General features: G+C 42.6%; 1 protein-coding gene across 1 annotated transcript; it reads right to left on the bottom strand.

Annotated features, from left to right (window-relative positions):
• Positions 1–31,016: 31,016 nt before the first annotated feature.
• LOC149469262 (phospholipid scramblase family member 5-like) lies at positions 31,017–127,805 on the bottom strand. Its single transcript, XM_089669550.1, has 7 exons — positions 127,793–127,805; positions 120,457–120,626; positions 119,287–119,329; positions 112,472–112,692; positions 98,085–98,246; positions 55,808–55,969; positions 31,017–31,649 (listed from the first exon to the last, which is right to left on the bottom strand). Exons 1-7 carry the CDS (start codon positions 127,803–127,805, stop codon positions 31,611–31,613), a joined length of 810 nt encoding a protein of 269 aa, XP_089525676.1. The 3' UTR covers positions 31,017–31,610.
• Positions 127,806–144,179: the final 16,374 nt, after the last annotated feature.

The following is a 144,179-nucleotide window of genomic DNA, read 5'->3' as shown; positions in this document are numbered from 1 at the left end:
TCCTCAGTCTCTGGTCATCTCCTGTAGTATGTCCGCAGTCTCTGGTCATCTCCTGTACCATGTCCTCAGTCTCTGGTCATCTCCTGTAGTATGTCCTCAGTCTCTGGTCATCTCCTGTACCATGTCCTCAGTCTCTGGTCATCTCCTGTACCATGTCCTCAGTCTCTGGTCATATCCTGTACCATGTCCTCAGTTTCTGGTCATCTCCTGCAGTATGTCCGCAGTCTCTGGTCATCTCCTGTACCATGTCCGCAGTCTCTGGTCATCTCCTGTACCATGTCCTCAGTCTCTGGTCATCTCCTTTACCATGTCCGCTATCTCTGGTCATCTCCTGTACCATGTCCGCAGTCTCTGGTCATCTCCTGTACCAAGTCCGTAGTTTCTGGTCTTCTGTAGTATGTCCGCAGTCTCTGGTCATCTCCTGTACTATGTCTGCAGTCTCTGGTCATCTCCTGTACCAAGTCTGCAGTCTCTGGTCATCTCCTGTACTATGTCTGCAGTGCATTGGTTCATAATATTTTTTTTCTTGTTTTCCTCCTCTAAAATCTAGGTGTGTCTTATGGAGTGAAAAACACAGTATGTGTCCCATATGTGGATATAGCATATATTGCTTAAATGTTCAGACAGGTTTGTGATTATTATTATTCTTATTATGGACAATGAACATAATCAAGTCTTGTTCACTCATAGGAAAGAATCATACTTTGTAAAGGAAAGAATTGTACTTTGTGTTTGGATGCTGGACCGTTTTCTTATCATAAAGTCAAAATGCTGTATAAACTCCAAACCTGTCTTTTAGAAAAGATGGTAAACTATTTCTGGTTTTGCATGCCTAAGAATGAGTTTCAGACTTCTGAACACAATGGTATCCACCCAGTACTGCTTTGAGTCTCCAAGAATTTAAGTATATGTAAATGCAGTGCAGCTGCCTTTAATTAGACAAGTATTCAGAAGTTCTGGAAAAGATTATTAAGTTTTGTCTGGAATAGTTCATCTTGAAGGACATGGAGTTTCATAGGGTGACCAAAGAGGCTACAAGTAGGCAATACAAAGGATTCAAGCATTTTTAAGGGTAATTGTGCCATGTATGGATTAACCATATATTCATAATGAATGCAAGGAGCATGTAGGGTTGCCACCTCATTCCTTTAAAGCTGAACACATACTAATCACACAGGTGCTGAGGCTAATTTATAACAGATAAGGCACTACGAGTGAGTTTAACCCCTTCACGCCTAAGGGTAAAACAAATCTAAATGCCTAAGCACAATTCTGCACCGTTGACATGTGATAGCAAAACTGTACATATCATCACAACTACTTTGCACATCCAGGTGGATTATACCTTGATTTTTTCAGGACAAATTGGGCTTTCATTTGGTGGTAAATAGTAATGGATATCTCCTGATTTCTTTTTATTATCAAAGGAAAACTGGTCAAAAATAGTAAAAAAAAATCCTTTTTTTTTATTTAGCTATGTGTTTCTTGTTATGACCATAACCTACCACCAAAGAACAACCCAAAATAAATTCTCCAGCTCTTGACGATCGCAGCGATGCCATATATGTGTATGTTATTTGTTGTTTGTACCCGTAGTACAGCCCAGAAACCATAGTGCGCATTTTGTTTTTGTCTTTTTTTTTTTTTTTTACCTAAAACACACTAACACTAACTGACACTGACATTAACACTAACTGACACTGATACCAATTTTTTTTCAATCCTGACCTTGACCTTTGACCCTGACCTTTGACCCTGACCCTGACCTAAACACTAACCCTGGCACTGAACTAGATCAAACCTTGTTCTAGGTATTTTTTTAATATTTATTTATTTATCTTTTTTTTTTTTTTACAAACGTTTTTTTTTCTTCTCTCTGACAGGAGTTCGAGAGATACAATGTATCTCTCTTCTCCATTCATAGAGAGAGAGAAAAAAAAACAAGGGGGCCGGGCTGCACAGTGACTGATCACTGTGATAGCCAATCAGAGGCTATCACAGCGATCATGTGACCCGGGTCCCGATCGTTAGAACGGGACCCGGTGCTCTCAGTGACACCGCGGTCTTGGTGCTGGGAGCGCGCTGAGGGGCGCGCTCCCAACACAAAGACAGGCACGCAAATATGCGGCCCCACGGAAAAAAGCCCAGGTCCGTGAGGCCGCATATTTGTGTTACGTCGGCGTCAAGGGGTTAATTACCAGCTTAATCAGCCACAGAACCTGTGTAATAAATATGTGTTCGGGTTTAAAGGGGTGAGGCGACAACCCTAGGAGCATGACACTCAAAACATTTTACACTATGCCTGAGCTTTGCTCTAACATATTGCAGCCAGTCCATTCACACTTTCTGGCAAACATCTCTCAGCCCTATATTCATGCAACAAAGGAGAAACAGGAAGCAGAGAGCTTTTTTTGTGTCTACCTCATCTTCTGCACAATCTGAATAGTGAAGAGCAATTGGCCTCTAAAGCATATCATACCCTATACCTTCTGATTGTACAATATCCTTTATATCAACCAACAGCTATGTAGTGCAAGGGCCTGCAGTTTGGATAGATTAGGAGTACCCTCCTATTATATAGGAGATTAAAGGAGCCTTAGGAGTGGTCCGTGTTTGGAATGCCCTTCAGAGACCATTTGACAGGCGGTGAGCCCACACTAGCTTGCCGCAATCCGTGTGCATTGCATGCAGTTGTAGGGCGTCCATGTTTAGCAGAATGGGTTGCATTCATTGTGTAGTGTTGCCCATTGAATGTGACAGCAGTGATGATTTTTGCCACACCACAATGGAAAGCATTGCAGTTGCCACATCTGTGCAACCCCAACTGCATGTGAGGGGATGGTTGGGGGGTTTTATCAACCCCAACTGCTAATGTAAACAAGGTCCGGTCACGTGAGTGGCAACTGCAGGGGAGAGGAGGAAGCCCTTGACAATAATTGGGTATTTCGGGAGCTATGATGTCACTCACAGGCTCACATGACCCAGCCATGGTCAGCACTCTCTCCTTTCCCCTGTAGCTGATGCTCACTGACACATGGGAGCTGGAGCTGCTAATCACGTAACCAGACTGAAGTACACTAAAAATACTTAAGTATACACATCTTTATTACACAGGTTAGGTGGGATAAGTAACAGCTACATTTTTAACTGCTTCCCGTCAGGCCACTATATATACAGTAACAGCTGATCAGGATAAATGTCAATCCAGGAGAATGTACCTATATGTCCTCCCATTCTGGCCACTGTGTGTGCAGCCCCAAAGTCATGTGTGATCTGTGATCATTCTGTCCCTCAGACACACCATAATCAGAGATCGGGGTACAGGGCCAATGTCATTTTCAATCACAGTTGTAACAGCAAACAGATGCTTTCATTGATAAAGCCTTTGTTTACTGCTGTGATTGGTCACAGCCATCACATGGGGTAGGGCCAGTTTCACTTGCCCTGCCCCATGTAGTGGCTATGACCAATGACAGCAATCACACTAGTAAACAAAGATTGCATGAATGCAGTCAAACAGTGTTAGAACTGATTGCTTATGTAGTCATCATGACTGTATAGGCAATTTTAGTATACTGCTCTGGTGACAGTATGTAAAAAACAAAAAACTCTACTAGACAGGTTCCAGTGTCACCAGACCAGTGTTCCTAATACACTGACACACCAGTACAGTGTTGCCTCTGCCTGCTACCTGTACTGACTCTGGCCTGTTTATTGACCACGTTTCTCTGCTGCCTGGACCAATCCTTTGCCTGTTTCCTAAGCATGTCTCTGCCTGCCCACAGTGGTGATGAAATACCTCTAAAAGAAAACTCTATCAATCTCAAAAAATGATATCAAGTTAAATTGGTTACTGACTAACTTTCATTAAGTGCGACAGCTCTGAAATCGGAAAAATTACCTGGGCAGGAAAGGGGTGAAACAGTCCAGTCTTGAAGTAGTTACAGATAGTTAGTGTTAGGCTGGAATTTCATTTAAAGGGTGTTACCACAATGCAAAGGTGTAAATGGGCCCTAACAGCTAATTATTAGGCCTGAACACTGTCACATGAGTGAGATAATGACATCATTGTTCCCACTGCTTTGCCACATCTAGTGTCAATTGCCACAGGGGAAGAAGGAGTGCTGGAAAGTATGATATGAGCATACAGTAAGGGGTTCAAGGAAGGGGGATGGGGACCTTTGCAGAGATGCTGTCTTTGTGCCCATAGCTTTTTTTCTTTAAAAAGTTAAAATATAAATGCGCTGTTATTGATTTCTATTCCATTCACTCATGCATGCCATTTAAAGTGATTTATTGTACTTTAGAGAGGTCCCTATACCTGACCTTAATGTAAGGACATTTGACATTTCTACTGGGCAACAGGAATACATTGATTGCACCACTTTAATAGTTAATGAAAAAAAACATATTCTTTACAATAAATCTAATGGCCATGTCTATTAGGATAATGATTAAAACAGTTTATTGTAAAGACCTTCTCAGTCTATTAATCCTTAAATTAAACTGTTATTGCTAGCAATTCTGTTTTCTATTAAGGAAAAGATCAGGTCATGAAATGTGATGAGAGTACAGACATTACATATTCTCATCTTGTTCTGACAATTTTTACTTAGGGCAGGCTTTAGGCTAGGTTCATACCTATGCAGGTTTTAGTTGTGTTTATCTGGTGCTTTTTGCAGTGCGTTTTGCATTTTTCACATGTTTTTGATACATTTTGCATTTGTCATTTTTGTGATGAGTTAATGTTGCTAGGGGGATGTGTCTGTTGTCATTCAGGAACTGCACCAAAAATGCACGTACATACATTTTTCATGCATTTCCATTGAAGTCTATGGAACCCAAAACACAACCTGCTGCAGGCAAAAAAGTCCCTGACCCTTTCCAAGAAACACACAGGTTGAAACCGCACAGATGTAAATGTGAACCATAGGAAATCGTGTTTAATGGACTGTAGTGTATTTCTGCAAATCTGAAAATGCACTGCAAAATGCAAAGGTTTGAACCTAGCCTTATACAATACAGACAGTATCTGCAAGTTCCAAGCTGACAGAGCCTCAAAATATGTTGCAAGATTGTTGATGGTGTATATGTGTCACCTACTGTAGGTTTCTCACCTACACATGGTGAGGTGCTCTAGGGTTGATGACTGATATGGAAAAAACAAACTTGTCTCAGAATCCTAATATGTCCAGTCTTGGGTCCTGTAGGCTGGAGGATTTGTAGCACTTTGGGTGGGGAAAAAAGCCTCAATCCCTAGGTTCACATCTGTGTGGGAAAAAAGCCTCTATTCATAGGTTCACATGGGAAAGGGAAAAAAGCCTCCATGATTGCTTCTTACGGAGGGTGGCCCAAAGGCTGCTGGGTTGAATTGGTGCAGCCGTTTTTGACAGAAGAGTACCAATGGGTGTACTGCTCGATTGGGTCATGACCGAGATTACTACGACAGATACCTAGAAGCAATCCAGTCCAGAGAGCGATGGAAAAGTTCTGCGGGGGGAATGGGATCTCCCATAGCAACAGGAAAAAGTTTGTTTGCAGAAAGGAGAAGATTCAGTGGAGATGTGAATCCAAATGTGAATTTGGAGTGAAGATATTTTTGCAAAAGGATTTGTTGTCTGTATTGTTCTGCTCTCCCTGCATGAAGGTCTAACTACATGCTTGTATAATAAACACATCTATTTTTCAATCTGGCTTCAGCAGTCAAATGTTACTGAACCCATGAGTTTAGGGTTTCTCCGTCACAGGCAATGTTGAGCAATGTTGGTCAAAATTGCTATTGGTTACTGCTGTGCTCGTTACTTGTATGGAAAATGGTCTCACGGTTCTCTGCAAGAGTATTTCAAGCAGCTGATTTGTGCAGTAGGTGCTCAGGGGAGGTGTAAGAGAAATCGAAAATGACAGATATGTTAAAAGTCTCTCTGTCTGATGGTGTGATGGGATGCATTCCTGTTGGTGCAGTCCAAGGTGTGGCTGAGCAGTGGTTGGTACATGACACGTATACGGTCTCACCCGCTAGACCTCATGAGAAGAAAGGCCCCAGAACGGACAGGGCCCTAGCAGGAATTGTCTCCACATCGTTGGGTTTGAGAGGTACGCTGGAGCACTTTTGGACAGGTCAGAGGTGTTGGTTGAGGTGCCAGGAGACACAGAAATGGTTGAAGAGACTCATGTACAAAAATGTGTTGGAAAAGGTCTGTTGGTAGGACGGTTCCATAGGGAGTAACCGCTGGCCTGTATCTGATCCCTCCTTAGATACTGTCCTAGCAAACAATGGAACAAGAGTTCCCCATAATGGTAACCTTAATGAGCCGAGTAATCCATTGTGGAATGTTGCCATTGATGGTAAACAGAAGAATGAGGTGGTAATCTCAGATGATTTGGTTGCCAATTGTAACCATGCAGGGGTTAGCGAACCTGAAAAACAGATGGTGCTGGTTAAGATGGAACCGTGTGGTGAGAGAGCTTGGTCCCTGACAGGTGCAATAAAAGTAGGCCCCCTACAGTCCTTGATACACTGAGTCCAGCCTCAGTCCACTCCTTGTGAAAGTCCCCAACACTTTTGAATGGCCTTTTCCTGACAATCCTCTCCAGGCTGCAGTCATCCCTGCTGCTTGTGCACCTTTTTCTTCAACACTTTTCCCTTCCACATAACTTTCTATTAATGTGCTTTGATACAGCACTTTGGGAACATCCAACTTCTTTTGCAATTGCATTGCAGGTCAGCAGTCTTTGCCATGATTGTATGTTGCGCCTACCACCTCTACTGCCTAACCATCCCTCAGTACACAAAGCTTTTGCAGCTCAGCAAACTGTGGACATCAATATGCATAAAATGGATAATACAATTTACCACAAGGCTAGTCAATTACCTTCTACCAAATACACTGCCCTTCAGCTGCAACCCAACATTACATTCAACTCTGAGCCAGCATCTGCTCTGATCCTCTTTGTACCACCATACATCCCAAAGCCGCTCAATCGTAGTGCACCAGCCAATGCACCTGACTTTGTTCTGCATGCAGGTCTGCATCCCAAATCTGAAAACAAAGACATGTTACAGTTTGTTAAATACATGCTTCACAAACAGGTCACCAAGACAGGTCTCACTAAGTTTAAAAACAAACTAGAAAACTACAGAGGGTGGAAATTCACCTTCAAAGCCACAATCCGTGAACTTTTTGTCAAAACTACAGAAGAACTAGATCTGTTTATTAGGTGGCTAGGACTTCAATCTGCTGAAGGTATCAAAAGACTTAAGCTAGGTTCACACCTATGCAGTTTGCGTTTGATCCGTTTCTGCAGTGCTTTTTGTGGTGTGTTTTGCGTTTTTGCACATGTGTTTTTGGCATGTTTTTGCTGCATTTTGCATTTTTTTTCTTGTTGCTAGGCAGATTAAAACACAAAACGCATCACAAACGTGTCAAAAACACAGCAAAAACGCACTACATGCTTTTCTGAAGCGTTTCCATTGACGTCTATAGAACCAAAAATACAACTTTTTGCATTTAAAAAAGTCCCTGACCCTTTCCAAAAAACGCACTGGGTAAAAACGATGTGAACGTGTCCATAGGAAGTCATGATAAATGGACTGTAGTGCGTTCCTGCAAAACGCTGTGGAAAACGCTTAGGTGTGAACCTAGACTTAAAGCTGTTCATAACCATGCAGCTGGTCTTAATGCTGCTTGGGACAGGCTTGACCATAGCTTCAGCAGTCCAGAAGCCATTGAGAATGCTTTATTTAAAAGGTTGCAAACCTTCCCAAAAAATATCTAGCAGAGGCAATCTATCATTTCAAAAGCTTGGTGACCTTCTCTTGGAGCTTCAACTTGCCAAGGCTGATACCCACCTACCTGGCCTCAGTTACTTAGATGCCCCACTTATCGGGTCAACCTAATAGTCTCCAAGTTACCTTTTGGTATAGAGGAAAAATGGGCATCACTTGGATCAATGTACAAAGAAAAGAAAGTTTCCTATCCTCTGTATACCTATTTCTATGAGTTCATTAGGAGAATTGCAGATACTAAGAATGACTCGTTTCTCCTCTGGGGAGTCCAACTCTCTCAGTACACCTTCTCCAAGACCTGCAAGCTCACGCATTTCACTCCGAGACCACAGAGGTCTAGTATCTGTGCAAATGACTAATATTCTAGCTGAACTTACTCCAGTCCCTGATTAGACTGATCAGAACAAGAAAAGAACAAGAACCCAAATCTCCAATGCCTCACACATAACAAACCACACCCGCTTAGAAAGTGTATTGGATTCAGAATGAAACCCTTGCAAGAACGAAAAGAGCTTTTAAATACATTTGGGATTTACTTCAAATGCTGTGCATCCATGGAACACCATGCTAAGAACTGTAAGGCTACTATTAAAGCAGTAAACTGAGTAAAAAAAAAGAAAAAACAACTGGTCCCCCCCCACAGGCTCATGTCATAATGTTATATTTATGGATTGTGCTGCATCACTATTTACATGTGTGTTTGAACTCTGTCATTATATTATTAACCCCTTAGTGACTGAGGGTAAAACAAATGATATCTCAACACAATTTTACAACTTTGCCATGTGTTAGTAAAACTGTACATATCATTGCAACTACTTATTGTATCTAGATGGGTTACACCTTTTTTTTTCAGGACAAATTCTTTTGGTGGTAAATGGTAACAGATATCCCCTGTTTTTTTATTTCTTATCAAAGATAAACTGGCCCAAAATAGTAAAAAAAAATCCAAAAACACATATGAAGTACAATTATATTAAAGACGAGTATACAGTAGTGACTTCATAGTATAGAAAGTATATAGTGAGTCTTTCAAACTACCCAATAGTGAAAAAAAGTGCAAAAAAAACCCAAAGGGTTAATTTACTAAAACTGGAGATTGCAAAATCTGGTGCAGCTCTGCATCAAAACCAATCAGCTTCCAGTTTTTTTCCAAAGCTTGATTGAACACTTAAGTTAAAAGCTGGCTACAATGCACAGCTGCACCAGATTTTGCACTCTCCACTTTTGGTAATTCAACCCCAAAGTGTCCACACAATGCATTGCAGAAGCAGTATAGTCAATAGCCAAGGACATGCTGGCATAAGTCTGGACAGAACTGGAATACTGTCTTGACATCTGTTGTGTCACCAAAGGGACTCCTATCGAACATTTTTAGTGCAGATGTAAAACTTTGACAGTTAATGTGTCTCTTCAAGGTATTACAGTTGATATTGTTCATTGCATTATGAATTACTCGGCCTTACTTTTGCACCAACCTTTTTGAATCATACTGTGTAAGACGTATGTCCCTATTAAACAAGCAATCCAATTATTAAAGTGAAAAGAGCATTTCTTCCAAAAAGACCATCACCATTCTGGAATCCAACATCTTCACATGTAATAATATAGCTATGCACTTACTCTCAAGTGTTGACCTCCTAAATTATAGGAGGTCTACAATAGCCTGCTGCAGGATATCTGGGATCATAGTCAAACCCCAACCATGGGGAATAATTTCACTCTGGTCAACCACTGGTGTAAACATCACCTCCTCTTTTACTTTAATATCTCCAGGTACAGGGATTAAGTTGGCTTCATGTACAAAATTAAAAAAACAGCATCTAAAGCTGCCTGTATTTCTGTAATTTTTTGTGCCAATATAATCTACACTTACACTTGTTTTATTATTGCATAATGTATCTGACAAGCGGCATTCACTCAATCCCAATACACTAACCTAGTGGTCTCCAAACTTTTTAAATAAAGGGCCAATTTACTGTCCTTCAGGTTTTAGGGGGGCTGGACTGTGGTCATTGGGAATAGAAATTGTCCTGGCATCAGAGGGCCTAAACAAAGCATCTTTGGTATTACGGGGAGGAATAGTGCCCTATTGTTGGTGTCAGTGGGAGGAATAGTGTCCTATCATTGGTGTCAGCAGAAGGAATAATGCCCTTTCATTGGTGTCAGTGGGAGGAATATTGCTCTATTGTTGGTGTCAGTGGAAGGAATAGTGCTCCATGATTTGTGTCAATGGGAGGAATACAGCCCCATCATTGGTGTCAGCGGGAGGAATAATGCCCTATCATTGGTGTCAGTGGAAGGAATAGTGCTCCATGATTGATGTCAATTTGAGGAATAGAGCCCCATCATTGTTGTCAGTGGGAGGAATAGTGCCCCATCATTGGTGTCAGTGGGAGGAAAAGTGCCTCATCGTTGGTGTCAATGGGAGGAATAGTGCCCAGCTGTTGATGTCAGTAGCAGGAATTATGCCCCATTGTTGGTGTCAGTGGGAGGAATAGTGCCCCATTGTTGGTGTCAGTGGGAGGAATAGTGCCCTACCATTGATGTCAGTGGGAAGAATAGTGCTGTATTGTTGGTGTCAGTGGAAAGAATAGTGCTGCATGATTGGTGTCAGTTTGAGGAATAGAGCCCCAACATAGTTGTCAATGGGAGGAATAGTGCCCCATCATTGGTGTCAGTGGGAGGAATAGTGCCCCATCATTGGTGTCAGTGGGAGGAAAAGTGCCTCATCGTTGGTTTAAATGGGAGGAATAGTGCCCAGTTGTTGATGTCAGTAACAGGAATTATGCCCCATTGTTGGTGTCAGTGAGAGGAATAGTACTTGTATCAGTGGGAGGTATAGTGTCTTGTATCAGTGGGAGGAAAAGTGCCCCAGGGGCCAGATAAAAGCAAGCAATGGGCCGCATCCAGCCCCAGGGCCACAGTTTGGAGATCACTGCATTAACCTGATGGATCCCCCACTGGCTCCACCCACTCACATGATGATGTCACGTGCGGCCACCCTGGTTGACATGTTGTGTCTTGGGAAGGACTTCTGAAGAAGTCCCCAATGGATTATGGCAGAAGTACTTAGTGAATTAGAAACATAAAGAGGAGAGCGCTGCACATTTAAATTTATTTAGATTTAGTTCCTGGAATAGTCTTCACTTAAAGAGGAGCTTCAGTCCCTATAAATAACTTTTTTTTCAAAGCTACCCTGTGATTGTTAGTACTAGTATATTAATATTGTCTGAACTGTCTTTGTGCGTGGTACTTTTAAATCTGTAATAACTTACATGATCTCGGAAGCAGGCAGGGGCGAGGATGTGGGCTTCTGAAGCCTGCTTGTGTGTATTTCCAGGATTAGGTGTAGCTGGCTACCCAGCATGCATCTCCCATTCTCACTCCTGTGCATTAGTGACACAGGTTGCCATAGCAATTCTTCTAAAATGGCACCAATTGCATAATTTCCAGTCGATGCTTTAAAAATTTTTATAGGTTACCTGTGTAGGGTTACAGAGTAGGTCTAGCTCTAGAATTATTGCTCTCACTCTAACATTTGCAGCAATACCTCACGTGTGTGCTGGGAAATCTGTTTACATATGCTGCACGACTTACATGTGCGTTCACTTCTGTGCACAAGCATGGAGGGATGGGGACATTTCAGAAATGAAAGAATATATTACAATACAATACATTACATCACTTCCGAAGTTGTATTCTGTCTTACAAGAATTTTTGTAACTTTGGTAACATATTAATTTTCGATATGAAGTAGCATGCAAAAAAAATGGACGATCATTTGTCTAAAATTCTCATCATGTGTACGAGGCTTTAGGTTGTTGTTAAAGGTTTGTAAATTAGGTCTATTACTGTCACTTGTGCAGTAACGTGTCGGGATCATGGTGTCAGGCTAAGACGCACTGTCTGGCTAATGCTCATGCACAAAAGGCATATGTGTGCACATTTCTATGAGCATAGAAGACAGACTGCATATTTGTGCATGCCCACTGCAAACAAGCGGCCTATTTAAACCTGAACTCTGCACTAGTTCTTTGCAATATGATCTTCAGATTTTTCCCTGTGATCCAGTCTTGATGCGTATCCTTAAACCTGTTACTGACTCAGATTCCTCAGATTCTGACCTTCCTCTCAGATTACCCTTGCCTACTTATGTTTTCTGTGTGCCTCGTCTACTGACCCTGGCCTTGACTACTGACCACGCTTCTGTCTAGTGAATCTGTACCTCGCTGCCCAATTGTTCCCAACTTCTAACTGTTCCTGGCTCTCATTCTTCTTACATCCTGGTGTCCTTCCATTTGGCTGTCACTTAGCTAGATGTAGGAACCTGACTCCATCATCAACTGGACTTGCTGTTTCCACACTGCATCATCAGCGGTACCTGTATTCGTCAGTTACCAGGGCTTCCAAGTTCCTGCTCACAGTGTCTACACCTTGGCACTTGTGTATGTTCTTCACCTCTGCAGTGCCTTTCTCAATGTCCAGGGGTGCTCGAATGGGCAAGAGGCCACCCTCGTTATCTCAGTCCCTGCATACAGGTATGTGACATAAAAGCTTTGTACCTTCCTGGTTTTTCTTTTGTGTGTACACAGAGCTATGTATGTATATTTCGATGTAGAATCTTGGCATATGTTGGTTGTCATTATGAATAGACTCCTTTGCACAGGTGTGCGAGTTTCATCATCCCAGGCCAGCCAATCAGAAATGGCTAAAGGTGCTAAACCTGGTAGAAGCTGGTGAAAAATGTCAGCGCCAGTGAATGTCATCACATATGAGGCGATATGTGGTTGCCTCTACAGCAGAGGCAAGTATAGTTCCTTACCCTTTACCATGTAGCGCAATGACAATACAACAGTTGTGCTCCCCCCCCTTCTCAGCAGCAAATACTTACGTTTACTTTGCTCCCCAGTGTCCAAATGCCAAAAACCAAGAAAATGGGGACGCACGTGACTAACTTTATTACTACACAAATAACCAGGCGATCATCCTTCCTGGCTTCTGACCCCGGCTCTGGCGACCATCCTTCCTGTCTACTGTTCGACTAAGTCATCCGCTGTTGCTGTTGGACTTGCATACACTCTGTCTTGTTTTTATATAATAAACCTACCTTTAATTGCACCTCCTTGTGTGTCTGGCTCCTCGCTCCCTGACAGATTCCTGGCGCAAAGATGGGTAGATCATACAGCCACCAATCTACCCCTCCAATAGAACCTCTGTCACCGACTACCACTGCCTCCACTCCTGAAATGGTTGCTTCTCCTTCCTTTTACTCTTTACTCTCTATTATCCAGGAGGTTAACATGTAGACTTATATTTTATTACTTGTTCCCATGCACTGTAGGATTTAAAAGCCCTGTCCTATTGTGCCTCTAATTTCCTGTCCTATAAAGACAACATGAAGCAAGAGCAAATTTCATCAAAGTGAGGAAAAGTCCCATCATTGGCATACTTCCTCTCTATTCCTGTTCTGGAGACAGCTCAACATGTTGGATCTTCCCGTACTCTTAGTCTCAGGGACAAAAGATACTGGGACAAATAGGGAGAGTAAATCTCACTAGTGAGGATACAGATAGCAATAAAAAAAAACCTGTAGATGAGAGGCACTGAACCTTAGACATTTTCCCGCTGACCACCAATGTACGAGGCAATCTTTCCACTGTCCCCTAATGAATTGATTTTTATCAGGGGTTTCCTGACAAGTACAAATTATTTCAGGGGTTCCTTTTGGGTAAAAAGGTTGAGAAAAGCTGTTGTATTGGGTTCCCCTTTAAAAAATAGAAATATAATATTTGGGCAAGGCAGCTCCACATGTAAAAAGGTCTACAATGGGGTGTAAGCCAACTTGCTCAGAGCAAAGAGTAAAGTTGTGCTGCAAAATCAGCTGCTGAAAGCTAGTAAAACAAATATTGCCTGAAAAATATAGATATATAAATACAATCCAACGGTGTATTTTTTTCCCTCAATCAACTATTAAAGTACTGAGGGGAATTTGAAGGCCCATTAAACCTGTCAATTATGAGGAATAAATCATCTGTTCCATAACAAATGTTGTGGTGTGCCAGTCTTCTTTGGAGCAGTAATAACCATTCTAAACCCTAACGTGTGTTGGAGAGTGTGAAATTTTCCTTCACATGGACACAGGAATCTATTCAATTTAGTAAGCCATGATGCTTTAGTCAAATTAGGTTGCTCAGTGAAAAAAAAGGGTTTTGGTAGATGCAAATGATCTTTCAGACAGTATAGCCAAAAATGCACAGTGAGGTGTTTATAAAATGCAAATACATATGATAGTAATGATGGTGAAATACGACTGCAGACAGCTAAGATAGTAGTGGAACCATCAATGTATTACAAAGACAAAAACATTTCATGAGTATTATAATATTTTTTGTCAAATACCCCAACTGTTTTTGAAGCATACTTATTACGGAGAAGTAGAATTCAGATGTACAGACACAAGAATAAAACAGTGATCTCCAGTCATCGTAGAATTACTACAAATTTTAATTTACAGAAATGTTCCTGCAGGGTGGCTGGCATTTTCTTCCCAAACATACTGATGTGCCATATTGGGTTATTTGAGCTTCAAGGCCAATTCTAGCTAAAACATTTTTTGAGAGGAGAGCTTTGTTGAGGTCAGGTTTTTGTTGCTGGCTGTGCTCCACTGGGTATATTTAACTTTACTTTACTGCCCTGGTGTTGGGGTGAGGGTAATACACATGTGCTTACATATTGTGAGACTCTGAAGATGCTAAATGCCTGGCTAGTACACTAACCAACTGGGATCAGTAAGATTTGAGTTATTGATCTGGAACAAGCATGTATTTCTGCATAGGCAGAATAATGTGTACCATCTGTATGCTTGTTTCAGGTAAGGGACACAAAGCAGAAGGCTAAACGTGACAGTCAAGAATCTAGCTGTGACATACACTCACCAGCCACTTTCTTAGGTACACATGTTCAATTGGTAACACAAATTGCTAAACAGCTAATCACATGGCAGCAACTCAATGCAGTTAGGCATGTAGACGTAATGATGTCAACTTGCTGAAGTTCAAACCAAGTATCAGAATGGGGAAGAAAGGGGATTTACATGACTTTGAATGTTTGGTGACAGATGGGCTGGTGTAAGTATTTCAAAAACTGCTGATCTACTGGGATTTTCACGCACAACCATATTTAGGGTTTACAGAGAAAAAAGAGGAGATGCCCAGTGAGTGGTAGTTGTGTGGACAAAAATGTCTTGTTGATGTCAGAGGTTATTGGAGAATGGGCAGACTTGATTCTGCGACATTCAGATGGTAGGGTCAGAATTTGCCATAAACAACATGAAAGCATGGATCCATCCTGCCTTGTATCAATGGTTCAGGCTGGTGGTGTACCCCTTAAAGTGGCTGGTGAGTGTATATCTGTAATATTACAACAGTGAGTAGATCATTCAGCTGGTTTTGTATGACTAATCATAAATTCCTGTAGTAGTTCCTGTTTGGCTGCGTGCAGCAATCTGGACACTGGGACTGCTGGCCCTTGTAGTTCTGTACTTGTTGCATGCTCCTATCTGGACATTTGAACTGTTGGGACACGTGGGGCTACCCTGATATATCGTTGCTGGCAGTGGATTTTCAGGTTGTGTCCAGGATTCTTATCTCTGATCCACTCACCTGTAACAGCCACTGAACAACCAAGGGGCTAATTTTTGTTAATTAGGCCACTCTAAAGGTAAGTAGTGAATCTTGTATTATAGGTATTGTTTGTATGCAATTCTTTACAAGTGACCATGTGCTAACAGAATACATTTAAGCCGATCACATTCCCACATATCATACACATATATATTTTTGTGGGTTTTTTTAAAGCTTAACATTTAGACAATTAAATAATGTTATACTGTAGATGGCATCTAACAGTTATTTAGACAATTATCACAGAGATATGGATAAATTGATCATCTTAAATGTCTTACCAAATGATCATATACCTTTACCACTGTCTCCCTGTGCAATAAAACCTGTACAGTACAGAGAAATAATGCGGAACAAATAAAACTGTTAGCTCAAATAGCACAAACAAATGAATACAAGAAATCTATAAAATGTAGTGTGATATGAGCACATATTTACTTTTTAGAGTAACTAGTTGGAGTGAAGGACAAAGGAACCTATTTCAGAACATGGAAAAACAAACAAAAATACAATACCACAAAGCAGGTATTAGCACAAATCTCAGTGCAGATGGATGTGGACTCCAGTGATCTTTGAGCACAAAAGGCCTTGGAATTGGATGCAATTTGCCTATTTTGCTTCCTAATAGCACCAGTAAAATGAAATAATGACTTCAGTGGGTAAATCACTCAGAGAACATAATTGTTTTATGTGCACACATGTATACTGTAGTATGTCAGCTGTCCTGAGCAAGCAAAAATGCAGTTTCAGTTTGAATGTCCTCAGCTGTTCAAAGCATAACTCAACTCTAAAGCCTGAGGACATAGGGCATACTGTGTGTGCAGCGCATCATAGACCCACCCCTGAAGGGAAGTCATGATGGCACCCTTCACTGACAAAATGATACAAAGAATGATGCTGATAATACTGTAATTATGCTTTTATTTACAATTTGCATGGATATTGTCTGTACAGATATCTAAAGATGGAAAGTAGACCTGTGAAAAAACAAAATCACAAATGATTGACTCAAATCTGCAGGTTTCATAAACTGTTAACCAGGAATCGGCCTGGGTTCAGTCTGCTGAGGTTCAGTAAATCCTGTTAAATTGTTAATCTCACTGCTGTCCCAGGCCAAGTCAATGCTGCGGGGCCCAAAGCAGCTGCCCCTTGAACCCATGTTGCCTGCATAGCTGCCACAATTTTCACTAGACTGTCCTGAGATGGCTGTGTACCATGCTGATTCATGGAAATAAGAGCTGAAGGTACAGCAGCAGCCCTGCCTGCTCTCTCTTCCAGTTTCTGCACCTTCCTCTACTGCTCTGTCTCTCTCCCGACCCTCTCCAACATCTCCCCCCCCATCACAATTCTCCATCCTTGCAGCAGTCCAATTGTGGGCACGTAGTGTGCCATCAAAGGGGAGACCTGGGGGTCTCCCCTTTGATGATCTGGGCCAATAGGCTCCACTGTGCTGAGAGATTTGCAGTGGAAAGTTTGAATATGGAAATGTGATAAACTGAAGCTGTGTGTCGGGAGGGAGTGAGGTGAGCGAGGAGGGACTGTACACTGAGGTATATGACCTGGATCACGACTGTACTAAGGGTGCAGGTGGAATAGAAGGGCTACAGAGGGAATAGGACACTGTGAGAGAGGACTGACATAGCAGGGAGATGTAACTAGGGAAGGATAACATAGGATGGAGGAGGAGGACATGGAATGGAGGAGGACATGTGATGGGGAGGACAGGGAGGAGGAGGACATGAGATTCAGGAGATGAAACTGCAAGAGGAGGACATGGGATGTGGGGATAAGACTGAAGGAGGAGGACATGGGATGGAGGAGGAGGAGGACATGGGATGGAGGAAATGGGACTGGAGGAGGAGGACATGGAATGGGTGAGGACATGAGATTCAGGAGATGAGACTGCAAGAGGAGGACATGGGATGTGGGGATAAGACTGAAGGAGGAGGACATGGGATGGAGGAAATGGGACTGGAGGAGGAGGACATAGCATGGAGGAGATGGCACTGGAGAAGGAAGAGGATATGCGATGGAGGAGGAGGACATGGGATGGGGGAGATGAGACTGGAAGAGGAGCACATGGGATGAGGGACATGAGACTGGAGGAAGATGTAGTGTCAGGGTAATGTTGGCCATGGCATAGCTGTGGCTCATAGCTGCACATGAATGCACAGGCGTGGGCCTGCAGGTGATTGTACTGTTGTGCGTGGCCGTGCACATATGCGCGGGCGTAAGCACACAGAAATGTTCATTGGCTAATTCTGGCGCCCACTGGCATATAAAGGTGCAGCAGCTGCACTAGTGAATTGCTGTCTGATCTGCAGCTCCCACTCCTGATTTTTTTGCCTGTTCCTGTGAGTGATTACCTGTGATTTGACCCCAGCTTGTTTCTTGGACTCTGCCTTCTGACTCTACTTGATCTGCTCCCACCATCACCTACTTTGGCTTGTGACCCGATTCACAACAGCCTTGTATCATGTGAAAAGCTGCGACCAATCACAGCTCTCACAGTATTTCTCAATGGCTGCAAGAATGCAGCCAGAGAGAAGAGAAATTATTGCTTTTATAGCCTTTATAATCAGTGTAAAAAAAGAAAAAAAGAATCTTCATCACCCCCCCCACAAGTAGTACAGTGTCAATATGGTGACACTGTACTGCTAGGGTGACAGTATGTTAAAAACAAAAACATACATAATAATATATAAAGAAAATAAAAATTAAAATTTTTGGTTATAAACTAATTTAGGTTATTTTGTTTTTACTAAAAAGATAACCAAATAAATTTTGGACAAGATTTATGAAGAAAGATTATTTATTTGCAAAATTTTATAAGAAAAACACTTTTTAAAAAAAATTTGTGGACTTTTTCATTTATATAGCAAAAAAAAAAAAAATAATCCCAGTGGTGAATAAATACCACCAAAATAAAGTTTCATCTATGTCAAAAAAATGCTAAAACATTCATATTGGTACAGTGTTGCATGACCGCGCCATTGGCCGGACTTGAAGTGGTTAATGAGCGAGAATTCACCAAAATATACTAGCGACAAAGGGGGGAATTAATATAAAGTGTCACAAATTCTCTCTGACAGCGTAATTGCCCATAGCAACCAATAAGCATCTATATTTAATTTTTTTCCACACAGCTTAAAAAATAAAAGTTTTTAAAAGCTGCTTGGTTGTGTTGAGACAAAGCTGGCAGAAAGTTTTGTCTCAGATACGTTTTACTAATTTCTCCAAAGATTACAGGCAGCTTTTTTACTACGGTTTTATTCAGAGATAATAGTCCTAACTGGTGCATGGTAACTTAATTTAATGTTTGGCAATAGGGAGTATGTTTTTCATTGTGCCCTGTTCACACCATACCTGTACAGTGGTGTGCAGAAAAACGCAGCTGAACAGACATTGTGTGAACAAGCGCTTAAAGAAAACAGAAAGCAAATAGGAAGTGTTGGCTTCTAGTGGTACCTGCACATACCTACAGCAGCTTTCACGCCTTTTGCTTTGTCCAAATACCAATCTGATCTAGACAAGCAAGTTTCTGACAAGCAAACACCTAACAGACACACATAAATCTCAGTGCAAAGGATCATTTTGTCTGAGCCCACATTAAAGTAGGACTGCAGTTGCCCCTTACATTAGTTGCCTGTGCAGTGTAAAATGGTTGTCAGTGGGGAACGGTTTTCATACATTAGTAGTCTGTCCTGTGCTCTGTTACATTGATGTAAAGTGTCCCTTATATTGGTGGTCAGTGGAGTGCACCCTTACATTGGTGATCAGTCAAGTGTTACCTTATATTGGCAGTCAATATAATGCCCTCTTATATTGATGGCTATCAGAAAAGTGTCCCCATATATGAAATCTGTCTTATAAGGCTTTCTAATTCTGGTTAGCCAGTCTTGTGATGCAGCACCAATGCCAGAATACAAAGTAAGGTTGGTCCATGACATAGAGTCCCTCCAGTTTGTTAAGTAAACAGCAAATGAGTACTGCTTACTTGGCTCTCTGACACTGCACTGAACACTAAAACAGAGTCTAATTGGCCCGTGGCCCCTTCAGCAGGGGCAGACTGACAGCTCATGGGGACCCCAGGCAATAGGGGATCATGGGGCCCCTGTGTCCTTGCCCACACCCAAAAAAGCCTATAAAAAGGTACCAGGGGCATTTCATGGGGCCCCCTACTGACCCCAGGCCCTCGGGCAGTGCCTGAGTGCTCGAATGGTCAGTCCGCCCCTGCCCTTCAGTCTATCAGAGTACTGTTTTCAGGAAGCTGAAAGACAAGCTTTGTAACGTATTCTAGCTGCATTACGACTTCAACGTGAAGCATATCTAAAGCCCAAAATAAAAATATAATATAATTTGACAGTCCTTAGAATATGTGGCTGCATTTGTTTTTTTTTTTTTTTGTTTTTTCATGCTTTTTCCCTTTATTTTTAATTGGTGATTTAGCCTATATCAGTGTGTTCCCGGGGCTTGCCACATTTACTCAGAAAGTGAGTAAACACACGTTGATGCTTACGTTGATGTTTACAAAGAGTAAACACACGTTGATGCTTACACATTACTTTATATTTTAGAAATAGAATGTTCACAGGAATAGGATAGTTTACAGAAATGACAACACATATGTTGCGGACTATTCAAGCTGAAAGGTAATTTTTGCTCTCAGTCCTGTTGCACTTTGAATAACAATTGTGTGGTCATGCAACGCTGTACCCATTTGAAATGTTTTATCATTTTTTTAGACAGTGCTTTCTTTTGGTGGCATTTCATTTTTGCTAAACAAATGAAAAAAAAATACAAAATAAAACGTGGCCAATAAGCATTTTTTTTTCTTCACTGATGGGCACTGATGAGGCGGCACTGATGGGTCCTGAAAAGATGCACTGATTGACACTGATGGGCACTGATGAGGCTGCACTGATAAGGCAGCACTGGTAGGTGGTAATAATGGTGGAAACTGATGCTGCACTGATGGGCACTGATATGCTGCACTGATAGACACTAATAAGCTGCACTGATGGGACTGCACTGATGATTAGTGCCCTAATTATCAGTGTAAATGTGTGCTATTAAGAATATTGGTTATCACTTTCGTTTCCACACACAGTCTGCGATGAGCTGTGTCCAAAAGACACAGCGATCATAAGGCGGGCCCAATGCATGCCCTAGGAACAGTGTTCTGGGAGGAAGTTTATAGATGCCCTCCCAGAACTTGATGACCACGCTGTAGCCATCTATCAGCTATGGCGCATTCGGGAAGTGGTTAAAGATTATGTATGGTGGTGAAGGGAAGGGCGGAATAGCTGGGCCAGCACAGAGAGTAAACAGTCACTCCCAGATGAGGAGAGGGCTTTGGCATGCAAGGAAGGGGACTATGCTAGGGAAACGACTCTTCTTGGAGCAATCAAATTAGCAAGTTAAAAGGCACAGTAAATTAAAAATGTTTATAAAAAGGAAAAACGCTGCAGGTAAGCATTTAAAATATCTGATATTTCTGTGCTTTTATCTGCAATTTTTTAAATAAATGCATGACTGTTTTTATTTCTGCCTAGAATTCACCTGCAAGATACTATATTGTCAAAAGCATTGGGTGCCTTTACATGCGTACCAAGCTGGAATTCACTGAGCTCCTGAGAGCGACCCATTCTTTCACAAATGTTTGTAGAAGCAGTCTGCATGCCTAGGGGCTTGATTTTGCACACATTTGGCCATTTGGAGGGGTGTCTCAATACCTTTGCCAATATAATTTATGTCATGTCACGAGTGAACTTATTTAGTGCATTGTTCAATTACCCTTGTGTAAATACCGCTTTATGGATTCCTTGTTTGCTGCATTTCTCATTACTGCCCTAGGTCTAATTCTTCTACTTGTTTATACAGTAGTCATGTCTGATGTGCGCACGAGTCCCAGAGGAATTGCTTTCCAGAAACAGAATAACAAGGCTCATTCCCTTGATGGATTACATTTTTCATAATATATAGTTACGGTGTGCTAGCTTCTCACATATCTATGAAACAGATAAAGAGGAACACTGCTGTCAGGGATCATGTATTCTTTAATAGGGGGGTCGGATTGTTTCACATGTACAGTAAATGCTGAACAAAATATGTCAGATTGGTTACACATCACATTGCACATATAATAATATGCCCTGCAGCTTACTAGTGTTATTGGCATTATTATTTAAACCTGTCACATATGATACAAGTAGGGTAGACTGCAAACAATGTAGAAATCACATTTTATTTTAAAATAATGGTGTCATTTTACTTTTGTGTATATTTTGAAATATGTCTCCTTGTAATGTAGTAAACACTTCCAGACTCTTAGAAATTGTCACCTTTTTTCCCTAATAAGTTAACTTTTACATGTCAAAGCGTAGGGGAAATTCCTATTGTTTTTGTCCCTCCATATAGAATCACTAATTGCAAATAGGATTTTTAGATATTTCCAATGTCTTATGTAATGCTGTCCACATAATGGAAGATTCAGACGTGTCACTTGAAAAAAAAAAAAGAAAACTGCTAAGTATTAGCAACATGTATTTTTTCATTCCATGAATTATTCCTGTTCTGCACTATGCTAATTTTATTATTTAATGTGAATAAACATCTGTTCTTGAAAAGCAAAGGGTTTTTGCATACTATCTATTTGGTTTCCTTCATAGCTCTCAGTGAACAAACACAATATCACAGTACAGCATAAAAGTGTCCAACACTTAAGCTCACCATACATGGATCAAAATTCAGCCAGTACAGCAGGGACCAATCGAATGGTGATCCATGTATAGGCAGGGAGGTTGCACAGAAGTTGATTAGACGTTTTTAAATCTATTCAAGCTGTCACCCTTTAAAAGTATGCAAAATCTTGAGGTAGCCCAGTCTAAAATGTAAAAGACATAATTGTCAGTTATCAACGGGACGATGCACATAACCTTCGTGAAAATGACTTCATTTCAGAGGATTCCCCATCACCACAAAGTCCATACATCCATCTATGATCCAAGCTGGGTCATGTACTCTTTCCACCCCTTGAGAACTGACATAGTTGCAAAACTTTTGTTTTTAATTCTACAATGCGTTGGTCTATCCAACATGTACAGTGGATATAAAAAGTCTACACACCCCTGTTAAAATGTCAGGTTTCTGTGATGTAAAAAAATTAGACAAAGATAAATAATTTCAGAACTTTTTACACCTTTAATGTGACCTATAAAGTGTAGAACTCAATTGTAAAACAAACTGAAATCTTTTAGGGGGGGAAGTAAACATAAAAAGCTAAAATAATGCGATTGCATAAGTGTGCACACCCTCTTATAACTGGGGATGTAGCTGTGTTCAGAATTAAGCAATCACATTCAAAATCATGTTAAATAGGAGTCAGTATACACCTGCCATCATTTAAAGTGCCTCTGATTAACCATAGTTCAGCTGTTCTAGTAGTTTTTTTTCTGACATTTTCTTAGTTGCATCCTACAGCAAAATCCATGATCCGCAGAGAGCTTCCAAAGCAGCAGAGGGATCTCATTGTTAAAAAGTATCAGTCAGGAGAAGGGTACAAAAGAATTTCCAAGGCATTAGATATACCATGGAACACAGTGAAGACAGTCATCATCAAGTGGAGAAAATATGGCGCAACAGTGACATTACCAAAAACTGGACGTTCCTACAAAATTGATGAAAAGATGAGAAGACAACTGGTCTGGGAGGCTGCCAAGAGGCCTACAGCAACATTAAAGAAGCTGCAGGAATATCTGGCAAGTACTGGCTGTGTGGTACATGTGACAACAATCTCCCGTATTCTTCATATGTCTGGACTATGGGGTAGAATGACAAGACAGAAGCCTTTTCTTACGAAGAAAAACATCCAAGCCCAGCTAAATTTTGCAAAAACACATCTGAAGTCTCCCAAAAGCATGTGGGGAAATGTGCTCGGATGAAACCAATGTTGAACTTTTTGGTCATAATTCCAAAAGATATGTTTGGCGCAAAAACAACACTGCACATCACCAAAAGAAGACCATACCCACAGTGAAGCATGGTGGTGGCAGCATCATGCTTTGGGGCTGTCTTTCTTCAGCTGGAACGTGGGCCTTAGTCAAGGTAGAGGGAATTATGAACAGTTCCAAATTCCAGTCAATATTGGCACAAAACCTTCAGGCTTCTGCTAGAAAGCTGAACATGAAGAGGAACTTGATCTTTCAGCATGACAATGACCCAAAGCATACATCCAAATCAACAAAGAAATGGTTTCACCAGAAGAAGATTTTGGAATGACCCAGCCAGAGCCCTGACCTGAATCCGATCAAAAATCTGTGGGGTGATCTGAAGAGGGCTGTGCACAGAGACGCCTTTGCAATCTGTCAGATTTGGAGTGTTTTTGCAAGGAAGAGTGGGCAAATATTGCCAAGTCAAGATGTACCATGCTGATAGACTCATACCCCAAGAGACTGAGTGCTGCAGTATAATCAAAAGGTGCTTCAACAAAGTATTAGTTTAAGGGTGTGCACACTTATGCAACCATATTATTATTTTAGTATTTTTATTTATACTTCCCTCCGCCTAAAAGATTTCAGTTTGTTGTTCAACTGAGTTGTACAGTTTATAGGCCACATTAAAGGTGGAAAAAGTTCTGAAATGATTTATCTTTGTCTCATTTTTGTACATCACAGAAACCTGACATTTTGACAGGGATGTGTAGACTTTTTTTTATATCCACTGTAATACAGGGACTCCTGTTTAAAAATCTAATTGAAATCCCTGAAGCAGGGGTGGACTGACAATTCATGGGGCCCCCAGACAATAGGGGATCATGGGGCCCCTGTGTCCTTGCCCAAACTCAAAAAAGCCTATGAAAAAGGTACCAGGGGCATCTCATGGGGCCCCTACTGACCCCCGGGCCCTGGGGCAGTGCCCGAGTTTCCAAATGATCAGTCCGCCCCTGCCCTGAAGTACACATGGACTGTGTGAAGATAACTGACAAATTGGAAAGCTTTTTGGATACAAGTAATTTAAAGCCCCAATCACACCTGGGTGTTTTTTTAGCTTGAACCTCAAAATTCAAAAATTGATAACCCAAAATCCCATGTGTTTCAATGGTGCCTGTTTACATATGAGTGCTCAGGCACCTGTAGTCTGGCACCTGACATTCCAAAAGCTACATGAGAAAGTTTTGCTGCAAAATTTGGTATATGGGGCACCAAAGACGAGAATGGGAACATCTAGTACTGGAAAATCACTCTGCTCAAGTATGAATGGAGTGTGACAGTAGGTAGGTGAAATCACCTGGTTGCGTCCTGGATGGACGATACATTTGTCCAAGGTTCAGACTCTATGGGGATTTGTTCCACTAGGGGGAAGTACTGAGCCCTTCAACACTAAGGTAATGAGCCCAGCTGAAGGTAGTGGGCTCATTAAGGCTGTTATAAAACTTCCCAGCTTGGTTAGGGAGTTGCTCCAACTTGGAACCAGATCTGTGCCTGAACTGGCTGGGGAGGAACATCCTATCTGTGTGCAGGGAGACAAAGGCCTGTGTGGCTAGCCTCCAACTACCAGCAACTAGGTATAGCATCAGGCTGTACCTAGTGGATAGCTAGGGAAGCTATTTGAACAGTAAGTAGCCAAGTTGGCCAGGATTTGATGTTTCTTTTTAGTTTGACATTTTTCTGTGAATATTGTAAATAAACTGCACCTTTTTGCTTTTCACCTCCACTGTTGTGCTGTGCCTGTGTTTTTGTGTTGTGCACCCATCCAGGGGGTCACACACACCCGCTGCCGAGCGAACCCCGTTACAGGAGCCTAAAAATTACATTTACACTTGTAGATGGTGTTTTCTTTGTGTTATTAGCTCCATCACTCTTCAGCTAGGTTAATGATGAACAAGTGATGTCAGTATTGTGCAAATCATATTAAAAAGGAAGTATGGGTTTACTTCTGTTAGCTTCATCCTATTGCTTGTGAACTGCTAGTATATACAAAAAATCTTTCTAGCCCTCTGAAAGGTGCACCCGTTATGTTAAAATCAAGGTAAATACCTGTGGGAGGGGCTTGAGCTCTGAGGAAGGGTGTTCGACTCCCGAAACGCGTTAACATACTCTGTCATAGGACCTCTTTTGTCTGGGACTGTCATCTTTGGTTCCTTGTCTGTTTATAGGACCCTTGGTTTGTGAGTGTACAGCACACTTATCTATTTTTTAATAAATCCTTTTTTAACACAGTAATGCATGAGGAGAGTGTGCCCTTTTGTGTTTTCTTTCAGTAGTATCAAGATTCTCTGATCTTTAGAGGGCTACACCTCAGCGAGTGACTGTTACCGTGTTCCTGTGATGCATGAATATCTGAGCGCTGGTTTTGCTTTTTCTTGATGGGAGGGGCTAATGTCTACTCTGGTTTCTCATGCCAACAATCTTGTCAGGGTCTACCCACTTTCCTTCTCTGTTTGATGAAACCAATATTTCTCTGTTTGATTGATGTTGGATCTGGACTGTCTGCTAGTTCTGAAGACTTCACACAGCACAGCTTCTCTCCCCCTCCCTCCTCCTCTCACACAGCACACATCTCAGATCCATTCTCTTACAGACACCCTCTATCTGCACACTGTGCAGATGAATTCTATACTGCACGGCTGTTTTTAGCTGGGAACTTTGCATTTCAGAACTGCAGCATAGCAGACAGCTACACAGTGTGCAGATGGAGGCTGTTTGTAAGAGAACTGTGTAAGAGGCAGTGGAAAAGAGAGGAAGGGGAGAGGAGCTGTGCTGCATGTGCCCAGACCATGTGCAGCACTGAGGTGTGAGAAGGAGCTCAACAGGCAAAGCATCCATGCGGAATGGGGGCACAAATGAAATCTGGAGGGGGGGATTAACCCTCTTCAACACTTACCGCTATACCCAGGCATGCCAATGCCACTTATGTATTTTCCACTTTTATGTAGATGAATAGCATAGTGGAGAAGGGACAGAAAGAGGGGGTGGAATGCTGACATTGTAACCACCCCCTCTAAACTTTTAAACACCAAATGGACAGTTACTGGGACCTACATGACAAATGAAGTACCCCTGATAGAAAAACAAAAGGAGGGAAGAAAGAAATAATAGCTGATTCAAGTTTTTGGTAATATTTGTTAATTATTTATCCTATACTTCTCCTTTTTAAAGAGGTTCTAAAGGGTTTAGGTTTTGTTCCTTAATGGATTCTCTGCGTTAAGGTAAAAAAGCTTCTGTGTCCAGGATCCCCATTGACCCCCCCCCCCCATACTTACCTGAGCCCGATCTCAATCCAGCACTGCGCCCAAGAGCAGTGGCTCTCTCTGCTTCCTCCCTCCTCACTGGGTTATCAGTGGGAACCATTTGACTTCTGCTACTGTCAATCAAACTCTGTGATGAGGGTGTGGGCAGCGGGGCTGAGCCACACTGTTTCTATAGGTGTAGGCAGTGTTGCTTGAGATCGAGCCCGCATGAGTGGCTGAATAGGAAGCCACTTTCTATGGGATACTCACTGAAGAGGTGGAGCCAGGAATGGCTGCGGGGGACCTCAGAAGAGGAGGATTGGGTGTGTCCCATGCAAAATCATTGCATAAAGCAGATAATTATAACATGTTTGTAATTTTAAAAAATGTCCAAAGGTTTAAACCACTTTAAGGAGATCCAATCTTGATAAGTAATCTGATCTGCCTTTGGCAGATTTCTGTGAAGGTCATTACTCTTCCATAGTTATGCAGCAATTGCAGGTACAATAATCACTTACTACGTGGAATAGAATTAGGGCATCATAAAGTAATCTCTTCTTACAGGCAGTCATTGCCCTTTTTCACAGTATTTAATTAATGGTGCTATTTATTTGTCAATAGGTTAAAATATAATGTTTAGGCTATGTTCACACTAGTGCGATTACATATGCAATTTCAGGCTCTGAATCACATGACAATGGAAATCACACAATTTTCCATGGTGCTCATTCACATAAATACAATGAAGCATGGTGTGATTTTGGAAACAGTTTCTGTATTACTTTGGTGAGATTGCAGTGCAATCTTGGCCCCATAGAATACGCAAACCACTTCAAAGTTGCATCCAAGCTGCACTACATAATCTCACTGAACAATGGATCAAAATAAGATTGCAGCAGTGTGAACCTAGCCTTACAGACATTTTACAGATTTTTTATAAATGCTGGTTTTATTATGAAATGTTCATATACATTACTTCATAACTCTGATATAAACGAGATAAAATATAATAATTTCTTTTCTGTCTTTAACATAACAAACAAAATATATACCAAAATGACTATACTTTCTTCAAAAACATTTTTATGATACTTTTCAATAATCATGTTTGATGGTACAGCAGAATCACAGCAAAGTAAGCTAGAGTTCCAAACGAGCCAGATAATTGATACTATGTATGCATTTCATGCACACTGAAGACACACCAAAGTAGTGCAGGGAGCTTTTCCAAAATCACACCATGTTGAACCATGTGATTTCCCTTGTCATGCGCCTCTGTGCGACTCAAGTCTCATCAGAAATTGCACTGGAGTTTAATGAATCAGAATCAGAGAAGGGCTGCTGGTGAAACAGGACTACCCTCCAAAGGGTACCTAAAGAATAAAAGCAGCACCCAACCAAATGATAGAATTCCAAATCACAATAAAGCATTTCGGAGTCAAACCAGCCCCCCTTCAACAGGGCCTAAAATCAATTCAGACCTTTCATGGACTCAAGAGCAGATTTTATTATATTGATCTGCATAGGTTGAATATACGCAGAATTAGAAGGATTTCTTGAGTCCATTTAAAGTTCTAACTTGATTTTAAACCCTTATGAAGGGGGAGTGGTTTGGCCCCAGAATGTGTTAGCTGTTTTATGTGTGCACCATGTTTTTAACTCTCTTACTGTGTTGGAAGACTGATGAACCTCCGATTCAGGAACAGTAGCGATATGCAGAGCTGGTATGGTAGATCGCCAGGTGTGCACCAGAGTAAGACAGGAAGCTGGGATGGGAGACAGGAGCAATGTCATAGGATTAGCCGGGGTCATCAATGGGTGGACAGCGAGGTACCAAATCATAAGCAAGCCAAAGTCAGGAGCAGAGCTGAGGTCAGGAACAAGTATCAAGCAGGAGAGTAATCAAGAGTCAGGTCAGGAACAAGCCAGGTCAGCAACAAGGGAATCACACAGGAACGAGCATGAAACGGGGAACAGCTGAAGACCAGTTAGCACTCAGCACAGGCAGAGGCACCTTTTAAATAGTCCATCTGGTGCCAATCTTCGCTGTGCGTGTGCACGTGCGCGATCGCGCTTTTCTATGCGCATGACTGATCACTCTTCTTAGGACATTTCTTTGCACATGCGCATTTCTATTCGCCCATCATCTCACCGGGATTCCCTTACACTTACTTTTTGACATGCCTTTTGTTTGGTTATGTTTTACATTTTTATTGTGGTCTGTGTTCTCATTCAGGAGATTAACCTGTCTATTTGTCCTGGATACCTAACCAGATCAGTTTTTCATACAGTAATTGCCAACAGTCCCTAATATGTTGGGACAGTCTTGGATTTTATACAGCTGCCCAGACAGGATCTTGTCTGGGGTCGTGTCCTGGAAATCAAGGTCTGGCACGAACAGTCAGAAGCTCAAGTGCCAGAGTACCAATACGAAGTGGCCAGATCCTCCCCCTGAGACATACAGTAAATACCTGGAAGATCGGAGTGGGGCGGAGAGCGGGGCAAAGAGCAAGGCACACATGCTGTATTTTGGACTGTCAGTCCCTCTGGGGCCCTCAATTGTCCTTTTGGCCCTGTGTGTTTGCTGTGTCTGCCAGGGCCGAGCCACTGAGCCCTGAGTGGAGTCTGGTGTGGGGTCCTGGAGGCATTTAAAATTCCTGCGGTATCAGACCACCGGCCGGAACAAAGTGACATCACAGAAAGCTCCTGTGACATCACCTTGTTCTGACCGGTGGTCTGACACTGTGGGAATTTTAAATGTTTACACTGCCTTTAAGCACCTTATCTATGTAAGTGCAATACTTTAATAAATTATTTGCTGGTTTATCGGGTTGCACTATGAAGTTTTCTTCTTCTGTTTCAAACCTTTCCTTGCATGATGTGGAGAGCTGTCTGATGTGATAGATTCGTTCAAGCGAACCTGCAGTTGTCCATTCATCTCCTTGATACGGTTAACTAGGGTGTCAGTGTGGGATCTGAACACCATCTGCTCGTCTGATCTCTTGATTGGAGATCAAAGTGTCTGGTAAGAGGCTGATTTTTTTTCTTTTGTGTCACGCGTTTGTGGACACCTAGGCACTTTCCGTTGGAGGATTTCTTTAGCACACAGCACTGTGTTATTGGATTTTGGGACTTATTATTATTATACAGGATTTATATAGCGCCAACAATTTGCTCAACACTTTACAATATAACGGGAGACAATACATCAACAATACAGTTCAATACAAGAGGGTTAGAAGGACCCTGCTTCTTGGAGCTTAAAATCTAAGAGACTTTTAATTATTTAATATATGAATGTGGACTTATATAATTTCAATTCATTTGTGCACATTTTGTATGTAGCAGCATTTATTTGATTGAATATTGTTTATGATTATTTAGTTTACAGGGCACTAATTTTTTTATGTTTCATATTTTCTGGTGTTCAGGGAAAGAGTAGCAGCAGTTCACTTGTTTCAGAATATATAATTTTTTTTCAAATATTTATTCACATATTGTATCGTCTGGGGTGTAGCGCAGGTTTTTTCCCCTTTTTGAAACTTTAACAATATGCCTGTTTAAGAACAAATGAATGCCCTGCCCCTAATTAAAGTTTCTTCTCTGCCTATAATGGCCGCTGGGCGCACAGCAATAAAGTGTCCCTGAAAATATTTTTTCAATGTCGGCAACTATGGTTTAGTGTATCATCATAACAGTCAGGCAACTAGCATTTTTGGGCCTCATGCATACTGGGGCTTTTGTAAACACTTTTCTCTCAGCAGGAAAAACGCAGCTTCAAAAATGTGCCTAAGCTGCATTTTTGCAAAGAGCTTTGGCACTTATTTATTTCTTTGGCCAGAATATTAATTTATTCTAATCACGGACATAAAAAAAAGCTGAAGCGCTAAATGCACCTAGCGCTTAAGTGCGTTTAGGCGCATTTACGCATGTTTAAGGCATCAGTCGATTTTTTTTTTTTTTTTTTTTTTTTTTTTTTTTTTCTGCCAAAACCCTCCTCTCTTGAATGCAGGAGTGATGTTATTATTACTCCAACTGCCCCTGCCTCTAAACTTCTGCATATGACTATGGATGCATGAACACCTAAGCTAACATGAAGGGGTGTTTAGAGGCAGAAACAAATTCAAACACCTGTAAAACAGGCATTTATGAGCTCAAGTGTGCATTTGGCATAAGTAGGTGAGCTGAGCAAGAGTGGCTTCCATACTTCTCCAAAAACAGGCATACTATATGTTAACCTAATCATGAGGTTTGACTGCCATCTTCTGGAAATGTATTGTATGACAGTCTTACATACACAACTCTTTATAAGATCAAATGTACAAGGTATGATTTTATTAACTACCTTCAACCAACAAGAGTATACTAAAATACAGAAACCCACAACAATTGGCCTTTTATTATTGTGGCTAAAATAAACTGTAAAGCTTACATATGATATAACTATAATGAGAGTAGATGATAGAAGGCCAGTTACCTCCTGAACCCCAAGATGTTGTTTTCATGACTCCTAGATCCGGCTTTGTACCACATATTAAGTACCATACTTTTCTTTTCAATGAGATTTCCAGGACAACTGAAATGTTCTTTTGGTTTATCATAAAGTTTATGGAAAATTACCAACATGTCTGCGTTTTTTACTATATTTTTCTAGGGCTTAGATGTTTGTATCCTTTAGTGCCACTGAGCACCTATAACATGTTTGGGTGGATTATTACAAATGTTGGTTGATATGTTAGTTCACTGATGGGATAACTGGTAAGAAGAGAACCTCTGTGTATTTCTTCCTGACATATAAACTGTAGTTTGAAACATGTTGTCATCTGTGGAAATTCATCCAGTGAATGCTGAGTGTCCAGGGATTATTCCATTCTTGGCTTTTTTTTTTTTGGTAATTTTTTATTGTCCTTTAGATTCCATCAGAAGATTGCTCAAAGTACATCAAATCCTACAAATAAATAGAGACATTGTGTTTTGAAAATGGTAAGGAAGCAAGAAATTGTAAACCCATAGTCCAAGCCCTGTGCTTTACTTACTAAAGCTTAAAGTATATTTGCATTCTTGCAGCCCAGTTGTGATCACACTTACTTTATTGCATTCACATAGCATAACTTAAAGCGAGGAAGTTCTGCTTTAAGGACTGGTCCCCTGCTCCCTGTTAACGATTGGCACCTTTTGGGAGTGAGTACCTAAAATTGACAGGTATCCGCTCCCACTTCTACTGTGATCACCTAGGCCAGAGGTCTCCAAACCTTCTAAACAAAGAGCCAGTTTACTGTTCTTCAGGCTTTGGGGGGGGGGGGGGCAGACTATGGCCATTGGGAGTAGAAATTGCCCTGGTGTTAGTGGGATTAAACAATGCATCTTGGGTATTAGGGGGAGAAATAGTGCCCCATCGTTGGTGTCGGTGGCAGGAATAGTGCCCCATTATTTGGGTCAGTTTCAGTGCCTCATCATTTGTGTCAGTGGGAGGATTAGTGCCTCATCATTGGTGTCAGTGGGAGGAATAGTGCCCTATCATTAGTGTTAGTGGGAGGAATAGTGCCCCATCATTGGTATCAGTGGGAGGAATAGTGCCCTATCATTGGTATCAGTGGGAGAAACAGTGTCCCATCATTGGTGTCAGTGGGAAGAATAGTTCCCCATCATTGGTGTCAGTGGGAGGAATAGTGCCTCATCATTGGTGTCAGTGGGAGGAATAGTGCCCCATCATTGGTATCAGTGGGAGAAACAGTGCCCCATCATTGGTGTCAGTGGGAAGAATAGTGCCCCATCATTGGTATCAGTGGGAGGAATAGTGCCCCATCATTGATGTCAGTGGGAGGAATAGTGTCCCATCATTGGAGTCAGTAGGAAGAATTCTGCCCCATCGTTGGTGTCAGTGGGAGAAATAAAGCCCCATCATTGGCATCAATGGACCCCTGATGTCAGTAGCAGGAATTATGCATCATTGTTGGTGTCAGGAATAGTGTCTTGTATCAGTGGGAGGAAAAGTGCTTCAAGAGCCGGATAAAAGCAAATAAAGGGCCGCAGTTTGGAGACCTCAGGTCTAGGTGATCGGAAGCGGAAGTTGTCCACCCCCCTCCCTCCCCATAGTCTTCTAGGACACATGACAGGTCCCAGAAGACTACAGGACCATTCAGAAACTCGCACCTGCACAGTGGGCACCGGGTGCCCACATTGAAGATGTCGGCGAAGGAACACAGGCTAGTGAAACGGGCTGCTAGGAGGACACTGCAGGATTGAGGGACAGGTGAGTGGCTGTTTTTTAAAAGTCAGCAGCTACAGTTTTTGTAGCTACTGACCTTTATATTTTTACAGTTTATGCTACTTACATTCTTAGTTACTCTTTTCTGAAAACTCCAAACTGGAAGTGTTCCCCATTTGTGTAATGTTTATGAAAGGGCTGGGGTGTTAATTGTTTACTATAAATAACTCTGTTTTTCCTGTGCTGGTAGAGCTCATTATCAGTTGTAAACTAAATTTGAGCAGCATCAGTCCTAACAAAAGGTTAAAGATCCCAGGGCTTGGATTCAGCATTGTATGTTAATGAGAAGAAGCTCAGTCTGTTCCCACTTTGCTCTTCTTTATCGCAATTTCAAACTGATCAGCTTGCAGTCTGCCTAAAGGCCTGCTCCAAAGAAAAAATATTTTTAGGCATGCTGTGTAAACAGTAACACATAACAAACATACAGTGGGATTCTCAAATTTGATTGCAAAAGTGGAAATATGCTTCAGGCTGGGTTCACATATGCGGTGCATCTCATGCGATTCGCACAGGAACCTCACCGCATTCCTGTGCAAATCACATGCAATTTGTGTGCAGTGCGATTGGAACCATACATTTGTATAGCTCCAATCACACCGCACCTGCACCAAAAAGGTGCAGGACCCTTTTTTGGTCCGCACTAGGATCGGATTGCATGGGTATTCACACCTATGCGATCCGATTCTGCACATCACATCATGTTTTGTGGACCGATTTCGGGGAGTGTTTGTTAACTTAACATACACACCCACAGCGGTTCGCATGAACGGGGTGCAATTCTGATGTGGTGCGGAATTCACACAGAAAATGCTGCAAATTCTACACCGCATCTGTGTGAACCCAGCCTTAAAGTTGACCTAGCAACAGATACAATATTTCTCCATTTTAAGTTCATGCATGGCAACCTCTTTCACACAGGCGGCCGGGATGCAATAAAAAAAAAAGGCAGTTGAGTCGTGGTTTTACCAACCCTTGGCCACCCACATAAAGAGTAAAATAGAGTCGGAGAGGGCCATTCACATGTCATGGCAAAATTAACTTGGCCACTCAAGTCACTGGGGTAGCACTGCCACTGCAAGCCAAACTCTTTGCTTGTGTTTGTGACATATTGATCCCATTGTAAATTTCTGTTCAGAGGAGGATGCTTTCAGAATTAAAACAACCAATCAAAGGACCTGAATGATGTGCTGAAAGGGTGGTAAGTGTTTTAATATGCTTCAGTGAACACGCCCTTTTATTCTAACTATAGTAAAGATTCTAACTATATCTATGGGTCCCACAACCAACATATTATTGAACAGAATAAAAATACAATTTTATAAACACCAAATTTGTTATGTATATTATGTATGTCTCTCTTAACTGATTTATTGTGTCCCATCAGCCGCTGAACCTATTCATTTACTTATGTTTTTGTATCTAATGGATCAGCATCTTTCAGTACAGTAGTGTATAGACCAGGGCCGGACTGACCATTTGGAAACTCGGGCACTGCCCGAGGGCCTGGGGTCAGTAGGGGGCCCCATGAGATGCCCGGTACCTTTTTCATAGGCTTTTTTGAGTTTGAGCAAGGACACAGGGGCCCCATGATCTCCTATTGCCCAGGGGCCACATGAGTTGTCAGTCCGTCCCTGGTATAGACTTTTTATAAATGTGATTCCATTACTGTAGGAGTTATAGAATATGAGTAGAATTCAGTGTTTGAGATGTATGAATGTGAAGTTTCAGGTTAAGGTGATAATAAACCCAAAAGAGTTTATTATACTAGAGCTTACAAATCCTTAGATGTGCCGGCTGCGTTAGTTTTCTTTCTTAAACTTTCTTTCTTCTACTTTCACCTGGTAATCTGGCCAGTAAGTCTGTTGTTTATTAACAGAACAAGTTGTCCTGCAAATGCAGGACAGAAGGTTGAGACAAACTGATTAAAAATGACAAGGGTGCTTACAATTATCAGCTTTTATTTATTTACATAAAGACTTTATCTTAAAAGAAATAAAACGGCTTGCAGTAACTGCTTAAAAAGTGTGAGCTGGAGTTTGGCTTCAATATTCCATCTAAATCTGCTAGTACATCTAACACTTCCCTCAGATTAACCACTTCACAACCGTGCTATAGCTCAATGATGGCTACTTGTCCAGTTCTGGGAGGACATCTTATGACGTCCTCCCATAACGTGCCCTCCCGCACGCCCCCCAGCAGCACGCACCCGGTGCTGTCCGTGATCACTGTGTCCTACAGACACAACTGATCACATGATGAGGTAAAAGGCCAATCACTGAGGCCTTTTACCATGTGATCAGCTGTGTTTAATGACACAGCAGATCACCGAGTAAATACAGTTGCCAGTTATCAGCTACACTTTCCTCACACTGTCACAGCATGAGAAAAGTACTGTTGAAAACCGGCACTTCTCACAGAACAGATCAACACTGATCAAAAGGGCACTGATGATCAATGCCCAGTAGTGCCACCCACCAGTGCCCATCAGTGCCACCCAGCAGTTATGCCCATCAGTGCCCAGCAGTGCCACCAGTCAGTGCTGCCCATCAGTGCCCATCATTGCTGCATATCAGTGCAGCATAATCAGTGCCTCCTCATCAATGCCAACTAGTGCTGCCTCATCAGTGCCCAGCAGTGCCACCAGTCAGCGCCGCCGCAGAGTCGCCCATCAGTGCTGCATATCAGTGCAGCATCATCAGTGCCTCCTCATCAATGCCCACTAGTGCTGCCTCATCAGTGCCACTTCATCAGTTCAGCCTATCAGTGCTGCCTATCCGTGCCACTTCATCAGTGCCAATCAGTGCTGCCTATCAGTGTCCATCAGTGCTGCTTATCAGTGCAGCCTCATCGACGCACATCAGTGAGGGAGAAAAATTACCTGTTTGCAAAATTTTATAATAGAAACAAAGAAAAACTTTTTTTTTTTTTTTTTTTGCTCTTTCTTTGTTTATAGTGCAAAAATAAAACACCCCGTTGCAATTAAATAGCACCAAAAGAAAGCTCTATTTGTGTGAAAAAAATTATAAAAATTTCATATGGGTACAGTGTCGTATGACCGTACAATTGTCAGAGCGCTGAAAGCTGAAAAGTGGCCTGGGCACGAAGAGGGTAAAAGTGCCCTGCAGGCAAGTGGTTAACAATGCAGCTGTCCAAAGGTGTCTGTGTTGCTCATTCATCTAGAGTGGGGGCCCTCTAATACAGGAGGTGTGTTACTGGCCAGATGACCAGGTGAAAACAGAGGGAAAAAAGTCTAAAGAAAACTAATGCAACCTCCACATCTAAGAATTGGTTAGCTGCAATATATTACACTTTTGGTTTTGGGCTTAATACTATTTTAAATAAAACCAGACTAATAGATGTGTAGTCTGTTTTATGACGTTTTTACAACAGCCATTTATGACCTGTCACATTAAAAATATTTCTGCTAGAACTTTTACGATCCTTCTGCATTCCATCTAACTTTCCTTGATTTGTGTTTTAGCTATAAAAATGATCCTTTGCTGTTGGGCTGTGCCTGCACTACATGTGTTAATTGCTTGTTTATGTCTAGTGGAACAAGAAAAGGAGATTTACACACCCAATCCTCCCCTCCTTCCCACAGCCAGACCAGTCCCTGCAGCTTCTGCACCCTCACGCTCTAGTGGCCTAGAAGTCCTGATGTCATCAAGACCAGAGCAGGGTCCATAGCTCTGCATTGGATGTGAAGATGCCAAGGGACAGTCCACCACTGTACCATGGGAGAGCTCTGCCTGCTGGGGTTGTGGAGAATCAGATAAGTAAAACAGTTTCTCTTGTCTCCTAGTCAAAACTAGCTAGGCCCTCTGCAAGGAGCTTGGTAGTTGAAGGAATGTGGGTCACATTGAGGTGTTCTCACAAATTACACCAAAAATATAGAATTTTCTGAACGTCTATATGAAGATCGCCATCTAGTGGTAACAAGTGGCTTATACAGTGGTATTGTTAAAGGATAAGTTCACTTTTTAGAAAAAAACAAATGCACATTTTTTTGCATGTAAAAAAATGTGTATTTACTATTTTTGTCTGCAGGAGTCTGGAAAGCATTGCACCAGGGATCAGTAGACCGCTGATGCCATGCAGGTCTCCTGCAGACCTGTCAGAATATCTGCTTGCCATACGGGATGTACGGCGAAGCAGATATTCTGACAGGAAGGTTCAATGAACTACCACAGCGCTCCATAGCGCCGTGGTAGTTCATTGAAAACTACAAGCCCTCTGCTGCTAAGGCTTGAAGTTCATTAATTCACGGGAGTCCATGAATGAATGACATGACCATGTGGGCAGAGCCCTGCATGGCCAAGCTGTTTTCAAATTTGACAATACGGTGAGACTTCTCCCTGTATTATCTGTCAGGGGGGCGGCGGGCATGGCTGCAGCTATAGGAACATTTTGACCAAAACGGGTGGAACATGTAATATGTTCCCAAAGGTGAACTTATCCTTTAAGTAGAAGAGATTTTTGACATTTATTTGTCCCAGTAGGATTTTTTTTTCTGCTTATTCTTTGCCCAAAGGGCATTGTTGCCGCAATCATCAATGTTATACTAGAGTCCCTTATCTTTTATCCATTTTTGATTCACATAAAAGAAAAAAATATGTCTCCACCCAAAGTATAAAGCCATGCATCATGTACAGTGACTTGAAAAGTATTCATACCCCTTGAAATGTTCCACATTTTGTCATGTTATAACCAAAAACGTAAATGAATTTTATTGGGATTTTATGTGATAGACCAACACAAAGTGGCACATAATTGTGAAGTAGAAGGAAAATGATAAATGGTTTTCAAAACTTTTTGCAAATAAATATCTGAAAAGTATGGCATGCATTTGTATTCAGCCCCCTTTACTCTGATACCCCTAGCTAAAATCTAGTGGAACCAATTGCCTTCAGAAGTCACCTAATTAAGTGTACTTGCATGGCAAGACCACTTACTATTATCTCACATATATATTCTTATTATTATAGCCAAATTTACTACCCTAACTCCTCCCACAGTTTTTACACTACATAGACAGTAATATACCGAAACATGTGGATTGTTCCCGATTGGTGTACTATTACTTTGTGGAACGTTTCGCCGAATGGTTCACGATATATATCGCCGTTTTTGTGGTGAAATTGGCCATAGGAATGAATGGAGGAATCCTGATAGTTTTCACAATATGACCTTTTGTTTGCAACTCACGCCGCTCAGTGACATTCATTGAAACTGCAATCTAGCCACCTCAAATTTGAAGGGCAATTTCTAAACTCCGACTGTGCCTTCATTTTTAATATTTGTTCAAGCCACTCCACCCAGTTACTCCGCCCACTCTAGTTGTAGACTACTGGTAGAGGCAAGAACACTTCACACAATTCCCCCAGAAATTGTAGCTTTTCTAGTTAGTAAATAGAGTCCACCTGTGTGTAATTTAATCTCAGGATAAATACAGCTCTTCTGTGAAGCCCTCAGAGGTTTGATAGAGAACATTAATGAACAAACCGCATCATGAAGGCCAAACAACACAACAGACAGGTCAGGGATAAAGTTGTGGAGATGTTTAAAGCAGGGTCAGGTTATAACAAAAATATCCCAAGCTTTGAATATCTCACGCAGCACTGTTCAATCCAACACCCGAAAATGGAAAGAGTATTGCACAACTGCAAACCTACCAAGACATGGCTGTCCACCTAAACCGACAGTCTGGGCAAGGAGAGCATTAATCAGAGAAGCAGCCAAGAGGCCCATGGTAACTCTGGAGAGCTGCAGAGATCCACAGCTCAGGTGGGAGAATCTGTCCACAGGACAACTATTAGTAGTGCACTCCACAAATCTGGCTTTCATGGAAGAGTGGCAAAAAGAAAGCCATAAGACGTACCAGTTGCAGTTTACAAGAAGCCATGTGGGGGACACAGCAAACATGTGCAAGAAGGTGCTCTGGTCAGATGAGACCAAAATTGAACTTTTTGGCCTAAAAGCAAAATGCTATGTGTGGCGAAAAACTAACACTGCACATCACCCTGAACACACCATCCCTACCGTGAAACATGGTGGTGGGAGCATCATGTAGTGGAGATGCTTTTCTTCAGCAGGGACAGAGAACCTGTTAGAGTCTGCAAAAGACTTGAGACTGGGGTGGAGGTTCAATCTCCAGCAGGACAACGACCCTAAGCATCCAGCCAGAGCTACAATGGAATAGTTTAGATCAAATAATATTCATGTGTTAGAATGACCCAGTCAAAGTCCAGACCTAAATCTAATTGAGAATCTGTGGCAAGACTTGAAAATTGCTGTTCACAGATGCTCTCCATCCAATCTAACAGAGCTTGAGCTATTTTGCAAAGAAGAATGAGCAGAAATGTCACTCTCTAGATATGCAAAGCTGGTAGAGACATTCCCAGAAAGACTTGCAACTGTAATTGCAGCAAAAGGTGGTTCTACAAAGTATTGACTCGGGGGCTGAATACAAATGCATGTCACACTTTTTAGATATTTATTTGTAAACAGTTTTGAAAACCATTTCTCATTTCCTTCCACTTCACAATTATGTGCCACTTTGTGTTGGTCTATCACATAAAATCCCAATAAAATACATTTACGTTTTTGGTTGTAACATGACAAAATGTGGAAAATTTCAAGGGGTATAAATACTTTTTCAAGGCACTGTAAAACACTTTAGATATTAATAATGTGAGATATTTTAATGAATCAAATTAATTAGGAAACTAATGCTGTGCGTCAGGCTTATAGAAAGTGTAATCCTGCAAGTGCAGCAAGTGTTCATGCTGACAGGTAATAAGCATCACCCAAGAAGTTGCTGGAAGCCACTTCAAAGGTAACTGAGGGACAACTGATTATAAGCACTTTTGCTGCTAATCACATTGCGTCTTGAGCTGGTCTAACTAAAATCACGCTGTGCAATACTGTTTCAGATGTTAATAGAAGACTATTTACAGGGGCACAACCAGAAATCACAGGGCCCTATAGCAACATTTTTAATGCCCCCAGTAGAAAAAAAAACTATTATGCAACCTTCTAATTACCATGGCAAGTGATGAAGGACTGAAGAGGATGTGGTGATGATACTGAGGTAGGTATAGATGTGTGAAGAGGGAGAGTAGATCTCTTTCAGCCAGGGGACCTTGAGAAACAAAATGGAATTGTGTACTTGGTTTAAATGTACACTTATTCTTTAAAGTGACATCATCTCTGGTTTAAAGAGCCACTGACACTTTGTAATTTGGCAGTTTGACATTGTCTCTGCAAAGGGGCCCCCAGTCCAGTAATACTCACCTTGTCAGTGTCCTGTAATATTCCCCACTCCTTCTTTCTCCACAGCTGGTGACAGATTAGTCTCTTGTTGCATTGCTCAGGTATAAAAGTCAATTGCTAGGTCCAAGTACTGTTATATGTAGGGTAACATTACCAATCCCTGCAGTCACCAACACCTCAGATTTCAATGTGGCCTCAGTGGAGGAAGGATCTATAAGGTAACATTGACAAGATGAATATAAATGGAGCCAAGGATTTTCCTGGTAAAGACAGTGATGTTTTGCCCTGCATTGGCAAGGTAACAGGATTATGTAACACAGCGTCCCTTACAATGCTGGTCAGGAGGGAAAAAACAGCATTTGTGGTTAGTGGGAAAAAAATGTCCAGAAATAATAGTCAGTGGAAAGAAATGTAGTGATACCCTTGATAGAGACGCTGGTTGATTATGGTCAAAAGCACAGTCACAGCACAGATAATGATGATGACCAGAGTTATCCCACACCAGTTCAGAGGCTATCAGCACACTTATAGCACAGTGCAGACACACTGACACAAAATGCAGTTTAGGGGATATCTTTTGTGATTTATTGCTGAATAAACTAGGGGAGGGTGCAAAGTGATATGGGATGCTCCAGGTCCACTAGTAGCAACAGGAGGACACAATTCTCTATGCTACAATCTTGAAGAACAGATCTTCTGCCGAGTTCAGAGAAAGATTCCACACGGGAGACTAGGGGAGGCCCAAGGTATGAACCTCTCAGGAGAGCGACTACTTGGCCCAGCTATCCCAACAGTACACCGTCACCTGGATCATGTAATCAAGTAGTACTCACAAGGCCAGGAGAGCAGCTTCCTTCAAATGGAAGACCCTGCTGTTCTACAGCTCAGACTATTTGTGTGCTCTTCAACCACCTTCTGGGACCACCTCCCCAGGGATTGGCTGCTGCACCATAAATATTCATGTTGTCAATGAGCCTTGCTCCACTCCCTATGTTCTAGAACATTGGTCTCCAAACTACGGCCTGGGGGCCAGATGCATCCCTTTGCTTGACTCTATCTGGCACTTGGGACACTATTCCTCCAACTGACACCAATGATGAGGCACCATTCCTCCCACTGACACCATCAATGGGGCACTACTCCTCCTGCTAAGACCAATTATGGCGCACTACTCCTCCCACTGACAATGTCAATGAGGTACTATTCCTCCCATTGATACCAACTATGGGGCACTATTCCTCCCACTAAAGCCAACAATGGGCACTATTCCTCCTGCTAAGACCAATGATGGGATGCTACTTCTCCCACTGACACCATCAATGCAGCACTATTCCTCCCATTGATACCAACAATGGGGCACTATTCCTCCCATTGATACCAACAACGGGGCACTATTCCTCCTGCTAAAACCAATGATGGGGCCGTGTTTACTCCCATTGATGCCGAGACATTTTCTGCTCACACTGGCCACAGTCCTGTCCCCCTAAATAGTGTAAGGACAGTAAACTGGCCCTTTATTTAAACAGTTTGGAGACCCCTGTTCTAGAACTCTCTAGATGTCAGGGAAAGAAATCAAACTTTCAGCTTGTGAAATCAAGAATAGTCAAAAGAAAACAACTGCTCAACTCATTACCTACTCATTACAGATGAACCAAAAATAACTGAATGTGCCTAACATCCTAACTAGGAGGGTGCTACAGAAAAACCTGATTGGTCAGAAAAAAATAAAATGCCTTGCTGTTGATGGGCATCTTTGGCAATATTGCACAGTGAAAAAAAATGCTTGGTGCCAATAGTCAGTGGGAAGAAAGATTCCTCTGTCAGTTGCAGGAAAAAATGCCCCTGAATTAGCGGAAGGAAAAATTGCTCTGTGACAAAAAGTGGAGATTACCAGCAGGGGCGTCCCTAGGGTTGGTGTCACCCAGTGCCGGAACACTTGGTGACACCCCCTCCGATGATCAACCCAGGATGAATTAGATCTGCGGATTGAGCACAATGGATCTGAGTCTGATCCATTATCCTCCCCAATCCACAGATCAGATCCATCCTGCGGGGATCGTCGGCTTGCAACCTATACGGGGTTAACTCATCTCTCACGAGCTCCACGAAAAGGTAAGTTTTAAAGCAAGCCAACCTTCGGCTTGCATTAAAACTTACCTTTTCGTGGAGCTCGTGCAGAGATCAGGTAACTCCGTATAGGTTGCAAGATGACGATTTCCACAGGATGGATCGGATCTGCAGATTGGGGAGGATAATGGATCGGACTTTGATCCATTATGCTCAATTCGCAGATCTGATCCATCCTGCGGGGATCGTCGGCGTGCATTAAAACTTACCTTTCCGTGGAGCAGGTCCGGTGTCACCCTGTGCAAAAGGTGTCACCCGGTGTGGCGTGCACCCCCCGCACCTGCCTAGAGACGCCCCTGATTAAAAGGAATAGTGACTGTGGAGCAGTGGAACTACCAGTAGCAGTGACTGTGGCTAGAAGCAGTGGTAACTGCAAGGACAGAGGAAGTGTACCTGGAGTAGCAGTCATGGCGACAAATGGACCGGTTGAGCCCACTTGGGAATAACAGCAACAGCAGTGCTTCAAAAATCTCGGTGTACCAAAACATGTGGTACTTTGTCACAACACATGCACTGTTAGATGTGTTGGGAGCCATTAAGAATTAATAGCACTGCCATGCATCTGCAAAAAGTCTGAATGCTTTTGTGCATTGTTGGAAGTGCACAAAAGTGAACCTAGCTTTAGACTCTATATAATGGAATTGGCACCTCTTTCCTCCTGCTAGTGACCCCTCTTGTGATGAACTCCAGAATTTCATTAGTTTTTTCCACTGCCTCGCTACACTGTTTGCTCATTTTACTATTATCTGAATTGAACAGATAGCTTCAACACTTTACCCTCAATATTGTACTCTGTGAGATTATTTTTTTTTATTATATTTTTTAAGTGTAAAAACACTAAATTTCTGTGTCAAATGCTTAGCAAAAACATACATTACCCACCAAACCTTCAGTTATATCACTAACAAGCAGATAAAACATACCAGGATCTAGTACAGAGCCTTTTGGCACACCCCTAGTGACTGGTCTCTGATCCCAATGAACCCTGTTTACAACCACACTATGATATCTATTGTAGTACTGCTGGTATAAATCCTAGATAAATACTGATCTTCAGCTGATCAGCAGTTACATTGTGAATGGTTTAAGCTTACTTTGGCAATAAGGTCCCAGGCACATTGATCTCAGGTAGTGACTCCTTTCTCAGGATAGAAGAAAGATGGATGCCAGTCACTTTAAAGTAAATCTTGAATAGATTTCTTGCACTAGTGCATAGAGAATAGCTAGGAGGGTGGAGGGAGCACATGTATCTGAAGGTTTTTTTTATACAGAACATAATCTCCAGTCTTCTGCACATCTTTCTAAGCTCTCTGAGTCCCTCTTAGACAGGGCTTTGCTGGCTGGATTCTTAAACATATTACATGGTTCCTTTGCAATTGAGGTTCAAGTGTCATCCCACTTTTTATATTCCAGTTCAGGACAGCATGGAAGGTTTCCTGTGTATACATACAGTTGTGACCAAAATTATTCAACCCCCAATGCTGTAAAGGGGTTTAGGGACTATAGTGTACATTTGGAATTGTATTCAGAATCAAATCCTACAAGGACGTTGTAACTACCCAAATGCAACTAAAATGACATCAATTGTTTATGTAATACAGTAGTAAATGGTTCTTATGTGGTTTCTTCATTGCCACAATTATTCAACCCCTTAAAGACTACCACTCTGAAGAACAGAGGTTCATACAGGTGCTTTCCATCAGGTATTGAAAACACCTGTGGATGTCACCGAGCAGCAATCAAGCATAATAAGCACCAATTAGGCAGCTTTAAAATGACTGTGATACTCAGCTCCTTCTAGACATTTACTGGTGTGGTTACAAACATGGTGAAGGCAAGAGAATGGTCCAGGAAGACAAGAGAAGAGGTGATTTCTCTTCACAGGAAGGGCAATGGCTATAAGAAGATTGCAAAGATGTTAAACATACCAAGAGACACCTTAGGAAGCATCATTCGCAAATTCAAGGCAAAGGGCACTGTTGAAACGCTACCTGGTCGTGGCAGAAAGAAGATGCTGACTTCGACTGCTGTGCGCTACCTGAAGCGTAGAGTGGAGAGAAGTCCCCGTGTGACTGCTGAGGAACTGAGAAAAGATTTGTCAGATGTGGGTACAGAAGTTTCAGCCCAGACAATAAGACGCACACTGCGTAATGAAGGCCTCCGTGCCAGAACTCCCAGGCGTACCCCCTTGCTGTCTCCAAAGAATAAGAAGAGTCGACTGCAGTATGCCAAAAGCCATGTGGACAAACCACAAAAGTTGTGGGATAGTGTTCTGTGGACTGATGAAACAAAATTAGAACTGTTTGGGCCCATGGATCAACGCTATGTTTGGAGGAGGAAGAACAAGGCCTATGATGAAAAGAACACCTTGCCTACTGTGAAGCATGGTGGAGGGTCAATCATGCTTTGGGGCTGTTTTGCTTCTGCAGGTACAGGGAAGCTTCAGCGTGTGCAAGGTACCATGAATTCTCTTCAGTACCAGGAGATATTGGATGGAAACGTGATGCAGTCCGTCACACACCTGAGGCTTGGGAGACGTTGGACCTTTCAACAGGACAATGATCCCAAGCATACCTCCAAGTCCACTAGAGCATGGTTGCAGAGGAAAGGCTGGAACATTTTGGAGTGGCCATCGCAGTCACCAGACTTAAATCCGATTGAGAACCTCTGGTGGGACTTAAAGAAAGCAGTTGCAGTGCGCAAGCCTAAGAATGTGACTGAACTGGAGGCCTTTGCCCATGAAGAATGGGCGAAGATACCCGTAGATCGCTGCAAGACACTTGTGTCAAGCTATGCTTCACGTTTAAAAGCTGTTATAACTGTAAAAGGATGCTGTACTAAGTACTAAGATTGAATGTCACTTGGGGGTTGAATAAAACTGATAATGCTGTGAGCACAGAAAAGACATTTGTGGTTATTTCATTATAACTGTTATGTTATATTTGTCTGACCTACAAGTGCCTCTTTAATGTAAATGTAAGCAAGATGACTGAATGATCAAAAGCAATGTCAAACTGGCCAAAACACTCAATTTCAGTGGGGGTTGAATAATTTTGGTCACAACTGTACAAATCAAATATTCCCTCCTGGCCTGGTATGGCTTTTGGGGTGATCCCCACACACTTAAAAAATTACTCTAGGGTCCCTCCTAACCTTCCTACCAGACCTAAGGGTAAGGAGGGGGGGGGGCATGCTGTTTTGTTTTTTGTTTTGTATAAAAAATGTCATATTTTTAATAAATGTCAGTCCTGAACATATAGGCATTTAGAGGTATAAAAATAAAATATTGCCAGCACGTCCAAAAGCAACGGTATTTAGGCAGGAGGCGCATAAACAGTTTAAAATGCATCATGCGCTTGAGCATTAATTCATTTCACTAGCCAGCATAAATTATTATTTGGGCCAATAAAATGAATTAATGCCCAAGCACTTGAAGCGACTAAATGAGTTTAGGATGACTAGGCAAATGCCCGTGTGCATGATGCCTAAAAAAGAAAAGAAAATATACTCTTTGCCAGGGACGGACTGACCATTTGGAAACTCGGGCAATGCCCGAGGGCCCGGGGTCAGTAGGGGGCCCCATGAGATGCCCCTGGTATCTTTTTCATAGGCTTTTTTGAGTTTGGACAAGGACACAGGAGCCCCATGATCCCCTATTGCCCGGGGGCCCCATGAGTTGTCAGTCCGCCCCTGCTCTGTGCTTAGAGATCACTCATACTGAAGTACAGATAGGATAACTGCAATCTGCTAATTCCTACAAATCACAAAAAATACAAAAAGGAAATTAGAAAAAACGAAATCCCTTCCCTATTCTTTAGCCAACTGCATATTCATGTAACCATCAGAGGTTTAAAGTGGAATGTAACTGTATCTGTGCACCATAAATTGAAAATGATATTTAATTCATTTTTATATTTAAAGCAAACTCACCCATCCATCTATGTCTCCCTGTTTTATTGTGTTTAGGATCACACTAAAAACACCCCTTAGCATTTCTAGATGCACCCATCTTGAGTAAGGGCAGATGATTCATGTAGCATTTACTTCCTGGAATCCATCTGTCCTTAGCTCAGGCATGCAGGCAGGAGGGTGTGCTTAGCTGAGAAAGCCCCTCCTCCAAATAAAAGGAAAAAATGACCATGAAGACTTAGGGCAGTGGTTCTCAACCTTTCTAATGCCGCGACCCCTTAATACAGTTCCTGATGTTGTGGTGACCCCCAACCATAAAATTATTTTCGTTGCTACTTCATAACTGTAATTTTGCAGTGGGAGGAGTAGTGCCACATCATTGGTGTCAGTGGAAGGAGTAGTGCCCCATCACTGATGTCAGTGGGATGAATAGTGCCCCATCGTTGGTGTCAGTGGGAGGAATAGTGCCCCATCGTTGGTGTCAGTGGGAGGAATAGTGCCCCATCGTTGGTGTCAGTGGGGGGAATAGTGCCCCATCGTTGGTGTCAGTGGGGGGAATAGTGACCCATCGTTGGTGTCAGTGGGGGGAATAGTGCCCCATCGTTGGTGTCAGTGGGGGGAATAGTGCCCCATCGTTGGTGTCAGTGGGGGGAATAGTGCCCCATCGTTGGTGTCAGTGGGGGGAATAGTGCTCCATCGTTGGTGTCAGTGGGGGGAATAGTGCCCCATCGTTGGTGTCAGTGGGGGGAATAGTGCCCCATCGTTGGTGTCAGTGGGGGGAATAGTGCCCCATCGTTGGTGTCAGTGGGGGGAATAGTGTCCCATCGTTGGTGTCAGTGTGGTGGAGGGGGAAATAGTGCCCCATCTTTGGGGTCAGGGGGGGGGATAGTGCCCCATCGTTGGTGTCGGTGGGGGGAGGAATAGTGCCCCATCATTGGTGTCAGTGGGGGGAATAGTGCCCCATCATTGGTGTCAGTGGGGGGAATAGTGCCCCATCATTGGTGTCAGTGGGGGGAATAGTGCCCCATCATTGGTGTCAGTGGGGGGAATAGTGCCCCATCATTGGTGTCAGTGGGGGGAATAGTGCCCCATCATTGGTGTCAGTGGGGGGAATAGTGCCCCATCATTGGTGTCAGTGGGGGGAATAGTGCCCCATCATTGGTGTCAGTGGGGGGAATAGTGCCCCATCATTGGTGTCAGTGGGGGGAATAGTGCCCCATCATTGGTGTCAGTGGGGGGAATAGTGCCCCATCATTGGTGTCAGTGGGGGGAATAGTGCCCCATCATTGGTGTCAGTGGGAGGAATAGTGCCCCATCATTGGTGTCAGTGGGGGGAATAGTGCCCCATCATTGATGTCAGTGTGGTGGAGGGGGAAATAGTGCCCCATCATTGGTGTCAGTGGGAGAAATAGTGCCCCATTGTTGGTATTAGTCACACAAATGATGGGGCACTATTCCTCCCACTGACACCAATGATACTTACCTTGCTGACCCCTGCTCCAGCCTGGGCTCGCTCTCTCACTTACCTGTCAGCTGTCTTCCTTCTCTGGACGCTCTCCTCTTCACTTACTCCGGCAGTTCCCTCGATCTTCTTAGATCTGCCGCTCGGCTCCTCCTCTCCAAGCTCCACCTCCTCGCCGGTGATTGGCCGCCTGTGTGCCTCTCCTGAGCTACAGTTCCGGTGGCCAATCAGCGGCGAGGAGGCGGAGTTGTTGATGGATCCCGGAGGTGTGGCCAGGTGACAGGGCAGCGTGTCATCCCGCCCACACATCGACTGAGTCAGAGGAGCGGTGTCTCGGTTCCTAAGACCATCTGAAATATGTGTTTTCCAATGGTCTTAGGCGACCCCTGGGAAATGGTCGTTCGACCCCCAAAGGGGTCGTGACCCCCAGGTTGAGAACCGCTGACTTAGGGGATGTATGACATAATTTTGCCCTAGGACAGAAACTAGGAAGCAACAAAAGAAATGTAAAACAATGTTTAAAACAAGTAAATATAATATATATTCTTATCTATTTAATAATGCTAGCAGCATAGGGATTAAAAATAGTTAATGTTGATTAAGAGTTTAGTCCAGCTTAAGTCCTAGCTTGTACAACTTTTTTAAGAGATCATTATGTGGATCAGAACACTTTGCTACAATCAAGTTAATCTATGTCCACAGCATTAGCTTGGTCTAGAACAGGGCTCTCCAAACATTCCAAAAATTGGGCCAGTTTATTGTCTTTCAGACTTTAGAGGGGCCAGACTGTGATAAGTGGGAATAGAAAATACCCTAGTATTGGTGGGAGGAGGAATATTCTCCCATCATTGGTGTCAGTGGCAGGAATAGTGGCCCATTGTTGGTGTTATTGGGAGGAACAATGGCCCATCATTGGTGTCTGTGGGAGGAATAGTGTTCCATTGTTTTATATTGGTAGGAGAAATTATGCCCCAATGTTGGTGTTAGTGGGAGGTATAGTGCCTCATATTAGAGGGAGGAAAAGCACCCCAAGGGCCAGATAAAGGCAAGCAAAGGGTCACAATTTGGAGACCACTGGTCTAAAACATTTCTGATACAGTCAGACAATTCATTCAGATTTGTCTGACATGATCCACCTTTACTAAAGCCATGGTACTTTGGGCAGGGGCGAACTGACAACTCATGGGGCCCCCGGGCAATAGGGGATCATGGGGCCCCTGTGTCCTTGCCCAAACTCAAAAAAGCCTATGAAAAAGGTACCAGGGGCATCTCATGGGGCCCCCTACTGACCCCGGGCCCTCGGGCAGTGCCCGAGTTTCCAAATGGTCAGTCCGCCCCTGACTTTGGGTCCAACAAGGTATGTGCTTTTAAATTATCATTGATTCTGTTCAGGAGAGATTCCATTAACTTTCCTGTCTTTTTCATTAGTACCCTGATTGTAGATAGGTACAATATCAGCTGTCTGATAGTCACAGGGAAATATGAAAAGTTTGGTACTCCTTTTCTTTACCTTAGGGGTTGATTTATAAAGAATTTGAAATAATTTGTCCAATAAAGAATGCATGTACATTTTTTTCTGTATGAATAGATAGAAAATTAATGTAAATATGCTAAATCCTGTGCTGTTTGAATGTAAATCATTCACTTAAAAGGGAAAATACCACTAGATGGAGCTCAGACTCATAGGAATTTTTTTATTATATTTACATCTTTAAGTCAGGTGTTATTTGAACTGAGACTGAACTATAGCACATCTCAAGCACTCAGCTGTATTCGTGATCCATAATTCTTACTGTAATGGAGTTACGCTAATCAAAAGTTGTAACACCAATGTTTGTGAAAATGCCCATAAGTTAAGACACCAAACACACCTTTATTGCTAGGTTCAACCAGGCATATATCTGATTTATGATATTTAGTTTCTAACAAATCGTAATTTCATTCTGCGCAATAAATGGAAATATAGATATGATTTAGAAAATCATATTGGCAACTGGGGGGGGGGGGGGATTTATGTGGTGGATTATGTGCTACGGTTGTGAGACTAAGTGGAAACAATGGTTGCGATGGTCCAGGAGAACATTACGCAGGCTCTGGTCAAGCAAAAATGCTGCCACAACCTTAGTACCAGAGACAGACAGACAATGTGGATCAGAAAGTGAATGTTCTATTCCCTATGCTGAAAAACAAACTACAGGCAGCATGGAAGGGGCATAATTACATTGCACCTGAATTATTTAACCGCTTTTGCAACGCCCTATTGCAGAAATTCTGCTACAGGGCGGCATGGGTGCGCAAAATCACATATATATGATTTTGCAGTTTGGTGTATGGGATGCGTGCAAGCCATTCGCGGCCTTAGCTGTTAATCATCGAGTACCGGCCGGTGATTCCCCGCTGGCACCCGGCGATCTTCGAGGATTTCTGACGGGGGAGAGACTTGTATGTAAAAAATACAGATCTCTCCCCTGTCAACTACTGCACACTGCTTTGTATGGCTCTGCATAGCAGAGCCATACAAAGCAGTGTGCTTACAGGGAAACTGACACACAGCACATAGTAAAACAGCACACAGTTAACCCTTTGATCGTCCCAGATGTTAACCCCTTCCTGCCCAGTGCCAGTGTCAGTGCTTTTTATTAGCAATGATCACTGTATTGGTGTCACTGGGGATGTCAGTAACACCAAGTCAGTTCCCCCCAGTGTCAGAATGCCCACCGCAGTCCCGCTATAAGTCGCTGATCACCGCAACTAATTTTTCACGTATTGGGATTTTTTATAGCAAAGACATGTAGCAAAATACATTTTGGCCTAAATTTATGACAAAATTAGATTTTTTAATTTTTTTTACTGGACATATTTAATAGCAGAAAATAAAAAATATTGTTTTTTTCTCAATTATCAGCCTTTTTTTTTTAATAGCGTAAAAAGTAAAAAATAAAGTAACGAAGTGCCATATCACAAAAAAGGGCCTGGTCAAGAAGGGGGGTATATCCTCTGGAGCGTAAGTGGTTAATTTATGTGGTACGTTTGGGAAAAGGAAGTAGAAGACAAAAAACTTTCCATGTGAACATACTTAAGACATAAAAAACAGCATATGTAATGTACGTTTGCAGCCTGCTTGAACAGGAAGAAACTGTCTCACTTTTAGTCTTGTTAGCTGACACTTGGGAGTTTGGGGCAGGCCTGAAAATCAATTCACACCTGTTTTTCACATAGTAAATTTTGGTGACTGAAGTACTTTTGCCATACCAGGACCATTTAAGAGGGAAACCAGGGAGGACCCTCCTTTCAGTCCTCAAGGTAGATGCAGGGCACAGCCTCCTATCAAACAGTCTGCCTTCTGCATCTTACTGGAGGTGCAGGCAGACAAAAAAAAAGAAATTAAAGAGATGCTGCAGTTAGGGGTCATTCAGAAGTCCCATAGTGCCTTGATGTCACAAATAGTCCTGGTCCCCAAAAAAGGATAAAACTACCAGGTTCTGCACAAAAAGCTGAATAACATTACTACTGCTGATGTCTACCCTACGCTTTGGGTCAATGAGTTGTTGGATAATCTGGCAGCCACCCATTATCCAACAATCCTGGACCTTAGCAGGCAGAGGAAACTTAAAAATTACCCTGGCCCTGAGGCTTTGGAAAAAAATTGCCTTTTTCACCCTTTTTTCATATTTTTTGAGTTCACAGTAATGCTGTTTGGGATGAAGATTATGCCAAAAACCTCTCAAAGGATTGCGAATGACCTGCTGGGATGGCTGGAATCATTTGCAGTAGCCTACTAATATAACATTTCAGTGTTCAACCCTACCTGGGAAGAACATCTCGCACATCTGACACAAGTTCTGGACTGGCAGATGATAATCTGACTGTTAACCCCAATAAGTGATAGATAGGCATTGAGGTCTAGTACTTAAACCAAAAGAAACCCAGATTATGTTATTATTGGGGGCAGCAAGCTACTATAGGACATTTATGTGAAGCTACAGTAGCTAGACTTAAATGTCTGATTAACCTAACATAGAAGTAACTACCTAAGTTGGTGTCCTGAATGCTAAAGTGTATTAAAGCCTCTCAGGCCTTGAAAGGGGAACTAGCCAGTGCTCCTGAGCGTCAATCTCCAGATTTAAAGCCTTCTGCCTGTGGCTTAGGTGTGGTCCTGAAACAGGTGGATCAGTCAGGAGAGGAACATCCCATCCTCCTCCTGAGCAGAAAACTACTTTCTAGGGAGGTAGCATATGCCACCATGAAGGATCACGTGGGTGCTGCAGAAGCTGCAACACTCCCTGTATGGTCAAAGCTTTATAGTGATCATCAAGCACAATCCAATCAGCTAGTTAAACTATGTTCCTAGAGTGAATGCCAAGCTACCCTGTTAGAGCTTGATTCTCCAGAAATATGATTTCATCATACAGCTTAAGAAAAGAAATAACCTTGGCAACTTCAAGAACTGTCATGGCAAGCAGACCCAGATGAAATGGATTGCATTGGAAGGAAACATGCAATACCTTTTCTGCAATCTTCTAAAGAGGGAAGGTGTGATGATAATTAGGTCTGATGACCCTAAACTGTGTTGAGAGAATGGGGAAGTCATATTGCACACAGTGCCACCCTTAATTTTCCCTAAAATGCACACACTGGCAACAGAAAAAACAAACTTAAATTTCATGCCTGTGCCAGGCATTTATGAGAGGTAACGCATGACAGTCCAGTTAAAGACACATTGGGGAGATTTACTACAGCTGGTGCACACCGAATCTGGTGCAGGTGTACATATTAACCAATCAGCTTCTAGGTTTTATTGACAAGATTAATAAAACAACCTGAAGTTAGAAGCTGATTGATTATTATGCACAGCTGCACCAGATTCTGAATGCTCCAGCTTTAGTAAATCTCCCCACTGATGCAAAGCAGTTCAGCCAGAAGGATTGTGGCAGCATAATAAAATACCACTAAAACAGTCTAGCTAGAAGTAAAGCAGGATACAGAAAATTTTCTTTGGCAGACTCCAGAATGGCTGTGGTAACTCAATCATAATACAATCTAGAAACCGTTTAGTGCCTATTATTACTATTTTAATATCACCAAACCAGATGGGCTTTATTCCCTCTAGACAAATTACATACAATATTAGTCTTACCCCTAACATCATACAAGATGCAGATCTCTTTTCTCGTAATCTTCTTTAACTAGGCCTAGACATACACAAGGTGCTTGACAGCGTCTTATGGTCATATGTGGAAATCATCTTAGCCAAATTTGGCTTTCAGGGAGAAATTATGCATGGCTTTAGAGCATTATATTATAATCTGTGCACACAAATCAAGCTATCAGGCTGTTCCTCTGTATATTTCCATATTGGCAGAGGCAGAAGACAGAGTTGCCCCCTATCACCATTGGTTTTTGCCCTGGCCATTGAACTCTTGGCTACAGCCATCAACAATGACCAAAACATCAAAGGCTACACTAAGGGGGTCCATGAGTTCAAATTAAGCATGTACGCAGATGATGTGCTTGTGTTTTTATCAGACCCAGGTGTTTCTCTTTGTAACCTAGTATCCACACTAAAGATCTTTCACGATCTTTCTCAGTCTAGCTAAATGTTCGTCTCTTCCTATTAACTTACCTCAACCCATGATCTTTAGTATTAAAGATAGGTTTGGCTTTTCTATATGTGATGGATCCCTCCCATGCCATAGCATTAGACTACCTGCAAGCTTTCTCCAGGGTTAAGCAGTGGCTGCAGTTATGGTCTACATTTCCTTTCTCCCTTTCAGGCAGAGTTACAGCCATCAAGATGTCCATATTACCAAAACTGCTTCATTTTTTAGAGCACTGCCTATTTATGTCTCCCATCAGACTATTGAAACGATTCAAAGAGCAATAATAAAATTTATTTGGAGGGGCAAAAGACCCTGCTTTGGCAAGCCATTGGTGTATAGACCCTTATCCCAAGGAGGATTGGAGATACCTAACATATGCCACTATTACTTAACTGCCAGACTTGCACAAACAGTGCAATGGCATACCTCTCCCATGCAGATACCATGGCACCTACTTGAGTTGACTTTGATCCATCCATTTCACCATCCAGGAGTATTAAGGTCTACTACTATATGTCCTAGAGATATGGCTCCTCTGAACAGTATATTATCTCAAACATTACGTTTATGGAGATTATACCACAAAAAATATAAACTGTATAGTACAGTATACAGTAGTATAGTATACTTCCCCTATCCTCCTATAAGTGGGACCCAAGTTTCTCCCCGGCTTTACATACCGCCAACGACTACTCAAGGTGGGAAACGTATACCTTGACTATGCTACACTCTCTTATGCAGGGTCCACAGTTCTGTTCCCTTGCTTATCTCCAACAACAATATGCCTTCCCACAATTGTAATTTTATAAATATTTACAGATTAGACATTTTTATGGATTTGCCATAATTCCTCCCATAATAGCAGTATTATCTCTAAGTTTCATAGTTCTTTAAATACGCTATATTTACCTGATAAATCCTCTGCAGTGGCACAGTGTGAAACTGAAATTGATCAAGTGTTTTCTACTGAAGAGTGGATGGATATACTTGCTAATATGCACAAATGCGCACATTTTATGACCATTAAAGAGACAGTAGTGAAACTTTATATGAGATGGTTTCTCACTCCTAATAAATTACATAAAATCCCCCCTGATTATCCAGAGACCTGCTTTAGGGATTGCCCAGATAGCGGCACTTTCCTCCATATATTCTGGAGCTGTTCAGCCCTTAAACCTCTTTGGCTGAAGACAGCATTTAAGGTTTCCCAAATTACCGGCACTCAATTGACCTTGACATTACCTATGTGCCTGCTTTTTGCTTCTTTGCCAGATATACCATTCCCTAGTAAAAAACTTGTTCATACTCTCTTTAGTGCAATTTTAAGGGCCATCGGCATAAGCTGGTGTACCTCTACAGTACCTTGGTCTCTGGTGCTACAAAGCATGGAAGCCATCAAATTGATGGATTGAATTCACCACACTATCTTAGACATCATGCATATCTTTGAACGTAAATGGGAACCATGGTCTTCATATGGTAATCTATTCTGAAACTAACTTTTGGCCAAGGTGTAATGGATATTGATAATTCACCTCTCTTTATATTTCCTTTCTTTGCACCCCATTTGTACCCATGTTCTGATACTGTAACTAGTCCTTTTAGTGGCTACTATTGTTAAGTCCTGGTTGGGACGTAGTAGATTTATGTTAGTATTTACATCACAGAGTTTTACATCACATGTATATTTGACTATGAGCCATCTTAACAAATTGTTCTTAACACTACTTATGTAATGTCATTTGGTTTGTATTACTTTTTACTTTCCAATAAAAGCGATTGTATTAAAAATAAATACATACATAAATAAAACAATCTAGAACTAATACACATCTGTAAATCTGGCTTTATTTGAGCTAAGTATATTTTAGTCTGTCAGCTCGCCATAATCCATAATTTTTACTGTAATGGAGTTACACTGATCAAAAGCGGTTACACTGATGGCAGTCAGTCACCAAACACTCTAATATTACTAGGTTCAGCAGGCTAATGGAACACATAATGAAATTTGCAATTTAATTCTAAGCAGCATTATGTTGGTTGTCAGATTGTAAAACCTTGTCAAATGCAATTATAGATGCATTTAGAAAAGTTAGTATTATTTCTGTAAACCCCATTTTCAGGGTCCTGAAGAGATGGCTGCAAGTGGTAGGCTATTTATTGAGAGCCATGTCACTTCAGCAATAAAATAACCTCACCTGCCCAATCATAATATTCTGTAGAATATTCACTGAGCTGCACATGCATATATTTCTGGCATGGAGCTTGAGTGACAGGATTACTGAACTCCTGCATGTGCGTGGGCTTTAGGTCTTCCCATGCCGGCAAATCAATATGGGGGAAGAAGAGCACTCAGAAGAAGCTGGAGAGAAGGTGATGGCGCTCTTGAGAGATCTTGTCGGATCATGTGAGAGACGGTATATAGAACACAAAGATGTATTGAGTGACACTATTTTAAATATACTTACTATTAGAAAGCAGGCACCAATCAAAGCAGCTTTCAGCTTTACATCCAGATCAACAGGAAATTCTATCCCAAAGTTATCAGCATTGGTAAAAACGTCATTCACAAATCCTGACCAATACTTGGAAATTTTGCCAATCACTGATTTTTCACTTAATGTTTTCACCTATAGAATAAAAATGCAAACAAGAAAAAGTATTTTACGTAACATTTCAGTGTTCAAGATGCAGTTCTAGTCTTATCATTCCATTAATTAATATTATGTCAGAAAAACACTAAATCCCTTGGATACTTTGAAAATACATTTTGCTTAATGGGTACATCCAGCCCACATTAGAATATCTCAAGAAATCTTAAAATTTTCCATCCCAGGAACATATATTTTTCTGAACTGGGTCCATGTGGTATTCCTATCATAAACTGGTCTACTAGTATAAGCCAGACAAGGTACAGTATTTCTAGGTTTGCAGATTTATGGAATATGCTATTCTTTAATCTCGATTACACTACACTACTAATCCCTTTACAAGACTGTCACACACTTGTTTTTGGACTCTGTAGTTCATTATTTACTTTCCGTACTGGAAATTCCACCAGAAGAATTCCAACAACCGCAGGTTTATGGACTAAAGATTCAAAGGGCTTGTATACTAGCTCACGTGCAGAAGGGATAGGAGCTTACCTGCCCCCACCAGTCCCCAGTAGCAGTAATTCCCAACAGAATCTAAAATGCAGCTGTGTTTCAGTTCCGACTTCCCTCTCCACCCTAACAGACATCTTTAGATAAAGGGATTTGGATAAAACATTATTTATTATTATCATTATTATTATACAGTATTTATATAGCATCAGAAGGTTTGCTCAGCGCTGTACATTATAGTGGGGGACAGAACATGAGACAATACAGTAACAAAACAATACACGAAGGGTTTGAGGGCCCTGCTCTTTCGTGCTTACAATCTAGGAGGGAGAGGATAGTGGTACAGGAGGAAGTGGCTGTGGGGGATGGAGTGGTAGGAGGAGTGGAGGAGATCGGCTGTTAATTGAGGGTGGGGTAGGCTTCCCTGAAGAGATGGGTTTTCAGGGTGCGCCTAAAGGCGAGGAGGGTAGGTGACAGTATGATAGATTGGAGTAGTGAGTTCCAGAGGATGGGGGAAGTCCTGGAGAAGTCCTGCAGTCGGGTGTGGGAGGAGGAGACCAGGGAGCTAGAAAGTAGCAGGTCTTGTGAGGAGCGAAGAGTACGGGTTGGGTGGTATTTGGGTAACAGGTTGGTGAGGTAGTTTGGGGCAGTGTTATGAATGGCTTTGTATGTCAGTGTTAGTAGTTTGAATTTGATGCGTTGGGCAATTGGAAGCCAGTGGAGGGAATGACAGAGGGGGGTGGCAGAAGTGGAGCGGTTGGTAAGGTGGATGAGTCTGGCCGCTGAGTTCAGGGTAGACTGAAGCGGGGATTGCCTGTGTTGGGGTAAGCTGGTGAGAAGGGAGTTGCAGTAGTCCAGACGTGAGATAATGAGGGAGTGAATGAGTTGTTTAGTAGTGTCTGGGGTTAGGAACGTACGTATTATGGAGATGTTACGGAGGTGGAGCCTGCATGAGTTTGCCAGCGATTGGACATGGGGTTGGAAGGACAGGTTTGAGTCTAGAGTGACACCTAGGACTTTGGCTTGCAGGGTGGGACTGATGTTTCCATTTCCAAAAAATCCCTCTGTTACCTATACATATACAAAACTTCCAAGAAGCAACAGATCCTATGGCACTCTTGTTAGAGAATCCCCTGACTTTCATACTGTTAAGCCAATTTCCAGACATGGGAACTTAAGATCACAGATGCTTCTTAAGGACAATGAGCCAATTCTCTAACCTCGTTCCACTGGTTACATATTTTTACCACTTTCTACTCTGGTTCCATTTCTCAGGCCCTTGGCCTAGATCAGGGGTGGGCAAACTTTTTGACTTGAGGGCCGCAATGGGTTCATATATTGGACCCGGGGGCCGGACCAAGAGTAGATGAATGATGTGTATGTGTGAATTAATATAAATTAAATTAAAATTTGTAACATTTCATCCCCCATAGTACTATTCCCCCCCAAGTAGTAAGCCAAGTCCCCCCTGTGTCAATTTACTTACCTTTGCTCCGCGCGTTCCTCTTGCCGTGTTCCCGCGCCGTTCCGGTCTTCAGGGCGGACTGCGAGAGGAGCCTAGCTCCCCTCATGTTCGTCACGCTGCCCCGCCTACACACATCCTGACAGCCAATCACTGGCTATCAGGATGTGAGTGGCAGCGAGACTGGCCAATCATTGCATTTGAGCGCGCTGAATGATGCAAATGTTTGCCTGCCCTGGCTGTTTTTTTTTTGTATCACGCTCCGCAGGCCGGATTAAAAGGTCTGCCGGGCCGTAGTTTGCCCATTCCTGGCCTAGATAGAACTACTTAGTTGTCTTCACTACTGAGCCTTCAGCTGATCCTGTAGTTACAGGTTCAGTTCCTAAGCAATTTGTACAATGACATGGCCAGTGCACTGGATGAACCTTCTTAGTCACCTCCACCGACTGACCCAACCTAAACAACCACCATTCCTGCTATCCCAAACTGGCTGCTGTTAAGGGGATTTCACAGGTATTGACTGAGCATAAGTCTCACACAAGATTCCATTCAATCTAGCATATTGTAAGACTTACTGCTGTTGCCTGTCTATCTCTATGCTATATTTGCATAGATTGCAATACACCTACCTACATGTTGCTGTCTTTACATGCAAATTAATCTTGAGGCAGTTTCTCGGTTTCACTTCAACTCTTTACTGCAACATAACTTAGTTACAAACAAAAATCCATCACATTAGTTAATGAACAGTTGCAGGGCAGCAAACTCTGGTTGCAATCAATTCCACCTTTTTTGGCAAGTCCCAAACATACAGTATGATGCCATTTTCACAATGTCCCAGTGTTGGGTGGTAAAGAAGGGTGTTGCAGCAGTGCTTCTCAACTTAGTTTAGGTCTGACCCAGTACTTCATGGGTCCCATGCCCAACTGTAGGTGACTTTCCTGGATGGAAAAGGACCCCATTTCTAAATCATCCTTCTTGTTTCTAAAGACAGGCTATGTACCCTGGATGAACTTCTCGTGCCCCACACACAGTATTGATTAGGGGTAGGGCTTCCATGTTCAGTGGCCAGGACAAACCCATGAGGCTATTAAACCCTTGTTACACACTACCATGCACATATAAATTTCATAGCAGAATAGGTTACCCTTTCTTGCTCCTCCAACTTCCTACTGGACACTAGGTACATGGCTCTCTGTAAGTTGGTATGTGCTACATGTAGGCTATTGGAGGTAACTGTATTCAAACCAAATCTCTAGGCAGAACCAAATGCACAAGTTAAAGTACATACTGTATTTGTTTATTGGTTAATTTGCCTTAATCTTGCTGTAATCTTGTACAGCTAGTGCTATACATTTTATATAAGTTCCACACTGCACAGCAAGGCAGGTGGTACATGCAGTTCCTAATTAAGCAATGCTTCCTGGTTCAGCAATGTACCATCACGTCATCTTTTCTCCTCCAGCCTCCTCATTTGGCAATGAATCAGTATCATTGCCTCTGTTTAGGTAATATGACTTACCCAAATTGGTAAACCATGTAACAGACTAATCTTACTGATTTGCTGAAATGTGTATATCACAAGAATGGTTGTTCAAAATTACAAAACCCTTGGCAAGTAGAAAGAGGAAACATGATTATTTTAATGGTGTGTTTAGCCGAGTTCCACTATTAGATCTATTCACACCTATGCGACTTCAAATCAATGACAGTTCAAATTGCATGACAAGTCACACCCAGTGATCGGCAATAGAACCCTTCTAATCAGTGTGACTCTGACCTCGTAGGATTTGGAAAGTAGTTCCTGCACTACTTTTGCCGAATTCGGGAATTCGGGTGCGACTTGCATAGGTGTCTTACAAGTCGCACCTAAAGTCAGACTGACATCCAACTTTGAAATCGTGCAACTTCAAATGAAGTTGTACGAATTCAAAGTCGTATTCAGTGTGAACCCGGTTTACTTAAGGTTACCTCTTGTTCTGTTTTGGGGAGAGAGGAGTTTCTTTATATCTGAAATCTGGGAAAAGAAAAGGTCTACCTTTTTCAGCACTGTTCTGCCAGCACTACAATGGTTAAAGAATATGTTACCCCAACCCCAGGTAAAGCCTTTTTTCACTTACTTGATCCTCCAGTCTTGCAGGCTCCACTCTGCTGCTAGACTGGTCCCTGCAGCCATTTTTCCCCTGCACTCTAGCAGTTGGATGCCTCTGATCTCAACAGAACCAAGGCAAGGACCATAAATCAGCACTGGACATGAGGACACCATAGGGACAGTCCACTGCCAAAGTGTAGGGAAGTGCTGTCTACTGGAAGAGCACAGAATCAGGTAAGTAAAACTGCTGTTACCGTCTCCAAAACAGAAACTAGGGAGCATTTTTACTTTTCCCGGAGTTGAACTATAACAGTACATTTCCTATTGCCAGGAGAGACACCAAGGTTCATAGACAGGCTGTAATTGTAATGCTGAATTGAAGCAGACTGTCTAAAAATACAGTTTCTATTTCTCATAGCACGGTCTGTTTACAGTGCACTTAGTAAATATATTTTTGGCATTCACTTGCTCCAGCAAGGAGATCGTAACCTTTAAAGAGTACATTGATGTGTGTGTGGCTTTTTTGTTTTTATCAAAGCAACTGAGGTCATAAATGTTCCTTGTGCTTCCATTTTCAGACATAAACACTACTGAGGTGTGCAGTAGCCTCGTCACACTGGCTCCCTGTCACACAGCAGCACAATAAAGCTCTCACTCCTTTTTTCCCTTTCGCAAGAAACCGGAACCTTCACAAAGGTAACATATTTCTGGCAGAAATGAGTTCATCATATCATAATATGAGAGAAAGGGAATTTTTAATGTGTTTTTTGTAAAATCTTCAAAGCTCATAGTCAACGTCTTTGCCTCGTAGGCTGTTTTTAGTCTCACATTTACTGCACTGCACCTGCAAGCATGCTGGTTTCGGTGGCACCAAAAAGAATCTAAGAGACAAAGACCAAAGTGAGGATAATTAGATGCAACACCACTAGCTAGCAAATTGAGGAAAGATTTAAGATAACATTACAGTCCTGGCAATGACAAATATACAGCTGTTTTACTGGGAACTCATGTTATAAATAGAGAACGGATGCACATCTTCAAAGTTGTGTTTTTGCTGAGGTTATTGCAATTGAAATATTGCACTGTGTTCATTTAAAAATTATAAAAAAAATGTATATAGTCAAAGTTTAACTCCAGACAGTTAAAGAGCCACCATCAACCCCCCCCCCCCCATTAAAATACACATATGTCTTATCTACCACGGGATTTGTAAATCAATCCAACCTCTTTCGTGATTCATTTACCTCAGCCAGACTGTGCAGCCAATTTCATATAACTTTATCTGAGTTGAATGGTATCTACACCCAAAAGCAAAAAAAATTATATATTGCAGCTTACCAATCCTTAAATCTGGCATATGCATTTGTTTTCTCTTTTTTCTTTCTTGTTTTTATTTCCTTTTTATGCTTTTATCCAGCCAGTAATTCTGTTATTTTTCAATGTCCTTTAGCTGATCAAGCTGTCCAGCAAAAGTGGCAGGTAAAGGGTTGAGACAGGCCATTTAACACTGACATGGGTGCTTACTAGGGATAAACTGAAGGCCATCTAGGGTAAGGGTCTGGTATAGATTAATGGAATGCCCTGTCTTTTTCATAAAAAACAGAATGAGGTATCTGAGACCTGTTATTTTGCCAGCATTTTAACTGCTTCCTGCCTGACCTATAATAGAATGACAGCTTATTGGGAGTTCTGCCATCTTGGGTGGATATCACATGATGTCCTCTCAGGATCACACCTTGTTTGCGCCCCAGGGGCCTCGATGCAGGGCAACCTGCCACCCGCAGTGTCCACCAGAGACAGCAAATGACAAATTAGTGTGACAGGCTGCTTCTGGTACTGATAGCTTTGGCCAATCACAGTTGCACAATAGTACATACTGGATGGATGGATGTCATTCATAAAAAATGGTTGCTTATAACAGTGATTATCACTAGAGATGAGCGAATCGAAGTAGGCGAAGTGGAATTCGAGTCGAATATTGGAAAATTTTCGATTCGCGCCGAATCCGAAAAATAGCCTACTTCGGACGCGCGAATCGAAATTTTTCCTAAAATGGCGGCGGACATGTGCGGCGACGGAGCGGGGATGTCTGGGAAGGCGCGCAGACAAGGCGCGCTGACCCATAATGCATTCCTTAATGACATGTGATCGCATTAGCCAATCAGCAGCCAGCCAGCCAGCACTGTGTAATGGTCGAGCTATAAATAGCGGCCATTTTAGAATTCTTCATTTGCCTCCAGTCATTCAAGAGAGGCAGACCGCTCTGTATTAGGGACAGAGTTAGGGCCACAGAAACGTTACTTGGGGACAGAGAAACGTTACTTAGGGACAGAGAAGCATTACTCAGGGACACAGAATTGTTAATGAGGGCCACAGAATCGTTACTTAGGGCCAAAGAAACGCTAGTTAGGGCCACAGAATTGTTACTCAGGGACAGACAGAATTGTTACTGAGTGCCAGAGAATTGTTACTTAGGGCCACAGAAACTTTAGTTAGGGCCACAGAATTGTTACTCAGGGACAGACACAGAATTGTTACTGAGGGCCACAGAACTGTTACTTAGGGCCACAGAAACGTTATTAGGGCCACAGAATTGATACTCAGGGACAGACAGAATTGTTACTGAGTGCCAGAGAATTGTTACTTAGGGCCACAGAAACTTTAGTTAGGGCCACAGAATTGTTACTCAGGGACAGACACAGAATTGTTACTGAGGGCCACAGAACTGTTACTTAGGGCCACAGAAACGTTATTAGGGCCACAGAATTGTTACTCAGGGACAGACAGAATTGTTACTGAGTGCCAGAGAATTGTTACTTAGGGCCACAGAAACGTTAGATAGGGCCACAGAATTGTTACTCAGGGACAGACACAGAATTGTTACTGAGGGCCACAGAACTGTTACTTAGGGCCACAGAAACGTTAGTTAGGGCCACAGAATTGTTACTCAGGGACAGACAGAATTGTTACTGAGGGCCACAGAACTGTTACTTAGGGCCACAGAAACGTTAGTTAGGGCCACAGAATTGTTACTCGGACAGACACAGAATTGTTACTGAGGGCCACAGAATTGTTACTGAGGGCCACAGAACCGTTACTTAGGGCCACAGAATTGTTACTCAGGGACACAGAATTGTTACTGAGGGCCACAGAACCGTTACTTAGGGCCACAGAATTGTTACTCAGGGACAGACACAGAATTGTTACTCAGGGACACAGAATTGTTACTGAGGGCCACAGAACCGTTACTTAGGGCCACAGAATTGTTACTCAGGGACACAGAATTGTTACTGAGGGCCACAGAACTGTTACCTAGGGCCACAGAAACGTTAGTTAGGGACACAGAATTGTTACTCAGGGACAGACACAGAATTGTTACTGAGGGCCACAGAATTGTTACTTAGGGCCACAGAAACGTTACTCAGGGACACAGAATTGTTACTGAGGGCCACAGAACCGTTACTTAGGGCCACAGAATTGTTACTCAGGGACAGACACAGAATTGTTACTCAGGGACACAGAATTGTTACTGAGGGCCACAGAACCGTTACTTAGGGCCACAGAAACGTTACTCAGGGACACAGAATTGTTACTGAGGGCCACAGAACCGTTACTTAGGGCCACAGAATTGTTACTCAGGGACAGACACAGAATTGTTACTGAGGGACACAGAATTGTTACTGAGGGCCACAGAACCGTTACTTAGGGCCACAGAAACGTTAATCAGGGACACAGAATTGTTACTGAGGGCCACAGAACCGTTACTTAGGTCCACATAAACGTTATTCAGGGACACAGAATTGTTACTGTGGGCCACAGAACTGTTACTTAGGGCCACAGAAACGTTAGTTAGGGCCACAGAATTGTTACTCAGGGACAGACACAGAATTGTTACTGAGGGACACAGAATTGTTACTGAGGGACACAGAATTGTTACTGAGGGACACAGAATTGTTACTGAGGGACACAGAACTGTTACTTAGGGCCACATAATTGTTACTCAGGGACACAGAATTGTTACTGAGGGCCACAGAACCGTTACTTAGGGCCACAGAATTGTTACTGAGGGACAGACACAGAATTGTTACTGAGGGCCACAGAATTGTTACTGAGGGCCACAGAACCGTTACTTAGGGCCACAGAATTGTTACTCAGGGACAGACACAGAATTGTTACTCAGGGACACAGAATTGTTACTGAGGGCCACAGAACCGTTACTTAGGGCCACAGAAACGTTACTCAGGGACACAGAATTGTTACTGAGGGCCACAGAACCGTTACTTAGGGCCAAAGAATTGTTACTCAGGGACACACACAGAATTGTTACTGAGGGACACAGAATTGTTACTGAGGGCCACAGAACCATTACTTAGGGCCACAGAATTGTTACTCAGGGACACAGAATTGTTACTGAGGGCCACAGAACTGTTACTTAGGGCCACAGAATTGTTACTCAGGGACACAGAATTGTTACTTAGGGCCACAGAAACGTTACTCAGGGACACAGAATTGTTACTGAGGGCCACAGAACTGTTACCTAGGGCCACAGAAACGTTAGTTAGGGACACAGAATTGTTACTCAGGGACAGCCACAGAATTGTTACTGAGGGCCACAGAATTGTTACTTAGGGCCACAGAAACATTACTCAGGGACACAGAATTGTTACTGAGGGCCACAGAACCGTTACTTAGGGCCACAGAATTGTTACTCAGGGACAGACACAGAATTGTTACTCAGGGACACAGAATTGTTACTGAGGGCCACAGAACCGTTACTTAGGGCCACAGAAACGTTACTCAGGGACACAGAATTGTTACTGAGGGCCACAGAACCGTTACTTAGGGCCACAGAATTGTTACTCAGGGACAGACACAGAATTGTTACTGAGGGACACAGAATTGTTACTGAGGGCCACAGAACCGTTACTTAGGGCCACAGAAACGTTAATCAGGGACACAGAATTGTTACTGAGGGCCACAGAACCGTTACTTAGATCCACATAAACGTTATTCAGGGACACAGAATTGTTACTGTGGGCCACAGAACTGTTACTTAGGGCCACAGAAACGTTAGTTAGGGCCACAGAATTGTTACTCAGGGACAGACACAGAATTGTTACTGAGGGACACAGAATTGTTACTGAGGGACACAGAATTGTTACTGAGGGACACAGAACTGTTACTTAGGGCCACATAATTGTTACTCAGGGACACAGAATTGTTACTGAGGGCCACAGAACCGTTACTTAGGGCCACAGAATTGTTACTGAGGGACACAGAATTGTTACTGAGGGACACAGAATTGTTACTGAGGGCCACAGAACCGTTACTTAGGGCCACAGAATTGTTACTCAGGGACAGACACAGAATTGTTACTCAGGGACACAGAATTGTTACTGAGGGCCACAGAACCGTTACTTAGGGCCACAGAAACGTTACTCAGGGACACAGAATTGTTACTGAGGGCCACAGAACCGTTACTTAGGGCCAAAGAATTGTTACTCAGGGACAGACACAGAATTGTTACTGAGGGACACAGAATTGTTACTGAGGGCCACAGAACCATTACTTAGGGCCACAGAAAAGTTACTCAGGGACACAGAATTGTTACTGAGGGCCACAGAACCGTTACTTAGGGCCACAGAATTGTTACTCAGGGACAGACACATAATTGTTACTGAGGGACACAGAATTGTTACTGAGGGCCACAGAACCGTTACTTAGGGCCACAGAATTGTTACTCAGGGACAGACACATAATTGTTACTCAGGGACACAGAATTGTTACTGAGGGCCACAGAACCGTTACTTAGGGCCACAGAATTGTTACTCAGGGACACAGAACTGTTACTGAGGGACACAGAACCGTTACTTAGGGCCACAGAATTGTTACTCAGGGACAGACACAGAATTGTTACTCAGGGACACAGAATTGTTACTGAGGGCCACAGAACCGTTACTTAGGGCCACAGAAACGTTACTCAGGGACAGACACAGAATTGTTACTCAGGGACAGACACAGAATTGTTACTCAGGGACACAGAATTGTTACTGAGGGACACAGAATTGTTACTGAGGGACACAGAATTGTTACTCAGGGACACAGAATTGTTACTCAGGGACACAGAATTGTTACTGAGGGACACAGAATTGTTACTCAGGGACAGACACAGAATTGTTACTCAGGGACAGACACTGAATTGTTACTCAGGGACAGACAGAATTGTTACTGAGGGCCACAAAAATGTTACTTAGGGCCACAGAAACGTTACTCAGGGACACAGAATTGTTACTCAGGGACAGACACAGAATTGTTACTGAGGGACACAGAATTGTTACTGAGGGACACAGAATTGTTACTGAGGGACACAGAATTGTTACTGAGGGCCACAGAACCGTTACTTAGGGCCACAGAAATGTTACTCAGGGACAGACACAGAATTGTTACTGAGGGACACAGAATTGTTACTGAGGGACACAGAATTGTTACTGAGGGACACAGAATTGTTACTGAGGGACACAGAATTGTTACTGAGGGACACAGAATTGTTACTGAGGGACACAGAATTGTTACTCAGGGACACAGAATTGTTACTGAGGGCCACAGAACCGTTACTTAGGGCCACAGAATTGTTACTCAGGGACAGACACAGAATTGTTACTCAGGGACACAGAATTGTTACTGAGGGCCACAGAACCTTTACTTAGGGCCACAGAACCTTTACTTAGGGCCACAGAAACGTTACTCAGGGACAGACACAGAATTCTTACTCAGGGACAGACACAGAATTGTTACTCAGGGACACAGAATTGTTACTGAGGGACACAGAATTGTTACTGAGGGCCACAGAATTGTTACTCAGGGACACAGAATTGTTACTGAGGGACACAGAATTGTTACTGAGGGACACAGAATTGTTACTGAGGGCCACAGAACTGTTACTTAGGGCCACAGAACTGTTACTTAGGGCCACAGAAACGTTACTCAGGGACACAGAATTGTTACTCAGGCACACAGAATCGTTTAATTAAAGAGTATGTCAGACAACATGCAGAGGAGTGGCAGAGGAGGCAATGTTTTAGGAGCGAGCAGACGTGGCAGCAGAGGAAGGGGTCGAGGCAGCACTATTCGCAGCCAGAGGCTAGTGCTCCCGGTGTCATCCAGTACAGTGAGGAAGAGCTAACAGAGGGCGGTCAGGAACGGGGGGAGACATCCGCCTCTTCAGCAGCCAGGCGAAGAAGTAGTGGCGAGGAGAGTGGCTCGGTAGCCGGTGTAGAGACAGGTCTGTCTCCTGACCCACACGCAGCCGAGGGGGCTAGTAGTGAGGCGGAGACCCTAATTGATGATGATGAGGCTGATCGCACTTGGCAGCCTCGTCGTCATCAGGCTATTGCTTCCGCATCATCAGGAGAAGAGGGTGGCAGCTTGGCAGCGAGCAAAACAGTCGGTGGGTTGTCTCCATCGCCACACTCTGCCATGTGCCACTTTCAGATCTCCTCACACACTGCTGGTGTGTTGAATTTTTTGACATAGGGTGCTGGCAGATTACGGGCCTCCCATAGCTGCTGCCAGGCCCCTAATCTGCCATGGGCCCCTATACCGCCTCCTCATGCTGCTGCCAGGTCCACAGTGTCTCATGCCATGTGCCACTTTCAGGTCTCCTCACACTGCTGGTGTGTTCAATTTTTTGACATAGGGTGCTGGCAGATTACGGGCCTCCCATAGCTGCTGCCAGGCCCCTAATCTGCCATGGGCCCCTATATACCGCCTCCTCATGCTGCTGCCAGGTCCAGAGTCTGTCATGGGTCCCTGTACGGCCTCCCATTGCTGCTGTCTCCATCGCCACACTCTGCCATGTGCCACTTTCAGGTCTCCTCACACACTGCTGGTGTGTTGAATTTTTTGACATAGGGTGCTGGCAGATTACGGGCCTCCTATAGCTGCTGCCAGGCCCCTAATCTGCCATAGGCCCCTATATACCGCCTCCTCATGCTGCTGCCAAGTCCAGAGTCTCTCATGGGTCCCTGTACGGCCTCCCATTGCTGCTGTCTCCATCGCCACACTCTGCCATGTGCCACTTTCAGGTCTCCTCACACACTGCTGTTGTGTTCAATTTTTTGACATAGGGTGCTGGCAGATTACGGGCCTCCCATAGCTGCTGCCAGGCCCCTAATCTGCCATGGGCCCCTATATACCGCCTCCTCATGCTGCTGCCAAGTCCAGAGTCTGTCATGGGTCCCTGTACGGCCTCCCATTGCTGCTGTCTCCATCGCCACACTCTGCCATGTGCCACTTTCAGGTCTCCTCACACTGCTGGTGTGTTGAATTTTTTGACATAGGGTGCTGGCAGATTACGGGCCTCCTATAGCTGCTGCCAGGCCCCTAATCTGCCATAGGCCCCTATATACCGCCTCCTCATGCTGCTGCCAGGTCCAGAGTCTCTCATGGGTCCCTGTACGGCCTCCCATTGCTGCTGTCTCCATCGCCACACTTTGCCATGTGCCACTTTCAGGTCTCCTCACACACTGCTGGTGTGTTGAATTTTTTGACATAGGGTGCTGGCAGATTACGGGCCTCCTATAGCTGCTGCCAGGCCCCTAATCTGCCATAGGCCCCTATATACCGCCTCCTCATGCTGCTGCCAAGTCCAGAGTCTCTCATGGGTCCCTGTACGGCCTCCCATTGCTGCTGTCTCCATCGCCACACTCTGCCATGTGCCACTTTCAGGTCTCCTCACACACTGCTGTTGTGTTCAATTTTTTGACATAGGGTGCTGGCAGATTACGGGCCTCCCATAGCTGCTGCCAGGCCCCTAATCTGCCATGGGCCCCTATATACCGCCTCCTCATGCTGCTGCCAAGTCCAGAGTCTGTCATGGGTCCCTGTACGGCCTCCCATTGCTGCTGTCTCCATCGCCACACTCTGCCATGTGCCACTTTCAGGTCTCCTCACACTGCTGGTGTGTTGAATTTTTTGACATAGGGTGCTGGCAGATTACGGGCCTCCTATAGCTGCTGCCAGGCCCCTAATCTGCCATAGGCCCCTATATACCGCCTCCTCATGCTGCTGCCAGGTCCAGAGTCTCTCATGGGTCCCTGTACGGCCTCCCATTGCTGCTGTCTCCATCGCCACACTCTGCCATGTGCCACTTTCAGGTCTCCTCACACACTGCTGGTGTGTTGAATTTTTTGACATAGGGTGCTGGCAGATTACGGGCCTCCCATAGCTGCTGCCAGGCCCCTAATCTGCCATGGGCCCCTATATACCGCCTCCTCATGCTGCTGCCAAGTCCAGAGTCTGTCATGGGTCCCTGTACGGCCTCCCATTGCTGCTGTCTCCATCGCCACACTCTGCCATGTGCCACTTTCAGGTCTCCTCACACTGCTGGTGTGTTGAATTTTTTGACATAGGGTGCTGGCAGATTACTGGCCTCCTATAGCTGCTGCCAGGCCCCTAATCTGCCATAGGCCCCTATATACCGCCTCCTCATGCTGCTGCCAAGTCCAGAGTCTCTCATGGGTCCCTGTACGGCCTCCCATTGCTGCTGTCTCCATCGCCACACTCTGCCATGTGCCACTTTCAGGTCTCCTCACACACTGCTGGTGTGTTGAATTTTTTGACATAGGGTGCTGGCAGATTACGGGCCTCCCATAGCTGCTGCCAGGCCCCTAATCTGCCATGGGCCCCTATACCACCTCCTCATGCTGCTGCCAGGTCCAGGCGAACGTAGTCACACAGGGGAGGAACTTCTCAGTGTAATGAACAGAGAAATCGACAGATGGCTGTCTCCGCGCAAACTGAAAATCGGAACCATGTTGACCGACAACGGAAAGAACATGGTGTCTGCTCTGCGTCAAGGAAGGTTGTGCCATGCGCCATGCATGGCTCACGTGTTCAATCTGGTTGTCAAGCGGTTCCTAAAATCCACCATCCCACTGCAAGACATCCTTAAAATGTCACGTAAACTTTGCATGCATTTCAGCCATTCCTACACCGCAAAGCACACCCTCCTTGAGCTGCAGCGGCAGAACGGAATTGCACAGCATCGCCTGATCTGCGACGTTGCAACAAGGTGGAATTCAACCCTACACATGTTAGACCGCCTTTACGAACAGCAAAAGGCCATCACCGATTTCCTGATGTTACAAGCGGATAAAGGTACTCCCCTGTGTAACTTCGATGTCAGCCATTGGCAGCTCATGCGTGACACCTGCCGCTTGCTCAGGCCCTTTGAGGAGGCCACGCTATTCGTGAGTCGGCAGGACTATGGGATGAACGACGTCATTCCTCTGTTGCACGTCCTGGAACAAATGCTGTTAACAATGGCTGGTCAGGGTGCGGTAGACGTGGCGCACAGATCTCAACGCCACATGACCCCTGTGGGGGCAGGACAGGAAGAAGAGGAGGAGGTAGAGGAGGACATTTGTGCTCAGGAATTATTGAGTGAAATGGGTGGTTTTTCCACTCAGCGGACAGGAGTGGAGGAGCAGGAGCATCTGGTAGAGGAGGAGGAGGAGGAGACAGAGGACCCAGACGCACCGTGGCAGTATGCTGTGGAGATGGAGGCAGGGAGTCCCTCGCATTCCTTGGCACAAATGGCCCATAGCATGCTCGGTTGCTTGCGTAGCGACAGCCGAATAATAACCATCAGACAGAGGGATGACTTTTGGCTGTCCACCTTGTTGGACCCTTGCTACCGTTCAAAAATGGTGGCCTTTTTCACACCTGCTGAGAGGGAGGCCAAAATAACGTACTATAAAAACCACCTATGTAGTCAGTTGGTCTCTGCCTTTGTGCGCCAATGTCCATCCTCAGACACTGTGGGCCCTGTGCGCTCGCGTTCCGCTGCCATGGCAGCAGGGGAGGGGTGGGGTGGTAGGAGCAGTGGCAGCTCCACCAGCAGCGGCTGCCTCAGTCTGCAGTCGATGATGAGTAGCTTTCTTCACCAGCGCAGTGAGGAAACTACTAACCAGCCGCAGCAGCAGCAGCATCAGGTGGACCTGGAGCAGGAGCTCAAACAACAGGCTTGGGCCTACTTGGACAGCACCCTGCCAACCGAGGTAGACAATCCCCTTGACTACTGGGCAACGAAACTTGACCTTTGGCCCCAACTAGCTGAATTTGCCCTTGAAAGGCTGTCATGCCCGGCCAGTAGCGTGGCATCGGAGCGCGTGTTTAGTGCGGCAGGAGGTATTGTAACTCCGCGGAGGACACGACTGTCCACCCAAAGTGTGGAGAGACTCACGTTTGTGAAAATGAATCAGGCGTGGATTAGTCTGGATTTCAAACCACCAGTTCCTGACACAACTGACTAAATCCGCCATGAATCATGCCCCAAACATGTGCCACTTTCAGGTCTCCTCACACTGCTGGTGTGTTGAATTTTTTGACATAGGGTGCTGGCAGATTACGGGCCTCCCATAGCTGCTGCCAGGCCCCTAATCTGCCATGGGCCCCTATATACCGCCTCCTCATGCTGCTGCCAAGTCCAGAGTCTGTCATGGGTCCCTGTACGGCCTCCCATTGCTGCTGTCTCCATCGCCACACTCTGCCATGTGCCACTTTCAGGTCTCCTCACACACTGCTGGTGTGTTGAATTTTTTGACATAGGGTGCTGGCAGATTACGGGCCTCCCATAGCTGCTGCCAGGCCCCTAATCTGCCATGGGCCCCTATATACCGCCTCCTCATGCTGCTGCCAAGTCCAGAGTCTGTCATGGGTCCCTGTACGGCCTCCCATTGCTGCTGTCTCCATCGCCACACTCTGCTATGTGCCACTTTCAGGTCTCCTCACACTGCTGGTGTGTTCCATTTTTTGTCATAGGGTGCTGGCAGATTACGGGCCTCCCATTGCTGCTGCCAGGCCTGTAATCTGCCATGGGCCCCTGTACCGCCTCTTCATGCTGCTGCCAGGTCCAGCGTGTGTCATGGGTCCCTGTACGGCCTCCCATTGCTGCTGCCAGGAGGCAGCAGGGTCGCAGCAGTGTCAGTGGAGGCAAACGGCCACGGAGTAGAGCACCAGCTCCACTGCAGCCTACCACCACGGCCAGTAGTGGTGCCGGTGTGCACGGAGGAAGTAGCAGTCAGCCAGTGAGGAGTAGCGGGGGCAAAGTTTCCTACTCGGCGGTGTGGCAATTTTTAGTCAAGCCGCCCGAGGAAGTAAACGTAGCCGTATGTCGACTATGTGGCCAGAAAGTCAAGCGTGGCCAGGGGGCCAATGTTGGGACTACAGCGTTGCGTCAGCATATGCAGCGTCACCATTCGGTGGCCTGGGAAAACCGTGATAAAGATACAGCGGTTCTGCCTGCCCCAGCCCAGGGTTCCATTTTGTCATAGGGTGCTGGCAGATTACGGGCATCCCATTGCTGCTGCCAGGCCTTAATCTGCCATGGGCCCCTGTACCGCCTCCTCATGCTGCTGCCAGGTCCAGAGTCTGTCATGGGTCCCTGTACGGCCTCCCATTGCTGCTGTCTCCATCGCCACACTCTGCCATGTGCCACTTTCAGGTCTCCTCACACACTGCTGGTGTGTTGAATTTTTTGACATAGGGTGCTGGCAGATTACTGGCCTCCCATAGCTGCTGCCAGGCCCCTAATCTGCCATGGGCCCCTATATACCGCCTCCTCATGCTGCTGCCAAGTCCAGAGTCTGTCATGGGTCCCTGTACGGCCTCCCATTGCTGCTGTCTCCATCGCCACACTCTGCCATGTGCCACTTTCAGGTCTCCTCACACTGCTGGTGTGTTGAATTTTTTGACATAGGGTGCTGGCAGTTTACGGGCCTCCTATAGCTGCTGCCAGGCCCCTAATCTGCCATGGGCCCCTATACCGCCTCCTCATGCTGCTGCCAGGTCCAGAGTCTCTCATGTGTCCCTGTACGACCTCCCATTGCTGCTGTCTCCATCGCCACACTCTGCCATGTGCCACTTTCAGGTCTCCTCACACTGCTGGTGGGTTCCATTTTGTCATAGGGTGCTGACAGATTACGGGCCTCCCATTGCTGCTGCCAGGCCTGTAATCTGCCATGGGCCTCCGTACCGCCTGGTCACGCTGCTGCTGGGTCCACAGTGTGACATGGGTCCCTGTACCGCCTCCCATTGCTCCCACTCTGCCATGTGCCACTTTGAGGTCTCCTCACACTCCTGCTGGTTTCCATTTTGTCATAGGTTGCTGTATGGCCTCCCATTGCTGCTGCCTCCACCGCCACACTGTGGCTCCAAACACTGGTTTTGGCCCCGTGACTGGCCAAATGAGTGAAGTGTGCGGTGATTCTAAGATCGACGGCACTCATCTGCATGTCATACTGACTGACAGTATTATTTCTCTTCCCCAGCAGACTCCAAGGGCATTTAAATTAAAGGTACAGTGTTCTGCACTAATATTAAGTCTCTCTGAAGCCTAGAAACACCCTTTTTTAAGTTAAATTCACAGCGAATATATTCGACTCGAATTGAATATTGTCCACGAATTCGCCGAATCAGTCGAATCGAATTTTTGAATACTTCGCTCATCTCTAATTATCACTGTAATAAGCAATCAGTGTGTTAAAAAAAATCCTGATCAACTCCTCAGAGTAGTGCAGTGTCACTAGATAACATTTTACTACTCTGGTAACAGTATGTAAAAAAACAATTGTAAAAAAAAAAGAAAAAAGTAAAAAAAACTTAAAACAAATATTTACTTTTTTTTTAACATACTGTTACCGGTCATTGTCATCTCCATACCACTTATATGTTCAAGCTACATACTGGTAATAGCATGTTAAAAAAAAAAATTGTGATAAAAAATAACTTCAAAAAACTCACTCATGCTTCTTACTAAAAACCTTAGACTGTCTACTTTCCAAAAAGGGTCACTTGGGGGATATGTGTACCGTCCTGGCATTTTCAGGCCTCAAGAAATGAGATAGACCACCAGTACATCAGGATTGATAGATTTTCAAATATATATAGCAGAATTTGTGGACTCGAAACCTTTCCTACAGACTATATAATATACACTGATTTGGGTTATTTTTACCAGAGAAATGTAGCAGAATACATTGTGGCCTAAATTTATGAAGAAAGATTATTTATTTGCAAAATTGTATAACAGAAACGAAGAAAAACATGGGTTTTTGCTTTTCAAAATTTTCAGTCTTTTTTCATTTATTTAGCAAAGAATAAAAAACCCAGTGGTGATTAAATGCCACCAAAAGAAAGCTCTATTTGTGTGAAAAGTGATTTGGGCACAGTGTTGCATTACAGAGTAATTGTCATTCAAAATGTGACAGTGCTCAAAGCTGAAAATTGACCTTGGCAGGAAGGGGGTAAAAGCATCTGGTATTGAGGTGGTTAAACACACTTGTAAATGCCAATGTTCATTTAGTAGGTTGTATACATTGCACAGATGTGCCACTTCACAGTCAGGGTCAGGGCATCTTCCCCCAGACATGTTATTTTTATGGAGTTTGGCATTTTTAATGTTTTACTTTAATCATTACTAAAAGCACTGCTCCCAGCCAAACAATTTTTTTTTTCTTTGATAAGTTACCTAAGAAAGCACAAACCACTCCGCTCCTCCCAAGACAACTTGCTCTCTAGCTCCTTTGTCACCTCCTCCCATGTTCACCTTCAGGACTTCTCCGTAACTTCTCCCATCCTCTGGAACTTCCTACCCTAGTATGTCCGCTCAGCCCCCACCCTGTCCACCTTTAGGCGATCTTTGATGAAAACACACTTATTCAGGAAAGTTTACCCCACCTTCACCTAAGAGCTGTACTTGAATCATCTCCATCAAATCATCCCCTGCAGTTATCACCTTTTGTACCACCTCCCCCTTCCTTCAGACTGTAAGCTTCATGAGCAGGGCCCACCTATTCCTTCTGTATTGAACTGCATTTTAATTGTACTGTCCCCCTTTATATTGTAAATTGCTGTGCAAACTGTTGGCACTATATAAATCCTGTATTATTATAATAATAATAATATGCCACTTCACAGTCAGGGTCAGGGCATCTCTCAGACATGTTATTTTAATGGAATTTTGCATTTTTAATGTTTCACTTTAAGCATTACTAAAAGCACTGCTCCAAGCCAAACAAAAATGTTGTATTTTTTTTTTCATACGTTACCTAAAAACGTGCCCGCACAGTGCTAGTGCTTCTAACTACCCTTTCCACAGGTTGACAATGCTGCTGTCCAAAGATAGTTCCACTGCTCCTCCACAGCTAGAGGAGACACGATAAGACACAAAGTGTGTTACTGACTGGATCACCAGGTGGAAATAAAGGGGGAAAAAAAGCACAACAAAAGAAAACGTACGCATCCATTACAACTAAGAATTGGTAAGCTTTGGGACCAGATAGGGTTGTCCATTATCCCCCCTCCTATTCATTCTTACGTTGGAACCTTTTTTGAACTGCATTAAACAGAATGACAACATCAAAGGAATTTTAATCAATGGCAAAATTCACAAAATAGCAGCCTTTGCTGACATTTTAGTTTACCTGACAGACCCACATATTACGCTTCCTAATTTACTACACAATTTCAAATTGTTTCAGTATTTGGCCAATTTAAAAATTAACTTCAATAAATCCCAAGCCCTCAATGTTTCCCTAACTCAAGACACGGTCAGACAGGCGAAAACGAACTTTCCTTTCGCATGGCAGTCCAAGGCCATCATTTACTTAGGAATTCAATTGCCTACTAACCTTACAGAACTCTATGCCAAAAACCTTTTACCCATCCTATGTAGTATCACCAAGGATCTACAGACATGGGACAAGCCTTTTTTCTCTTGGTTTGGCAGAGCGGCGATCCTCAAGATGAATGTGCTTCCTAGACTATTATACCTGATGCAAACAATTCCAATCAAACTGCTAACTCCTTCTTCAAGTCTTATAAAACTTTATGCACTTCATTTCTATGGTGTAATAAACACCCTAGAATCGGTTTTGAACAACTTACCATGCCTAAGACGAGCGGAGGTATTGGATTACCTGATATCGCCCACTACTATAGCACCTGTCACATGGCAAGAATAGTAGATTGGTCTACAAACCGCAGCCATAAGGTTTGGGTTAATTTGGAAGCTGCATTTTTGGGGACCCCGCTCGCCACCTCCCCTTGGCTGAAAAATTCCCACATTCCGTCTGAGTTCAGGGAGCACCTTCCTATCGGCCCCACTCTATCGTGTTATCATCAGATAAGTCAGAAAACAGGTCTCTCTTCCACACCTGGACCACTCACCCCTATTAAAATGAACCCAGACTTTCCGCCTGGTATGTCTCATGCTTTTCTCGCCGGGTCTAACCCCACAGATAATTTGCATTTGCATCAACTTTTCCAAGATGAGACACTCTTACCCAGAGACTTCCTTCTGAACAAATGGCCATCCCTAACCCTGACGCTGTGGATGTACAGACAGCTCCAGCCCTTTTTTTACATAGCTCCTCCCATCTAGATTATACTAGACCACTCACCCCTTTTGAAAAACTTTGCTCAACAGACTCTCCCCAGAGACATGTTATATCTAAGCTCTACACATGCCTCAAAAACCCCACCGACCTTCCGTCTAGGAAAGCTTGCAAGGCCTGGAGCTTTGACATACAACTCCAACTATCGCCAGAAGACTGGGATCACATTTACGAACGTATACACAAAGGGTCCATATGTGCTCTACAAAAGAAAACAATTTTAAACTATATTCTAGATGGTACAGAGTTCCATTCCTGCTTCACAAATTTGACCCTAACATCTCAGATTTGTGTTGGAGATGTCACCAGGCAACGGGTACACTCTTGCATATCTGGTGAGACTGCCTATTGCTGCAGCCTTTCTGGGAGAAAATCCAACCCATAATCACACAAGTAACTACATACTCCCTAGACCTCTCCCCTGCACAATTCTTGCTCCACCATTCCACACTTCCATTTAGTAAATCATTCACCATGCACAAGGTCAACGCGGCAAAACAATGTATCCCAGTCCACTGGCGCTCAACACATGTTCCCACTATTCGAGAATGGTTTGCTAGGATCAACAAAATGGAGGAAATGGAGGAATTTATCTCTGTAGCAAAAGAACATCCCGAGAGATTCAGGAAGACACGGGCTTGTTGGAGTCATTTCAAAACCACCACTACCTATCACCTCCTAGTGCATGAACAGCCTACACTACCTGACTGAATGATTAGACACAATGTTGTACTAGGGAACACCCTGTCCACCGAAGATGCATTTGATGCACATTTGGACGGCCTGAGACTCGGCATAGTGGCCTGCCTTCCGGGTTCTTTACCCATGTGTTGCCTCATTGAATGATCTTGCACGTCTTACATCCTAAGCTATATGACTATCTTTCTGGCTCATACACAATGATGAGATTTATATCATCCACAATTACTCACTTTAACATCCCCTTTACTCTGTACCCATTCCCCTCCTTCTCCCTCTCCTCCCCTTCCCCCCCCCCCCCCACTACCCCACTTTTTACTTCTTCTCTAACTATTCTCCTTTCTGACTCTTCTTTATCTCACACCTTTTATATGCCTTCCGTATTCATATATTCCCCACAAATATACAGTAGCATTTAATCTCGTATACAGGTGTGAATGATTTCACATGGCTCACACGCTCCTGAACTGGACGCACAAATCATAACATACACATCATCCTGTGCTTCCCTTACCTAACACTTCACATTCCCTTAATATACGGACTGACAAGTCAATAGATCGGTAATCAATATACCTACATCGATTTATCTATTATACTTTGCGTATCTGCTGGTTTGTTACAAATATTTGACATAATGATATATCTCACCTCGATTTGTACTACAGTTTAAACCCACAGCCCGTCTGTGAAACAGGATGCTACATGCTGTGTCTATGTCTGGACTGTGATCCGTATTTGTATGTATATTGCTATACCTTACTTTATCTAATAAAGTATTTTTGGAACAAAAAAAAAGAATTGGTAAGCTTCAGTATATTATGCAGCACCCTCCTAGTCAGTCACTAGGATTTGTATAGTTAAATAAGTATAGTTGTGTTTCTTTGCTTACCAGAGTGACAGGAAAATCGAGACAGTGCTGTGATGGATTAGTTAGGTCTGTTCATTATGCTCTGATGCTGTTGAGTTTGTCTGAGTTCTACCTGCCTTCAGGAAGGTATGAGAGCCTTCCAAAACATGGGTAGGTAAATGAACAGCAGGCTGTGGGCTGCTTGATGGTGTATGCAGAGCCCGACTCTCATTCCCAGGGATGTTCGGAGCTGTGAAGGTGAGTGTCTTTCTCTCTCTCGCTGGGGGGGGCTGGGATATGTGTTAGTTGAAAGCTCTTTCGAGTGGGGGGGAGCAGAGGTGTTGTTGGTCAATATCAGGCTCTCTCCGCGGGGGGCGTTCGTTTTTTGCATTGCCTAGGGCAGCACAAAACCTAAATACACCACTGTCTGCCATCACTGGAGAGAGAGAGTGGCTTGGAAGATTGGAAGGAGGCAACCATTCTGTCCTTCGGCTTGTGAGTACAGACACTGAGAGATCTTGGGGACTCTGTGTGCTTTGCTACTCCTCTGGTGCTTGATAGTCAGCGTGGGTCTGAGAAAGGGAATACTGGCTAGTGTTCTGAAGAGTTTGTCCAACGGGTGCTACTGCAAAGGACTTTGCTCAGTTGCATTACCTCTGAACTGTTACAGTCTACCATCCTCAGTGTGAATAGTTCTAATTTTGGAGTATCCTACTACAATTCCCCATCCCTATCCCCAGTTCTACAATAAAACTCCAAAAAACACATCCCATAGACTGGTCACTGAAGACAACAAGCAGAAGTGTGTGTATTTGGCTGAAGAAATACACTGTGCCTTGCTGCAGGGCGAAGTAAGGGGAAACCATGGTAAATATACAAGAGGCACAAGGGGGCTTTTCTGGGATTTCCCCTTGGAAGTTGCAGTGGTTGCTATAGGCAACAGTAGAGAATGTGTATTGCAGAGAGGCAATCAGGATGTTGGATTGTGGAGAGGCAATCGGTGTGCTGGAGAATTGCTGTGTCACAATGGAGAATGTCTGCTTTACAGTTAAGGACACTGCTAGGGTAAGGGCATTTTCAATTGGCAGCAGAAGAGTTGATGTGTGGTGTGAGAGTGTGAGTGCCAGTAAAATCTGTCTGAGAGGAGACTGAATTGTTATCAGTGTCTGTGCCACAGAAGATGTCTGCTACACAGTTGCCAGTAACGGGACATTTTCAAGTGGAGGCAGTGAACGGGTTACCTTGCAGTGTGGGAAAGAGCACGTTGGGACTGTCTGCCTAACAGGAGGGGCTGCCGCCAAAGTGTCTGCCCATCATGGAGAGCGGCGTTGGTGCCCTAAGTCAGCCAATCTGTATAGGGGCGGAGCTAAGCCATCATTTCTGGGTGCAGCTGAGAGAGAACCATGTGTCAGGAGTAGCAAGATGGTGGAAGCAGGTGTGCTTACCGGAGCTGCCGAGAGAGGTTGTGAACATCCAGCATGGCTGACTGACAGTGCGTTTCCTCTCCCACGGGAGTTTGGCCTTATGCAGTGGAGAGACTGGAGATCGTTTGGGATTGATATGTGACAGATGCCAGTGTGTGACTGTGAAGCTGCAAGTGTGGGGCTGGTGTGGTCATTGCGGATGTTGCTGGATCTAGTATAGAGTGATTGCCAGACCCAAGTGCTGCTAGTGGATTGGGAAACTCGGTACAGCACAGAAGCACTGCCTGCTGCGGCTATCCGTTCAGCTCCCCAGGCAGATAGAGACGTAAGGCGAATAATGCTGGTGCCAGGACCAATGGTGTATACCCCCACTACCATCTGCCAGACCACCTACCCAGTTCAGGCTGAACAGAAACCATTTTCTTCAACAGCAGTTGCTATTAGTCGCCCACAAGTGGGGACCCAAGTCACGATGGCCTACAGAGTACAGAGGCTAGCTTCATCGAACTCTTCAGGAGAGGAAGAGCCAGGAGCTATTGACACGGGGTCACCCAGCTTCCAGTACCATTATGGATACCTGGAAGAACGGATAGCAGATTGTGAGCCAGTTAAAGAGACTGAATGGGTCCATGAGGCTGCAGAAGAGAAAGGCTCTCAGTGCTCTGACTTGTTTGACAAGGAAAATGCCAGCTTTGAGCAGTGTGCAAGAAATCTGGGGTTCTGCGAAGCCTATGTAAACAGGAGACCTGATTTGTTCCCTCCGAAGAGTTATGTTCGGGCTCGAGCTGAGAATGACAGCATCCTTATCAAAAAGGAAACAACCCCATATGCTCCACCTGGGAGAGGTGACAGGCAGAAATTAGCAAGTTTCTCACAACTTCAGGTGCATTGTACAGAGGAAAGTGACCCTAGAGTATGGGTATGACTATCCAAATGGGATTCTTGCTGTGATGAAGCTGTGTGGGACTTTATGTAAATCCCCAAGCTCTTTCGCAACAGATCTAAACCCCCACACTGGGAAGAATTCTTGTTTGTTAAGGAGAATTGGAGCCTGGGAGAATCCATCTTCATTGACAAGGTGGTGATCAACAGAGCTGGACAGCGGAGTCAAGTGCAGGCCAGCAATGTCTGGGGCCCTGATGAAAAGATGGCTCAGATTCCTCACCCAGACTTCTACTACTGAAGAACATGTGAGTTGATGTTATTTGCTTTTGTCATATTCTTAGTTTGAAATAAAAAAAATTTTGTCAATCGCTGTGTCAGAAGCACCTGACTGAGTTTGTTAGGGTTGCTTACAGAGGGCAATCCCTCTATTCCCAAATTCCCCTTCCCATTCTATCCTTGCAAATTGAAGAAGGGTGTATCTGGGGATTGTTGCTATTCTCAGACACCCAGGGCTACAACCTGGAGGGGGTAAACCCCCGATGCTCAGAGAACTCTTTGTTTTTCCTCCAGTCAAGTTTTTTTGGGCTGCTACTGTGGTGAATGGACAGCTGCTCACTTTCATTCTACTCAAGGTTCGGAGAAAAGACTTCCTATTCAAAGCTTTTCAGTTGTTGAAGTTTCAAGCTTAAATGTTAAAGGAAGTGCAACTTAACCACTTGCTATCCTGAGGATTTACCCCCCTTCCTGACCGGGCCTCTTTTTGCAATTCAGCGCTTCACTATTTCAACAGGTAATTGCGCGGTCATGCAATGACCTTATAGGACTCGCCATGGAGCACCTGGCTGTCAAGGACTGCTTGAACCACTACAAAAAAATTTACTGGCAAGTGCTAACAGAGATCAGGCCTGATCCTGTGAACACTGTGGTTTTGTGTGCGATGTATTATTATAATACAGTATTTATATAGCGCCAACAGTTCGCTCAGCGCTGTACATTACAATGGGAGACAATACACGAGACAGTACAATAACAATACAGTGCGACACACGAGGGGTTCAAGGGCCCTGCTCCTTGGAGCTTACAATCTAGGAGGGAGGGGATAGTGGTACGGGAGGAATAGCTGTGGGGGATGGAGCGGTAGGAGGAGTGGAGGAGATCGGCAATTAGCTGAGGGCGTGGTAGGCTTCCCTGAAGAGGTGGGGTTTCAGGGTGTGCCTAAAGGAGAGCAGAGTAGGTGATAATCTGATGGATTGGGGTAGGGAGTTCCAGAGGATGGGAGAAGCCATGGAGAAGTCATGGAGACGGGCATGGGAGGAGGAGACAAAGGAACTGGAGAGAAGGAGGTCTTGTGAGGAGCGGAGAGTACGTTTAGGGTGGTATTTGGATATCAGGTCGGGGATGTCGTTTGGGGCAGTGTTATTGATAGCTTTGTACATCAGTGTTAGCATTTTGAATTTTATCCGTTCGGCAATCGGAAGACAGTGGAGGGATTGGCAGAGGGGGGGTGGCGGATATGGAGCGGTTAGTAAGGTGGATGAGTCTGGCCGCAGTATTCAGGATAGACTGAAGCGGGGATAGACTGTGGTGAGGTAGGCTGGTGAGGAGGGAGTTACAATAGTCAAGTCGTGATATAATAAGGGAATGAATGAGTTGCTTAGTAGTTTCCGGGGTTAGGAAAGGATGTATTTTGGAGATGTTGTGGAGGTGGAGTCTACATGAGTTTGTCAGCGATTGAACCTGGGGCTGGAAGGACAGATTGGAGTCTAGGATGACAACAAGTACTCTGGCTTGCGGGGTGGGAGTGATGGTGGCATTGTTGGTCGTGATGGAAAAGTCAGGGGGGGGGGGGCGCGGGCTGGGGGGAAAACTAGGAGCTCAGTTTTGGAAAGGTCCAGTTTGAGGAAGTAGAGTGACATCCAATCCAATATGTCGTTCAGTAGGCTAGTGATTCGGGCGGAGACTGAAGGGGTGAGGCGAGGGGTAGAGAGATAGATTTGCGTGTCGTCAGCATAGAGATGGTAGTTGAAGCCGTGAGTGTATCAGTTGGCCAAGGGAGGAGGTGTAGATGGAGAAGAGAAGGGGCCCAAGGACAGAGCCTTGAGGGACCCCAACAGAAAGGGGGAGTGAGAGGGAGGTGGCAGCGTTATAGGTAACACTGAAGGAGCGCTGTGATAGACAGGAAGAGAGCCAGGAGAGAGCAGAGTCTCTGAGGCCAAGAGAGTGTAGTTTTTTGAGGAGGAGGGGGTGGTCGACTGTGTCGAAAGCCGCGGAGAGGTCGAGGAGTAGGAGCACTGAATAGTGGCCATTAGCTTTGGCGGTTAGCAGGTCGTTGGTGAGTTTGAGTAGGGCAGTTTCGGTGGAGTGTAGGGGATGGAAGCCAGATTGTAGGGGATCAAGGAGGTTGTTGTCATTGAGGTGGTAGCTTAGGCGATTATAGACTAAGCGCTCAAGGAGTTTGGATGTAAATGGCAGCAGGGAGATGGGTCTAAGGTTGTTCAGGTCGGTGGATCCAGGGAGGGTTTTTTAAGCATGGGAGTGATGTGTGCATGCTTCAGAGGGGAAGGGAATGCACCAGTAGAGAGGAAGAGATTAAAGATGTGGGTGAGGGAGCATAGGATGGAGGAGGAGGGAGAGCGTAGGAGTTGTGAGGGGACAGGGTTGAGGGGGCAGGTGGTGAGGTGGGCTTCAGAGAAGACCTTAGTGACCTCTTCAGTGGTAGCAAGGTTGAAGGAGTGGAGTGTTGAGGGGGTTTTAGTGTGAGGAATGTTAGGAGGGGTGGAGGTCTGGACAGTGGCAAGGTCGAGGGAGAGGGGTGTTGAGGGGATTTTCATGTGAGGGGTGCTAGGTGGGGTGGAGGTCTGAGCAGCGGCGATGTCCCTACGAATTGCGGCAATCTTGTTTTTGAAGTGATTGGCAATCTCGTGGGTGGTGAGTGAGGTACTGGGTGGGGGTGGAGAGAGTAGAGAGTTAAAAGTAGAGAAGAGCCAGCGAGGACTGGAGGAGAGGGTATTGATGAGGGTCACAAAGTAGGCTTGCTTGGCAGCGTGGAGGGAGGAAGTGTAGGTGAGGAAGGCAGATTTATATCGGGTGAATGCTAGTTGGGATCTGGTTTTGCGCCATAGTCGCTCCAGCGCACGACTGCGTCGTTTGAGATTTTTGGTATGATCAGTCTGCCAGGGCTGAAGCGGTCGGGGTCTAATGCTTCGTGTGGTTAGAGGCGCTAATGAGTCTAGAGTGGTTGACAGCGAGTTGTTATACGCAGTAGTGGCCAGGTCAGGGCAGGACAGGGGAAGGATACTGTCATAAAGTTGATCAGCTGCAGAGTGGAAGGGGGCAGGGTTCAGGTTGCGGAGGTTTTGGCTGGTGATGGTTTGACATTTGGAGGGGTAGGTGTTTAAGGACGAGGAGATGGAGAAGGTAATAAGGTTGTGGTCAGAGAGAGGGAAGGGGGTGTTTGTGAGGTTGTGGGGAGTGCAGACATGAGAGAAGACAAGGTCCAGGATGTTCCCGTCGGAGTGGGTGGTGGACTGTATACACTGTGCGAGTGCAAAGGAAGAGGTTAAGTAGAGGAGTTGGGATGTAGCCGGGTTATTGATGTTGATAGGGATGTTGAAGTCTCCAAGTATGATGGTGGGTAGCTTGGAGGAGAGAAAGAAGGATAGCCAAGCAGAGAAGTTGTCGAGGAAGCGGGACACGGGTCCGGGAGGCCGATAGATTATCGCTAGGAGGTTGAGGGAGCGAGAAACAAAGAGGTCGTGGATGGCGGTGAGTTCAGGAGTGGATCGGTCGTTCAGGAGTGCACATGAGAACAGGGGGTGGTTTTGGGGAGCAGAGGGACAGGTATTAGATTGAGGGGGTTGCGGAAGTTCGTGGAAGTGGGGGGGTGCCTTGTGGGTGAGCGAGGTGGTGGAGGACCAGGGCCAGGGTTCAGGGTTAGGAGAAGAAGGGTGAGAAAGGTGGCATGGGAGCGGGATGTACAAGAGTGCGTAAATCTACCAGTGGAGGTGTTTGGGTCAGTGGGAGAGTGGAGTATCAGGAGGAGGTGGTGAGAGCCGTAGAGGGGAGAAGGAAGCAGTGAGGGTGCAATGTACAGTTGTTTGGGAGGAGCAGAGGAATATAGAGAAGAGATTTTGGGAACGTAGGAGAGGAGTATGAGGAGGAGGAGTAAAGGAGGCATTTTAGGAAGGTAAACGGAGTGGCGGTCAGGTGTGGTGGGAAGTTTCTCAGGGTGCTTGGTTGCAGATAGTCTAGTGTGCAGTGGCATATCTCGTCGCTGTGTCTTCCTGTAGCTAGAGCTCTCATGCCTAGGATCAGGATGGGTAGAGTTCAGGTCGATAGGTTGTGGCCAAGGGTGATCAAGCCGCAAGTTCCAGTTTGTGTAAGTCCCAGTTTGAGAGGTGAGGTTTGGTTTGAGGAGATGAAGGGTGGACATCAACAGCGGAAGTGTTTCCCAGGTGGTGGAGATGAGGTGTAAAGGAGGTTGTGAGGGGTGGGCATCAGCTGTGGGAGATGGGCGTAGTAGGGGTTGGGAGATCGCAGAATCAGCAGTCGGGCATTCTCCCGGACTGTATTCCCGGGGGTCAACAGATGGGCTTCAGGTCCGGGCAGGGTTGCGTTGTAGTAGGCGATGGTAGGCCTCACTAGGTCGAGGTCATCCGTTGGGCTCAGCAGGTCCGTGCAGGGTTGCGTCGTGGGAGGTGATGGTAGGCCAGGCCGAAATCATCTGCTGGGCTCAGTAGTGTGGAAAAGACGCTCGCTTCGGGTCACTCTTACGGGTATGGATGGGGATGTGTGGGTGGAGCTCCTTTAGGCCAGATGCAGGCTCTCTTTGGGTTGTCAGAGGGGGGGTGTCATGGTAGGCCACGGCAGGCCCTACCAGGCCAGGTGCTTTGGTATTGAGGTAGGCCTCGGCCTAGGAGGTGTGTGTCCCTTGCTCCTTCGCGGTAGGATCGAGGGGACCGCCGGTGCCCTCTCCCTGTCCTCAAACTACCCAGATGGTAGGGTTGTGAGGTGGGGGCTGAGCGGTGTGGTTGGTCTGGTGGTTTATGTGGCTTTGGGCTCAGCTGTGATGGCGTGCAGCCTAGATGCGGGGGTGCAGCGGGCGGTGGGAGACAGCAGAGTTGAGGGCTGTGGGTGGCTTATGTGTTTGCACTGTGGTTGCACCTGCTTATGTGGGAGGCTTATGTGGTTGATGGCGAGTGTCAGTGGCTGGGCCCTGCAGGACGGGCGACGCTGCAGTGGAGGCAGGGGTGGAGCAGTGGGGAGGCTTGAGCGGCCTTCGTACCTGACGTACCTTAGGGCTGTGGCGGGCCGTGGCTCGCTGTGCGTTGGTGGCTTGAGGAGGGGAGCCGGGGTGACAAGGGACTGGCGCTGTGTCGCGGGACCACATGGGGGACCAGGCAGGAGGGCAGGATCATCCGCCACCGAGATCGCCGCCGCGATCATCCGCCGCAGCGAGGAGGACAGCTCTCCCCTCCAGGTGAGGGAGGTAGGGGAGATCCCTGGCGGCTGTGCACCCGGGGATTACGACCGGAGCTGTGAATTATGCTGCTGCTCAAGTGATAGTCAATGTATCAAGTGATAGTGACCTACTGACATTGCACTTGCTGGGGAGAAGGGGGGGTGGGGGGAAGCGTAGGGGCTAAACGCAGGTGCTGGCTGCTGCCGGGGCTGATCCCGCTAACGCTGCATTTTTGTGGGCACTATACTAATGTGAACACTGGTATATAAAATATTGATCCGTTCAGACTCTATACTAACATTGGAGGTTTATTGTGTATGTGAGCATGTTCCTGGCAATCAAGGGGTTAAATGTGATTACTGGTGTACTGACGGGCAATCTGACGCTATCTGGGAGGGGCACGAAAGCTGCGGGAGCGCGAATTACGTATATATACGTGATTTTGTGCACCTGTGTGTCAAGGTCCTACCTTTTCCCTGAGGTTATGTTACTCCATGTGCTGGCGTCCATCTTGGATTCTGCTGTGCATGATGGGAATCCTTTTTATGCCTTCAGGTCTCTGAGGTCCACCCCCCAGAGGGGTGTGGCTGATGACATATAAACCTGTGGCCCGCACATGCTCTTTGCACTTGTGTCTTGTGTCTTTGTGTTACTATTACTCTGTTCTGACTCTCGTGACTCTCCTGGTATTCTGATTCGGCTTGTGACTTGACTATTCTTTGTATTCTCCTTTGATCTGACTCTCTGTTGCTGAACCCGGCTCGTGACCTGTGATTCTCGTCTGCTGTCCTGTACTGTTTTGTCCTGTTGTTGTTGTTGTTAACCCCGGCCTGTCTGACTACTCTTTTGTCTCTTCCACCAGCTACACGCCATTGGCGGCGGCCATTACCGCAGCTGAGGTGTCTAGGGGGCCGCGACCTGGTTCCTGGCTGCATCAAGTCCATCCCCACCATCAGGGGCCCTGGTGAAGGGCAGCCTGGGACTTAGACTCCGCGCCCTGAGGGACTTCGGTCTGTGGGTGGTGGTTGTCGTCAGCCAGTGCGTTACATTGTTAGGCCTGCCTGTCCGTTCCTCGGCTCCTGCCCTGACACTGTGCCACCCTGTAGCAGTGTTTCTACTATAGAGCGGCGCAGAAGAGGTTAACCATGACCAGTAAAAAGAATTTTAAAAATCTAATTTTGTCATAAATTTATGCCAAAATGTATTCTACTACATGTCTTTACTAAAAAAAATCCCAATGCGTGTAAATTAATTGGTTTACGTAAAAGTTATAGTGTTTACAAATGGCGGTATAAATAGATAGGTTTTGGTTTTTTTACTAATAATGGCGGCAATCAGTGACTAATAGTTGGACTGTGGTGAACATTCTGACACTGGGGGGAACTGACTTGGTGTCATTGACATCCCCAGTGACAACAATAGAATGATCAATTCCAAAAAAAAGCACTGACACTGTACTAATGGCACTGGGCAGGAAGAGGTTAACATGGAGGAGTCATCAAAGGGTTAACTGTGTGCTGGGAGTGTTTTACTAGGGGACCGGAGGGGGTGTGCTTCACTGTAAAGCACATTGCTCTGGATGGCTCTGCTCAACCATCCAGAGCAGTGTGCCCAAACTGACAGGGAGGAAGACTGTTGGTAAACAAAACAAAGCATCCCTTCTCTCCGTCGGTGATCCTCATCAATCACCGGGCGCCGGTGGGTAATCACCTTCCAAGACCCGGTGATTGACACCCAGGGGCGTAATCGGCAGCATGGGTATATATGCGTGATTTTGCGCACCCGTGCCACCCTGTAGCAGTATTTCTGCTATAGGGCGGATGGTAAGTGGTTAAAGGGATAACACCCTAGTTCTGAATCCCTTCCTTTACCTCCCTGTGACAAGGAGGAAGGGTACTTTGGCTCATGCCTGAACATGCTATGCTATTAAGTTTTGGTGACTCATTTCTGTAGGCTCAGGCAATGGCTTGCTACAATAAGAAATTGTGCTCAAAGGAAAAGAAACCTTTGCGAAGTCTTGGTTCCTTGACTAGAAACGGACCTTTTGCCCAGTGCAAGGGACAGCCTTTGTTACTTCGCAGGAGCTGTCTTTTGAGCTGTTGCCTTAGGGGCAGGTGATGGCTGATCAACAGAGACTCCTACAGAAAGCCACTTACAAACAGCAGGGGAAGGATCCCTAGCCAAGTTCTTCATTTTGAAAGGACACTTTGCAAAGATTCTTGTTATGTACACTTTGCGAAAATCTTTTATTGATGGACACTTTGCGAAGATATTTTGTATTTGTACCCAGTGAGGGAAGGATCCCTTACTGAGTCCTTACAGCCGCCGTGTTGGCGATTATTCCTGATACTGCAAGAAAAGGTGTGCTGCATGCAGGGAGACCTAAGCTCCCAATCCTCTATGTGAGAGCTATGGACTTTGGTTATCAGAGCCTGGACCTTAAATTTGAAAAAAAAGACCTTTAAAGTTGATGAGTCTATTTTTCATGACATGTTTAGGTAGTGAAATTAGTCAGGATGTCTACCTCTGTTTTCAGGGCTCTGAGAGACGATGTGTCAAGAGTTGCCCTTAGGGGGCCATCATTAGATCTGTCTGCTACGAGAATGTTAGAGCAGATCTGACAGTTGCATTTTCAGTGGGAAGATCACCTCTTAGTGAGAGGATATTCCCATGCCTATCTTTCAGAGCATGATGTGTAATGTGTACATATGTGTTCTTTCTCTTTCCCTGTAGGACTGCAAGGAACTACTGTCTCAGCTGAGGCCCTCCACTGTAATACATTATACATTGCTGATAATGTCTAAAATGTATCAGATAGTCTAGAGCATGGGTGTCAAACTGGTGACCCTCCAGCTGTTGCCAAACTACAAGTCCTATGAGGCATTGCAAGATTGACAGTTACAAGGATGACTCCAAAAGGCAGAGGCATGATGGAAGTTTCACAACAGCTGGAGGGCCGTCAGTTTGACACCCCTGGTCTAGAGCATAGTTAGATATGTGTTTATTTCACTCCACTAATTACTTCCATTTTTGCCGTGGGGTACACATAAAAGTTGCACTTGGTGGGACTCTACCTTAAACCTGTGTAAATACTTTACAGCAGATACTTTATTTTTGCACTGCTAATTTATTTGCCTTTATTGGGTCTGTACATATGTTACTCCTCTATTCCCCCTCCAAGTTTGTGGGATACTTTGCTTAGATTTATATACAAAATTTTTGTAGGGGTGGCTGCCCAGGCCAATGAGGACATGGCCTATTTTTTTTGTTTGGGGGGACGGTGAGTGTAGCACCCTCCTAGTCAGGTGCTAGGATTTCTATAGTTAGGCGAAGCATAGTTGTGAGAAATACAGTGTGCCTGGCTGCGGAGCACAGTAAGGGGAAATCGGGGCAAACATACAAGCGCTCCTCGTGAGGGTATTGCTACAGTTATTTTTGTTCTGGGGATTAGCTACACTGTGAGGAATACATTGGTGTCAGACCCAGAGACAGAGCACCAACACACCTCTAAGGCAGCCCATAGATGACTAGGTTCCCACTGATCAGCACTGCTGGCTAAAGCCTGTGGTGCTAATTGAACAAGGAAAATCTGACTGGTTGGTTGTACAGACGTCAATTGGTAGACTGACTTCCATACAGCCAGCCTGCCTATACATGGATCAAAATTCAGCTGGTCCCTGCTGAATCAACCAAATTTCAATCCTTGTGTGGCCGGCTTTAGTCATCAACTCAGTTTACTCTGCTCTATCCTCCTGGCAGCACAGCATGATAAACTGTTAGTGTGGCCCCTACCAATACCAGTTCTACCATGCCATAGATTACAGGAGTTGATAACCAGACTAATTATTACACTAATTGTATGTAAAAATACATTTATTAATTCTGCAGTGAATACACACCTGCAATATCTGATTGGAGTTCAGTTTAAAGCAAACCTGTAGTGAAGGAATTGTGTAGACTGCTCAGGTGACCTTCCCTTTAAATAATACTATTTGGCTGTTGTGCTGACCCAGTGGCTTTAAGAATTTTGCACATATAGAAAAGGTAAGAAGATTGAATATTCTAACTTTGCAATTATGATGAAAAGCGTTGAAGCCAATGAAAATGGTCAGCAATGAAGGCCAGTAAAATTTTCTTACTACAGGTTTCCATTAACTCTGGCAAGTAAATGTATCTGATTGTGTGTGGATAGACAATACATTAGACTAGAGGCCATTGATTTCTTTCTTTTTTTTTATGATAGGCTAGAAATTCCTAAAAATGAGTTCCCCAAAGACCAGATTTGAGTGGAGGGGCTGAGATTAAGTCCATTGCCTAATACTGCTTATCTTTGTACCCACAGTGCCAGATTTTTGAGTCCAGGTCAGTATAGGCTTCCTGTAGGTCCTAATGCTTAAAGGCCTTACCACTTAAACAACCATTTGCTTATTTCTTGAGTAGGATCAGCGGGCATCACAACACCTGACTCCAGCTGATCAGCTGCTTCTTAAAAAGTAAACCCTCTTAACTACACTGCTCAAAAACATTAAAGGAACACTTTGAAACACATAGTTACATAGCTACATAGTTAGTCTGGCTGAAAAAAGACAAAGGTCCATCCAGTTCAACCATAGAAAAAAAAACACATCAGATCTCAATGGGGAAAAATATCATGCTGGAGATCTATACTGAAATGGACTGGGTAATGTGTTAGGAACGTAAGGATGCCACATCGTTTGATGGAAATGAAAATGATCAACCCACAGAGTACTGAATTCAAAGACACTCTGAAAATCAAAGTGAAAAAATGATGCAGCAGGCTAGTCCATTTTGCAGAAATTTCATTGCAGCAACTCAAAATGGTACTCAATAGTTTGTATGGCCCCACATACTTGTATGCATGCCTGACAACATTGGGGCATGTTCCTAATGAGATGGCGGATGGTGTCCTGGGGTATTTCCTCCCAGATTTGGACCAGGGCATCACTGAGCTCCTGGACAGACTGAGGTGCAAACTGGAGGTGTCAGATGGACCAAAACATGATATCCCAGAGGTGTTCTATTGGATTTAGGTCAGGCGAGTGTGGGGGCCATTCAATGGTATCAATTCCTTCATCCTTCAGGAACAGCCTGCATACTCTCGCCACATGAGGTCGGGTATTTTTGTGCACCAGGAACCCAGGACCCACTGCACCAGCGTAGGGTCTGACAATGGGTCCAAGGATTTCATCTCAATACCTAATGGCAGTCAGGTTGCCATTGTCTAGCCTCTAGAGGTCTGTGTGTCCCTCCATGTATATGCCTCCCCAGACCATCACTGACTCACCACCAAAACGGTCATGCTGAATGATGTTACAGGCAGCATAACATTCTCCACGGCTTCTCCAGACCCTTTCAAGTCTGTTATATGTGCTCAGGGAACCTGCTCTCATCTGTGAAAAGCACAGGGCACCAGTGGCGGACCTGCGAGATTCTGGTGTTCAATTGCAAATGCCAATCGAGCTCTATGGTGCCGGGCAGTGAGCACAGGGCCCACTAGAGGATGTCAGGCCCAGGGGCGGACTGACCATTGGGGAACTCGGGCACTGCCCGAGGGCCCGGGGTCAGTAGTGGGCCCCATGAGATGTCCCTGGTACCTTTTTCATAGGCTTTTTTGGGTGTGATTTGAGTGTGGGTGAGGACAAAGGGTCCCCATGGTCCCCTATTGCCCGGGTGCCCCATGAGTTGTCAGTCCACCCCTGGTCAGGCCCTCAGGCCACCCTCATGAAGTCTGTTTCTGATTGTTTGGTCAGAGACATTCACACCAGTGGCATGCTGGAGGTCATTTTGTAGGGCTCTGGCAGTGCTCATCCTGTTCTTCCTTGCACAAAGGAGCAGATACTGGTCCTGCTGATGGGTTAAGGACCTTCCACGGTCCTGTCCAGCTCTCCTAGAGTAACTTTCTGTCTCCTAGAATCTTCTCCATGCTCTTGAGACTGTGCTGTGAGACATAGCAAAACTTCTGGCAATGGCACATATTGAGGAGGAATTGGACTGCCTATGCAACCTCTGTAGGGTTCAGGTATCGTTTCATGCTACCAGTAGTGACACAGTCAGTCAGAAAAGATGAGTAGGGAAAAAAATGTCAGTGGCCTCCACCTGTAAAACTATTCCTGTTTTGGGGGTCATCTCATTGTTGCCCATCTAGTGCACCTGTTGTTAATTTAATTAACACCAAAACAGCTGAAACAGATTAACAACCCCGTCTGCTACTTAACTGACCAGATCAATATCCCACGAAATTAATTGACTTGATGCTATACTCTGAATAAAAATGTTCCTTTAATTTTTTTGAGCAGTGTATTTCAGCCAAGGAAGCTGCCATCATAGCCTCTGTTTGATCGGCAACTGCCATGGTGCTGCACATGTGATCAGTTATGACACCCACCATTTGATGGTCTGACAGTAAATACACTGAGTCCGGTTGCGGTTATCAAACTTTGTATTGAAGAAACAGCTCAAAGACACAAATAGCCCAACGGGAAGTCACCCATCTGGGAACACTCACAGTTCTATGCAATGAAAGGAGCAGGTTCTGATGGACCGACCAGAGTCTTAAATAGACTCTGCCTGATCTAAGATTGCCACCAGAATCTCATGGGGCATCAACATCCAATCGGATCAATTTTACCAGTGACCTGGGAAACCATAGAACAGGTTCCTCTTACCTTCCTCTCGCTCTGCAATGTCACTGCGGTTTGAGTGCCACTTGCAATGGAGAAAAGAGACTTTACTTGTCTACAAACGCGCATGCTGGGAATGTAACTGTTTTTTTTAACCTTAAATAGCAACTCTGAGATTACGCCACTAGCCATATTGCTGTGTGACACCTTGGAACCCACTGTTTATAATAAATTTCAGCAGTGGAGCTATATAGCAACAAGGTTCACAATGATCTGGTGTAGACTGGGTGATTTGGCCTGGGTGTGTAAAGGGAATAGTAAGGTCTTCATTTGCTGGTAACCTGTTAGATTGCTTGTCTCTTGGCAAATTCATGAATAGCATATTCAGCTTTCTTATCTCTATTCCACATTGGGTAGGTGGAACATATAGAACTGAGGAATATGCCTTTAGTAATACTTTTCAGTCCAGAGAGACTGTGCTGAGTACACAGGGGAACTGCATATTTGAATAACATTGTAATTTATTTCAATCAGGTGACAGTATTACATATACATAAAGAAATTGTTCAGGTGACATTTTTTTATACTATTCTCTGAGTAGGCAGATCAGAGGGAGGTAAATGATTAGCCTCGGGCTACAATCATTTGGCATTCAGGCCAGTAAAATATCATTATAGAAACAAATGTGAGGACCTGTCCTGTATTTTGATTTATATTTTACATCCACATTATTTTCTTGAGACACCATAGCACAATGAACTATAAACGAGTTCATATTACTGGACTCAAATGAAGGGATACAAGGTAATGGTTAGAATAATACTAATGTTCCCACCATGGTGCAGGCATACTCTAGTCTGATCATTGAACTTTACTGTTGATAATAAAACATGTGATTGCCTTAGAAGTAGGTATTAACAGGAATATGATAGAAAGGTTAACTGGTACTGGCAGAGAGCATTTACAGCTGCAATTATTCCTCTGACATTTCAATCACCTTTATCAGAAAACGTTGAAGGGGTATAACTCTAAGAAAGGTTATTTCAGTCACTTTGGTTTGCAGTCTGCCTCTGATTTCTAACATCATATGGTGCATGTTTCCATGTGCTCTGAAAGCAAAACAAGAACATACACTTTCTGAGCTGTGATATCTACAGGATTCATCCAGTTTGTATATACCTACCATGGATTACATAACTGCCCTATGTTACTGTGACCACAGTTACATTTAGTGTGTTTTGTTGCTGTATCCAGCCTGAATATCTTTTTTTTTTAATTTTCTTAGCTTTGCAGGTCTTCCCTAAGCTCAGGGGGATGGTTGCTTCATCTGTTACCATAAAGGAGGCAACAGTATTTAGAGTGTGAAGGACAATCACTGAGTTATCAATAAGTATTTGACCAAATTTGGGTCACCTTTCCAGAGTGTACTTTCCCTCCTGTGCCTCTGCCCAGAGAGGATGTCTACTTGGAGTGTCTCTCTGCTTGGACCTTGCCTCAGCCTGGGTATGTGCTGGAGGGTCAGGACTATAGCTGCTCTGCTGGAGGGTGTTAGCCAGATGGAACTAGGGAAGAAGATGCCTGCCTGATAGGCAAAATTTGTAAAGAGTCTTCTTGATGAAGGGTATTGCAGAGAAGCAAGGTAGAGACTACTTCTAGGTATTTGATCAGAGGGTCAAGAGCCAGATTTATTAGAGTGAGTCCCACTGCAACCTAAAAGCCTGTGACTGCTCTTACATGGTCATAGATCTGTCTAGTTGATCTCGCAGGGACAGAAGTTACTGAGAGGCAGCTTTTAAAGGTCCTGCTGCTTCAGAATACCTGTCCTATTTTTATACACTTTTTGGGTATCCTGCACTCCTAAACCATCTCTTCTAGAATTCATTACCAATTCTTGATGATCTTGCTTACTGCAGATCATACCGACATCCAGTCTACAACTATCAAATTGGCTAAACCTGGGACTGAACAGAAAACAATCAACTACTCCTGTGGCCATTATAGAGGGATCTTTACTGATAGACTACTAACACCAGGATTCACGATGACAGTTCTACATGAACGTGAAAACTCTGGGATCATATTCTGCCTGCTTCATCATAGGATTACATCTCAAACAAGATTCCAAGGGGTAAGATAACAAGAGGTAAGTTTCCGCTTTTGTCACAGCCAGCTGTACTTTCAGAGAAAAAGAAATGTCACACTGGTTGCAGTAGTTATTTTTTTAGTAACCTCGACAGTGTATTTTTAAGTGGAGCCTGGTCACAGAAAGTTTATGCACTGTTTTAACTGTAGTGCTGGTTGCACTTAGTTACTTTTGGTTAGAACAGGATATGTTCTTTCCACTCCATTTCAGGTCCAAAGTGAATTTCTACACGTCAAAATATCAGCACTTCAGCAACAGTCATTAAATGTATAGACTTTACGTTTGGCGCTCAATTTAGAAATAGAAGATCATTTTAAATTTAACAATTAGGAGATTAAGATAACTTACTTGGCAATACAGACAAACAGAAACCTAAGCATGAGTGGTTAGCCTTACTTAGCTTACTGAATAAGGCTAAGCTGTGTACACTTTGAATACCCAAGGTAATAAAAAAAACGATTGGCTGTTTGAAGTGGAATGAATAGGTAAACTGACTGGATAGGTAGGCTGTCAAATAATGTCAATTAGTTCATTCATCTAATATGTGTTAAAACTAGCGTTTTATTGATCCTTATTGTAACTTGAGGCACTGCACACAAACTGTGATGCACTGTGGTGCCATTCATTTGGAATACACTAAATCAATGCGCCCAAAGTGCACTATGACAGAGAGAAAAGGTACCGTTCTTTGCAGTGCACTGCATCAGAAAAGGCACTGCAGATCCGATTTTCGTGTGTTTGTTAAAACAACGAAGCACATGTATCTGAAAGTAAATGTACATGTAAAGCATGAAGCTCAATAATATGCTCCCTACTCCTCATTCCCAAGGCTTAACAGTGCTTCTTCACTTGGGAACTTGTATGTGTGTGTGTGTATGTGTATATATATATATATATATATATATATATATATATATATATATATATATATATATATATATATATTAGTGTATATACAAAAAAAAATCATATATGTATATACACATACAGTACATACCTACTTATGCACTCAATCCTACAACCTCTTCAACGATCCTTTGCCTCTCTCTGATCACCACCTTATTAGTTTTGCTCTCTCCCTGTCTTACACCACCTCTTCTTCCAACTGTCTAGCAATTACCCACAGAGGCCTTTGCCACTTTAACCCTTCACTTCTCTACTCTGCTACTGACCACCTGTATGACAAAATATAATAGATCCTCTCCACCCTGGACCAGCTCACCCCTCTATCTACACACAGATTGAGGCCCTAACCCCCACAACCCTGGCAGACAGACGATATCAGAAGTCTTAAAAAATTCAGCTGCGTTCTTGAGCATCTTTGGCATAAGACTAAGCCTCACAAAGACTTCAACTTGCTTCCACATTGCCAAGCAGACCTATTTTATTTCTCTCATTAACACCTTCTCCTCCAGACCCCGTCAACTCTTCTATACCTTTAACTCTCTACTTCGTCCTCCACCACACCTCCACCCACTAACTCACTCACTGCCCAGGAGATGGCCAATCACTTCAAGAATAAGATTGATAACATTTTTGTGAAATCTCCACTATACAGATATCCCTCCCCCATCCAACATCCCATGTCCACAGGTACACTCAACACTTCCCTTATTCAACTCTGCTACTATAGATGAGGTTGCTAAACTTTTCACCCACCTAACCATCTGTCCCCTGGACCCTATTCACTCTGAAATACTGGGGTCACCCTCTGACTCTATCCTACACTCTCTAACTCACATCTTCAATCTGTCCCTCTCTTCTTGCATTTTCCCCAACACTCTAAAACATGCACTAGTCACTCCCATACTTAAAAAGCCTTCCTTGGACCCCACCAATCTTTACAACCTACATCCCATATCCTTGCTCCCCTTTTTCCTTCAAACTCCCTGGCCACCTCATTAAGAATCACCTTCTTAATCCCCTTCAGTCTGGAATTCACCCTCAACACTCAACAGAAACTGCTCTCCTAAAACTCACAAACAATTTACTAACAGCTAAAACCTATGGACACTATTCTGTACTCCTACTTCTGGACCTTTCGACTGACTTTGATATGGTTGACCACCCCCTCCTCCTCAAAAAACTTTATTCCTTTGGTCTCCATGACTGTGCTGTTCATTGGTTCTTATCCTACCTATCCCACTGCACCTTCAGTGTCACTTACAATTCTACTTCCTCCTCTCCTCTTCTTTTCTCCATCAGGGTCCCCAAAGGTTCTATCTTGGTGTCATGTTTCACATGACTGTCATATGCCTTTAAGTGTTTCTATATTTTGTTTCTGCTCCTCCCTTTCCTTTGGTTTAGTTAATGCTGTAAAGATAGCCCTCCCTCTTTCCCAGAAATGCATTGCAGCTCTAGCCTCATGTCATGAAGTAGATCACATTATGATCTTTTGACCTATCAAATGTTCATTGTTGTAAGATTCTCTCAGTTTATGGAATAAACTTCACAAGATCTGCAAGATATCATTCTGATTGAGTCACTGACTGTGGTATCCACCTGAGGTTGAAGTTATCGCTATCTCATCACAACTGTAAGTTACAGAGATCAAACTATCAATGCTTAGATTGGAGAGACAGAACACTCGGACCTCTCCTATTCTCGATCTACACCTCCTCCATGGATCAGCTGGTAGCCTACCATGGCTTTCAATATTATTTCTATGCTGGCAACACACAAGTCTATCTCTCTACCCCTCAGCTCACAACATCAGTCTCTTCACGCATCACAAACTTACTGACTGAAATATCAGACTGGATGTCACACCACTTCCTCAAACTCAATCTATCTAAAACCAAGCTCTTAATATTTCCTCCCCCACGTGCCCCTTCCCTTGACTTCTCTGTCAATATCAGTGGTACAACCATCAACCCGTCCCCGCATGCCAGGGTGCTAGGTGTAATCCTGGACTCTGAACTCTACTTTCGGCCCCACATTCAATCACTTTCCAAAGATTGCTGTCTCAACCTCCACAACATCTCCAAATATGCCCCTTCATAAACAATGACACCACAAAGCTCCTAATTCACTCCCAGGTTATCTCTCGCCTCGACTACTGCAACTCCCTCCTCATTGGCTTACCTTTACATAAGCTATCCGACCTCCAATCCATCATGAATGCTGCTGCCAGGCTCATCCACCAAACATTCAGTGTCTGTATTGAATTGTATCGTGACTATACTGTTTGCCCTCACATTGTAAAGCACCGCTCAAACTGTTGGCACTATATAAATCCTGTATAATAATAATAATATACAATATATATATATATATTACTGTATATCTAATAATAAAATGGATTTCCTTTACACTACCTCTGCCTTTTCAGGTGTTTTGGAACTCTAAGTTCCAGCATGTCTTACCAACTAGAAGAGCTTGTAGTTCCATAACAGATGGATAGCCACAGGATGCCAACAATATGTGCAGGCTTTCAGTTAGAACAAAAAGCAGTCCCTAGGTGTTCCCTTTTCATCTTCCCTTTTCTCTTTATGCACAAACAAGAATTAAAGTATAATGAGTCATACCTCAAAATCCACATCACCTAAGCAGCTGAATGTTAAATATGGACCAATAATCATCAGCACATCTTCTTTGCTCTCATTCTGAATTGTGAACTTAGGCAGGAGCGGATCCCATTTCTGGACAATGTAGCCAACAGTTGTACCTGGAGGAACTTGTACTTCCAGCTAAAATAAAAAAAAATATCTTGTAGTTTCAACAAATATTAAATCAAGGATGCCTAAATGAAAAGTGCATCTGAAACAGCAACTTTCAATACCCTTCAAATTAGCATTGCACCAAGGAATATCGTCATGTTGATTCGCTTGTCAAAACAAATCATTCCACAATAGCCGTCCCCTGAGATATGTCCATTAGAAAACAAAGAAAGCTATAATTTATTCTGGATGTGTCAAAAATCATCACAAATGTAGAAAAGTGTTTAATTGTGCAGGAAAATTTAATCACAGAAAGCTCAGCACATTTGAAGGGAAGTGGCAGGCACATAAGTCGCACATACAAATTTATGTTTAAAGCACTCGTCTGCTATACTACTGATTTATGTCTATAGGTTCTATTATTTAAAATTAAATTGAAAATTTATGCAGCATTTGGATTTGCAGAGTTTCATTTACTCACTTGAAGAACAGGCCACCTAAAAATTATATTTCTCTTTTGGATGGATGCCATTGGGTTGATCATCCACCATGTGCTTTTAATCCCTTAGAGAAGAAAAAACAAGGCTTTTGCCCTTAAAGGAGAACTCCAGCCAGAAATAAAAAAATAAAAATAAATAGCCCAATAAAAGATTAAAAAAAACAGCTGTTGTTGCAATAGTCACCATCAGTCCAGCCACAGTACGTTTTTCTGCCACTAGAAGTCCAAAGCCCTATGACCAGATAATCCACTCACTTCTTCTACACCAAGGTCATTCTGGAACCATTTTAGCCTGTTAAAGGTAAAAGCAGATGCAGCACAATGATGGACTCATCTCCCTGTCCCTCTGATTTCTCTTTATTTATCTGATTTATCAGCATGCTTTATGAACTGATTGGCTCCTTGTGCTTCTTTCCCTCACACTACAGCTCTGCTAAACAGGGGCTGCAAGAAGCTGAATCAGGGACTTATACTACTTGCAGTTACAAACACATTTAATGATAAGCTGCAATAATTTGTGTCTTTTAAATGTGCCTAAAGTTCCAAACCTCACCCACTTGCTTTACTTGGCTGTCTCATTGCCAGCTTTACCCACTCTGTTTAAAAATGTACTAGTCTTATGTCTGTTTAAAAAGAACCTTTGGACGGATCCAGAGCAGGTACATTCCCAAGATAATATCTTATGTTTGGCTGTACTTGGCCTTTACAAAATGTATTGGTTTCATGTATGTTAAAGGAAAACCTCAGTAGGGCTCCAGGTATGGTGCAACAAAATATAAAAGAAAAATTCATGCTAAATACTCAGAGATCCTAATTTCCAGTCTGTCTGATATCCATGCTAAACTGCATGCTTAGTGCATATGGTTGCAGGTAAATATTTTACTAAATGGCTCTGAATGTAAGCCTACAAAAATGCTGGGCATTGTATTTCATGGTTCATGGTTCCCGCCCTGAAGCACAATGAAAATCTTGATAAAAGTGAATTAAATGGATAATATAAAACTGACAATAAAAGTAAACTGGTTGGTCTTTCCAAGTTTAAAGTATAAATGCACACAAAAATTCAACATTGTCCATGCAACCTGTAAACAATTGCTATATGATGTGTTGATGAACATAATTACTGTTTTCGGCAAGACTGCATTAACCTTTCTGTCTTTGAGTACATCCAGATGTGCCTTGAAAAATTTGTTCCTGGGACAGCACATCTTGCAAGACAAGCTTGCACAATGGGGCACAGACTACAATCAAACCTTGTTCAAACTTTTAAGCTGGCCACAAACTGATCAAAGTAGCACTTCCACCTAGCAGCACAAGGGTCATCAGTTTGAACGCCAACCACAGAATTATATGGTGTTTGCATGTTCTCCCTGTGCCTGCTTGAGTTTCCTCCCAGTACTCCGATTTCCTCCCACATCCCAAAGACATGCTGGTAGGTTAATTGGCTGCTGCCTAAATTGGCCAATGAATGTATATATGTATGTGATGTAGGTATCTTAGATTGTAAGTTCCTTGATGGCATTCCTTGTGAATGTACAATATATATTTTAAAGCGTTGCATAAATTGTCAACGCTACATAAGAACCTGTAATAATAATAAAAATTATTCCGGCTCAGCAAGGACTTGACAAATTTTGATCAGTGTGTGGCCATCCCTACTTAAAAGAAGTAGATCATTTGAATGACTTCTGGTAAAGGGACATGCTAGAAACCTTTTGTCGATCAGCTGATCAGTGTATTCTGACAGTGGCAGGTCCTGCTGACATAACACAATGTAATGGTAGGGGGATTTCTCCATCCAATTCATTTGAGAGGATGATGGAATATGTCAGGTTTTTTTTTTTCGTTCAGTCCAATAGCTGAAAAATAAAACTACCCATGTATAGCCAGATTTACCCACTCTATCCAAAACATATTTTTTACTGGAGTTCTACTTTAAATGATAGAAAATGCTACTGAGAACTCAAACTGCGTATATATCATTCAAGCAGAAACCAAGATCAAACTCTGCATTATAGTTATCTTTCTCTTACCAATCTCTCTAGCTTTATTTCTGGAGACAGTGAAGAAAAAACTATTGTACAAATTATTTCAGACACAAAGTAGAGGCATTGCATTGACTTGGCCTTTGCAAAAGGGCAGAATTCAGCTACTGTGGTCTAAAATATTTTGCAACGTTAACTATTATAATTGGGATATGACATTTGAATTTATCTCTGATACATTCAGTACTGCACTACAGGGTCCAACACAGCAAAGCTCTTGGCATTAAAAGAACAACAAAGGAAATATGTGCCTTATTATATAGTTCCCAAATTAGACTGCAGGCATAAATTACATTGTCAAGCTGCAAACCTCCCTCTGAACCTGTGTGCAATGCTAAAGAATAAACCAATGACTTCATCAAATCTATGAATGTACAGTACATTAAGGTATTTAGTTGCTTATGTATTTGGAGAGATTATCAGAGATTTTATGGGCAGATGTCCCAGAGTATATACAGTGGGGATCGAAAGTTTGGGCACCCCAGCTAAAAATTTGTATTAATGTGCATAAAGAAGCCAACGAAAGATGGAAAAATCTCCAAAAGGCATCAAATTACAGATTAGACATTCTTATAATATGTCAACAAAAGTTAGATTTTATTTCCATCATTTACACTTTCAAAATAACAGAAAACAAAAAAATGGCGTCTGCAAAAGTTTGGGCACCCGGCAGAGTTAATATCTTGTACTGCCCCCTTTGGCAAGTATCACAGCTTGTAAACGCTTTTTGTAGCCAGCCAAGAGTCTTTCAATTCTTGTTTGAGGTATCTTTGTCCATTCTTCCTTACAAAAGTCTCCCAGTTCTTTGAGATTTCTGGGCTGTCTGTCACGCACTGCTCTTTTAAGGTCTATCCATAGATTTTCAATTATGTTGAGGTCAGGAGATTGTGAAGACCATGGCAAAACCTTCAGTTTACGCCTCTTGATGTAATCCCCCGTGGATTTCAAGGTGTGTTTAGGATCATTATCCATTTGTAGAAGCCATCCTCTCTTTAACTTCAGCTTTTTCACAGATGTCATCAACTTACCATCCAAAATTTGCTGAAATTTTATTAAATCCATTTTTCTTTCTACTCGTGAGATGTTCCCTGTGCCACTGGCTGCAACACAACCCCAAAGCATGATTGATCCAACCCCATGCTTAACAGTTGGACAGAGGATTTTTTCATTAAATTCTGTGCCCCTTCTTCTCCAAACGTACCTTTGCTCATTCCGGCCAAAAAGTTCAATTTTAACCTCATCGGTCCACAGAACTTGTTTCCAAAATGCATCAGGCTTGTCTATATGTTCATTTGCAAAGTTCAAACGATGATTTTTGTGGTGAGGACATAGAAGAGGTTTTCTTCTGATGACTCTTTATGAAGACCATATTTGTACAAGTATCTCTTTTTAGTGGAATAGTGTACCACAACTCCAGTGTCTGCCAGATCTTTCTGGAGGGATCGTGCAGTCAAACGTGGGTTTTGAATTGTTTTTCTCACAATCCTGCGAGCTGTTCTGTCTGATATTTTTCTTGGTCTTCCAGATCTTGCTTTAACTTCCACTGTTCCTGATGACTGCCATTTCTTAATTACATTCCGAACAGAGGATATTGACATCTGAAAACGCTGTGCTATCTTCTTATAGCCTTCTCCAGCTTTGTGAGCGTCAACTAGTTTCAGTTTTCTAGACAACTGCTTAGAAGAACCCATGGTGCTGATTGTTGGGGCAAGGTCAGATGAGTCTGGGCATTTAAAACCTTTGAGATTGACATCACCTGGTCTTCCCAGACGATGATTGAGAACAATCCATGACACTGGCAGGTCTCAGCTTTGAAAAGGGGGCAGTACAAGATATTAACTCTGCAGGGTGCCCAAACGTTTGCAGACGCCATTTTTTTGTTTTCTGTTATTTTGAAAGTGTAAATGATGGAAATAAAATCTAACTTTTGTTGACATATTATAAGAATGTCTAATCTGTAATTTGATGCCTTTTGGAGATTTTTCCAAATTTCGTTGGCTTTTTTATGCACATTAATACAAATGTTTAGCTGGGGTGCCCAAACTTTCAATCCCCACTGTATATAGGCAGTGGGATATCTGGCCATCTTTGTGCCCATTGTGGACCTTCTGATTCTGTCAACAGTAGGATTTAGTGCTGAGAACATTATTCCCTCACCTCCACTGATAATGCAGCAGTTGGCTATTGGCCACAAGAAGACATTTTAAAATGTTTGACAACCTTTTATCTGTAATAGCAATTGTCTGACAACTGGAGTCATCCATTAAAGTACATCCCCTAGCTGCAGTCGATGGTTACATCATCCTAATTTATCATGTTATGCATGACCAGAATTGGATATGAATGATTTGCTTTTATAAAAGAGACTGCTGTAGTCAGTTTAGACTTAGGGCTGAATGGTTGCATCCATAAAGACACTTCTGGTTATCACTGGAGCTTACCACTAAGTCCTAGCCCTCACATCCCTACTGGATCCTTACTATGATGGGCTAACTCAGGGACCAATAGCAATGCACAGGTGTCAGGAGAGGGCAGATAAACTAAAGGAAGTATATACAGAAAGTATTGTAGAGCAACCTATATACAATTCACCAAATAAATAATGTCCATAATAAAAAATAAAATCCGTATAAAATGCCTTCAATCACTAATGTTATAAGGTGCCATATGTCTTCCAAATGTCAGAAAACAAGTTGTGTCATGTGTGCCTCCACCACATATAACATATATTTGCTCACCTCCAAGATTTTGACCTCAAATTGCTCTGAGTTATTTCCAAGGTAAGATGCACACTTCAGGATTTTCTCTGTTGCATACACTGCTTACACTCATAAAAAACATGTAAAGGCAAAAAAAGGACCAATAGTTCTCTGTTAGTGATGGCCTAAACACCCCCCTGTTCAGTTCGCGGTTGAACATTTGAACCTAATGAATGTTTGACCACGAACTTCGAACTTAATTCAAGTCTATGGGACTCGAACTTGTAAATTCAAAAGTGCCCATTTTGAAGGCTTATATGCAAGTTGTAGGCCATAAAGGGGTATGGGGACTCACTGAGGGACATGAATCAGTGAAAATTTTTTTTTCAAAAAGTACAGTTTTTAAAGGGGCAATCTTTTTTCATTGCTTAAAGTAAAAAAAATCCTGTAAATATCATGCCTGGGGGGTCTCCTTAAACTACTTGCAAAGCTGTACATCTGTATAATGTATAGAACCAGCTGCAGCAGGACTGAAATTTTTTTTGAAAAATGACAAAAAAAAAATGGGGGTCCCCTCCAATCCATAACAGACCCTTTAGGTCTGGTAGTAAGATTAGGAGGTATCCCACAGTAAAAATGTATTTTAAAAAGTGTGTGGGGATCCCCCTAGAAGCAATACCAGGCCCTTTAGGCCTGGTAGGACTTTTAAGGGGAACCCCACCTCCCAAAATGGGGGGGAAGTGCATGGGGTTGCTTCTAAAAGCCGTACCAGGCCATTTAGGCCTGGTAGGACTTTTAAGGGGATCCCCACCCCCAAAACATGGGGGAAAAAAGTGTGGAGTCCTCCCTAAATTCCTACCAGATCCGAGCACAAGTTTGGCAGGGCAGGAAAGGGGGTGGGGACAAACAAGCACCCCCCCGCTTCCTTCAGCTTACCAAGCAACATGCCCTTGGCATAGGGACGATGTCTCTTCCCCACAAGGGCCTCTTTCCCACAACCCTTTCCCAGTGGTTGTAAAGGTCTGTGGATAGGGGAGCTCATTGGCATCAGGGTACCCCTTTAAATAAGGTGGCACCCTGATGCTGCCTGCCCTCTTTTGAATGAGTGAGGGGTAATTGCACCCCTACCCATTTACTGAAGGGTTAAATTGTGAAAAAATAAAGGCGACAGACTTTTGAAAAAATCCTTTATTGAACTGAAAACAAAACAACACTTTATAACAAGTCCTTTATTTAAAATTAATAATAAAATGGTTCCCTCACTGTAATCCATCGTCAATCTCGGCGTTCAGTGTTGTCATGACAATGCCAACTCGCCGAAAGAAATATAAAGCCTGAAGCCCGTCGATCTGTCTGACTGACCAATCTGACAGGTCTGACAGTTGCCGGTCAGATGTAAACAATTAGGCAGAGCTAGCAGTAACATCACCACTTGCTCCGCCCAATTGTGATGTGATTGGCCAAAGCAATGCACCTGACCTGTGGTCAGGTACATTGCTTTGGCCAATCACAATGCACTGTGAGATCGCAGTGCATTGTGGAGTGCGGTGTGCCCACCGAACGCTTTTACTGTTTGTGTGTTTGCCAATCACACGAACAGCCGATGTTCAAGTCGAACATATGTGCGCCATGAACATCAAGGACATCACTACTCTCTGTATATAGTATTTAATGGTACCAAAAGGATTAAAAACACTTACATAAAAAAGCACATTAAAACAAATAAATCACCCACAAACTTCACCATACAGCAATCAAAATGTCCACAGGATACCACCACTAGTGTGGCGCCACCCCTATAAACGTTATGTCCATGGGCAGGACTTGCACATCATTTCTGTACTTTGCACTGCTCTATTGGAGAACCATACATGTGTACAATACATTTTTTAAATAAATAAGCATATAGGGCAGAGTATGTTCTTTTACATCCCACATATCTGTCAGGCACCATGTTTTTGCTTGGAGCAGGTGCACAATTTCAAGCTGTCAGTGTGTGTCACAGTGAGCCACGCCCCCAACATAGTGGCGTCATTACTAGCTACTTCCAAAGGTTGCAGAAAGCTCCAGGAAGCCACTGAGCCACTGTATCCACGCTGCATCCTGACAGTTCTGGGTACACTCTCCATTCTCCGTACACAGCCTGACTGCCTGCCTGCTGAACTCTTCATGGTTCCCACAGCATTCTGGAGATGATTCTACACCACTGATGTGCCTTTATCACCATCAATGCATCTTGGCCAGTGATTTTGTTTCCTACTCATTTGAAGGTATATTCTCCTTGTTCACTGGTATTACAAAATCTATTTAGAGTGTTGGTCAACAATAGATAAGTGACCACTGGCCAGTGGTAGTAAACTGTACTCTCTAACAGCCCCCAGTGTATTTACCATTAGTTAGGGCACTCCTTAGACATGAACTCTGCCTCTATGATCCAGGTTTTTTGGATGTAATCTGTTTAAAGAACAATTGTTACACTGCCTGCAATTTGTATTACTAGTGCACACTGCACTGTTTAAATTGTTGTAGTTTATCGTTATTGCTGTTGTTTTTCTTTGCTGGGCATTTAACCCTTCTCTTAGCCTCAAGGTGTGTTGGACAGTATGGTACCATTTAGGTGATTGTTAGCATCAAGAACAGTAGGGTATTGTGACAGACCGGCTAGCACCCTAACTGGGTGTCTCCACCAAACAGTGTCTCCTGCCCTCCAAACCCTTCCAGCAGACCGATAGTTAATACCAGCCCTTTACCCCATGCCTCATACACAGACAAGATGTTGAGGTGAAACCAAAGGAATAACTGTTTATCCAAACTCAAATACTTACTTTATACCTCCAGGAGGACATACCTCTCCTGGGGATATTAGCATAGATAAGATAAGATGTACGAGAAGTAAAAACATGACAATGCAACCTTTAAACACTAATATAAACAACAGCTAGACATCTAGACAAGTCTTGTTAGTATAGCTAATAGTCACAGGAATTCCCCACCCTGCTTCCCTTCTCTATGTGATGGAAAACATGTCCACAAAAAGTCTTAATTAGCAATGTTGTGCACACCAGAATGCCCAGAAACTGTTCCACAGCCCCAGATACATAAAGTACATTACACCACTTTTACCTACATGTCCCACCCCAGATCCAGCTCAGATCTAGGTTACCAAGTGGCACATCTTCGGCAGAAATAATATAAAAAGGTAAAAATATAAAGTTGGTAGTAGCCAGGGCGAAATGAGGACCAACTGGGGCAAGATAAGAAATATACCCAAGAAGAGTTCCATATCTCCATCTGGTGAATGTTTGTCTGCATGATTAATCCAACACAATGTTCCCACAGACGCACCACTCTTCTGGGGACTTCCTGGGCACATAATCCCAGTAGATACTCCCGGCCAGTCAAAGGGTTTCAGAACCCAGCTCTCCTCCATGCTCCATCCAGGAGAAGCAGACAAAATCCCTGGTGGTCTCCTCTATTGGCCATAATCAGCGGGTGGAAGACAAGCCCATAGTCCCTTCCAAAAGCCCCTGTCCTGGTTGGGTCTGTCAATCAAGCACCTAGGAATGCAGACTGCTTCTACAAACATTTGTGAAAGAATGGGTCGCTCTCAGGAGCTCAGTGAATTCCAGCATGGTACCATGATAGGTTGCCACCTGTGCAATAAGTCTGTCTGTGAAATTTCATTGCTACTAAATATTTTACAGTCAACTGTTAGTGGTATTATAACAAAGTGGAAGTAATTGGGAACAACAGCAACTCAGCCATGATGTGGTAGACCACATAAAATGACAGAGCGAATTCAGCGCATACTGAAGCACACAGTGCACAAAAGTCGCCAACTATATGCAAGTCAATAGCTAAAGATCTCTAAACTTCATGTGGTCTTCAATTTAGCATAACAACAGTGCACAGAGAGCTTCATGAAATGGGTTTTCGTGGCCAAGAAGCTGCATCCAAGCCCTACATCACCAAGTGCAATGCAAAATATTGGATGCAGTGGTATAAAGCATGCCACCACCGGACTCTAGAGCAGTGGAGGTGTGTTGTCTGGAGTGATGAATCACTCTTCTCTGTCTGGCAATCCGATGGATATGTCTGAGTTTGGCCATTGCCAGGAGAATGGTACTTGACGAGCTGCATTATGCCAAGTGTAAAGTTTGGAGGAGGGGGTATTATGGTGTGGGGTTGTTTTTCAGGGGTTGGGCTTGGCCCCTTAGTTCCAGTGAAGGGAACTCTTAAGGCATCTGCATACCAAGACATTTTGGACAATTTCATGCTCCCAACTTTGTGGAAAAAGTTTGTGGATGGCCCCTTCCTGTTCCAACATGACTGCTCATCTCTGCACAAATCAAGGTCCATAAAGACATGAATGAGCGAGTTTGGGGTGGAGGAACATGGCTGGCCTGCACAGAGACCTGACCTCAACCTGATAGAACACCTTTGAGATGAATTAAAGCAGAGACTACAAGCCAGGCCTTCTCGTTCGACATTAATGCCTGACCTCACAAATGCACTTCTGGAAGAACGATCAAACATTCCCATAGACACACTCCTAAACCTTGAGGACAGCCTTCCCAGAAGAGTTGAAGCTGTTATAGCTGCAAAGGGTGGGCCAACTCAATACTGAACCCTACGGACTAAGACTGGGATGCCATTAAAGTTCATGCGTGTGTAAAGGCAGGTGTCCCAATACATTTGGCAATATAGTGTATATATTATACACTATATACATATATATTATTGGAAGCCATGGACACATGGGGAGACCATGCTAAGATATATTTTATCATTAGGAAAGAGGTTGGTTGGAAAATCTATTAGGCCTGTTATAGCTGGCATGCATGTATTTAATAATTTATGCCATATAGAATAAAGTGGGGCAGCTCAGTGGTCAGTAATTGACAATGCAATAGTCCTGATTAGATGTTGACCAAACATTTGTAGAATGGAGTTTCAGGGTTATTGCAGTGTTTCATCCAGGTGCCCTGGATTCCTCGTATGCCTCAACAACCTTTTAATAGGTTACCCTTTAAGGTCCTTGTGAGCATGCACTGATGTGATATGTTACATGACTGATACCTAGTTACTATACTGGGTAAATTAATGTAATTCTTGACAACTCTGTGGTGTCCTTGAAGAGCATCCTCTCCTATTGTAAATGATAGAGAATGTCAGTATATACAGATATTTTATTTATTTATTAAATGGATTACATGAATAGTCATTTAAGTGTATCTATAGTAAAAATTTAAAATTGTTATACTCTTTTACACATTAAAAAATTCAAAATAAACAGCAGAGGTGAAGCTGCAAAGCATGCAGGCAATCCTGGAAGTTGTGGAAATAGATGACCAGCAGACAGGCAGAACTCACAGCATGAAAGAAGTTTTTTCAAGATAGCTTATATTGGATTGTCATATGTAACTATTGTTTGAATTACTGTTATAATTCTGTTGTTATAAAATGAAAGTGCAAGTGTTTCAAGATTCTGCATTGGCTGTTCTACAAATAATTTCTATATGGATAGTTCTTTTTTTTTTTTTTCATAAAATGTTGGACTAGTTTTGGACATGTGTAGTCTAGAACTACATGATGTATGTATGGCATAAGAGGCTGACCATTTGGAAACTCGGGCACTGCCCGAGGGCCCGGGGTCAGTGGGGGGCCCCATGAGATGCCCCTGGTACCTTTTTCATAGGCTTTTTTGAGTTTGGGCAAGGACACAGGGGCCCCATGATCCCCTATTGCCCGGGGGCCCCATGAGTTTGTCAGTCTGCCCCGAGGCATACTATTTATGCAAAAAGTTTTTACTTAAATATTACACTGTTCAACAGGTAAAAAGTTTTGGGCATAAAATTAGCTAATCTTACATAATTTTGGGGTGCTGAAAACGAAAATGACCCTAAAAAATGTTGATTGGCTCTAGTTTCCATGATATATTCACCCATCTAATGACGTAAGCCATTCAAAATTATGATGCAACTTCAGCTGCATATTGCGCAATTGATACTGGTGACCAATAGAAAATTGCATGTATACTGAGATGATGCAATATTAGCCTTTAATTGCATCACTTCACTGCATAAAATCTGCAGTATCTGTAGCTGATTGTAGTTCGACAGCGTCTTTACATTTCGTTTTATGCTTATATAGGCTACTCAGTAATGCCTTGAACTTGTGTGAATAAAGCAGATAATTTCTGCTATATCTGCGGTGAAATAACTTTTATCTCACAAAAAAGGAGGATAACAGGAATGATTAAGAAAGCCTACAACTTGTATTTTGGCTGCAAGATAGGAGACCAGGACAAGAGCTGGGCACCACATATATGCTGCAATTCTTGTGGGACGGCACTGGAGCAATGGTTGAATGGAAAAAAGGCATCTATGCCTTTCGCTGTGCCAATGATTTGGAGAGAGCCAACAGATCATGTTAGTAATTGTTACTTTTGTATGGTGCCTCCAATTGTAAAAGGGCTAAATAAGAAGAAAAAGTTATCTGTGCACTATCCAAATATTCCATCAGCAATACGTCCAGTTCCTCATGGAGAGGGGCTACCAATTCCTAAAGCACCAGAATCCTTCGTGGTTGAGTCAAGTGAGGAAGAACCTGAAGCGTGTAGTCACGTGCAGTTGTAAGAGATAGCCCTTTCCTCAAATACAAGAGAAAAGCCAAGAGAAGCAAAACCGACACAAACTGAAGACAAAACTAGTGAGAATCCTAAGTATTAAAATGATTCAACTTAGCTTATGGCTATAATTTTTCTTGGTAATCCTATGCAATATATTATGCCATTTAGGCTTTGTTATGTAGTCAATATCACTTGCTTTATATTTGTGGAAAGACATCTATCTATATAATTATTGTGCATTATGTAGTCATTACGCCTATAGTAGAAAACTTTCCGTTTACAGAAAAACTAGAGCCAATTGACAAATTTCATTGTTATATTTGAACTCAGAATGTGAAATTCATTAAGAAATGGATCCTTTTGTTTCCAAAACTGGCAAAAAATAAAAATTTGTTGAACAGTGTTATTCTATTTAAACATTAACTTTGCAATCATTAAACTGATGTCATGAAAGTCCCATAATAAAAGTTTTATATTGGCAAGTGTTATATTAGAATTCACAACAGTAGTTAAATATCACCCCTTGACCCATGGAAGCATGGTGGTTACCCCCGAAGACGGGTGGGCTGGTATTTCACCTTAGGGGTTGATTACTTAGGCAATAGTGGGACATGGACAATTGAGCACCAGTCACTTTAAGGTATATCAAAAGGGGTTTATTTCTTACTTTCACACTCCTAGGAGAGAATTAAATGCACAGGATACTCATGATTTACTAGACTCCACAAAAGGGAATCACGATAATTATAGTCATCACAGATAGAGACCCCTGAAGCCGAGGTTGCATTCTGTGATTGTAACACTCCTGATTGTAAGGTACTTGAAAAATCTGCTCCGGCACCCTGGAGAGAATACTCCATATTCCAGTGGGGTCCAAGCTCCACATTCGAGCTTTTTTATGGCCCCTCGTCACATCTGGAGGTCTTCTATGGTTCCTCAATCCCCAGGGTCCACAGGCTAGGCCTCAAATCCAGGCCACTGTACAGCCACATGATTATCAGGGAGAAGACCCAAGACACACCCCTGCCCATGGCAGGAGGCCCAGGGAAGAACAGAATGTTTTCCAAGGGTCATTCACTGAATATTTATCCTCTCCCAGTATGCACCAGTGGCAAGGAAACTCCTACTGGTTGGCCAAGAAGAGATACGTATTCATAACTCTTATTAGTGGAGCTCTTATGCTTTTCTCAGAGGCAGCAGTTCCACCTACTGGCATTAGAAAGACACATACAGTAATCAGGGCCCAGAAGATACCTAAGACAGCTAAACTATCAACTCAAGCTAAGCTGACTTAAGCTTAGCACCACTAAATTTAGAAGAGACTCCTAATCAAGGCAGGGAGGCTACAGTTATCTACAGTATTTTCAAGCAATGCTGTCTCTCATTGCAACCTTCGTCAGAACCAGAAAAAGGGGTTGTGAGACAGAAGCTTTACTACTGTTACGTATTCACTTATGGAAATTTCAGCTTGAGCTATTGACCCCTGTAAAGTACAAACTTATTAGGGCAGAGTGGAAATGGAGTTCTTGTGCAAATGCACCAAAATCTTAAATTGCTTGCTCAGAAAGAGAATACTATATGTTTTTTTATGCTATATTTCATATTTATGTTAATAATAATAAAAATGTCAATATTCCATTTCTAACCATAGATATTAAATAAAATATATATAAAACAACTATACATGAAATGAGTAGCTACCTGCAAAGCAGACACGTAATACTTACCTGTTACTGTATCATGTAGTGATGTAGAGGTTGGCAGATAGAACCACAAAGTGTAGTGGGGATGTCTGCATTCGATACTGCCGAAACTGTTAAATGTAAATGTAGATCTTTTAGCAAGATTATCTCTTCAACTCCATGGATTTTGGTGGCATTAAAAGTGGAACAGGTAATTAATTAGTGTTTACTTTGCAGGGAATTGCTCATTTCAGTTATTATAAATGTCAGTTGGTTTAATAAGTGTTCAAATCTATAAGTCTTTATATGTTAAAATGCCCATTGTATAGCAATACCACCTTTACAATTAAGGGCTATGACATAAACAGTCCCTGTTGTAAAATGTCAAAACAGGTGCTTTTAATTATTTGTCACTAGATTTCCTGTAGTGCGCTTTATAAAATTACCTATGCTTCACATTTTGCAAATTTCTTCAACAGGAAAGTGTAGTCTGATCATTACTGTCATTTGTTTGCATCCTAAAAGTCAACATGACATTTTTAAAACCATTATGTACTTTCACCCTTCTCATCTAAAACTTATGTGAATGCCATTTTTATCCCCATCGGGAAAAGGAAACTGTTTTTAGCAAAGAACATGTGCTGCTCATCAAAAAACTGCTATAATATTAACAAGTGCGATCACCACAACTTCACTGACCTCTTGTAAATAGCAGGGAAAGCAGCAAGTAATGCATCTCAGGGGTCTAATAACTGTGATTACTTCCCGGCCAGCATTATTAGAAATGTGCATTTTGAAAGGCCGCACTGGGCCACACAAGTTTTTGTTAAGGTAGATGTTTTCTTCTTTTGCAAAGTAAATTCTTTGTCCAAAGATGTCCTTTATTTCATACTTGTTGCTCTTTTCAGTGCCAAGGAATACTTGATAAACAGAAACAAAGTCATGTTAGCACAGCAATGTCACATCATACATATGACTCAACAATATTTTACTGTACTGCCATTATGTAAGGCATATGGCAATAGAGTAAAACTTTTTGAAGTTGAAGCATATTTAAATACTTTCCAGTTTGAAGTGGGCGGGGCTTCATAAAAAGCTGCAGAGTGGTAAAGTAATTCTAAAGGCCTAAATTAAATAAAAAAATAAAATAATGAACACGTCTGTACTTACCTGCTGTGTGCCGTGGTTTTGCACAAAGCAGCCCAGATCCTCCTCTTCTCGGGTCCCTTGCCGGCGTTCATGGCCCCTCCCTTCTGTTGGGTGCCCCCACAGCAAGTAGCTTGCTATGGGCGCACCCGAGCCTATGCACTCACCAGTCGCAGCTCTGTGTGTCCATTCACACAGAGCTGCAGCTCAGCACTGCCCCCTCTCTCTTCTCATTGGCTCACTGACTGTGATTGACAGCACTGGGAGCCAATGGCTCCCGCTGCTGTCTCAGCTAGAGGAGAGGGAGTCCCGGAATAGCCAAGACTCTAGTGGACATCACTGGATCGAGAGGCAGCTTAGGTGAGTATTGGGGGGGCTGGGGGGGGATGCTGCACACAAAAGGTTTATTACCTTCATGCATAGAATGCATGAAGGTAAAAAACCCTTAAGCCTTTACAACCACTTTAAGCAGTATTATCAGACTGACAATTCTGCTGTCCAAAGGTGCCCCTTGTTCCTCATCATCCAGAGTGGAGGCACTCTAATACAGAAAGGGTGTTTTTGGGCAGATCACCAAGTAAAAACAGAAAGAAAAAAGCCTAAGAAAGAAAACTAATGCAGCCACCACATCTAGGAATTGGTAAGCTGCAATATACTGTATGACATTTCTGACTTTGGGTTTAATACCACTTTAATGTGCATTGAAACCTAGGATTCTTTAACACATGGCACATCGACTCGTCAGCTCAATCTAGTTGCCATAATACAGCATTTTCCTAATTGGGGTCAGCTACAATTATGCAGCTGACAACTGTAGGAAGTCAACATATTACATAATTTATAGGGATTATTTGAAGAGACATTTACACAGCAATTTCTTTTTTAGTAAATAGTCCCTTAAGAATGAAATTCTGGAATCCTGGAGGCTGGAAGTGTCTAACTGGGGGCTGAACTAAATAGAGGCAAAATACCAAAGGCACAAATAATATATGTCAGCACACACATACATTTTCTCAAGTCTTGGGCCCTTTTTAATTGCATGCAAATAATGATTTTTATTCCCTTTTCTAGCCTCTACACTGCTCAACTACTTCAAGAAAGAGTCATTTTAGTAAAACAGTGATCTTCAGAATTCCTCTCCAATGGAAAATTAATTGTTTATAACTTACTCAGCAATATATCACTAATAACATATCAACAATAAAATCTCATATACAAATCTAGTCATTATCAAATGTTTATAGTATGCAAGATTTGTGTATAGGATTTGCCATTGAATTATTAATAGTGATAGAGGGTTACTTGAAGCAATTTCTATTACACATAGACCTCTTCAAAGATAAAGAGATAAAGAATGATTTGGTACTCTTTTGCCTAAAAGGTCCTATTATAGATTGCTAATTTTCCTACAAAGTAAATAACTAGCCAACATATGATTTATCCTGCCAACCCAAATTTAGAATAGCATAACAGAAGTTAATAGTATCACTTGAATCTACTCTAGGATCCTATAAGAATTATGCTTGGAGTAGAATTTTAGAACCATTTGTAGCCACACACACACATTTTAGTCTTTCTTCAATTCTAATGGTGAAAAGTTGGAGCCTCTTTCATGTTCCTATTGTTCTAGTGTGTTGGGACCTACATCAAAGTTGAGAGTAACTTGGACTTCCCCTTTATGATGTTTCCCATAGACATGTGCACTCCGAAAATTTTTGTTTTGTTTCCTTTCAGATGCATTTGTTAATTGAAGAATTTCATTTTGTCATATTCATTATGCTGAACCAATTTGTTTTCAGAATTAATTTTGTATCTTCGGCTTTCGTTTCATATATTCATAGGTCCAGGTGGATTTGAAAAATGTTGTAATCTTTCCAGAAGAATGCTATATATTCGATACAGTATATTATCAGACCGGACAGATTCAATATTTTCAGATGCTAGTCCATCCCACCAAGAGAAATTGACATGAGCTGATTGGACAATATTGACTGGTGTCATGTGTATCTGAATTAATAATCAGAATGAAATTCAGATCCATTCATTATCCTAATCCAAATTATGGAAAAAATGTGAAAATGTTAATAATTTCCCGTAGGCGCAAACTATTATCGCTTGATGGGACGTCATCCAAATGAAACAAATGAAAGGAATGCGTTTGTTAATTTAGTTATAACTTTTTTCAGTGATAGTCACCAGGTGACAGTGGGCAGGTAGAGAAGTCAAGTCTCCCCAACATGGTCCCAGATAGAATTAAAATATGACAGAGGTTCTAATCCTTTTCCACTTTATCCAAAACTATAAAAACAACATTGGATTTAAAGGGTTAACTGTACATACTGATCAATGCTAAATGCTTTGGAAATTTACAGTGCATGTGTGTTAATTTGTAAGTACTGAAGATTTGATTTTGCAAACAATTTAAAGCAGAACTGTTTGATTCTGCAAGGTTCCATCTTCAGTGTGGGCATCTGAAGCCCACTCGGACATTCTTCCGGGAAATGGTGCTGCTGCGCAGTGTGAAGAAGGTGTGGAGACTTCCTTGTATTGAAGGATGCCATAGCAATGGCGGTGTCAGTGGAAGTTCCCGCCCCTTTGCTATGACAACCGTCAATCAATGAAGCAACCCAAAAAGGGAGCAAGTCAGTCTTCCCTGCTGCCCATTGATTCCTGGGATTGATGACACATATATCCCATGGACCAATGAGTGGGTGAATATGACGTACCTGGCCGTGGCAAGGTACATGGGCGGCACAGTGGCTTAGTGGTTAGCACATCTGCCTTGCAGTAAATGAGTCATGGGTTCGATTCCCGACCATGGTGCCTCCTGCATGGAGTTTGCATGTTCTCCCTGTGCTTGTGTGGGTTTCCTCTGGGTGCTCCCATTTCCTCCCACACTCCAAAGACATGTTGGTAGGTGAATTGGCTCCTGTCTAAATTGGCCCTAATATGTGTATGTATGAATGTAAATTAGGGACCTTAGATTGTACGCCCCTTGAGGGTTAGGGACTGATGTGAATGTTCAATATATATGTGTAAAGGACTGCGTAAATTGACAGTGCTATATAAGTACCTGAAATAAATAAATAAATAAATAGGAAGTAAAACACTTAAGCCCAAATAAAGGTATGAAAACATTGAAAAAAAGTGCCAAACATTGATGGGGCAGCAAGAAAGAGATAGGGACAAACTTTAAAAGTCAGGTGGAACTCTGCTTTAAATATTAACATACATATGTAGGGCTTCTGTAACTACAACCACTGCAAAGCGGTTCATCCTTAAAATTTACAGCAAAAGCTCCTAAATTTTACCTTTTTTTTATATATATAAGCATCGTAATTTCTAATTTATCTCCTAGATTGTAAATTCCAAGGAGCAGGGCCCTCCTATCCCTCTTGTATTGAACTGTATTGTCTCCTGTTATATTGTAAAGCGTTGAGCAAACTGTTGGTGCTATATAAATCCTGTATTATTATAATAATAATTTGAAAACAATACAGGTGCAGTGAAAGAGGGTAGAGAGCAAAGTGTTGTGACCTGACTTTTAATTGTGTTTGATTAATTGTTCCACACGACCCATAACTACAGATGCCATTGAGGGCTTGTTTTACAGCTGATGCAAGAATTGAATAAGAATATGTAAAAAAATAGGCTGGTCATAGTTTTCCATTAAAGTGTTTGTAGAGTATTTTTAGGTGGAATGTCAGATGCTCTTGTCTCCTATGCTTCACCAGAGTTTGCAATAAAATTAAGGGGCAGACACCACTGAATGTTTTATTATACTAAAAGTGAACTATAGTGTGTTCTGTGTAAGCCAACTTAAAATTAGATAAAGCCACTGTTAATAGATTAGTTAGTTAGTTAGTTATTTAACTATATCATAGTTGCCAGTACAGTTATAATTGCACTTGATTCAATAAATGTGGCTCTTACTTCTAGTAATTGCTTTAACCTACAGTTTACTTCGTGCTGTTCCTCCAATCACTATGTAATTTAAGATCAAGCTATTGGGTAAATTACTCAAACAATATTTAAATTCTTTATACAGTATGGAGCTGAACTAAAACAATAATGCGAGTGATGAGCGGAGCATTAAAATGAAGAATCATGTAGAATCCATCATTGAATATAATTTTAAATACAAAATAAGTATCCTACGGTGATCGATCAAGCTTGAACATATTTTGTTTTTTCTCCCACCAATCCACTCAATACCTGATTTTGTACTTTAAATTTTCGTGCAAGCCATTAAATATTGCAGTCATTGCAAAAAGAAAAAAAAGAAAGCACTAAAGGAATGGAAGTTTGTATAGCCATAGGCAAGATTATCCACGTGGAGTCAGTTGCAAGCTGGGCTTGTTCTCCTGTGGGGTCCTTTAGCTATGTTGTTTAATACTTGTCTCCTACTAAGACTCAAGCCTTAATTGAATTCAAGACAAAATGCCCTTTTGTTAAATCTCACTGTCATCATTCACATACATTATCTTTTTCAAATTCTTTCTAGACCTCTTGTAGCTAATTGGTGGCAGTTTTCCTGTAAATACAACTTGTACCGAGGCAGGAGTGAAAATCATGAAAAGCATCACTAAGTGTCACAGTTCCTTTTATATGCTGAAAGATGTACAGTGATCCAAAAAGCTTTAATTTGAATCCAATTTCAGATTCATGGAGAGGTAAAAAGATAGAATTTATTTTAAATAGTAGGAAGTAGCATGTGTGAAATGGAGGTGGGGGTGGAAAACATTTCAGAAGTCAATGTTATTTCTTCATTGATCTATAGATTTAGATCCAAAATTTTTCTTCCTGAAATATAATATTGTGACAGATAATGCTTGCCTGATTATTTAAAGCTGAATTATAGGAATACACTGTTCTACATAGTCATTATTAAACTAATATAGAGGTAAGACCTCCAAGGGAAAGACTTATACATATTGTTAAAAATCAGTGTACATGTCGTGTTGGATTCGCTATATATTTGTGGGCAAAGGAACCATATTTGTAATGCAGCAAATATGCTGTCACTGAATGTTTAACATAATAAATATTTCTTATCCTAACAGTATCTTTTTTTGGGGTTAAAAGGGGCCTTTTTCATGGCATGCCCAATGCTGAGGGGCATGTGGAATGGTATCAGTATGGAAAGGAGCTTCCTGCACACATGCCATTGGGGTACCAATTTACATGCCTGTTGGTCCAAGCTAGTAGTGCCACAAACTTATTTTTTATTTTTAAAATAAAAGAAATTGTGAATGCTGATCCTGTGTGCAAACACAGAATCAGCTTTTGGTTTAGTGGGTCTATATACAGATTTTTTTTTTTTGGACTAGACTTAGACTTAAGACTAGATTTAGACTTTAAGACTTAGGGAATCAGTACATCCCCCCCCCCCTCAATAAAATGCAAGAAATTCTGTATATAGCTTGGTCCAACAGGCTTGTAGATTGGTACCCCAACGGCATGTGTGCAGGAAGCATTCAGCTCCCTTCCATGCTGATATCATCCCACATGCCCCGCAGCAGTGAAGGAGTTTCCTTATCTGATTAGTTTTTTCGGGTTAGTGACCCAAAGTGTTGAATCCAGAGACAGCCAAGCAACTAGTATGCGTAGGAGTTCACCAATGGTAGCCCTTATTTCTCATTTGAAAAATATGCAGTGAATGTTTAGTTAATGCAAGATTAATTTTATTTTAAATAGTTTGAATAAGCACATCCTCCTGCCTGCATGCCTGAGCTAAGAACAGATGGATTTTAGGAAGTAAATCCTACATGAATCATCTGCCCTTACTCCCTAAGTCTTAGGGAATCAGTACATTTCCCAAAAAAATGCAAGAAATTCTGTATATAGACCCACTAAACCAAAAGCTGATTCTGTGTTTCCACACAGGATGATCATTCAAAATTTTTTTAATTTTCAATCTAAAAAATAAGTGTGTGGCACTACCAGTTTGGTCCAACAGGCATGCAAATTGGTACCCCAATGGCATGTGTGCAGGAAGCGTTAAGCTCACTTCCATTCTGATACCATCCCACATGCCCCTCAGCATTGAGGAAGTTTCCTTATCTGCATAGTTTTTCCGAGTTAGTGACCCAAAGAGTTGAATCCAGAGACAGCCTAGCAACTAGTATATGTAGGAGTTCACCAATGGTAGCCCTTATTTCTCATTTGAAAAATATGCAGTGAATGTTTAGTTAATGCAGGATTAATTTTATTTTAAATAGTTTGAATAGACGCATTTTCCTATTGAAGGACAGATGTTAATGAATTTATTGATTGCAATAAATGTACTTTCCTGTCAAATATTGTTGGCCTGGTATGTCAGGGAAAATCTGATGATACTCACAGAACTTTTAATGATAACTACTCACCTCCCAGCAACTCCGCTTGCTGATGAACAATGATCTGTTGTACCTAGAAAACCAATTCATATATAAACGTTATATCTCATAAATGATAGTTATCTAACACAGCACATGTAGTACAATGCGTACAGAGAGACAACTTGCGAAGCTTTGGCTTATCTATATTCACAGCAGACAGTAAGTCAAATATAGAGCTTAAAGTGGAACTTCATTCCCCCCCAATCAACATTGACTATTGTTAATCCTTATGCTGCTAGCATTAGGAAATAGATAGGAAAGTATATCATATTAAATTGTTTTAAACTTTATGTTTACATTTTTTTCAGTTACCCCGTGGTTTCCATGCCTAGGCAAATTATATCATACATACCAGAAGTCTACAGCTAAGCACATCCTCCTGCCTGCATGCCTGAGCTAAGAGCATATGGATTTCAGAAAGTAAATCCTACATGAATCATCTGCTCTTATTTAAGATGGCCACAACCATAAATGCTAGGGTGGTGTTTTTAAAAGCGATTTCTCAGCAAAATAAACCATGTAGACATGGATGGATGGGTGAATTTGCTTTGAATATTAAAAATTAATTAAGCAATGTTTTTTTTTGTTTGTGGGGTTTAGACTCAGTGTAGTTCTTTTTTAAGAGACACTTCTCTTTCTTTGAATTACTCATTATTCTGTAACAACAGATTTGGGAAAAAAATCTAATCTTAAAAGTTTTATTGAACTGGTTTACTTGTTAAAATGTTTTTTGATGTGTCCAGTAACTCTTGTTATTCACAAATCACTGCTACAATACTGTATATGCCTTGAATATAAACCACAATGTAGAACCTACAGCATCCCCCACAACCTTCTTTTGGTCTCCCCCTCTTGAAAACTGCCTGAACAGCTCCCCTTCTAATACCTAGTACCTGAAAAATATTAGGATGACAGCACTGAACAATACAATAGAAGCTAATTGGTTCTCAGTGCTGGTCCAATTTCTGACTCCTGATTTCTGATATGCAAAGAATTTTGGGAAATTAGTATAAAATTGGTTTTCAGGTAATTATATTAGCACTATGTGATAACACTTTTCCTGGATTTAAAATGAATAAATAACCCAGATACATTTTTCTTTATTATTTTTTTTTATTTGCCTGGAGCTCTGAAACAATGAAAATATTTTAAATTCACCTTGCTTAGATGTTCTAAACCGGGCGGTACCAGGAACCTCGGTTCTGGAATCTTTGTGTCAAGTTTTGCTTTCCATGGTGGTGGAGAGTCCAGATGCTCTCTCTGATCTATATGCTGGGGTGTGCCAGGCAGATAATTTGGAAGATCCTTATCTTGATGAGACCAAGCATCTAAACAAATACAAATCAAGGGCTATTTTACTGAAATATTGGCATTAAAGGTCTGTGAATGTTTTCATTTATTCATATCATGCTATAGCTAGTGGTTAGTCACATTCAAATGGACTTGTCTAACGTTAAAGGTGTTTCATTGCTTAACTAAGCAGCTTTTTCAAACCATTGGATAAGAAGAAAAATACTTTTAACATTGCAGCACAATTCAAGTTGAATGTGACTTACTAATCTTAGCTAGGCTGATGGTGAATATAAAGGAGCTGGACTGAAGAAGTTTTGTCCAAGTCAAGCAGAAGACAGAAGACAAAAGACTACTGGAGTCACCAGTATTGCTTGTAGACTCCCTGCAGCTGATCTTTACCTCTTTACTGTGTTGTGATGTCTTGTTATGCACAGTGTTGAGGTTCTTTTCGTGATACAGGAGTTTTACTTTCTTGTGTTAGAATTTTCCACTTCATGAGTAATGATCTTATGACTGGTGGAAGTATGATCAAGAAACAACGGTTGAGGTGCAGAAACCACAGATCCACAGAATGGATGAAACAGAGGCAGGGAGATCCCTCCAATGAAAGTCCTCAGGTAAGGCTTTCACTCCAGCAGGGAGACCAGTGTGCAGCACAGTAGGGACATCATCACACCTCACTCCAAATCTTGTGAGAATAGCAGTAAGTGGCACAGTGAATGATCTTAAATTACAGATACACAGTTCTAGGTCTCAAACAAAGGAAATGCCTTGGTACAGAAGGTTCATGGTTTTCTTTTCATGTGGAATTAAAGACAAAGGTAAATCTTTAAGGGCACTGCCACAGACATGTCCCCTATAGTATTAAAAATTTTGAATTCCACTTTATAATGTGCAACCTACAGTGACCAATCCATTCTTCTGCAGGTTCCCTTTGGTTACAAAAATCATTGTACTAATTCATGTTATAAGATACTGATTCTTGGATACCCAGTCATGGGGAATTGCAGGAGAAATGCATGCAAGGTAGTGAATACAAAAGGAATGGATGCATAGAAATGACTGTCAACTCCCTCCCTAATTACCTACTCCTCCCCTCAATAGTATTTACTAAGCTTTCATGGCAACAAAAGGAGTAAAAAAATAAATATAGTATAGTGGTATAAAGGTTCATTTTTTTTAAAGGAGGTCTATGGTCACATCACTTTCATTTTATAATATTATTGTAATAGCAAAACAAACAATATTTATTTTTGACAATTCAATATAAGCTTGTAAAATCTCCTTTCATACTGTGAGTGCTGACTGCTGGCCATCTATTTCCACAACTTCCTGGATTCCCTGCATGCTTGGTTCCCTCCATGGAACCTTGCTGCCTGCAAGCAGTGATTCCTGTACTGATTCACCTCCTGAAACGCCTCCTCTCAGTACCTCTGTAGTTCAGAAGGCAGGCTGTTTGAAATGTGTGACACAGCAGTGACTACTCACATATGGAATACTAGCATATTATGAAAGACTGACCATGTAATGAAGCCCTCCCAATGGTATGCTGTTAATGCTGACAGGGCTTCCATCTTTACCCAGTCTTCCTTCTGGGTTCGTGGGTTCTGGCCATTTGAATGGCTGAGCCACAATGATGTTACACCTGTGCATACTCAATATGCTGTCACTTCAGAGCACAGTGCACATGCGCCGGTGACAACAATGGCTGCAGAAATAGTGAATATCTCCTAAATGGTGCATGTTTCCTTTATAAAAAGTTTACTAGTAGGTACAAGTCACCCATCGTAGACAGTTCTCATCACAACATTTGTCCCTATTGGAAGATTTTTCCTTCACCTTTTTGCTCTCATAACATTTTAAAATGAAGGATTTCACTTTATTTTCTGTTGCAGTAACAATAGAGACAGAGAACACAAGAAAATCATGGCAGAGAGTCTAACCCTTCCCTTCTCTATTTAAAAAAAACAAAATGTGTTGCCTATACCTGCACTAGGAAAACTGTTGCAAAATAAATGTCAGCCCACCATTGATGTTCTCTCCCTCTGAAAATTCTACATACAGCAAAAAACTTGGGTGGCTAGAACTTTCCAAAAAAAAAAAAAGGTCAGCAATGGCAGCCCTCATATGTCTCTCCTGACATGTTTGCTTTAAAGAAGGAAAAAATAAAACAAGATCGCACTGGCCTAGCGCATTATCTCAGACAGCAGTTTATTGAATGAAAGTTGAATTATACTCTCAAACAAGAAGTGACAAATTGCATAAGAAACGACAATCACTGGAAATATGCTTCATATGGCACCAAGAGCCCCGACATAAAAGAAGTGTCATCCAAGTGCCAAAGAAAGGCTGACGTGTTTCGAAGGAAACCCTCTTCCTCAGAGGGTGTTTACTTTAAACCGTGAGTAAAATGCATTATATCTTAGTGATCAATACCTTTTATCCCTGCAATGAACACTATCACACCTGTAGAGGCTGTGATTTCAGACATTTATGGAGAAATATTTCTCTTATGCCAAGTTCCAACCTTCCCCCCCCAAAAAAATGTCCTTATCCAATTTAAATGTTCTACTTGTCAACAGTCTAGGCAGAAGTATAATTATTAAGATTATCATCCACTGAAAAATATCATTTGTAATGGATTAGTTGCCATACATTGTGATAAAGAAATGCAAACCTTGTCCTACTGTTCGAACCTTAAAATGGATGAACCCTACTTGTGGTTCACCAAATGCACGGATGTTTTAATATCTAAAAACCCCAAGACCTTTTGCTCATTTTTCTCATGTTGTATTGCTCAGAGCTGTTTTGTGCATAAAAAAACATAGCTGACAACAATATTACTTCCTATAAGATTATGCTGTTGTTTTTCCTCCTTATTTTAGAAGTAGAGTGTCAATTCTGTTATCATTTTCTTCCATTACTTTGCCAACAACTGCTACTTTCTACTAATCAGTATAGATAATTGCTGTACTGACATGCTTAATGTGAGTGAATGAAATGTCTTTTGTGAAGTTCTTTTTTTCCAGCCTTAGCTGTTCTGAAAATAAGTGAGTTCAGTAAATGCTTTCTACTGCACATTGGCTCTTATGTGTTAATTAGACATAATGGAACAGCAAACACTTCAGTGTCTGACATCACTAGGAGTCTAGCTGCTACATATCACTTCCTCCTGCCACTGCTGCCACTGTTTCTTTCTATTGTTTACTGCCAGACCACCATGAAAAAGTTTCCAGAACCTCTTTGAGCTTCTATTTAAATATGTATAAGCATGGTGTAAATAATTTATATACTGATCTCCAGTCCGTTTTACAGTCAGCATTGTTTCATGGCTCTATTCTTTGTGCTATATATGAGAGTTAATTAAATGAAATGAAATGAACTGCTCCAGAGTGTTTTAAAATAAGATGTGGAGTTTAACTTTATTTATGATCTTTAAACTCTTGGAAATTTTTATAATAGGTCCATGTCTCTGCAGTGTGTTATTGCATATATAGCAGGAAATGAGTACTTTAAACTAGCTGTGCTGAGCTGTGTTGTACTGCAGACCTCTTTTATATTTCTTCGAAGAATTAAGCTGCACATACACTTATAGATGTCTTTTGTTCAGCCTTCAGTCAGAATGTAAAAATATATCTGATTCCTCTATCCACTCTATACAGCATGGATGGATGAATTTCCTGTTGAGACTGTTGTATTTTGACAGCTGGACCTGCTGGCTGTCAAAATATCCAATCAGTGGGTGCATCTGATTGGATGCAGCCACCGTTCGGCCAGCAATTTTCCACCTGGCTCATTTGATTTTTCAGGTCAGCCAGGAGGAGGCTGACAGGCCCACCCTCTGAGCTAGTTTCATTCATATCCTCAGGAATTTCAACAGTGTATGGCCAGCTTAACTGTTCTCTCATTAATAGACCACTATAGTAAAAACAATATTTTACTATTGTATCTGTATAGGAGTTAAAGTGTAGATAGAATCTGTTTTTAGTTTTGAATGGGGAAACGACAGTTAGACCCTCTAATATTTAATTTATTAGATATTTAATTTATTAGATTTATTAGATAGATAATTTATTAATTGCTGTCTGTGTCCCTGCTGGGGAGATTAACCTATATATTTGTTCTGATAGATGTCATAGAGAGATTGAAATTCAGCAGGAACTGGCTGAATTTTGATCAATGTGTGGCAATCCCTAGTCAACAGAAGTCGACTTCTGTCAAATGAGCAGGTTGGAAAACGTATGTTGATCAGGCAATCAGCAGTAGGAGCTTCTGTCAGAATACAATATCAAGGCAAGGGGGATTCCTTCATCTACCTCACTTGTGTGGATGGAGCAATCTATCCATTTTTTTTGTTCAGCCTACTGGCTGAACAAATAAATAGAAAAAAAGAGTTGTGTATAACCAGCTTAAAAATTATGGAAAATCAAAACTTTTAGACTTGTCACCAAAGCAAGAGTTGTAGGTAAACATATCTAATGAGGACAAATACAGTATTCCGGTGACAACTTTCTAGGAATGCAATGCCCCTCACTTTGGGGAGGGTTATTCTCATCCTGTTGTTTCTTCAGGGCAGGAAGCAGCAGCAATCATCCCAGCAGCACACAAACAGAAAAGAATAAATTGATAGGGGCTTTGTCCCTTCCTTACCTTAATTAAAAAAAAAAAAGTTTTGCCTATACATAATACTTATAAAGACAGTATTCGGTACGTAAATTGCATTTCTTATTTCACATGCTTTTAAATTTTCTTCCCCATTTGTGTGCACACCAAGCTGTCCAGCAAAAAAAGACAGAGGGTGGGACAAACTATTATCCTGATAGGGGTGCTTACAATAGTCATCTTTTATTTATAAAGTTTACAATTTTTTTTCTTTGAAAGAAAATAAAAAACTGCTGCTGTAACTGCTGAAACAGTATTAACTGAAGTTGGGCATTAATTTATTTATTACTTACTTGGAGTCAGTCTAATAGTACCCTGTCAACAGAGTGAATTTGCTGCAGTGATTTAACTGCAGAACAAAGAGTGTCACCCCGTTAGAGGAAGTAATAACATCAAACAATCTGCTGATAGAATCAACGAGTAATGAAACCATGCTCCAGGGGAGATTGGGTAACAAAAACTTGCTAATATTAACAAGCGGCATCATACACGTCATGTTTTATTTTGCTCATAGTTCCACTTTAAATACAAGACATACTTGGTATCAGAGGCGGACTGACAACTCATGGGGCCCCTGGGCAATAGGGGATCATGGGGCCCCTGTGTCCTTGCCCAAACTACAAAAAGCCTATGAAAAAGGTACCAGGGGCATCTTAAGGGGCCCCCTACTGACCCCAGGCCCTTGGGCAGTGCCCGAGTTTCCAAATAGTCAGTACGCCCCTGCTTGGTATCATTGTGGAAGGTACATTACTATAGGAGTCTGGACACATGGCGCCTGAATGTACCATTGATATTACATACTATTATTACAATTAAACTGCATATGGTCTGTTCATGGGTCTTGAATGAAATTTGGATATCAAGATTTGCCCATTACTTATCTCATAGTTCCTCTCATAAAGTCAGTAACATAACAGTAGGTCATGCCACATGTAGTTTGATAAAACACATATCTGTGTGTATGTTATTGACTTTTTTATTTTGACAGATTTCTAATAGATCTCAAGATTAAACCCTCTTTAGTCGTAAGTTGAGGGTGTAGTTTAGAGGATGTAGGTTACCTTTAAGCTTTAAATAGCTTGTCTGGTATACCGTTTCTCATATTCTATAACATAATCAATAACCACTGCAACATGACTTCTCGCCTAATAATGAGTAAGTCCCCCTTTTGCTGCCAAAACAACCATGACCCCTCTAGACATGGACTCCACTAGACCTCTGAAGGGATGTTGTGGCATCTAGTACCATGTTTTCAATAGCAGGTCACTGCCTTCGTAAGCTTGCCTTCTTCCTGTAGTGCATCCTGGTGCCATCTGTTTCTCAGGTAAGCGACGTACACGCACCTGGCCATCCACATGATGTAAAAGAAAACATGGTTCATCAGATCAGGCCACCTTCTTCCATTGCTCCATAATCCAATTCTGATGCTCACATGTCCATTGTAGGCACTTTTGACTGTGCACAAGGGTCACCAAGGGCACCTTGACCGGTTTGCAGTTATGGAGCCCCATACACAACATACTACATTGCACTGTGTGTTCTGACACCTTTCTATCAGAACCAGCATTGACTTTTTTAGCAATATGAGCTACAGTGACCCTTCTATTGGATTAGACTACATAGTCCAGCTTTCACTCCCCATGTGCATAAATGAGCCTTGGCCTTCCACGAACTTGCTGTAGGTTTGCCAATTTTCCTTACTTGGATCACTTTTGATAGGTCCTGACCACTGAAGACTGTCCCACAAGATCTGTAGTTTGGAGCCGCTCTGTCTCAGTCATCTAGCCATTACAATTTGGTCACTGTCAAAGTTGCGCAAATCCTTAACCTTACCCACTTTTTCTGTTGTCAACACAGCAACTTCAGGGACAACATGATTCCTTGCTGCCTAATATATCCCACTGACTTTCAGGTGCCATTGAAATGAGATAATCATTGTTATTCAGTTAACCTGTCAGTGGTCATAAAGTAATGGCTGATTGGTGTAAGTTACTTATTTTAATATTCAAACACTTTAAGGATGGTACATTTGATTAACTTGTGGAAATATATAACCAAACAACTTGCTCAGTAGCTATTTCAGCATATTCATTATTACATAAATGCATACAATAATGACATGCAAGTTTGTTTTTGTTAAGAAAGATATAAAGGACAATAATATAACACTAATCCTAAATCTCATATAAAAACATAGAAAGATACGGTAACTTCTTTTCGTTGCTATTATTACATTTGTTTTACCTTGTATATACACACTAATATATATTTAATTAATACATTTTTAGTTATAGTTACATTTGACTACTACAAAATGTAAATTAATTTACTGTTGTATAGGTGGTTAAAAATCAACAAATTATTGTTTGAAAACACTAGGTATACACATTAAAAAAGAACAAAAAATATTTATGTTTTTGTGGTATTTATAAAACAAGTCCACTTTTTTCTGTTGTTGTTTATTACATTATCTAGATTTATGATATGACTGCTTAATAAACAGCAGCTAAAAGTTGAGAATCATCGTTTATTGACTTACCTTGGGAGGCCATGGAAGTGCCTATGCCACCTCTTCAAAGACAGCTAGGTTAAAAGCAATAGCTTCTTCTCTGTGCTTTAAGGAAGGCAGATCTCAGCAGGTATAGCAACTTCAGAGGCTTCCTACCTGGTGTTATGTTCCACAGGAACAGGTAGGGAATGACTTTCCCATCTCATGTTGCAAACTCACGTATATTGTGACTACAGCTCACAGAACATGAGTCAATTAAAGAGAATATTCCCAGGAAGTATAGTGTAGAAGGCACAACACATTGTACACACAAGAATATAAATTAGAGTGCAGAAAAATGATATTTTACTAAATGATGCAAACGTGCTGTTTTGTATATGATCTTCTGGACTCAATTATTCACTCATCCATAATAGAAGAGTTTCATGGGGGTAGGAATAGGAATTACATAAACATCCATCTTGTTCTATCCTGCAACTTCTGAAGTCTAAAACCAGATTTCTATGACCAGACATTGCTTTGACTGCCAGTCTATCTAATTATTTCTAACTCTTTTTTTCCTTCCGTCCATCCAGCTTGTATTAAGGCAACTACTTCCACACGTAACACAAGATATTTGTGCATCTTTTTCTTTATATTGTAGATTTTTTATTAATGGCACACACCAATTATAAAAGTACAAAGATACAGCATTAACATATGTGTGGACAATATACGTAAAAAAGACAACATATGAAACAGTAAATAGTTAACAGACAGCATGGTAAGACTGCATATTTTAACAACATATTACACAGACCTGTAAAGGGACTATGTGTAGAACAAGATAGCAGGTTAAGAAATGTCAGGGGTAGATGAGGGGACACTACCAAAGGGGGAACGATCCCATATTTCCCAAGTTACCGTAAAGTAGCCTTGGTAATTGCCAGTTAAAGCTGTACTATATTCCATATCTCTAATTTCAGTAATCAGTTGCAATAGGTGGTTTAGCATAGGAACATCTATTGACTTCCAAAATCTTGGTATCAGTCTTCTAGCGGCTGTCAGTATATGAACCCCTAGCTTTTTGGAGTGTTTAGAAATTCCCTTAAATGGGAGGCCTAGAAGTTAATGGAGCAGATCCAATGGGAGAGCTACATTTAAGAATCATTCCAAGACATTTTTAACCATAGCCCAAAAACTCTGGATCTGAGGGCATAGCCAAAAGATATGTAGCATGATACAGACATCTCCAACATCTTTCAGACACAGTCGGGTTTATAGCATGCAGAACAACTGGGGTTTTATACCAGTGCATCGATATTTTATATAGGTTCTCTCTATAGGTGACACATCGGGAAATTTTAGTAGCCGACTCCCAAATCATCTGCCAGCATTTTAAAGATATTGGACGTTGAAGGGCTCCCTCCCAGTTACTCATATAATGATAGGGACATTCTTCTAGAGGGTCGCTATTGTGAAGCAATTTATACAGTGAAGATATAAGGTGCAGCTGGGAGGGACCTTGAATAGCTATTCGTTCAAAGTCTGTAGGGTGATCCAGTGTTAAAGAAGAACTCAGGACTTGGAAAAAGTGACAGAACTGGAAGTAAGTATAATGGGCTTGTGAGGGTATAAAGGGTTTCCACGCCCTGATCTCCTCAAATGATCTGATCTTGCGAGTGGCTGGATTGGTTAAATGGCGAAGTTGAAACAACCCATTAATTGTAGACAAGTTCATTTAAGTATAGGAAAAACTATTAGGGATTTCAGGGTTATATAAAATATTGATCAGAGGAGAACATGTGGACAGCAACATATGAGATTTTATATGGGTCGACCAGACCTCAAGGGTAAATTTCATAGAGTTGTGTAAAGGTGGGAGGGAGAATATAAGCGATTTTCAAGGGGCATAGTAATGAGTAGGTATGAACAGGATATAAATGGTTTAATTCTATCTCTGACCATCTGCTATGGGGAATCTGGGAGAACCAGGCCAATGTTTGTCGTAGGTGAGTTGCCCAATAGTTTTTAATTATGTCCAGAGCCCCCAGACCCCCTCTAATTTTCAGGGATAAAAGTGCCATTTTTACTATTCTGGGCTTTTTGACCTGCCAAATAAATCTAAGGAACAAGCATTGTAGGGTCTGTAATTGAGACTGTGGGACTGCGACTGGGAGTGTCTCAAAGAGATAGAGCAGCTTTGGTAGAATTGCCATCTTCAACATGTTTATCCTGCCTAGAAAGGAAATGTTATGTTTATCCCACTGATTCAGAAGGGCATGAATCTCCTTAAACAGGGGAGGAAAGTTAACTTCATACATAAGTGAATATTTCAAAGTTTTATGAGTACCCAGATATTTAATAGAGTTGGAACACCAGTGATATGGGTAATTTTGTTGTAAAAGCTGGGGATACTGGATAGGGATGTGGAGAGGCAAAGCCTCTGTCTTTGAAGTATTTATTTTGTAACCAGAGAGGTCACCAAAGAGTTGTAAAAATTTATGTAGTACAGGCAAAGAAATGTGGGGTTTAGTGAGTGTTAATAAAACACCATCCTCAAACAGTGATAACTTATATTCTTTCTTTCCAGCATTCACTCCTGATATGTCTGGATGTGTTCTAATTGCCATTGCTAAAGGCTCAAGGCACAACACAAATAGCAGTGGAGACAAGGGGCATCCCTGTCTAGTACCATTAAACATAGAAAAAGTGTCTGACATGGCATAAGGGAGTTTGGCTTGTGCAGTAGGTGAGGAATATAGTTCCGTATTAGCTTTAAAAAAAGAGCCTTCCTAGTCTGTCAAAAGCTTTTTGAGCATCTAGACTTAACAGCAATGAAGGAAAATGTGGGGTATTAAAGTATGTTGATTAAATTCACCATTCGTCTCATATTATCACCCACCTGTCTGGCCATAATGAACCCCACTTGATCTTTATTTATGCGTTTAGGCAGTAAGGGAGCTAGTCGATTCGCTAAAATTTTTGTGAAAATTTTATAATCCATGTTAAGTAGGGTATGGGTCTGTAATTGGCCAGGGTGGCTGGATTTTTACCTGGTTTGGGAATGACTCTGATATAAGATGGATGAGGTGCTTCCCCATTCATCAGAGAAGAATATAAATCCAGCAGAGCGGGGCCTAATTCAGCAATAGACTGTTTGTAGTAAGCATAAGAAAAGCCACCAGGACCAGGCAATTTTTGTGTCGGAAGATCCTTGACAACTTTACAGAATTCTTCCATGACAATAGGTGCATTTAAAGTAAGCCTATCCTCTTGTTTAAGTATAGGGAGGCGAAGAGCGGACATGAAAGTATCAAATGATTCTTTATTAAGCACCGAGTGTAAGTCTGGGGACAGACAATTATAAAGCTTGTGGTAAAAATCACCAAATACCTCGACTATCCTTTGAGGACAATATGTGGGGGTGCCGTCTCTTTGGAATAAGAATTCAGGAGAGGCACTAGATGAGTTCACTCTCAGTTTGTTGACTAAAAGTCTGTGTGGTTTATTAGTATACTGGTAGAATTTTTGTTTCATTCACAGCAAGCTCTTTGCTGAAGAATTTGCTTCTAGTACTTTAAGTTGATTTTTAAGTTGTATTACTATCCTAAGTCTAGCAATAGATGGCGATTCTACAAGGTTTTTTTTCTGCCTGTAACAATTGTTGCATTAGTTCCCTTTTCAGAAGGACTGAGTTTTTCTTGAGATGGGAGCTTTCTGCTTTGAAGCGACCTCTAATGAATGCCTTATGGGCTTCCCACAAAGTTGAGTAATTAGGTACAGAACCAGCATTAAGGTAAAAAAACGTATGCAATGCCGCTGATATAGAAGCTTTGATGTCTGCATGACGCAAAAGAGTGTCATTCAAACGCCAATGACATGTGTGAGAGTTTTTTGATTTATAAGTAAATCCAAAGCCATAAAAGAGTGATCAGACCAGGAACTGTTGATAATAGCAGACTCTACCATCTGTTTAAGCAGAGGATAGGATAGCAAAAAATAATCCAGTCTGGTATATATGTTGTGTACAGGGGAGAAGAACAAAAATTGTTTGGAATCTGGGTGTTGCACCCGCCAAACATCAAACCTCTGTATCCTCTGATCCATTGCAGAAAAAAAGTGGATTGTTTAAGTACATATTTGGAAGGTAGGTGAACCATAAAAGATCTACGATCTCTAGTAGGAGATACAGTTAAGTTAAAATCCCCCCCTATAATCGTAAAAGTATGAGATGTCGACAGCAAGGGGGAAATGGAATCTCTGAAAAATTCCATCTGGTTAGCATTTTGAGCATAAACATTCACAGTCGTAATATTGGTGTTGCTGTATTGACAATTTAGTAGTATGAATCTACCTTGGGCATCAAGCGTAGATGAGAGCACTCAAATAGGGCAATGTTTCTTTATAAGGATAGCAACATCTGCTTTTCCAGTATGATTGATAGCTGAATAGGTTGTGGGGTAATATTTGAGAGCAAAATTGAATGAGCTTCCTTTGTTAAAATGGGTTTCTTGAATAAGAATAATAGCCTTAGAGTGATGAAATTCCCTCAGGGCCAATCACCTTTTCCTTATCGAGTTCCATCCCTTAATATTACATGAATATAAACGTAAAGACATGATGTAATATTTTTTAGAATAAGCCGACATATGCAGGTCAGAAAAAAAGCAGATCATGCTGTATTAACATAATATAGAATATAGAACATACTCAATACTTGTTGAGAAATTATCAAAAAATAGAGTCAGTAGATCCAAATAGGATCTGTGAGTCCAAAAACAAAACAAAACATGGTGAAGGCCCAAGTAACAGAGGAGACTCGGGCAGCTATAGCAATGGCCATAGATTGCTGGGGGCAGCAAAGGAAGAATGAATTCCAGGTGGCAACTTCCAGGTGGCGTCGGGTATATCCTACTAAGGACATGAAATATGCATTGAAAAGAAAAAGGGCATATATGTCTGCATATATTAGTGATTGCCAAGGACCAGACGTTTTCAAGTCGCTGATGACATCTACATATTGGGAGAGCATTGTGGAATCGGTAGGCGTGTTTTGTTTCTATATTTCACCGAGGTCCAGATCTTGCTAGGAGTGTTGGTAGATCTAGGTTTTGATATCGGAATTGTTAGAGCCTTGTCCAGAAGAGGGGGTAAACCCAGGTTTTGCAAAAACACCTCTCCTTGAAGATCCTTGATGACATTTTGAGTCCCATCTTTGGTTACTGTCAGTTTGAAAGGGAACCCCCATTTGTAGACAATGCAATGTTTTTGAACATGGAGAGTAATTGGCCGAAGCAAGTGTGTCACGTACCTGATGGGAGACTGAATTGATGAGGTCGGCCTCACTTGTGTCACTAGCCCTGACCCCGCTGAGGTTGGAACAGAGGGAGTCTAGGGACCAGAGGGACAAGAGTGCCAGTGGTTGTTGCTTGTGGCTCTTGCAGATGATGACTTTGGTAGGCAGAGTATCCTCTGATTTGGGCACTGTAGAAATAGACCAGGCAGGTTCTGTGGATTGCCAGATGTGCAGCAGAGCAAGGTAGGTAGCCAGGACACAGGAATGGAGCAGAGTCAAGGATAGCTGGGGTCATACACAGTCGGGCAGCGTGGTACAGAATCAGAAGGAAAAGCCAAAGTCAGGAGCAGAGCCGAAGTCAGGAACCAGGAGCAGGAGAGTAATCGGAGTCTGGTCAGGAACAAGCCAGGTCATCAACAAAGGAATCGTACAGGAGCAAGCAGGACATGGAGGGAGCTGAAGACCAGTCAGCACTGAACCTGAGCAGAGGCACTCCTTAAATGGGCCGTCTGGCGCCAATGTTCGCCGTGTGTGTGCACGTGCATGTGTGCGATCGCGCATTCCTGAGCGCATGCGCACAACCGGCAATTCGTCTGCGGGAATTCCTATGCGAGTGCGCGTTCCTGATCGCGATTCTTCTTGCCAGAAATCCCTTACAAAGTGTCTCTTAGTTAGCATAATAGGAGACAGATCACTATAAATTTGAATTTTTTTCTCCTTTGTAGTCGACGGATGCCATGTTACGTGTAGAATTCAATAGGGATTCCTTACTGTCATAATAATCAAACCGAACAATAATGTCAGTTGGTCTTGCTCACAGTGGTGGTTTTGGGGCGAGGGAGCGGTGAGCTCTATCCATACGCCAATCTATATCCTAGACTGCAGGAGCCAATGTGGTGAATAGGCCTTGCAAATAATCTTGCAGGTCAGCATCTCGTATTGATTCAGTGACGCCGCGTATATGGAGGTTTTGTCTCCTCTCTCTATTTTCTAAATCCTCTTGCTGTGATTGCAGCTGAGAGACTTGTTGTTTTAGGGTATGGGTATCCTCTTCTAACACGTGCACATATTGTACTAGATCATCAAATTTGGTTTCTAGATGGTCCATTCGTCCCTCCATCAGTGCTATCTCCCCCCTAAGTTCTTGTGCAATTTTCCCCACTGCTGCAGAGATAGTATGAGATATATTCTGCAGTAGGGCGTGTAACTTATCATCTAAAATATCAGCAGTGAGATAGGGGACATCAGGATGGAGAGATAGAGTATCATGGTGTGTTACCTCCACCATGCGGCCGGCTGTCTCATCCGTTGGGTGAGGATGATCACTCGAGGCCGGGGATGCGGCACGGGAGATGACATTCTCCATGTGTGTAGGCCGCGGACGATGGAGGATATTTTGATGCCCTATTTTGCCCATTGGGATCTGCAAGTGGTGCTGAGTCTTATGCTGATGCTCCTCTGCTGTTTGTGGATAGCGTTTGCTCCGTAGGAGACAGAAGGGAGAACGGTGAAGCGGAGCGGAGTTAGTGTGCCACCGTCACTTTCAGCCTCCGTGCATGCACCTATTTGTGCATCTTCGAATAAACATTCTTTAACACCTGCTTAGTATGGTTCAATTCATTCAACTATAAAACATATGCTATTTGCTCTAATGATCATCAGCCATTAGCCTTTTGTTTTCAACTCTCATTGGTGTGCTTTGCTGATTAAAATAATTATTATGGTGAATAGGCTGTCTTTGTTTCAGCATGACCACAAAGTACATACTTTAATCACATACATTTCTCCAATGATTTGGATTCCTTTTTCTGGAAAGTATCCACTTCTGAAAAGGAAAACGTCAACATAGATATACTATTACAACTATTGTAGTGTCCGACTAAGAGTTGCTAGCTGTACTACTACCTGCACTGCTCAGCTCTGATCTATCTGTACTAGCAGTCACTATGTAATATTTCCAAGAAACTCACAGCCAGTTCCTCTGTCCAGTGGTTAACTAGGATGAATAGTCTTGATTCCTATCTCAGAAAGTCCAATGTTTATTCCTCCAAGAGTGCCATTGTTCACTAAACATTTTCCACATAAAAAGACTATGAGAGATTTCTGGCCCATGAGTTAAAGTCTGTGGGCACCACCCATATCTAGTGATGCAAGAACCTCACATAGCTGTATTTCATATATATCAATATTATTGACCTGCATAGCCTCCAGCCTCCAGCAGATGTGTAAACTAATTCCACCTACAAAAAGTAGTAGCAACAGCCTCTACACTTGCCCCTTATGTATGTCATTGTAGCAAAATAATTTATTCCAGCCATAACATCTTGCTGCACAGGCAATAACCATAAGGATAAGTTCACCTTTTGTAACATGTTATGCCCATATTCAAGGTGTAACATGTAACATGTTACAGATGCACCGGCTTCCACTCCCCCGATCCCTGCTTTTGCTAGCAGGGAATCTTCTCCCCCCCTGCTGGCTGTCACAATTTAAAAAAAAAATGCAGGCTCTGTCCGCCCAGCTGCGTCATTCATTCACAGTTTTCTGTGCATAGGAAAACTACAATCAAGACAGCCTTTGCAGCTGTCGGCTTGTAGTTCTCAATGAACTACCAGAGTGCTGTTGAGCTCTCTAGGTAGTTCATTGAGCTTCCTGTCATTGTGTAACGGCCTGCCCATATCCGGGGTACGAGCAGATAACTACACAGTCTACAGGACCATGGCATGACACTTGCGATTTGCTGATCATGGGTGCATTGTTTTACAGGCTCCTAACAAGTACAATAATAAATGCATATTTTTTACCTGCAAAAAATTTGCATTTATTGTTTTTTTTTTGTGAAGGGGAACTTATACTTAAACTAAAGTAGGTCTACGTTGTATAATGTGCCAAATTCAACCAATGTTTGTGGTATTATCTATACGTATGAGGACACTTCTACTAGGACAGTCCTAGGGAGACTGACAATAATGAGGTGTTGCAAACATCATACATGTTTGCCTGTGAGAGGATGTCCCACAAACTAAAAATATGGATCATAAGTCCTCGCATATTCACATACCTGCACCCTCCCTTCTCCCACATACCATCAGATACTGACATTGCGTTACAGGTACCTACTGGCTTTAGATCGTTTGTTTATTTCCAAATGAGAGAACTTCATCTTCTATTTCAACAATATTGTAATAATGGTTGAATGACCATGACATATTGCAGCGTCACTTTGTTGGTATGACCAGCCAGCTCACACTTGGCTCAGATTGACTGCTTAAGTGACTTGTTCTGCTATTTTGTGTCATGCAGTATGTGCTCAGCACAGTCCCCCCTGCCTCAGGATATACAGTATAATACTAATATCTAATGTAAATGTACAAAGTGACACACTTGAGAATCCCTGAACTCTGCACAGTTAAATATTTAAATTTGAGATCAGCACAATAAGTAAAATAAAATGTGAAAGTGGCATGAACCCATGCAGCTCATTTCTGTAGATCTACACTGCTAGTTGCCTGCTCTGCGTGTGCACAAAAGATTATATGAGTAGTTCGGTAATGCAAATAGTCTGAATAATGCAGAAAGGCAATTCACTGGGATGGGTTGCATAGGTTATGCATAAGCATTTTCCAAAATGTTTATATACTTCCTAATACTGCACAGTTTTTAGTACTTTAATATAATGTGTATTTTCTAACTTTTTGGAAGCATGCATTATAATGCAGGTGTTATCATCCTGCTGCTGGTACATACATTTTTCTTAAACAGAGCTAGTCAGGAAGGGTGTTAATCTGAATCTCCATTCCAGGTGCTATAATGGTGCAGCCTTACCTCTCAGGGATGGTGTATGTACTGGTATTTAATTGTCTCTGTTATGCAAAAAAAGTCCTCTTGGTGTAAGGCTGCAAGGTCCCACAAGGTGATCTAATTTAGGGGTAAAACCTGGTACTCTCTGCATGCTGCTGGAGGAGAATAAAACTGTCAACTAATGAAGTCTTCCATTTTTTTTATTTTGTAATCCAGACAGTATTTATGATTATTTATGATTATTTTATGTAATCCTGACAGTTTTATGGTTGTCTGCTTTCAGCAATGAGTTCAAATGGGAGATAGCATGCATGTGGAGACTAGAAATTGTGCTCCAGCAAGGTTGGAATACAAGTAAAAATGCAAAATTAGCCATTGCTAAACGGTAAGGCCAACCTATTATAACAATTCAAGCGTTAAGATTCACATCATCAAAACATGTCTATTTGTCATATGGGCACATTTTGAGAAGAAATACCTTTCCTTACCTACCGTCCATCAGGGGTTTTGCTATTTCTAAACAGTTATAATAGACTTGAACCCCCTACTGGAATCTTTATAAAAAGAGTTGGCATTGTGAGTAACACACTAATTGGTGGGCATGGTGAATATATTTACCTAAGCTTCTAAGCATATGCATTGCAGTTAGTGTACTTAATTAGTATATTAAATTAGTCATGATTATATAATATGCCCTAATCTCTGTGGCACGGGCTAATGTCACTGCTCCATGTGTTAGAGTCATACACGCAAAACTTAAGCCCATACACACAAGGAGAATATCTTTTTTTTTGCATGCTAGTCTCATATAGAAAATTAAGAGGTTACTAAAGTTACGAAAATTCTCATATGACAGAATACAATTTCGGAAGTGATGTATGGTATTGTATTGTAAAGTATTCTTTTGTTTCTGAGCATGCATGGTCTTGGTCTTTTGATTTTTTTTGGGGTGAATGCTACTGTACTGAGTGAATGAAGATCGTACGTTCTGGTATCGTATAAAAAATGTTTTTTGTGTTTATCCCCTCGGGTTTAATTTTGCATGAACTGTTGTGGTCAGTTCTCGAAAGCTGTGTACTAACAACCAGATTATCACACAATTGCTTCAAAAGCTGTATTTTTCATCCGATTTTTTGATCATGTGTACTAGGTATTAGGAAAAGGAAGCAGCTTTCAAATGAAACCCTTGTATATTTTCACATTAACTCCAGTGCAGTACATACACTTAGTAGAAGACTTTGCAACAGCAAATATCCATATACAATTAGGTCCATACTGTATATGTTTGGACATAGGCACGATTTTAGAATTTTTCAGGTATTTACCAAAACATATTCAAGCTTTAGTTATATAATGGATATGGGCTAAAAGTGCACGCTCTTGTGTTTAATTTGAGAGTATGTACATCCAAACTGGAGGAAGGGTTTAGGAATTATAGCTCTTAAGAGCTTAAGAGTAGCCACCCCCCCTTTTTCAAGGGACCCAAAGTATTCGGACAATTGAATCAAAAGCTGTTTCATGGCCAAATTTCAAGGCTACTCCTTCATCATTTTTTCATCAATTAAGCAGGTAAAAGGTCTGGAGTTGATTCTAAGTGTGGTATTTGAATTTGGAATCTATTGCTGTGAACCTACATCATGTGTTCAAAGGAGCTGTCCATGCAAGTGAAACAGGCCATTGTAAGGCTTCAAAAACTAAACAAATCCATCAGAGAGACAGCAGCAACATTAGGAGTGGCCAAATCAACAGTTTGGTACATTCTGAGGAAAGAATACACTGGTGAGCTCTGCAATTTGTTTTACAAAAGAGATAAATTAATCAAATAATAATCATGTGAATTCAATAAAATAATGTATCACATGCATTTCCTTTGGTACATGTACTATCACTGTTTAGGCATATTATGTAATCCTCCATCCATGGCAATCAGAACACCTAGCCTCACATGCTTACAATAAGCAGGCATACCTGTCTGTCAATATGATGACTGCATTTGTTCTGCTTCTTGTGAGCTCTGCATGATGTAATCATGTTAGAAGATGCAGAGCTAAAAAACTGGAGCATTCTTTGGCTGTGCACAGCAATGGAGAGTACGCTCCTTAATAATCATAAGCACAATGTATGGTAACTGAAAGGTGGAAGCAAGTGTGACCTGTGGCCTTGCAGTGACCATGCATTGTGGTAACCATTAAACACTATGCTACAGATGCAATCTGTTACTACAAGATAACAAGAGGAAAACATTGTGAACCAGAAACCACAATCCTCTTTTTTATAACCTGTCTGGATGGACAATCAATTAATCAGGCATTTTGCTTGCACTGATCCTATATTGAAAAAAATGAAGAAGTTGTGAAAGAATTGTTTGATATCCTGGTGTTGCATCATATAGAATATAACTAAAGTTACCTCTTGATGGTTTACCTCTGCATGTTGCTGTGATCTATATGTATTTCTGTCACTAACACTGGGATGTGTGGCACTATATCACATAAATAAATAAAGTGGTCCACTTAGACCAAGTCTGAAAACAGATCACCCCAGCTAACACATCTGCAAAGCACAGAAAGTCCAGATAATAATAAGAAGAGATGAATGGCCAGATTTTTGAAGTCCAGATCCAGCCAAAACTATTTTCTTTTTTCTTTTTTTTGGAGTGGGGATTGATTAGAGCTGACAGGTGTTTTTTTATTATTCTATGTGACCCCATTTGCCCATTTGGGAAGGTTTCTCTATATTTTGGATCCCAGTGGCAGCTCTGTAACACCAGGATAAGAAATGAGACACCAGGGATCAGTAAGATAGGCTGCAATAAAAATCTTACACAGACTCTACATTTTACGATCAAACTAGATGTGTTTTTGATGTTTCTCCTGTTCCCATTGGAGATATTTCTGACACCCAACAGAGCAGAAAGTGAGGAGAAATCTCAATTGGTCATATACATCATTAAAATCAGGTAGAGGTTTCAACCCTGCTCCATTTTATCTAAAAAAAATATTGGCTGGAATTTGGCTTTATATCTCCTGGCCATGTACTCCAACTCTCTAGGTCTGGGTTTCTCAACCAGGGTTCCGTGGAACACAAGGGTTCCTCCAAAGGTTGCTAGGAGTTCCATGTGCAATGAGCAATTTCTGCCTCTTAGATGATTTCCAGTTGACACCATTGACCTTTTTAGTTATCTGTAAGACGGTAAGTCTTCCACATGACCACAAATGTAAGTAACATTCTTCCTTCTGACCATCACACTAATGTATAAATAGTAAATATAGTCATTTTTAACAGGGGTTCCCTGAGACCACAAAGTTATTTCAAGGGTAGCTCTGTGTTGAAAAGTTTGAGACACTAGAGTCTAGGTCAATCAACCCACATCCATTGAGCATTGGACTTTACGTATCCGCCCCCTGGGAGCACACCATCAGACCACCTTGGATCTACAGATGACTGCTGCAGAGAGTGTCATGCCTTCATTAAATAACAATGTTCTTTGCAGCATTCAGGACCCACGCATCACCAAAAGAGGAAGAGGAGGAAGCTGACCCATGCCATCATGCAACTGGATTGAAGACTTCAAGAGAAAGGTATGTATACTTATTTTAAAAAAAGGTGTGTGGGTGCCCTGGAGGGGAGGTTGGGGGATTGGAGGGCACAGAAAATTGGAAACAGAGAGGAAGCTGGAATTGGGTTTTACCAGTCAATCAGGATTGTAACTGGATTTTCCCATTCTATGCAGCTTTGACTTTGCAGCCCATAATTTTCTCACATCATGTCTGTGACACCATTTAGCATTTTTTCTTGAAGCGTTATGCAAAGTTTGCAAAATGTTTAATAAAAGCCATGCTATTAAATACAAATTATACAAGAAGAAAATGAAACACAAAACATTCCTCTGGATGTTAAAGGCTCGTAAAAAAGAACTGTGCATTGAAATGTGCTTGTTATTTTGTATGTAGAATTTTTCATGAGCACAACATGCAAAATACTCAAAGCACTGCAGGTAAGTAAATATTTGTACAGAGAAGATACTATACCATCTGTTGTGTTGAAGATATTCTTATGATACAATAAAGTTGGACTGCCCGGTGGATAAAATGCTTTTGCTTGCTGTGTACTTTGCTGTTGGTTGGCATGCTCATTCCTGCAGAAGTACTGCCTGTCAAAATGATTTTCTAACGTTTACTTTTCCTATCAGAGCGGTTTAATGGGTTGGAACACGCCGTTTTACTTTTTCATTTTGAAGGAGAAAATGAACGGAAATATTGTGCTAATCTAGATTAGAGAGCTCATGGACAACACAGGTTTTCACATTACCTGTCATATTTTATGAGCTAGTTTTATTTTTCCTTTTTAGTTTAATAGCTTCTGCTTCTCTTCCCATCAAGCAAATCACTACCATAAGGCACAAATGACTGGAATAATTCCTATTGTCCCTGCCTATATTATGTATTGATCTTGCACATTTTATGTTGACAGCCATGACAGAGGAAGTCTTCAACTGCCATACAAAGCCAAGGAAAATTTTATGCCCACTTGCAGATTAACCTTCTCACTTTATCGCTTGGGCTCTTTTCCAGTCACTAAAATACTCATCACTATGTTAAAGGTTAAGTTCCCCTTTTTGTTTCTAAAATCCAGCTCCCTTATGTACTAATATACCATTAATGTACAGAAAAATAAAAGCTTTCTTTGATTTTAAGAACACAGCTTTACCTTAGCCTTTTCTGTATTTCTATAAAAGCTTAATCACTTGCTTTTATGTAGATATAGGACAGAGAAACCAGTAAGACACAGGAAAGAGATTACCAGCTGACCTCATTAGCACACACATCCTACACTGACCTCACACACACACCTAACACCCATCAATTATTTTTTCACAGCATCCCGGCATCTCTTCATGCGTGCATTTGCCTGGCTTCCCAAGTATCCCTTTAGACAGGCTCAATCCTCATGCTAAACTCCCTGGGATCGCATGCAGCCCATGGGACACTGCTGATGTAGTGCAAGGGCCTGCCTGATTGGATACAGGTGATTGGATAGATGGTGTGTCCCCACCTAATATTTAGTTTTGGTAAATCTAAAGGAGATTGTACAGAGATTGTACAATCAGATTATATAGTGCATGGCCACATTTATACACCTAAAATTACCTAGTTGCACTTTCAGTATCATTAATTGTTAATGAAACATGAAGCACAGAGGCAAACACATACTTTGCCACATATAAAAACAGGTGACAAATGCAGCAAAACACGCAGTAAAAAACATGCAACTCGCACCACACCAAATTTTAATGTTGCAACATATCTCTTATTTCAACACTGCAAAAGATCATGGGATTATAGAGAGCATTTTGCATGAGGAAATTATTTCAATAATCTGTATTGTTACTTCAGTAATCTCAGTATCTACAGAACAGAAGCAAGAGAGTGTAAATTACAAAGGACCTTTATGACTAAAGCTGTCCACTCTTTCAGCTAGCCAGCCAAACAAAAAAAATTCAATCAGCCATCATTAGAATACACTGGATCAGCACTGCAGCCCAGTGGCTGCATTCGTTGATAGAGGGGAGATTTTCCAACAAGCCTGTTCATGTAAGTGAATCGATAAATCAACTTCTCATGAATGGGAACTGCCATACATAGATTTGAAATTCAGCAGGAACCATGTATGAGCAGCTTAAACCCATTACATTTAAATGAGTCAAGAAGGGTGTTCCCTGGCAGGGATGCTCTGAATGCTGTCATGTTGTTGGTTGGCATAAAGGTAGTTAGAAACATTGATATTGGTGTGTGGCTTACATGGATCAGTACTTTTGGATTGTAAGCGGGGATGGGTTTTTTGAGTTGGCACCTGGGCATCTGCAATGGTGGGGGGGGGTCATGGGTCTGGAACAGCCCTCAGCACCCGACGCCTGGCCTCAACATCTCCAGTCACCGAGCTGCCAGCATCACCAGACGCCGTGCCTACCAACACCCCCAGTCATCGCACCCTACGACCCCTCCGCTCGCCGAACCACCGTACCCACCGAAGACGTGCAACAGCACCCACGGATGCCAGCATACTGCATCCACAGACTGCAACCAGCCAGCTGCTGACCCAGCTGCCCTCCACTCTCACCCTCCCCCTACAGAAGGACTCAAATGGACTCCTCCATGGCGATACAGGCTCTCCATATCACCATGCCCTGACCTGTACCCCATCACCCCCCCCCCCCGACCTGACCAGCACCCCGCTCACCCCAACATGCCACCTGCATTCCTCCTCCTCATATTCCTCTCCTCCATCCCAAAAATCGCCTCCCTCTACCCGCCTACCCCCCCCAAATCGGCTCTACATTGCCCCTTCACTTCTCCCCTTTCACCACTACGGCACTCACCACCTCCTCCTGCTACTCCACTCCCCCGTCGACCCACGTGCCACCACTATCAGACCCACACGCTCCTGCACTTCCCGTTCCCATGCCACCTTCCTCGCCCTCCTCCTTCTCCTATCCGCTGGGGACATCTCCACGAACCCTGGCCCCTCACCACCTCACCCCCCCAGGGACCCCCCTGCTCCCGCCAGCCACCGCAACCTCCTCAACCTCATCCCTGTACCCCTCCTCCCCGCATCCATCCCCCCTCTCTCGGTTGCACTCCTGAACGCCCGCTCGGTTTGCAACAAGCTTACCGCCATCCATGACCTATTTATCTCCCTCAACCTCCTAGTGGTCACCGAAACCTGGGTACAGGCCACTGACTCTACCTCCCCTGCGGCACTCACCCATGGAGGTCTCATCTGGACCCATTCACCCAGACCGAGTGGTCGCAGAGGTGGTGGTGTCCGCTTGCTCCTATCACCGCTGAGCACCTACCAGGTCCTCCCTAACCCCCCTCTCTATCCTTCTCCTCCTTCAAGGCTCACTGCATCCGGCTCTTCTCCCCCACCCCCCTAAGGATCGCAGTGATCTACAGGCCTCCCGGATCCATACCCCGCTTCCTGGACGACTTCGTCGCCTGGCTTCCCTTCTTCCTCTCCTCTGTGCTACCGGCCATCATCCTTGGGGACTTCAATATCCCCATCAACGACAACAACCCGGCTACTTCCCAACTCCTCCACCTAACCTCCTCCTTCACGCTCACACAGTACGCTCAATCCTCCACCCAGATCGATGGGAACACCCTGGACCTCGTCTTCTCCCACCTTTGTACCCTCAACCAGTTCACTAAAACCCCCTTCCCTCTCTCCGACCACCACCTCCTCACGTTCTCCATCTCCCCTTCCCCTAACTCCGCCCCAAGGCGCCAAACCATCACCAGCCACAACCTCCGCAACTTGAACCCGGCCCCCCTCCAC

This window comes from Staurois parvus, unplaced genomic scaffold (assembly GCF_062004578.1).
Source record: "Staurois parvus isolate SC_StPar_1 unplaced genomic scaffold, SC_StPar_1.0 ptg000078l, whole genome shotgun sequence".
NCBI lineage: Eukaryota > Metazoa > Chordata > Amphibia > Anura > Ranidae > Staurois > Staurois parvus.
Note: the sequence above shows the minus strand (reverse complement) of the source record. Positions and strands in the feature narration are given on the sequence as shown.

Bases quoted from the DNA above. Each gene is read 5' to 3' on its own strand.
- LOC149469262 (XM_089669550.1), bottom strand. The intron at 98,247-112,471 runs GTCAGTGAAGTT...TTTTTATTTTAG, and splicing joins TTCCCTGCTATTTACAAGAG to CTGGAAGTACAAGTTCCTCC. The intron at 31,650-55,807 runs GTAAGTATATTT...ATTTATTTGTAG, and splicing joins TTGGTGCCTGCTTTCTAATA to GATTTGATGTACTTTGAGCA.